We start from the raw sequence: 121,896 nt of genomic DNA, 5'->3' as shown, positions 1-121,896 counted from the left end.
GCGCTATATGAGCAAAACATTGATAAGAGGGTGCAAGTCCCGTGTGTGTGTGGGGGGGGGGGGGGGGTTGGAGGGGTTACCTGGACAGTGATACCTAAACGAAACTCCTTCGTATTAATTATCCGCCATGAGAAGGGCCTCGCCGCAAAAGGCGCAACATCATTTAAAAACTCCCTGTAGGTGTCAGTTGACTGTACCAGGAAGGCTATGATATGGATTATTAATTAAAGGAAGGCCACCACAGTCATGACACCATGGACTGTTTGCCACGAAAGGCGCTATATGAGTGAAGCACTTGTTTATTAGACGCTGCTCTTGAAGTCCCATAGGAATGGGGGGGCCGTCATTGCCGTGATAATACATGTCGGCAAAAAAACGTGAGAACGTGAAACAGTGAAAGGTCTGCACTTTACTGTAAGCGCTGCGAGAGTGGGTTACAGTGAAAGGTGCTATATAAATTAAACGCTGTCATGTATTTATTATACAGTGTGCAGTTCAGTCCCATCAGAATGGCGTGATATTCTGTACACATTTAACTCACGTGTCATGATAACACGTACTGGCAAGCTCTGAGGGACAAGAAAAGGCGCTATAGACAGTAAATTAACATTCAACATACTGTACGCTCAATATGAGTGGGCTGACAGTGAACAACTCAATAAAGTCATACTCACGATATGCTGAACTGGACGTCCAGTAAGAATAAAGTCAAAGTGAAAGGCGTTATATAAAGTAAATGCAGAGATGTGCTTTATAAGGTGTTGTGAAATGGATTCGCACCGTAAGGCACTATATACACCGTGAGTGCTGCAGGACAGGGATGGGGATTCCTTACCCAGATGGGACACCATGGGAAAAGAAAATGGAAGGACAGGCTCTCTGACCAGATGGGCGCAAGAATCATGAGGGGAGGACCAGGAGAGAGACGCCCACCCCCTCCCCCCAACATCCCTGGGATTCGGGTCCACTTTGGATACCCACAAGGGATCATGGGAATTGCTGTTTTCCAGAACAGAGCCCTGTTGGGTTCCATGGGTGCCACCAGGGGGTGCCACTTGGGCTATGGTCCCTACTTAGACCCGGAAGTGCTTCCTACACACCATATCCTAACCCCATTAGTACTGCGGGGTCAAAGATTAAAGAAGCCATTTGGACCACTTGTGGGGTGGGGGGGGGTAATTTTGATAGGTCGTGTGTGGAGGAGGTGGATTGTTTACTTTGCTTGTTCTTATTTTGATAATGTTCAGTAATAAAAAGGAATAATATTTGAACCCGTGACTAGTTTGGATGTGATTGCGTCTGTGGTTTGGTGCTCAGTGGTATCCCCTACTAGTTACAACATTTAGTAGTGCAATATTCATGATATACTGAGTTGAAAGTCCTATGAGAATAAGGCCACATTGAAAGGCGCTATATAAAATAAACACATTCATTATACAGTGTCCTGCGGTGGGTTGGCACCCTGCCCAGGATTGGTTCCTGCCTTGTGCCCTGTGTTGGCTGGGATTGGCTCCAGCAGACCCCCGTGACCCTGTGTTCGGATTCAACGGGTTGGAAAATGGATGGATGGATGGATGGATTATACAGTGTAGTGCATGTCCAATAAGAATGAGTTCACAGAAAAAGCTGCTAAAATTATATTATTATATTCATAATATACTGAACTGGAACTCCTATAAGAACAGGTTCACAGTAAAAGGTGCTATATAAACTCAACACCGTCATATTTATTATAACTTACTTCAAGTCCCGTAAAAATGAGGTTCTTTATAAATTTAAGACCATCATAGATACTCATTATAGGAGCTCCATAAGAATGGCTTCATGGTGAAAGGAGCTATAGAAATTAAACAGCGTCACATTCATTGCAGATTTTAGAGTAAGCTGCTCAATAAAAATGGGCGTACGGTGAAAGGCGCTATATAAATTTAATATTTAAAAATGAATAATAAACTGAACTGGAACCCCTTCGATAATTGGTTCACACTGTAAGGCACTATATATATATATATATATTACAAGTTGTCACATTCACTGTATATGTTCGAGTAAGCTCAGTAAGAATGAGACTTTTGTGGAAACTGAGTGTCATATCTATATCTGTATCTGTATCTATATATAAAATCCAACGTCTGTCTGGCTGTCTGTCCGCTTTTCACGACAGAACTACTAAACGGATTTAGATCAGGTTTTTTTCCTATAATTTGCTTGAACATTCCGGTTGATTTTGTGACTTCTCTCTTCGCACTAAGTATCAAAGTTCGCTTGCGGTACCGAGTTATTTACCCGACTTCTAGAGAGCGGCTGCGGGCCGAGGGGTGGGGGAGGCGTGACGTCAGGAGTAGAGAGCTGGGCGGGCCCCTCCTCACTCCCGCGTCAGCCTCCGTTCGAGTCGCCGCGTGTTGGAGCGCACTGCCTCCGCTTAGCTAGCGACACCGGTTTGTTCAGCAGACAATATCATCTACGGATTGTTAAGGAGTAACGTTTGACTTTTTTGACGTTTTAACATTTGACGCTGGAGCGTACCTACCTTCCGCTTGGCCAGAATTACTTTTTAAAATTTTTTTTATTGTTTTTTAAAGTTTGTCCTGTCTCACTATTACGTGGGGGTAGCCGCAGGGGGACAGCTAGTTCATGATATACTGGAGTGGAAAGCCCGTAAGACTAAGATCAAAGTGAAAGGTGCTATATAACTTGAACACTGTTATGCATTACAGAGTGTGGTGTAAGTCAGATAAGACTGTCTCACAGTCACTGGCATTACATAAGATTAGCACTCAATTTCATGATATACTAGACTGGCCATCCTATAAGAATAAGGTACGGTTGAAAGGCGCTATATGAGATAAACAGTCATATTTATTATACAATGAACTGTAAAGTACTATATAAACTAAACGTGTGAGTTCAATAAGAATGGATTAATGGTAAAAGGCGCTACATACATTAAACTCCGTCATATTCATTATATAGTTTAGTGTAAGTTCACAGTAATATGTACATTTCATATCGTCATATTCATGACTAGCCGTCCCCCAGTGGCTTTCGCCCGCGTAGATGTGAAACAGGACAGTGAGGAGGGCCCCGCCCGGCCCCCACTCCTGACGTCACGCTTAGCCCTCCCCTCAGCCTCTGTCTCGGATTAGCACGAATATATCGCTCCTGCAAGCGCACTATGATACTTAGCGCGATGAGAGAAGTCGCAAAATCAGATGGAATGTTCAAGCAAATTCTAGAATAAAAGACGATCTAAATCCGTTAAGTGGTTCTCTCGGTCGCTAGCTGAGCAGATGTAGGACACGCCCCGAGGCTGACACGGAAGTGAGGAGGGCACGCCCCCTCTCCCCCTCCCCTCGGCCCGCTGCCTTTTTCCGGGATTCGGGTAAATAAAACGGAACCGCAAGTGACCTTTGATACTGAGCTCGATGAGAGAAGTCGCAAAATCAACCGGAATGTTCAAGCAAATTCTAGAAAAAAAAAAACGATCCAAATCCGTTAAGTAGTTCTCTCGTGAAAAGCGGACAGACATACAGATGGACAGACGTTGGGTTTGATATATCTAGAGATATGCTGACCTGGAGGTCCGATGAGAATTAGGCTCACGGTGAAAGGCGCTATATGAGATAAACAGTCATATTAATTATACAATGAACTGTACGGTGCTAACCCTAACCGCAATTTTAACATTATATAAAGTTATTGCCTGTTTTTACCTGCATTATTATCAATCTTTAATTTAATATTGTTTTTTTGTATCAGTAAGGTGCTGCTGGAGTATGTGAATTTCCCCTTGGGATTAATAAAGTATCTATCTATCTATATATCTATCTATCTATATAAATTAAACGCGGTCATATAAATTACAGGATGTAGTGTGGGGTCATGGTGAAAGGCGCTATAAACGTTAAACTCCGTCATATTCGTTATATAGTTTAGTGTAAGTTCACAGTAATATGTACATTTCACCTCGTTACATTCATGATATGCTGACCTGGAGGTCCGATGAGAATAGGTTCACGGTGAAAGGCGCTATATAAATCGCATGTTGACACTCTACTGCAAGGCGCTACTGTCATGTCAGAGCCATGATGGGCTGTTGTTCTCTTCTTCTGTTAAATTTCATATCAATTGGAAATGATTACCCAAGCCCCCCCACCACCACCATCACTATCTTTCCATCAGTGCTACACTGTGGATAAAAATGAGAGCCGAGGTGCCAAATTCAACTTAAACTCCTTTAATAAACATTTTCTTCTTGGAAACTTTGGATTCAAACAAAACAAAAAACAAACAACAGAACTCCTTCAGCCCCGGGGCCGAGCTGCTGTGGTGCTGCACACGACACTTGCCAGCCGTCTTCTAGTGGACGTCAGCGACAATGCAGGTCCCGGTGGAAAACTGAAACCCCTGGAGCGGGCAGCCCACCCGGCTGAAGAGCCACAATGTCTTCCCGGCCAGCGTCTCGTCTCCAGAGGTGTGACGGGTCCGATGCCAGTTTAGCTCTAACGTTACTTCTACTGGTCGTTTTGTTGTCCGTCATCGGTGGTCACTCAGTGCCGCCGTTAGAAGTTTTTGCTCACTGACCTGCAGGCTGCTTTTGAACAGGTGCCTCTGCTCTTCCCCTTCATCGCTTTCAGGGCTTCCGGTGTCTCCATAGCTGCTGGAGATGGGGGAGGTCCCCATGGCAACGAGAGAATCCGTGGAGTCTCTGCACCTGAGACCCCCTATGAGGCCCGCTTTGGAAGACGGCACCAGGACGGGCGTGACGGAGATGTGCTCTCGCTCGTCCTTCAGCTCCTTGGATTGACAGGTTTGTTTTTTCGATTCGTTTCCCCCCGTGGAGTCGACATCGTCCCCATTGCACCCGCCGCTACTCCGGTCCAAGGCTTGGTCATTTAAAAGTTTGACCAAAAAGTTGATGTACTTCATGGCGAGTCTCAGGATCTCATTTTTGCTCAGTTTCTTATCGGGTGGGTGAGTTGGGATGAGTTTCCGCAGCTCCGAGAAGGCCCCGTTGACGTTCTGCTGCCGCCAGCGCTCCCTGCTGTTGGTGAAGACCCGCCGGGCCAGTTTCTGAGGGGGACCTGGAAAACAGAGAGGTGGTGGGTGAGCCTTGTAGTCCTGCTTTTTACATTTGATCATTCAGCCGCCTGCCAACAAAAAAGAAGGTGCAACTGCAATTTAGACATTCAAGTAATGGAGCAACTCTGCGGCTGGCTTACATTCTAACTGAGCCCTTCATCACTCTGATAGGAATAAGCCGCGGTGCAGAGACACAGCCGTTAGACTTGGGGACCCCCCCAATTGTTCTGGTGCTGCTAGTGGGACTTCACAGTAATTAAAAAAAATACAAAAAACGGCATAAAATCATTCATTAACTCGCTGCTATAATTAAAGTGCTGGGTTTTGCCGTGAAAATGGCGTATTGCATTCCCAGATACCACATGTGAGGGACGCCAGGACTGGGCTGACATCCTGTCCAGGATAACCACCAGAGATGCCAGTGCAGTGAAAGGGCAAGGGTGTGTGCCTGAAACCCCCCTCCCCCACCCCGACACACTGGATGGCAGCATTCCTGGGCCACTATGCTCATTCAGGTACCTGCGGGGCATGTTGGGAGTTGTGGTCCCAAGGGCAGCCCTGCTGGGTTCCCTGAGCTGCTGAGGAGGGCTGTCCCTATGTTCAGGGGCTTTTGCCTGCTCCTGGGTATGGCATAAAAGGGGCCACCTCTGTCCACTGAGTCGGGAGGGCGTGGGCGAGGCAGCATGGCAGGTGTAGAAGGAGTTTACAAAGAAGGAAAGTGCAACCCTTGTGGAGGAGTTGTGTGAAGTACTTGAACTCAAGAGTGTCTTCTGTAGTTGTGTCTGGGGGTTTTGGGGGACTGCAACGCTACCTCCAGGTCACACACATTACAATTACATTACAAAGGGGGCCGAACTGCTGCATCACAGCAACACCTGCACCCCCGCTTTCCTGAACGTCCCAATTCAAATTGTACAATTTGGCAGACAGACTGCAATCTATTAAAAGGGGGTTTTCAATTATCATGACACCACACTGCACTTTCTATGTTTCCTCTTTCAACATTTCAGAATTTTTTTTTCATTTTTTTTGTAAAGACGTTTATGTATCTTGACTATCTGTGTTGTAATCTGGATAAGCAATATAATTCATTGACCCACTTTGTATATTGTGACAGAGCAACATCTGCCCTTCAAAACGATACACAGGCCATGGGTTTTCAATATGGGTATGATTGATAGAGGTCAAAATATAAATAAAAATAGCAGTGTATGTACTGTATTTATTTTGTCAAATGCGTGTGAATACAGGACAGTTTAAGGGCTTAGACGATGGTAATTCTCCGCTGCTCCAGGGGTTGGCGCTCTGTGAAAACACCTTCTATTTTCCTTCCTGTGCAGACCAGAAGTTTGATGGTATTTCTCCACCACCAATGTCACTTCCAGGGACCAACCAGCTGGACCTGCCCCTTCCTGCTTGAAGTCCGCAGAACCGTAAGCTCCACCATTTTCTAATCAGTCAGAACCACACTCCTGTCTGAAAAGACACCTTCATTTAACACTGTTCATTGTGTTTTCTTTTCTTTTTGAAAATCTGGGTTTGCCAACAGGTGCCTCAACACTCCACACTGCATCTTCTTGTTTTTGCTAATTAGATAGGTGGATAGTGTAGTAGGCAAGATTAAAACATTAGATAGATTAGCAAGAAAGGCATTACATAAGACAGACAGACAGACAGTAGGTAAACAGTACCACCCCGTAACGAGAGGGGGCGCTGTCACTAACACGGTCTTCTTCCCTCCTGTAGTTCCGACAGCCAGCCCCACAATGATACCTAGTGCCCGCCTCCAGCCTCAAGATGGCTCCGCCTCTTCCGGTCTGAACAAATGACTAATGGGCCACCGCCAGAAGTAGTAGTTGGCAGGATTAGATAGATAGATAGATAGATAGATAGATAGATAGATAGATAGATAGATAGATAGATAGATAGATAGATAGACATATTTTAGTGTAGTTGGCAGGATTAGATAGATAGATAGATAGATAGATAGATAGATAGATAGATAGATAGATAGATAGATAGATAGATAGATAGATAGATAGATAGGCATATTTTAGCGTAGTTGGCAGGATAAGATAGATAGATAGATAGATAGATAGATAGATAGATAGATAGATAGATAGATAGATAGATAGATAGATAGGCATATTTTAGCGTAGTTGGCAGGATAAGATAGATAGATAGATAGATAGATAGATAGATAGATAGATAGATAGATAGATAGATAGATAGATTTTAGCGTAGTGCTTTTATTTTAGCATAGATGGCAGGATTAGGTAGGCAGATAGACAGACAAAGCCATGTGTGCCTCACTTCATGTATTCCAGCCTCTCTTTCTCCCTCTCCCTATCTCTGGGTATATACTTTACACATATATATATATATATATATATATATATATATATATATATATATATATATATATATATACACAGTATATAATTTTACGTGTACACTACTTTATATAATAGTAACTGATTATATTACCTACTGTATTATTGCCCCATATACATTACAAACATCATTGTTCAAGACATACATGATAGTACACACAGCACTGTCAAATTAAACATTTATTCTAGACTATATTTGTATGTTTTTAAACATTTTATATACACAAAAGGTTTTCAGACATTAATTTTGGTGGCGAAAATTGGACCGAATGACTAAATGAATCTTCAGTACCTTCGGTGATGTCGACCTCGTAGTGGACAACAGGCCTCCGTTTAATACGACTGTTGCTGAAGACGCCATAGTTTCCTGATGGTCCGTGGTAAGAGCTGTGAAATAAAAGGAAAAGGCAGACAGCAGTGAGAGATGTTAAAATCACACTGAAGACGCTCTCTTTTGGATTTAACTGCACTGACTTTCATCTGGTTACCCCAGTGGTCCGTTCCTGTCACATTGTCAGCATTTTTATTTGTTACGTAGCCAATTTTATTGCTGTTTATTTTATAGAGACTACAAATAAATACTAACACACTGACAGGAATGAGGAAAAAGTCCCAGAATCAATTCAGTAAAATAAATAATGGACACCATAAAAGGATAACAGTAAGAGGCCATTAACAACATGGAAAAGTCAGCATCAGTGACGCGGTGGAATAAAACACAAAGAGAGAGAACAAATGAGAAACGGCAGCCATTGAGAAAAGGGCCAGGGCCTCAGCCACGGTTCAAATGTTTGTTGACCTTCATGAAGCTTTCACTCTCAGCCACCGTCAAGTCACACGTGTACAGCACATTTTTTTTTTCATATGTTTGCACAGCTGAGGGCCACACGATTGAGTTAGCAGTTACTCTCTTTACCTGCTGACCCTTCATACAGCAGCGGCTCCATCAGGCAACACAAACAAAAGGGCTGAGCGTGCGAAACTTCAGAAGTGTGAAACTCTGCTGGGAAGTCATCAACAGTCGCTTAACTCAACATGCCCAGCAATTTCTAATCAGGTAAACTGACAGAATAACAGATTATTTCTCTCAAAGAGTGCAGATAACGATAAAGTGTGTTAAATGTGAAGAGATAACCTTCAAAACTTCACAATAAGAGTTATTTACATTTATACAGCGCTTCTCTCGCTACTCAAGGCACTTCATAGGCAGAGGGGATCCAGATCATCCACCACCAATGTGCAGCACCCAAATGGATGATGTGACGGGAGCCATTACTGCGCCAGCACACTCACCCCACATGAGCTATCAGGTGCTGAAGGGGCGAGAGAGACAGGGGATGACCAGGGCACATGGGATGGCGTGATGGGCACTTTAGCCAGGACATCGGGAAGCTTTCCCTTTGGAGGAAACCCACACAGACTCAGGGACAGCATAGACACTCAAGACAGGGAGGACTCAGGACACGAACTTTGGCCCGTGATGGTCGATAATTATTGTGGTCAATGTAAACATCTGAAAATGTCGTTGTTTTATGCATTCTTTTGAAATAAAAATCACGTCGGTATCACGTTGCGTTCTGGAAATACTGAGGTTAAAAGTTCCAGCAATAATGGCAACCTTTACTGAGACTGTCTCTGTTTATACGTTATTAGCCTGTATTCAAAATTAGACTTGTGACCAGTAGGGGACGTTGCAACACCCCAAACACAACTACAGAGACACAAGTCCTCAGTGTAAATGTACAAATTATTATGAACAATCACCTTACCACAGGCTTCTTCTCCAACACAGAACACCACACATTCTAACTCTTCTCCACTCCTCCCAAGCGAGCGTTGCCCGTCTCCGACTCGCCTGGATGTGGCACAGCGGCTCCTTTCATTTTGTACCCAGGGGGCACACCCCAAAATTTAAGTACTTCCGGGTCAGTCGTAAATCTTAGAAAGCAGAGATTACTAATCCTAATAACTCCTAGTGCTGCCACCCTAACTTTCAGCAAAAATCTGCCAGCCTGCCAGGGCAAATCGCAGAGGTCTTGAAAAAGAAAGAAGAGCCGACACTGCAAATATCGACTCTGGGCATAAACTTCATGTCACTGTCAATAAGAGCCTTTGAAACTTATGAAATTTGTCTTTTGTATTTTACCTGAAACGTGTCACAGCACCTCCTGCCTGTACTCAGTCAATCAGTCAGTCATTCATTGTCCAACCCGCTATATCCTAATACAGGGTCACGGGGGTCTGCTGGAGCCAATCCCAGCCAGCACAGGGCACATGGCAGGAACAAACCCCGGGCAGGGTGCCAGCCCACCACAGGGCACACACTCCCACACTCCAAGTACACACTAGGGACAATTTTAGGATTGCCAATGCACCTAACCTGCTTGTCTTTGGACTGTGGGAGGAAACCCACGCAGACACGGGGAGAACATGCAAACTCCACACAGGGAGGACCTGGGAAGCAAACCCAGTGAAGAAGGCTGTGAAAATGTAAAACTCACTGGATTTGATTTAAACCAGGGAGGGAAGAGAGAAGTGCGCTGGTCTGGGTGGGCCGGGGTTTGTTTGAGGTGCCTGGGCTAACTTTCCTGCACGTTGGTTAATTTAATGTCTCCGTGCTCTTCCTTTAAATGTGGTGTTTAGGAGGCAAAAAAGGTAGACTGCTCTATCTGTCGGTTATTCTTTATCAATTTCTTCAAAACCCACTTCCACTTTTTGGAAGCACAAAGAAGAACTGGTGAATTTCAGGCTCGGAGGTGACATTTGCCCCGGTGATAGCTCAGAGTTCTCTGCATGAGCTTTGGATTCAGTTCGGCTCAATTAATTTCCTTTTGTTTTTTTTTTACATTACTTGTTGTTTTTCTGGACTACATGGCACAGTTTACTGCCATTGGTTCAATCAAACACAAAATGGCTGACACTCTGGAAAGAAGTCCTGGCACTAGAAGATTGACTCAACCACAGCTGGTGATCAGAAACTACACTGTGAGTTTCTACGGTCTGGTAACTGGAGGCTTCAGGGGGCATCACCAAGGGGAACCCTCTAGTGTGGCATGGACAGTGCCTGGTGTTCATATGTGAGAGGGCTGGTACATCCAATAGAATATCTCACTGCACCAGAAATGGACTTGGATGCCCTAAGGAAAGGATGGGATGTTGGGAACCTTACTGGAGGTCAGTGTGGGTGACATCTGGCCAAACAAGGGGGCTCCGCCCCCTGCTAGCTTCGCTCGCCTACCCCTGGCGTTGGGTATCCTGAAATACATTAGTCGAGCTCGCTCGTTTTGGAGCCGTGGTAGGCGCCTGCGTTCATTGATTGTATCCATGCGGGCACGTGTTTGTATATCCATCAGTCGAGCTCGTTCGTTTTGAACCCGTGCCTGCTTTGCCTCCGCAGTTTTAGACGCGCGTTGTAGGCGCTTGCGTTCATCGATCTTATCCAGGTGGGCTCGTGTTTGTATCGTTGAGCTGTATTGTGTTTGAATTTGGTGCAACGCGTTCAGCGGTTTGTACAATCCCAAGCAGCACATTATTCCTAACTTCACTCCGCAGTAGTGCCACTCACAACATGGCGGTGACGCCTGCGCCTTCACTCAGCAGTAGCGCCACTCACAATATGACGGTGTGTGAACCTGTGGGGCCTCCATAGCCTCTTCCGTTTGAATCTGGGCTGCAGCGCAGAATCCTCTTTTCTGTGTGGTTGTGTCGTTAGTGGTAGCTATGGGCGCGTTGTTGCTTCATTTCTCATTCACGTTAGTTGAGCTCTTTCGTTCTTGGGCCGTGACTCCTTCGTTCGCGGTAGATACGACTTCGCTTGCGGTTTATGAGATGCGCGCCTGCGCAGTACGTCTCATGGTCCCCTCGCCGTGTCCCTGCGTCCATATCCGGTGTATTCTCGGTTAGTAATATGGATGACAAGCTCAAGGAGCAAATTCTGTAACCTGGCATTAAGTAAAAAGCAGTTCTAGGAGTGCAGCCATTTGAAAGGAGAACTGGAGGTTCTGCATGCAGTGCAACTGAGGGCCATCAGAGAATGCCGACACTTAGTGATTTTAGGGGTCATTTTGTACCCAGAAACAAGATGAAGCCTTGGACTGGCTTTAAAGGAATACTCCACCTAAAAATGATATTTTTGTACATGTAACCTAACACCATGCAGTTTGCAGTGATACCCGAGTTTTCAATAAAACGAAGATAAAAATTTCTCATACTAAATGAGTCAATGGTGACTAACGTTGGATAACAGCAAACAATATGAAAATGTTCATGAAAACATTACAAGTTACTCATCTTGTATAATCCACCTGTGATGTCATCCAGACATACGCTCACACCGTTCCACATCCTAGGAAATTATGACAGCATAAATGGAACCTTCATGTTCCAAACCCCAAATGGAGCGAAGAAATAACAAACTGGAGCACAAATAACAATAACAAAAATTGAAAACAAAATGGAAGGCGTACAGGCATACAGATGAAACTTAATGTCAGAAAATGTAAAATATTACACATAGGAAGTACAAATGTTAGATTTAAATACACAATGGGAGGTCTGAAAATCGACAGTCCATCTTATGAGAAGGATTTAGGAGTCGTAGTGGACTCTACGCTATTGACTTCCCGACTATGTTCAGAAGCCATTAAGAAGGCTAACAGAATGTCAGGTTATATAGCGCCTTGATGTGCGGAGTACAAGTCACAGGAGGTTCTGCTCAGGCTTTATAACACCCTGGTGAGGCCTCATCTGGAGTACTGGGTGCAGTTTTGGTGTATAACATATATAACATATAACAAAAAAGACACAACAGTACAAGAGAGAGTCCAGAGAAGAGCAACTCGGCCAAGTCCAGGGCTACAGGAGATGAGTTATGAGGAAAGATTGAAGGAGTTGAACCCGTTTTAATGTCAGTAAATGTAAAGTATCACATGTAAGAAGTAAAAATGTTAGATTTGAATACACAATGGGAGGTCTGGAAATAGAGAGTCCACCTTATGAGAAGGATTTAGGAGTCATGGTGGACTCTAAGCTATCGACTTCCTGACAATGTTCAGAAGCCATTAAGAAGGCAAACAGGGTATATAGCGCCTTGATGTATGCATGAAGCATTATAATAATAATAATAATTCATTACATTTATATAACACACTGGTGAGGTCTCATCTGGAGTACTGGGTGCAGTTTTGGTCACCATATTACAAAAAGGACATAACAGCACTTGAAAAGGTCCAGAGAAGAGCAACTCAGCCGAGTCCAGGGCTACAGGAGATGAGTTATGAGGAAAGATTGACGGAGTTGAACCCGTTTTAATGTCAGTAAATGTATCACATGTAAGAAGTAAAAATGTGAGGTGTAAATACACAATGGGAGGTCTGGAAATTGAAGGATTTAGGAGTCACAGTGGACTCTTTATTCTGCTGGCACTTCCAGGCAGGCGGAGACTCCATTGTGAAATGACAGGATCAGTTTTGTGAAGGTTCGTTCCATTTTCTAATAAATCCCCTTTTCTAACTTTAGTTGGACTCCCCCTCGTAATCATTTAATTACAAGCCATGCATTTAAAAAAAAGTGGGGACTTACGGGAGGTCAAACCATTAAGGTGCCTCACATGTGCTAAATGTGTGCTTTTTAGTGAACATACCTGCTACAGTGAGGTCCACAAGTATTTGGACAGGGACACAATTTTCGTCATTTTTTAAGGCTTTCAGCATTAATTCAATGGGTTTGACAGAAATATCATATGAGCCATTTAGGAATGACAGCCATTTTCATACGTGGTTCCCCACGTGGTGCCTCACAGCCAGGTGTCAGCAGGTCCCTTATTATTTCATGAACAATTAAGCAGGTTGAAGGCCTGCATTTGATTCCAATTGTGGAATTTGCATTTGGAAGCTGTCGCCGTGAACTCTCAATATGAGGACCATGCAAGAAAAAAAAAAAACAGGCCACCATTAGACAGAGAAAAGAAAAGAAACTCATCCAAGAGAGAGCAGAAACGCCAGGAGTGGTCAAGTCAACCATTTGGTAGATTATTAAAGAGAAGGAACACACTGGTGAGCTCAGCGACACCAGAAGGCCTGGACAACTATGGAGGACAACTGTGCTGGGTGATCACAGAATTCTGTCCTTGGTGAAGAAGAACCAATTCATGACATTTAGCCAAATCAATACCACTCTCTGGGAGGCAGGTCATTGCCAAAGTCTACGATCAAAGGAAGACTTCATGAAAGTAAAGACAGAGGGTCTACCACAAGGTGCAAACCACCGGTAAGCCTCAAGCACGGGAAGGACAGATTAGACTTTGCCAGAAAATATTAAAAAAAAAAAACTAGTCCAGTTTTGGAACAATTTTCTTTGTACCAGAAGGATGGAGAGTGAAGAGTATGGAGCAGAGAAGGAACGGCTCACAATCCGATGAATACCACATCACCTGTGAAACATGGTGGAGGCTGTGTTATGACCTGATCATGCATGACTGCCAACGGAAGTCGGTCACTGGTGTTTACTGATGATATGTCTGCTGGCAGAAGTAGCAGGATGAATTTTGAACTGTACAGGGTGTCATACTGTCTGCTCAGAGTCAGAGAAATGCTGCAAACCTGATAGGACGGCACTTCACAATGCAGATGGACAACAAAACATACCAAAACATACCAGGACAGCAAACCAAGTGCTGTTCAAAGCAAAGAAGTAGGATATTCTTCAATGGCCAAGTCAGTCAACTGACCTCAGCCCAACCAGACATGCATGTCACTTGCTGAAGACAAAACTGAAGGTAGAAAATCAAATGAATAAGCAGCACCTGAATACAGCGGCAGGAACAGCCTGGCAAAGCATCAGCAGGGTGGAAACCCGGCACTTGGAGAAGGTCGCGGGCTCAGACTTCAAGCAGTCATTGGCTGCAAAGGATTTTCAACCAAATATTGAAAATGATCTTTTTATTTATGACTAGCTGTCCCCTGCGTCTCCACCCACGTAGTAGTGAAACAGGACAAACTTTAAAAAAAAAAAAATGTAAATCTTGCCAAGCGGAAGGTAGGTACACTCGAACGTCAAATGTCACCACTGTATCTGATCGTGTAAAGCTCTGATGGGAGAGCGTCCCCCTCGTGGGGAGAAAAGCACATGGCTGTGATATGTCCAGCAATCAGCAGCTACCCTCTAAAACACACGTAGCTCTGATCTCTCTCTCAAAACCATCAAATGTTACTCCTTAACAATCTGTAGATGATAATGTCTGCTGAACAAACCGGTATCACTAGCTAGGCAGAGTCAGTGCGCTCCAACATGTGGCAAGAGGTACAGCGACTCGAATGGAGGTTGGCGTGTGAGTGAGGAGGAGCCCACCCAGCTCCCCCCTCCCCGCGGCCCGCAGCCTCTCTCTCGGATTCACGCAAATAAATCGGTGCCACAAGCGACCTGTGATACTTAGCGCGATGAGAGAAGCCGCAAAATCAACCGGAATGTTCAAGCAAATTATAGAAAAAAAAACATTCTAAATCTGTTAAGTAGTGCTCTCGTGAAAAGCGGACAGACATACAGACGTTGGGTTTTATATATATAGAGGTATATATATATATAAACAGTATATATAGAGTCTATCTATCTATCTATCTAATCCCGCCAACTACGCTAAAATATATCTATCTATCTATCTATCTATCTAATCCTGCCAACTACGCTAAAATATGCCTATCTATCTATCTATCTATCTATCTATCTATCTATCTATCTATCTATCTATCTAATCCTGCCAACTACGCTAAAATCTATCTATCTATCTATATAATGCCTGGAAGGAACGGGAAAGGGACCATACCTCTCCTGGGCCACAAGAGGGCAGCCGCCCTGGTCTGTATGGGGGCCACGGGATCCAAGTATGGAATCTCAACCCTATTGGGGTCTGTGGCCACCACAAGGGGGCGCCCGGTGGAGCCCTGGATGGCAGCACTTCCACACTCGGAAGTGCTGCCGGAAGGAATTCCAGGGACACCTGGAGTGTTTCCAGGTGCTCATGCGGCACTTCCGCCACACCAGGAAGTGCCCCAGGAAGATCGTCACAGAGCAGCAGGAGCACATCTGGGTTGTTATAAAAGAGGCTGCCTCCCTCCAGTTGACGAGCCAGAGTCGGGAGGAAGAAGACAGAGCTTGTGAGGAGGGGAGTGGAGGCGAGAGAAGAGAAAGAGAAGGAGAAGAGAGACTGTTGGGGTTTGTGCACTACATTTTGGGTGCAGGTGCGTTTAAGAAGAAATAAATGTGTGTGTTTTGGACAGTTGGTGTCTGTCTGTCTGTGCCTGGGGGTCTGTCTTTCCACAATATATTGTAATGCCATCTGTGTGGCGTGGGTAAAAAAACTGGTCCACAACAAAGATATCCATCAGGAAGACTTTAATAATTAACTAAACATTATCCAGAATAATTCAGCAATACATTTGCATTGAATTTAATACAATAGATGCTGCTCAACACGTCGTTGCTGTAGCTCAGAGTAGGAAGCGCTTTTAGTGTGCGTCCAAACACCAAGTCTGTGAACAAACAACAACAAAAAACCCGTGTTTTTACTGTGCATGACAACCAAGACAACTCACAATGAGTCAAAGTCACCCTGAACTTTAGAGCAGTTAAAACAACAGCCTTGAACTTCTTCTGGTCACTACACTCTATATATATATATATATATATATATATATAGAGTATATATATATATATGGACATTTTCGGGACCGAAAGTGACATTATCGGTGGCACCGGCACCTAGTGAGATTTCCAGACGATAGTCTGCAGAGGACGAAGAGATAGAGTTAGAGCAGCTCGCCACCTCCTGGTCTGGCATGGTACTACTGTACTTTTATTGAAGCCCTCTAGGTGCCTCCCATGTGCACGTGCGTGACAATATAGATATACAGATACTGTATATACGTCAAGATCAAAGTGACTTTGCTGACAATGTTGTGATCTTTGCAGAGTCAATGGAAGCTCTGATGAGGGCTCTCGAGAGACTGAGCGAGGGGTCTGAGGGTCTGGGCTTGCGAGTGTCCTGATAAAAACCAAAGAGCCAGGTCTTTAATGACCTCTTGGGCATGGCCATCAGCAGTGTGTCTGTCTGTGGAAAGAGTGTCGACTTCGTCAAGACACATTCATGTGACTCTGGTGACTCTACCTATGAAGTCACTTTGGGGGGTCATGAGGTCACTGGAAAGGGGAGTGTGGTGCTCGTGATATCTCTGCAAAAGGACGAAGGTCCAAGTCTTTAGAGTCCTGGTGCTTGCTATATGGTTGTGAGACATGGACGCTATCCAGTGACCTGAGACGAAGACTGGACTCCTTTGGCGTCTCTTCAGAGGGTCCTTAGGTACCGTTGGTCTGACTTTGTGTTGCTCACAGAGTCACATGACCTGCATTGTGAGGGAGCATCAATTACGGCACTACGGCCATGTGATGCGATTCCCTGAGGGTCATCGGCTCGCAGGACCCTCATTGTTGGGGACCCAAGTGGCTGGACCAGGCCAAGGGGTCACCCACGTAACACCTGGCTGCGGCAGATAGAAGGTCATTTCTGGAGGGCAGGACTGGACTGTGTGGCTACCTGGGGGGTTGCCAACTGGTATCCAGAGCTATTTCATTGTGTACCAGTGCATGCTCCCCAACTTGACTTGTATATACATATATAGATTATGGTAGTCTGTCCAAATGTTTTTGAGCCCCTGAAAATACTGGGACTCTGTATAAAAATGGCTGTGTTTTCTAACGGCTCATGCAATGTTTTCGTTAACTGCCTTAAATTAAAACGGCACGTCTACACTTCAACCACATCTTCACTGCTTCATTTCAAATCCACTGTGGTGGGGCACAGAGCCAAAATTATGAAAATTGTCTCCTTATCCAAATACTTAAGGACCTGACTGCAGTTATGGAGTAGTGGAAAGTCAAGGGTATGGTAACATTCGGGACAACTAGGAGGAGTTCTAGCCTGGGGCAGTGCCACCTATGCCCACAGAGGTGAGTCCTGGTCTCATGTCTAGGGTGGGGGATTGAGCTTCCAGTCAGAAGAATTTTGGGCCAGAGGGGGCAGTCCAGGGTCTACCAAGACAGGGCCAGGCAGGTACTGAGACGTGGAAGTGCTCTGTGGAAGTTGGCGGGTGGACGAGTGGAAAACCGAGCCCACCTGTTAGACATGCATGGGTTCAAGACCCATTTAGCCTAAGCCCAGACTGTACGGCAGGGTTTTTGTTTCAGTTTCTTTTCCTTACGCTTTGAGTTCCTCATTTCTTTATCGCTCCCTAATGTGCAGTCATTGTTCAATAAAGACACATTTTTGACGTGTTTATGGTTGTAAAGTTTGGTCACAGGGGCTCACTCCTTCTGTTAGGTGTGTAATAACATAGCAAGTTCTGGAATTGGAGTAAATGACCCCCTTAAAAAAAGTGAATTTGTGGAACTAGACAGGAACAGTACTGAGGTTTGCCTTTTGTTCAGACAGAGAAATACAAAAGGGAGAAAAAGAGAAGTGGGTAACAGAAAAAAAAATATCAGCAAAGAGTGTTTGTGTGTGTATTTAATATACAAATAAAATAAAGAAGAAGAAGAAGCCCAAAATCGGAGTTTGATGAGTCAGAGTCTGATTCAGCAATAATATGCAAAAAGCAAAAAAATGAACAATGCCCACAGAGTATTTTGCTTTGCACATCCGCTTTGCTCTTTTGCCCGACGTCAATGCCATTGTAGACATTGTTTACTCTGCGCTCCCCTCACACACACACACACACACACACACGGGGACTCGATGTCAAGTCAATGAGTCTAACAGTCCTCCTAGCAAAGAGGGTCTACCCGTAACGTGGTGGAGAGTTTTGTCGATGTCTACAGATGATTATTACCTTCTGCCCCTGGATGCCAACTAAAGTCAACATCCAACCTCAACCCCTGCTGTCGAATAAAGTCGACATCAGCCATAAAAGAGTTAAAAAATGGCTAGAAACCCGCTATTGTAACATGGCTTTCTCACAGCTTCATTTTAGTGCAACCCTGATATTCTGTATATGCATTTAATTATTATTGTCTTTCATGGCTCTGCAATCCGTACTGACCCTTACTTTCTCTGATTCTGTGGTGGCGATCTGAGCCCAGACCTGATCAAAGCACCGTTCTGTCCCTCCATTGATGGATTGAAGGTCTGACACCCACATGACCAACGTCAGCTAAGTCTTCCATATGAAGCTTGAAAACCAGGAAGACTGATTGATGTTAGTGGGGGCTGGGTGGTCTCATGGCCTCAGAACCCCTGCAGATTTTGTTTTTTTAAGATTTGTTCCCCTGATTTTCTTCATCGTTCCTCTGAATTGCTTCATTTCTTTCCTTAAATGGCACCCAAACGGAAATGAAATGTGAAGTGAGGGAGCCGACAGAAGACCAACTCAGTCAGGGCCTCAAACTCCAACCAATTTCACTCCAACCAGCTGCTTAAATAGGTGCAGATTCTTATTGTTAATTAAACCCGTTCTTTAATTTCATGGCTTGTTGCTGCTCTTGTTGTGCAGTAGCAGACATTTCTGAAACTGTTGAGTTTCTCTTGTTAAAATGTTTTGGGTGACCTGAGCAGATCAGCATTCCTGAGACCTCCACCTTTCTTTATTTCCAGATATTGTATGATGGACACCAGTTAGTTTGGCTCATTTTGTATCTCATTATTGTTTGGCAGCTAATTAAGGAAAAAGAAACAATTGAGGGGTCTGAGTCTTCAAGAGCAAATCAATTAAAATTAATGCAAAAGAAGTTAATTAGCAGCAAAAACAGGTCACTCATTGAGAAAAGGGTTAGAATGAAAACCTGCAGCCACTGCGGCCCTCCAGGACTGGAGTTGGGGACCCCTGATCTAGTTGAACTTAATTCAATTTATATTAATTTAGTTAATTTTGTTTTGTTTTTCTTAATGGTATTATTTTTATTATTGAGTGTTTGCTTTGGTTTTGCACAATCTTGGAGTAGGCCAGCTTTTTAATTTCACTCCACGTTGTAATTTTATAACTGTGTGTGTGTGTGTGTGACGAGTAAAACTCTAATCTTGTTTCTTTTTGTGAATATTTACAATAATTCATTAAAAATTAAATTAACTTTGTTTCAATCAGAGATTTGTACTGTTTTTCCTCTCCTCATTTTGGACTTCTGTCATGACATCTTCTAAACCCGCTTAACCCACGCCAGGTTCGCTGGAGGTGCTGCAATCGATCCCAGCTGGCATTGGGGTGCAAGGCAGGAACAAACCACGGACAGGCCGCTAATCCATCGCAGGGCAAATCACACACGCGGGCCAATTTACCGTCACCAGTTCATCTAACCTGGGAGGAAACCCAGACAGACACGGGAGGACCATGCAGGGGACAACCCAGGATGCCAATCCTGACCTCCTTACCTGCCGCAATTCAGCAACGCTACCACGGTGCCACCATGCCAAGCATTTATTTTACTCTAAGAATTGTTTTTGAGAAGTTGAAAAGTAATATTACCTCAACACTGCTGTATTTTCTTAGGGTGCCACCATTTTTCATTAGAATTTCATCAGAATTCCTTGGCAGGCAAACAGACGTACAGGCAGACGGGACTAACACATCCCCTGACAGACGGGAGAGCGTCCCCCTCGTGGGGAGAAAAGCACATGGCTGTGATACCTCCGGCAATCAGCAGCTACCCTCTAAAACACACGTAGCTCTGATGTCTCTCTCAAAACCAACAAATGTCACTCCTTAACAATCTGCAGATGATAATGTCTGCTGAACAAACTGGTATCGGTAGCTAGCCGGAGGCAGTGCACTCCAACACGTGGCGAGAGGTACAGCGACTTGGCTGGTGTGTTAGTGAGGAGGAGCCCACCCAGCTCCCTACTCCTGACGTCACGCCTCCCTCCTCCCCTTGGCCCGCAGCCTCTCTCTCGGATTCGCGCAAATAAATCACAAGCGAACTTTGATACTTAGCGTGTTGAGATGAGTCGCAAAATCAACTGGAATGTTCCAGCAAATTATGCATCCCCTGACAGACATTTTGTGACTTTTGGTGTGGGTTTAGATGATAATAATAACAATATATTTGATTTAACCGTGTCTATCTACACCAGGGGTCTCCAACTCCAGTCCTGGAGGGCCTCAGAGGCTGCAGGTTTTCATTCATAGACGGAGTGGTGGCTCTGAGGCTAAGGATCTGCACTGTCAATTGGAAGGTTGCCGGTTTGAATCCTGTAAATGCTAACAGGGACTCTGCTCTGTTGGGCCCTTGAGCAAGGCCCTTAACCTACAATTGCTGAGCGCTTTGAGTAGTGAGAAAAGCGCTATATAAATGCAAAGAATTATTATCTATCTATTATAAAAAACAAATCCTGGAGAGAAACGCTACTAATTAACTCTTTGCCTTAACTTTAATTAATGCACAGCTTAAGATTCAGGCCCCTTAATTATTTCTTTTTTTCCTTAATTAGCAACCAAACAATATTAAGACACAAAATGAACCAACACATAAACAACAACCTGCGTCCATCACACAATAACTGAAAATAAAGAAAGGTGAAGGCCTCAGTAATGTTGATCTGCTCAGGTCCGCAAAACATTTTGACAGCCAGCGCTCTTAAAACAGAAAATCAACAGCTTTGGAAATGTCTGCCATGTCAGAATAAGCGCCATGGAATTAAATAACGGGTTTAATTAGTAACAAAAGCTGGCATCAAATTAAGAAACTGAATGAAGTGAAGTTGGTTGGATTTTGAGGCCCCAACTTAGTTGGTCATCTGTTGGCTCGCTTCAGAACAAATTTATGTTTAGGTGCCGTTTAAGGAAAAAAGAATCAATTCAGCGGTCAGAGTCTCAAGAAAAGTCAATTAAAATAAAGGGCAATAGTTAATTAGCAGCAAAAGCTGATCACTAATTAAGAAAAAGAGAATGAAAACCTGCAGCCACAGCAGCTCTCCAGGACTGGAGTTGGAGACCCCTGCTCTAGACATTACAAGATAAAGCTATAAAACAGTACAATAAACTAACTAAATAAAACAGAACGCACATCTGTTAAAAAGAGTACAATAAAACGACAAGCAATCAGAACAACTAGAAGGATAAAATCGAGGGCACTGAAAAGGCAATTCTGTAAAGGTGAATTTTAAGAGGCAACAGAATCAAGAATGTGGCTATAATGGCGGACTGAAGGAACAACAAGAAGGCCAGAGGAGTGCAGGGAGCGGACCGGCGTATAATCAGTTAGACGGGGTTTTAAATAAATGGGAGCCAGTGTGGAAGAAAAATGAGACTTTAGGGGGGTCACATAGTCATTTAGGGGTAATACAGTTATTGCGCATAAGGTGTTTTGGTATGGAGAAGGAGGTTGGGAGCATTCACGGATACGGTGCATTGCTGTGCCCACCACAGTACGCTTTACACACTAAAACACTGCATAGCGTCTACTTGTGAAGGAGTATAAGAGTTAATAAATGTCAGAAATGTGTTCAAGCATATCAGGAGACCCCCCATAAAGGTCAAGTGAACAACAGAGCACAAGAAGGTCCATGGTGATGGATCAAGACGTTGGCTGACTGTCTGTACCCAGCAGGACTTGAGAGATGTCACACACAAAGGTAAAAGTATTGTAAGGATCAGGAAGGTAGTAGAAATGAGACTTTTATTTTGGGGTATGTAAGCTGGTTATGCTCTCTGCTGAATTCGGCTCATGTCTTTGAACCAATCAGAGTAAATATTCAGATGGTGCAAGCCAACGAACCAATCAGAGTATGTGTCAGATGAATATGTAAGCACTGATTCAGCACTATTGTGTAAATTCATTAGCTCTCTGTCTTTACTTTGTGACTGTTCCATCACAGGCGGCTGTCTAGGAAAGATATTAAAGACGCAATGGACAAGCTTCCTCCTGCCTGGTTTCTTGGGTTGATTATTTAATTCTACTAGAGGGCTTTGCCCCCTGCTTGCTTCGCTTGTCAACCCTCACCCCTGCCTGTGCTTCGCGCCAACAAATTCGCATCTCTGCCGCTCGCGTATGTGGATTTCACTTTCACCAAACAGCAAAACTTTTAATTCTCGTGGATACGCCTCTTCATTGGGTAGTAACACGACTTTTCCCTGATGGCAACACGAATTAGACGATCTACAAGTCTCCGACTTAAAGTTTAAAGCCAAACAATATCTACATACTTCTGTCATATCACCAGCGTCCATATATTCGATCTCATTTTGCTTTTACCTTTTCATCAATAGCACATTGAATTTTGATTCCGTGTTTGGACTTACATCGTGACAACACAACGTATAACTGCCCGTGAGTGAATATCGTTTCTTTCTTTCTACACGAAATGTGTCTGACAACAGCATTCACATAAATGAGAAATGACTGAACCGTGTGCGTGGTTATGTGGGCAGGACTTCTCCAAATCTCTTTGTCTCTTGTCTCGTGGGGCTTGAAATTTTCTCTCGCGGGATTTCACGTTCACCAAACAACCAATCTTTGATTTCTCGCGGATACGCCTCTTCATTGGGAAGAAACAGTACTTTTTTTTTTTTTCCCTGATGGCAACACGAATTAGACGATCTACAAGTCTCCGACTTAAAGTTTAAAGCCAAACAATATCTACATACTTCTGTCATATCACCAGCGTCCATATATTCGATCTCATTTTGCTTTTACCTTTTCATCAATAGCACATTGAATTTTGATTCCGTGTTTGGACTTACATCGTGACAACACAACGTATAACTGCCCGTGAATGAATATCGTTTCTTTCTTTCTACACGAAATGTGTCTGACAACAGCATTCACACAAATGAGAAATGACTGAACCGTGTGCGTGGTTATGTGGGCAGGACTTCTCCAAATCTCTTTGTCTCTTGGGGCTTGAAATTTTCTCTCACGGGATTTCACGTTCGCCAAACAACCAATCTTTGATTTCTCGCGGATACGCCTCTTCATTGGGAAGAAACACTACTTTTTTTTTTTTCCTGATGGCAACACGAATTAGACGATCTACAAGTCTCCGACTTAAAGTTTAAATCCGAACAATATAATCAATCTCTTTTCGCTAATATTTTCTGTCTGTTTGCGCTGATGTGATCTTTACTGTCATTTTTTGAGACTTTTCGAATTTTCATACTTCCATTATCTCTAACCGGCTCTGCGTGTGTATCATGCCAACGTTTTTGAATTCTTTACGACGTTCTACTTTGTCATCTACTCTTTGTGGCTGCGGTTAAATCTCTTGGCACAAAGGCTCGTCTTGTGGGACGTGTAAGTGTCTCTCTGAGAAAATCACATCTCATCTCCTTCGAAGATTTTTTTTTATAACAGAGAGATATATAACGGGGTACCCAAAAATAACCGGAATCTGTACCTGGCACGCAATCTCAATATCAAGGCTAAACTATTGTCTCGTATCTTGACAAAACTTGTAAGCAAGCTACAGACAGATGAAGATTCTGCTGACAAAAAACAAGGGGTCCAGTACTGAACCCTGTGGCCCACCATGGGTAATGAGTGAATTTTGAGAAATTTGGTTATTCAAATCTGAGAGTTACGTAAGACCAAAATCACGAACAAGCAGCACCTGTTATACTCAGTGAAAACAAGCGTTCCAATAATAGTGTGTGTAAAAAAAGTGATGAAGAAGGATAAGAACGCTTAGTAATCCGGAATCAGCAGCCCACAGCAGATCATTATTACTGCACTCCAACCAAGGCTCTTTAGAATGAAAACCAGACTGGAACTGAGAATGAAAACCAGACTGGAACTGCTGCTCCCATTTTTGAGCTTTGCTGTCACGGGAAAATATAACCGGATTGAGTAGATCCACCAATCAACACCCCAGCGATGAGTCAGTGAGCTTCACAAAGCCACTGGCAGGCGAAGACGGCACGCTACCAGTAAAGGTACAGAATGGATCGAGGAGAAGAAAGCGCTCCTCTCAGTCAAAATCCCATGGCTTGAATGGAGCCATTTAGGTGAGACCAGTGGCGTCACTATGCGGGTATTGGGGGTGCAGATCGGACCGGGTGACACCCAATATGTGGTGTTTTCAGGCTGAAATCATCTCAACGCACCATTAGCAGTGGGCTGCATTAGACACCCGTGTGTCTGCACGCTGCATTGTTTAAAGTCTGACCCGCTCTCTGCAAGGGGGTCTTAATCCAGCCTTGGTGACCACACCGGATGATACCAACACTAGTGGCGCCACTGGACTTCTGTGACGATCCGTAGATGTGAGGGAGGTGGAATGTGTTGGGTATGAGGTGGTGCCATTAAAGGTCATGCCATCTTCTTTCCAGAAATGTACCCCTTTGTCTAAATGAACCCAAATCTCCCAACAGGGTTGCCCCCCGTCATCCCTAAATGTCTATTAACCTTTAAAAAATGGCCAAGATTTTTTTGAAAGCAGGCTGGCTATGCCATGTGTCAGCGTATCACATTCTCTGTAACCGGAGATGAAGCTCTGCTCAGTTACGCCACCACCAGACACGCCAGTTCAGCTGAGAGCCCACGCCACTTATTGACACCTCCCTGTTGAGCCAATGGCTGGACAGTGACAGCAGATTCAGCCACATTTTCTAAAAGTCTTACCTGTTGAAAAACGGGTGTCCTCCCATGTACTGTGGAGGCAGCAGGGGACTCGGAATAGCAGAGAGGGGGGCCATTGGCAGCCCCACGTTGGCAGCAGACAGGCCCACCAGTTGTGGGATTCTGGTCTCCACTGGGCACTGCACAAGTGACGGGATGGGGTGGAGGGCCGTCAGTTCAGTCGTCGGCACCCCCCGCTGAAGCAGAGTGGTGCCTGGTAAGCCTTCGGGAAGGAGGGCAGGGGGTGGCTTGCTGTGTCTCAAGCTGATGACTGGCACGCCATACCCCAGCTTGATAGTCGAGGGAGGGGTGGCGCAATGCTGGCTCGCCATTTCCGTGGAAACCGGCTCGGAGGCCTCTTTGCAGTCTGCAGTGCCGCCGTCATCTCCTGGGGGCTCGAAAGGCTCAGCTTGAGGCGTGTGGTCTCCTTGCTCCGGTTTATTAACTGGCAAACTGCTAATTGGCGGAGATGCAGTCTGAACAGGACTCTGCCGCTCACTGGGAGCCGGAGCAGGGGCAGGGGGCGAGCTCAGGGGCTCCAGTTTTTCCATCATTTTGTTTGGACCACACTGTGCCTTTGTGTTTCTCAGTAGGGGTCCCACGTGTATGTGGGTCTCTGTCCGACGCAAGGAGGGTTTGCCAGCCCCTTCTGTCTGTGTGTCGGTTTGCCTTCCAGACTGAGCTGATGATTTTGGATTTATGAAAATGTAATTTTGTGCCTGCCTTTAGCTGCTCTCCCACATGTTTTAAGTTCTTTCCTTTCTTGATGAAAGCCAAGAGATTTAGGCTTGGCCAGGTGGGCACCCTCTCACCGATATGGCAGCACGTAGCACAAGCATCCTTTAGTTTAATGGAACTGGCAGCAGGGTGAAATAAAGATGATTTCTGGGCACGCCAGGGAGACTCCGACTCGACCTTAAGTGGTAAGAAATCTTTTCCTTTTGAGAAGTAAAACGGCCATCCTGCCAGCTACATTCTTGAGAACTTCAGTCTTCTCCTGGAGGAAAAATAAATAAATAAATAAATAAATAGCTGCCTATAATTTAAAAACATACGCAAATGTACTGTAATAGTATATGTTTTAAACTGAGCATCCCCCCAAAAAATCCAAGAGATTCCCGAAAAACAATTCAAATGTACATAGAGAGGGGACATGGTGGCAGCAGTGGGATTGAAGATGGCAGAAACTGTGAATTCAAGCCGTAGCAGCACAACTCCATGGCCCCAGCAAGACCACCCAAAACAGTAAAGGGAAGATATCTTGGAATGAGGGGTCCGCTGTGTGTTCAGCTATTCAGTACGTGTTAGTTTACTAATCTCCTACTAACCTCCCCACATTTTAATATCTATAAATGATTTAGATAGGAATATAAGTAACAAGCTGGTTAAGTTTGCAGATGATACCAAGATAGGTGGATTAGCAGATAATTTGGAATCCGTTATATCATCACAGTAGGACTTGGACAGCAGACAGGCTTGGGCAGATTTGTGGCAGATGAAATTTAATGTCAGTAAATGTGAAGAATTACACATAGGAAGTAAAAATGTTATGTCTGAATACACAATAGACGGTCTGAAAATCAAGAGTCCACCTCATGAGAAGGATTTAGGAGTCGTAGTGGACTCTAAGCTATTGACTTCCTGACAGTGTTCAGAAGCCATTAAGAAGGCTAACAGGTTATATAGCGCCTTGATATGTGGAGTGCAAGTCCAAGGAGGTTCTGCTCAAGCTTTATAGACCTCATCTGGAGTCCTGTGTGACCAGACCTGGTCAGATTTGTGGCAGGTGAAATTTATTGTCAGTAAATGTGAAGTATTACATGTAGGACACTAAAATGTGAGGTTGGAATTCACAACAGGAGGTATGAAAATTAAAAGTCCACCTTATGAGAAGGAATTAGGAGTCCTTTTCAATTTCCAGATTGTGGTCAGAACCATTAAGAAGACTAACAGAATGTCAGGTTATATAGCGTCTTGATATGTGGAGTGCAAGTCCAAGGAGGTTCTGCTCAAGCTTTATAACACACTGGTGAGGCCTCATCTGGAGTCCTGGGTGCAGTTTTGGTCTCCAGGCTACAAAAAGGACACAACAGCACAAGAGAAGGTCCAGAGAAGAGCGACGAGGCTGATTCAGGGCTACAGGGGATGAGTTATGAGGAAAGATTAAAAGAGCTGAGCCTTAAGGAGATGAAGAGGAGACCTGAGTGAAGTGTTTAAAATGATGAAGGAAATAAGTCCAGTGGATCGAGACGGTGACTTTAAAATGAGTTCATCAAGAACACGGGGACACAGTTGGAAACTTGTTAAGGGTAAATTTGGCAGATTTTCTTTACACAAAGAAGGATAGACACTTGGAATAAGCGACCAAGTAGGGTGATAGACAGTATGACTTTAGGGACTTTCAAAACTCGACTTGATGCTAATAAGTGGATAGGACTGGTGAGCTTTGTTGGGCTGAATGGCCTGTTCTCGTCTATAGCGTTCTAATGTTCTAATTAATGAATGCTTACTCAACATTATTAGAAGTTACATTTATTTATTTTTTTTTGTTTATTAAAATCAGATAACATTCCAACAAATAACTCAAGTTTGTTCGAAACAAATCAACCGCCACCCCTGAGAAAGAGAGCTAGGCCAGCAGAGTAAAACTTAAAGCTAGTAAAAAACAAGTAAGCCCGCGATTCGCTAGCGAATCGTAAATCCAAGAATGGCAATCAGTTTCTGTTCCGTCCGATATCTGGATGGATGACACATCATGGAGGGTGGGTGCGTCTGGGGAAATGTCATTTAATTACATAAGCATATCTGTACTAAAGCGGTTTCATTTTGTGGAGATGTGATTCCGTTGCCTTTGCTGACACCGACTGCTGGCAGAGTGGAGCACAGTAAGTTTAGTTTACAGGTTGTGGTGTTCGTGTGCCAGCCACTGAGTCTGGGAAGCCGCCGGGTTAGAATCTGTGACCGTTATGTGATCTATATTACTGGCACAGTGGATTAGAGCAAGTGTAGCTCACAGGTTGTGTTGTTTGGGCGCCACCTACTGACTCTGGGAAGCCGCTGCGTTTTGGGAAGTCGCTGCGTTTGACTCTGGACTCTGGGGTGGGCACCGCTGCGTTCTGGGACGCCGCTGCGTTTGACTCTGGACTCTGGAGCGGGCGCCAAACTGAATGACCGTTATGTGATCTACATTACTGGCACAGTGGATTAGAGCAAGTCTAGTTTACAGGTTGTGTTGTTTGGGCGCTCAGAGGTTGTGTTGTTCGGGCGCCACCTACTGACTCTGGGAAGCCGCTGCGTTTTGGGAAGTCGCTGCGTTTGACTCTGGGGTGGGCACCGCCGCGTTCTGGGACGCAGCTGCGTTTGACTCTGGACTCTGGGGCGGGCGCCAAACTGAATGACCGTTATGTGATCTACATTACTGGCACAGTGGATTAGAGCAAGTCTAGTTTACAGGTTGTGTTGTTTGGGTGCTCAAAGGTTGTGTTGTTCGGGCGCCACCTACTGACTCTGGGAAGCCGCCGCGTTTTGGAAAGCCGCTGCGTTTGACTCTGGACTCTGGGGCGGGCGCCAAGGCCGCAGTGTGCATGCGCCTCGGTGCGTCCGCCGTGCATATATTAACTGTGGTTTAGTAAGATAGATAAGTAAATAGATAAATTAATAAATGAATAAATATAAATGTAGTAAAACAGGGGAGAGAACCCCCTTCCTCAATTTACATGCTTATTCTAAAATGTTACTGATCAGATCCTGCCAGGTTTTGAAACAGTTTTGCACAGACCCTCTAAGTGCGAATTTAATTTTTTCCAATTTTAGATAACATACAGTATAACATCAGCTACCCAGTGACTTAAAAGAGGTGGGCTAGGATTCTTCCAGTTGAGCAAGACTAGTCGTGCCAGTAGTGTAGTAAAGGCAGTTACAGTTTGTTTGTCCTTCTCGACTTTAAGCCCCCCTGTGAGCCCACCAAACACAGCTGTTCATATATTAGGAGGGATTGTGGCCCCAAGGTTGTCTGATAGACGTTTAAAGATTTTGGTCCAGAATGTTGTTAATTTGGTGCAGGCCCAGAACATGTGACCAGTGAGGCTGGAGCTCGATTGCAACGTTCACAGGTTGGATCGTGTCCTGGAAATATTTTGGAGAATTTTAAATGAGACAGATGTGCTCGATATATCATTTTAAGTTGAATACAAGGCGTGATCAAAAAGTACGGTGAATGCTGATGCAGAGCACCATCCGAGAGCAACGCAAAACAATTCAACGCCGGTTCTGACAGGTCCATCCTAGAGCCTAGAACTTGTTTGATACTGTCAGTCGTTTGTGAGCCACTGTTGAGGTCAAGTGTGTTTTTCGAGTTTGTTGTTAATAACGGATATCGTGCAACACATTAACATGATATTTTGTTTCAAATCACAAAAAAGTGCCCAGGAAACCCATCAGATGTTAAAATCTGTTCATGATGACACTGCACCAACAATTAAGACCGTTTACAAGTGGTCTGATTGATTTCGTAACGGATCGGACTCGGTTGAAGACGAGAAAAGATCAGGACGTCCTTCAACATCAATAACCGAGGAAAATGTTGAAACAGTTTCATTCTTCATCATGACAACGCTCCTTGTCACACATCCCTTCTAGTACGACGATTTCTGTCGAATAAAAACATAACGCTGCATCCACATCCACCTTATTCGCCAGATCTGACACTGTGCGACTTCTGGCTGTTTCCTAAATTGATAAAATGACCATGAAAGGCAAACGATTTCAATCCATTGAGGACATCCAGGCAGGCGCGACAGCCCAACTAAAGATACTCTCGAAAGGAAACTTCCAGAACTGCTTCGCCAAGTGGCAGGAACGTTGGGATAAGTGCATTCGAAGTGGAGGAGAGTATTTTGAGGGGGACTAGTACTTGTAAATCTTGTACTGCAATAAACGTTTTAAAACATTCACCGTATTTTTTGATCACACCTCGTAATTGTATGATTCGCACATATGGGAGTGTGTTAGGACAACATTTATGGGTTTTTAAGAGAAAAGCCAAGCAAAATGACACCTTTTATTGACTAACTAAAAAGATTACAATATGCAAGCTTTCGAGGCAACTCAGGCCCCTTCTTCACAATTTGAGTTAAGGGTGTATAATTTTAAATAAGTTTTTTATTTTTGAAACTAGTGTATCCAGGCATGATACCTGTGGGTATCCCTTACACTAACCCTAACCCTAACCATAATTTCCACTCCTTTTCCGAGATGTTGACTAAGAGATCCTTTTCCCCCTGTACTCTTGGATCTTTGAAAGGGAAGGACTGTAAAACAATTTTATATATTGCAGATAATGCTGTCTGAGTCCTCGAGACTGAGTAATGTTTTTTACGGCATAGAGGGAGGTGGGAGGTGAGGAAAATCGGGCAGGATTCTGTTTAACAAAGTTTCGAATTTGAAGGTAGTGAAAGAAATGTGTTCAAATGAGTTCAATTTGGAATGTAATTGTTCACGGGATGCAAAGACGTTGTCTATGTACAGATCTCTAAGTGATTTCATCCTGAGTGTTTTCCAGACATTAAAAACTACATATGTTTGAGAGGGTGGATAAAGGTGGTTCTCGTGCAGAGGTGCCACAGATTAAAGCTTCTCCATCTTAAAACGCTTCCTCCATTGGTTCCATAGTCTGAGTGAGTGAAGCACAATTGGGTTGTTAGTATATTGACGATGACTCATATTTATTGGGGTGCAAAGCAAGGAATATAAAGAAGTGCTGCAGGATTTCACTTCTATTGTGGACCAGGCCTGTGTGTGTTCATCTATTTGTGTCCATGTCCAGGTTTTTATAGTTTGTATATTTGCTGCCCAGTAATAAAACTGAAAGTTAGGTAGAGCGAAGTTACATTTCAGTTTGTGACATTTTCTGTTGTAAAAACATAAAGAAGTGTGCAATGCAATATTTAAAGCTATTTCAATTTACAATCAAAAGATTACATTTGAAATCAAATACGTCAATGAGCGCTAAGCCATGCGGCCGGAATTATATTACAGATAAAACAGTAGCAGAGTAGTTCCCTTTAAAATATGTGTGTGATTTCATATTTAGTTTAATTACAAAAAGAAAACCCAAACAACAAAATAAACAGAGCAGACACAGGTGACATGGCGGAGGTCAGCAACCCTGATGCGTGGCGAACAAATAACACCAAAATACATCAGACGATCGAGTTTACCGCAACTTTATATCGTAACTTCGATCTCAGCAATCTATGAGCACGAAAATAAGCAATGTACAATTTCAAAACATGACGTTAGTTTCATAATAAAAATGTGCCGATGTACAGTATCTATGGATACTTTAAGAGAGATATTAAGCGTGTTTCTTTCTCAATCTATATATATATATAAAAGCCAAATTCCACGGACTCACTCATCACGAAATCTCCTGAACCATCAGGACTTGACATTTGGAATGGAGGTTACCCTCGGCCCATAGGTGCTCGCTAAGAAATGGATTTTAAAATTTTGTGGTCCAAGCACATCGCATGGACGGCATAACAATATATATATACATACATATATATATATATATATAGAGAGAGATATATATATATATCTATATACATATATATATACTGTATATATATCTCTATATATATAAAATCCAACGTCTGTCTGTCTCTCTGTCTGTCCGCTTTTCGCGAGAGAACTGCTTATCAGATTTAGATTAGGTTGTTTTCTAGAATTTGCTTGAATATTCCGTTGATTTCGTGACTTTTCTCATCGTGCCAAATATCATACTTCAGTTGTGGCACCAATTTATTTGCCAGAATCCAAGAGACGGAGGCTGCAGGCCGAGGTGAGGAGGAGGCATGACGTCAGGAGTGGGGGGCCGGGCAGGGCCCTCCTCACTGTCCTGTTTCACTACTACGCGGGTGAAGCCACTGGGAATGGCTAGTATATATACAATAATAAAATATATATAAATATATATACAGTGGAACCTCGGTTTGTGAGCATAATTTGTTCCGGAAACGTGCTCGTAGTCCAAAGCACTCATATATCAAAGTGAATTTCCCCATAAGAAATAATGGAAACTCAGATGATTTGTTCCACAACCCAAAACTATTCATATAAAAGTGATTAATACAAAATATAAAGTAAAAATACATAAAACAAATTAACTTGCACTTTACCTTTGAAAAGAATCATGGCTGGTGTGAGTGAGTTTCTAAACTCTTGTGGGATTGCACCCAACGGGATGACACGCTGAGGAGCGTCCCAAAGCAATCGCAGTCTCCCAGCACTGTAGCAGTTCTCCGTAAAAGCGAATCCGAAAAGATTGTGGACATGCTATAAGCGCCTGCCGTCAATGGGTGATACAAAGAACATTATAAATGCACAGGGCCCTGCCTGACTGCTGTGTCTGTGTATAAATAACTGCGCTGTTGCTGTTTCAAGCTGAATAAAGCTTGTGTTGCTAAAGTACTGAGACTCAGCTTCGTGTTTTAGGGTGCAAGACGGGGACTTGCACGTCACAGCACACACGCGCGCGCGCGAGCACACACACACGCGTGCGCACACAGTCACAATGCTAATGCTGTAGTAAACACTATACGCTCGTACAGATGTTGACTATATGAGTGAGGCACGCTGACTCAGACGGAGAATAGGAGACGATTGCCCACAATCCCGCAGTGAGAGACAGAGAGAAGAACCATCAGCTCAGTTGTGATCACATGACGCTCAGCAGACAAACTACTCGTACTGCAAGACCTCGCTCGTTTATCAAGTGAAAATTTATTAAAAATTTTTGCTCGTCTTGCAAAACACTCGTAAACCAAGTTACTCACAAACCGAGGTTCCACTGTATATATACTGTGATGTACTGTACAGAGATAAAGGGATATTAAAATACTCAGTACAGTAGAGAGTTATGAAAGGCACCATATGACAGATTTCATTTTTGAGTTATAAAGATATTTCTACACTTATAAAGGGCAAATGCATTTTTGCATTAAATATATAAATATATTTATTATATATTACATATATATTTTTTTTTTGAAACGTCATCATTCACTGAATTTCCAGTGGTGAATTGACTTCTTTTCTTCTGAAAAGAGAAGGCAGGTATGTCAATTAAAAATATAAATTATTACTGTAGTACTGAGCAATTAAAAACTTGTTTTAATGCCACTTTTACATACAATGTATTATTATTAAAAGCCACTGCATGAGCAAGCTTATGAATACATAAAATGTATTTTATTCCTTTCAATCATTTATTTGTTTTTCGACAAACTGTTCTTCACCAGAGGGCCAAAAAAATTCCTAAATAAGACTGTGACAGCATGTGACATTGAATAAGGCGTTCCCCCCCAGTCAGTCCCCTTCTGTCCTTTTTCACCTTTCATAGCTCTCTTTTCAGGATGCTTTTCCATCTCTTATATATACACGGGTGGGCAAAAGTAGGTTTACAGTTGTTCATACGGATAAAGACATGAAGATTATGATTGCTACAATAACTATTAACTCAAAAGAATGTTACAATGGCACTGGGCACTTAGGCACAATCTCGTCAGAGCTCAAAGTGCGGGCCTCGCATACTCACAACTGTAAGCCCACTTCTGAGACCCCTGAATACACACGTATAGCCATCTATTGTGCTGTCTGCTGATGTACTGTAGAGACTGAGAACTGGATGATAGTAGACATGATTTACAATAAATGTAGAGGTAGACAAGAAAGACAATAGATAGATAGATAGATAGATAGATAGATAGATAGATAGATAGATAGATAGATAGATAGATAGATAGATAGATAGATAGATAGGATATAAAAGGCACGATAGATAGATAGATAGATAGATAGATAGATAGATAGATAGATAGATAGATAGATAGATAGATAGATAGATAGATAGATTATAAAAGGCACGATAGATAGATAGATAGATAGATAGATAGATAGATAGATAGATAGATAGATAGATAGATAGATAGATAGATAGATTATAAAAGGCACGATAGATAGATAGATAGATAGATAGATAGATAGATAGATAGATAGATAGATAGATAGATAGATAGATAGAATATAAAAGGCACTATATTATAGATAGATAGATAGATAGATAGATAGATAGATAGATAGATAGATAGATAGATAGATAGAATATAAAAGGCACTATATTATTGATAGATAGATAGATAGATAGATAGATAGATAGATAGATAGATAGATAGATATAGATAGTTAGATAGATAGATAGATAGATAGATAGATAGAATATAAAAGGCACTATATGATAGATAGATAGAGATAGATAGATAGATAGATAGATAGATAGATAGATAGATAGATAGATAGATAGATAGAATATAAAAGGCACTATATTATTGATAGATAGATAGATAGATAGATAGATAGATAGATAGATAGATAGATAGATAGATAGTTAGATAGATAGATAGAATATAAAAGGCACTATATGATAGATAGATAGAGATAGATAGATAGATAGATAGATAGATAGATAGATAGATAGATAGATAGATAGATAGATAGATAGATAGAATATAAAAGGCACTATATTATAGATAGATAGATAGATAGATAGATAGATAGATAGATAGATAGATAGATAGATAGATAGATAGATAGATAGATTTTCCATTCTTTTAATACTGAAATACATTTTAAAACAGGTACATCTTCGCACGTCCACCGTAACGTCCATGCGGTGTTTGTTTCTTCCTCGCCTTACCGACCAACTCTTCTAAAGTCGAACGCGGCGGCGGCGGTTTGTCCTCCCGAGGTGTCCGCTCTGTTTTTTTGAGCTGAGCCTCAGAATTGTTTTGAATTCCGTTTATTATTCCCGCTCATTAAATATTTTTGCATCAACGTTAATCTCGATTTCTACACTTCTTTAACTAAACGACGCATTTAGGGAAAAATACTCAAGTACATTATAGAACGCATGTTTTTTGGACAATTAAAATTATAATGAGGAAATAGTTATTTTTAAGAACAAGGAATATTGAAGAAGCAGCACAATTCCTAGATCAACATTCAGCAATACATTTTCTGCGAATCATCTGAATGGGCTGACAATAACAAATTACGAAATGTTGGCTTTAAAAAGATTACTGTAGATGGGGGAAAAAACGAAAACGTGTTTATCGAGCAGACCATCCAGAAAACTTAACGAAACCTTTTTTTCTTTCTGCGTACTATGTACTAGGCACGTGTATTGTTGCTGTTGTGAATCTAAAACTTGCAGGGTTTATTAAAAATTTTAAGTGCCTCGTTCTTAATTGTTCATTGTTACTCTTATCATATTTTTCTATCAGCCTTAACCGGAATATCGTAAAGAAACACGCCACGAGTTTGTCTTTCCACGGGTGTCATATCTGACGGCAAGCAGGCGGAGTCGATATAGCGCCTTTAGCGGACCCGCACATGGCTGACCGGCTGAGCCTCAAATTCCACGTGCTGCTCCCGGTGGTGGTGCGATCAAGGCCGACATGGAAGAAAATGCGAATTAAAAAAAAGCGAACTCGAGCAGTAAAATAATAAAAACATCTCAATTTAACACATACAAAAAGTGTGTGTTAAGTCCAGCGCCATCGGTGAACTAATCGGTCACTTACTTCAAAGTCAACGTTGATTTCCAATGTTTAACCGCACAACAAAAATCTTGGAAGCTTATCAAAGTGAAATACGCTGCCCTTTAACCTTTTTTTTTTTTTTTTTAACTCTTCTTTTCCTGCAAAGCAGTGGCATCAGCGTGTTACTCGACCAATAGTTCCTTATTTATTGGAGAACAACACATTACAAAACATCCTTAAACAAAACAAAACAAAAACAAAAAAAAAAAAAAAAAAAGTGCGCGGCGGCTTGGCAGGCAGGGTGACACCCGCAGTCTGAGCGCCGTGCGCAGTCCGCTCGGTCACGGGGATGCTGCGGGCAACACAAAGCTAAAATAGCAAAGACACCTGATGTAACGGCAATGGCCTGCACTGCGAATTGAACGGCGGCTCCGAAAGGGACAAGAAACGCACGACAAAGAAAAGTGCCGGCTGGTCGAATTGTCTTCTGCTTTAAACAGCAGATCTTAAAATCATTCAGGATACTTGAAACCGATAAATCAATCAATCAATCAGGCCTTTCCTATCTGGCTCTTACAGCAATAATATAGCTATAAACACTTTATACTGTAAGAGACAGATGGATAATTAGAATTAAACATGACTGGCGCCTAATTTAGGGGTGGGACTACCTTAAGACCCTCAACTGAATTAATGGTTACATATCCATTTATTCTGTAATTCTGCTTTTTCCGGAACAGGGTCATGATTTACTGTATAAACAATATATATATATATATATATATATATATATATATATATATATATATATATATAGTAGATAATGAAATGCACTGTAAAATAACATTTATTTATAGAACACATTTTCAAACATGAAAAACAACAAAAAGTCCATTACAATATTACTAGCTAAATACTTACTTACATCTCAAAACTAACAACACATGAAAGATATTGGAGATTATGGGTACAATAGATAGACTGGTAGGCACTATGCAGACACATGTGAAAGGCACTATATACACCAGAGGGGAAAGGTTCTGTTTACAATAGATAAATAGATAGATATGTAAGGTGTTATAAAATAGATAAAAAGATAGGTAAATAGATAGATTAGGGATTATATAATAGATATGTAAGGCACTATATAATAGATAGATAGATAGATAGATAGATAGATAGATAGATAGATAGATAGATAGATGGGGTTATGCACAGTAAACAGAAATATATGAAGGGCACTATATACAATATTATTGAACTTTAATCTAACTTAATCTAATAGATATAGAATATTCTCCATACAATAGATAGGCATAAAGGTGTTATATACAATAAGCAGATAGATATGAATGGTACTGTATAGACATATTAAATATTCTGAGTACAATCAATACACTGTAAGCAGATAAATATGAAAAGCATTGTCATATACTTTTGAGAAGAAAGATTATGTGCATAATAGATACATAGAAATATAGTATAGTATGCAAGATTAAACATTTAGATAGACAGACAGATATCAAAGGTGCTATATAAATAAACAGACAGATGTGAAAGGCACTCTATAAGAGGTATTTAGTTTTTTTTTTACTTATAAAGAGGCATCAATTCTCACCTAAAACGTACATAAATATGTGCATTACATGCATGACAGTATAAATTGTTTTTGAAAAGTCCCGATTACCTAAATACCCAAAGATGACTTTGCTTCTTTTCGGCTATAAGTAGCTGTTTAAGAGACATACTGTATTCCTGCACGTAGTGATCCGTCTGAAACTTTGTTGCATTTAGAAGCAGCCTCACATGTATATACGTATACATTTTTCATTTTTTGACCTGAAGGCCGCACAGGTCTTACAACGGAATGGCCGGCTTTAGGATTCTCCCCGAGGTCTCCCTACCTGCCAGTTGTCTTTTATCCTTCCTCGCTGCCACTCTGCTGGATGTTTGCACCCTGTGCCCGTCTCCGCTTGTTTAGCTGTCGTACCTGGCTGTCCGTCTGTGTACGCGTGTCTGTCTGCTTATATTCCGCGTTAGGTGGAGGGCCAGCTGAGGCCAACAGAGCCCGCTACGCACAGCCTGTCTCCCCTGAATGAACTTGCTAGCTTTCACAGACGCTTTGATTTATAAAATGGAGAAGTTCACATCACATTTTCCAGCAGCTCATCCTTTTCCATTTTGCCTGCTGTCCTCGGCTGCTGTTGCCTTAAAGTCCTCTCGTGCCAGTGGCCTGCCCCCCCTTGCCCACCCCCTCCCCACTCTGTGCTGCCTTGCCAGATGGGCTCTCTGGTTGGCTGCTGACTGCTTGCTGGAAAGACTTGTGTTCGCGTATAAACTGCTCCCGTGTTGCTGAGAGATTTCCTCTATTCATTGGACAGGAGGATGCTCTTAAACAATGTGTGCAGCACTGATAAGAGACTCAGAGTTGCCTGGGCTGCCCTGATAAGGAAGACCTACTGGCCAGCCCAGCCATGCTGGGATTTGGACAAGACCCAAGAAGGAAGCACCATTTTTTTTTTTTTTTTTTTACTGTGGAACAACACAACATAAAACTCAACAGCACATGGTGTCTAGCAGACCAGCACCGAAACACAGCGTGTCTGAGAGCACAGCGCGGGCGGCAGCATTCGATGGTCATTCAATGCTTCTGTGAAATGAATGATGGTAGAACCAGAGGCGGGTGGTCACTGTTTACTTCTGCCCAACCGAATTCTACAAACAAAGGGGACCATCAGTGGAGACCTAACTATCTATGTGACTTGAGTTAGGACATGGGGTCTTCATCAGCAGACTTCAGGAGTCACTGGGTCTCCTAGAAAGTCTGGAGGTGTTGTTTTCTTAGCAAATACTCAAATAGATATGAAAGTCACTTTATAACAGACAGACAGACAGATAGAAATGTAAGGCACTAGATAGATAGATAGATAGATAGATAGATAGATAGATAGATAGATAGATAGATAGATAGATAGATAGATAGACAGTGTAGTCGGCAAGATTAAAAAATTAGATAGATTAACAAGAATGAAATTATATTAGATAGACAGATAGATAGATAGTGTAGTAGGCAAGATTAAAAAGTTAGATCAAGATAGATAGATAGATAGATAGATAGATAGATAGATAGATAGATAGATAGATAGATAGATAGATCGACAGTGTAGTCGGCAAGATTTAAAAGTTAGATAGATTAACAAGAATGAAATTATATTAGATAGACAGATAGATAGATAGTGTAGTAGGCAAGATCAAAAAGTTAGATCAAGAAGGATAGATAGATAGATAGATAGATAGATAGATAGATAGATAGATAGATAGATAGATAGATAGATAGATAGATAGATAGATAGATAGTGTAGTAGGCAAGATTAAAAAGTTGGATCAAGAAGGATAGATAGATAGATAGATAGATAGATAGATAGATAGATAGATAGATAGATAGATAGATAGATAGATAGATAGATAGATAGATAGATAGACAGTGTAGTCGGCAAGATTTAAAAGTTAGATTAACAAGAATGAAATTATATTAGATAGATAGATAGATAGATAGATAGATAGATAGATAGATAGATAGATAGATAGATAGATAGATAGATAGATAGATAGATAGATAGATAGATAGCCTGAACTCCATGAGGGTGCTCACACATTCCATCTGACTGATTTTTTTTTCTTTGGAAATCCATAGGAAATAATATTGTAGTAGCAGACAGCAGACAAGCTCCGACTGCCAGAGCTGTGCTCTTGCCGGCCATTTACTCTGATCCCGAGTTGCCTCGTTTCCAATATCAGGAATATTGCTTTAACTTTCCTCTGTAAAAGTTTCCTGTCAGCCAGGCTTCCTTCCTGCGTCTTTTAACCTCTTTAGCCATCAGACTCCAGGAATGTGAGCTTTGCACATGAAACCAGACAGCAGCTGAACAGTGAGGCGGTGAGGGAGAAGCCACAAGTTTGACTCTGGGTACAAACTGGTCCACCTTGGTCAGAAAGCGTCGGATGATGCTGCTGTGCTGTGTTTACACTTTTAAAATCCCATCCTTACCTATGGATGCACAGCACATGAATTTTAACCCTATTGTCAAAAACCGCTCACAATCAGCCCAAACCCCAGCATTCATTTGTTATGTTTGCATTTTAAGGTCCCCAGCCTGTCAGTTGTGATGTGACTGATGGTTCCATGGTACTTTGTAATAGTGGGACTCGGCGTGCGGTGCTGCCACCTTGTGTTGCTAACTGGTACGGCAGCCGAATAATTCTTTTCACTCTGAATCGTTACGATGTTAACTTGTTTAACATGGAGGCCAAGTCTCCATGTCATTCATCACTTAAGGCTTCTACCACTGAATCTAATGTGACAACTCTCTCTTTGATTACTATAAGGCCATCTTTAATTCTTTTCCTTGAATTAATCCAAAATGTGAACCACCCCACATATGTCACTGTCACTAGTCACTGTTGACTTTGCTGCCATCAGCTTATGGACAAACCAGGCTTTTGTGCCCATTTCTATTGGCAGATACCTGGACCCACCACAAATTAGTTTCCAGGTCCCACCATATTGTTGAACACACACACACATTTCAGGAGCTCAGTCAAAACTGCTTTAAAGATTCTGCATGGACATCCCATGGCCCCCAGTTATTGTACATTTGTATTTATTTGCTTAGCAGTCGCTTTTATCCGAAGTGACTTACAAAAGAGGTCAGCATAACTGAGTAAACATCAGTCTGGGGGGCTGTTTGGGAACAAGTATGACAGGACAAAGTGACAACATTGACCATTGTAAGTGAAGAGCTCAGAACAAAACACAAGCACTTTAAACTTCCTAGGTTACAAAAACTTAACAGATAAAATCAATTACACAGAACTTCACCAAACATGAGGGTCTTCAAACATTTCTTAAATGCACTGAGGGAGTGAGAAGTCCGAATGGAGGTGGGCAGCTTGTTCCACTAGCTGGGTGCTACACCCAAAACAGAGTTGGAACTGAGATTTGATGCCACACAGAGGTGATATCACCAGATGCCATTCATCAGCAGACCTGAGTGGACGAGAAGAAGCAGAGGACCTCCCAAGTGTCGCCACAGGAAGCCAGTGTAATGATCGGAAAAGAGGAGTGACATGTGGCCACCTCAGCTGGCCGAACACCAGACATGCTGCTGCATTTTGAGCCACCTGCAGTAGCTTGATGACACATTCAGCCATTTGCAGCAGTCCATACATAACAAGAGCAGGACCATATGGTCTGATCTGATGGACGTTGTGTACGGTGAATCTGCAAGACTGTTGGCAACGCAGTCAGTGAAGGACAGCTGGTCACTGACCGCCACCCAAGGGCCGCATACACACTTGGCGGGTGGGAAGAGTTGAACAGAGATTGGGGTGCTGGGATGACAAGAAGGTCTGCTCTTGCCATGGTGAGCCGGAGATGGGGTCCCACCATCCAGTGAGACATGCAGAGGTTCCAGCTGATACCATGTGGACCTCCAGAAGAAATGTCAGGTCTGCCTGAGTCTCATCAGCGTGGCAGTGATAAGACTGGATGAGAAGACCCAATGAGGAGGGGTACAGAGACAAGAGGAAAGCCCCCCACCCATGCTTGTCTGGTGCGGGATCCGGAAAAACTTCCCCCCCCGCACATTTCGCTCCAATACAATTTGGCCCCCCACATTTCACTCCCCGCATTTCGCCCCCCACATTTGGCCCCCCCCCCCATGTCACTCCTCACATTTCGCCCCCCAGATATTTTCCTATCACCTACCTGGATCATTTAAACTTTTTTTTTTAATTATTATTACCTGTATTATATTGTTTTTTTTGTTATTTTGATTTTATTTTAAATATCAAAATAGCGTTCCATAGAACTACAGTTACTGAATTTCGCGTGTTTTTTTCATCGGCACCGTTACTCAATTTAATGTTTCCGAGCACACTAGGCCGTTACGCGGCGCATGTTTGCCGTTTTCACCGCTAGATGCTGAAGAACAAGCAGCGTGTCGCAGACGCTTCAATATCAATATATACGCCGCCACACTACACACCGCCCCGTATAATATCATAACAATTTACAACTGCAAAAAGAGTCCTGTCAATAAGAGGCAAAAGAAAATCGGTAGGTGATGACAACCACACTTACGTGTTCTCAAAGATAGATTTTATTTTATTTTAAATGTTAAATTAATTTGTTTTGCCTACGGAGATGACACCGACTTTAACGTGTAGCTGGTGCAATTAGCCTGGAGGCTAAATTGAAAATGGAACTGTAATTTGAATTGAAACTCTGATATATTAGTCAAAACATTAAATGACATAATCATCGTCTTAGGGTGGCACGGTGGCGCAGCTGCCTCGCAGTTAGGAGAATCCGGGTTCGCTTCCCGGGTCCTCCCTGCGTGGAGTTGGCATGTTCTCCCCGTGTCTGCGTGGGTTTCCTCCCACAGTCCAAAGATATGCAGGTTAGGTGCATTGGCGATTCTAAATTATGTCGTGTGTGTGTGTGCGCTTGGTGTGTGTGTGTGCCCTGAGGTGGGCTGGCAACCTGCCCAGAGTTTGTTTCCTGCCTTGCACCCTGTGTTGGTTGGGTTTGGCTCCAGCAGACCCCCGTGACCCTGTAGTTAGGATATAGCATGATGGATGGATGGATAATCATTGTCTTAATTAGCACTACTTAAATATATTTCATATGCTTTTTGTGAATCTTAAAATTCCAATTATATTTTTAAGTTTAATTGTATTTCACGTTTTTTGGTTAATTTTGTGGCAATTTTAACACGTGCATTTATTAAACCAAAATAAATGAGAAGATATTAAAAAAACTGATGTGCATTATTTACATTTCTGTGACCTACTCATTATCTACAGGGTACAAATTGTGGAAGGCGAAACATGAGGGGCGACTTCTCCGTCAACCACATGCGCCCTGTGGTATAGCGGGTCCACGGCTCCGAAAGAATGGCCGGGTTTTAAATAATCCATTGGCCGGGTCAGTCTCCGTGGGCGCGCTCACATATCCGCAGGGAGTTGATGAGGTCATTGGGGCAAGTCGCTCCTGCAGGTGAGGGTGCGAACTTTCTCAGTTGTTTCATCGACTTTCTCGCTGCGTGATTGACATGCTGGGCCCACGGAGCCGTATAAGTATGGGCCGGCACAGAAACGGGAAAGAAATGGAAGAGAAAAGTGGGGATTGAGGCAGGCAGAGCGAGAGTGCAGCATTGGTGTAAAGAGAGAGAGAGAGGTCAGTGCGGTTGGGGGTCCCGTATCAGAGCGAGGGATCGGCACTCGAGGGACGGATTGTACTGACTGATTGTGCTGAGGAGTGGGTGCGATTGAGGTGGCGTCCTCTCCTGGAATCCGAGGGACAACCGTGTGTGCAAGAAGGGTGGCGAGAGGACAACTGACCCTGAGCGGTCTGGCAGACACCGACAAAGGCAGCCAAGATGGGGGTCGGTAGTTGGAGGGCCGCGGCTGCTGAAGTCTCTCCAGTTGAGTGAGCGATGGGTGAGCTGGGAAGTTCTGGAAGGAGTGGTGCTTGGCTCGTTTGGCCCGATGACTGCTGCTGGCTTTATTTTTGTTTCTCATTTTTAGCCTGGTTTTAAACATTTGGATTTATTTGGATTATTTATTTATTAACTTGAAAGCACTTGCACATTTTACACCTTCCCCTTGCTCCATGTGTGATTTGTCCTCATCTGCCAGCTCCTTCGGTTACGTTACTGATGGCAGTTGGCTTCAAGAGGCTCCCAAATTTACAAGAGGGAGTGTAGAGCAGGACCCACACTGTCACTCACCCTTGACATCTCTCCTCTCCAGGACTCCAACCACCAGGGGGCAGTCAAGGCTAGAGGAGCAGGTGGTTGACTGTGTCAAAGGAAGATGAAAGACCCAGCAGAAGGAGGACAGCTGACATGTCTGTAGCCCTGGACAGCCGTAACGTGTTGAGAACGGTAAGCAGAGCCGTCTTGGTGGAATGGCTGATTAGGACCACGTAGTCCATCCTGTAGAAGAACGGTTTGGTCAGAGACGGCATGTTCCAGTGTTTTGGACAGAAAGGAGAGGAGAGAGTCTGCCCTGTAATGAATCTACTTGGGCTGGCTCAAGACTGGCATGGTATCCATGTCATGCCATCTTCCATTTCTTCCATTCTTTTGCCTATTGGATCCACGATGAGGTCCATGTTTTGTATTTTTTGTGTTCCAACTGTGTTAGATACAATAAGTGCAAAGACCTTTTCTTCTCTGAATAAACCAACGCTCCGGACACAAAAAAAAAACACTGCCATGTGGAAATGGGAAGTGTAAGCATGGAGATGACAGTGGAAAAAAATAATCACAGCTATTTCTATTATTCTTGTATTTTGTCTGCTGCCTGTTCTTAACAAGGAGCACAAAGTTATCCTCATGTCTGGTAAACAGTTCTCAGTGGGGGGGGTAAAGCAGTTGCTATGGAAACAGACTAGGACACACTGACGTGCTGCAGCCAATTACATAAGCGCGCACAAACCCGAGGCGGTTCTCCACGCAGTGGTCACAGCTAGTGGAGCCGCAATGGGCGGTGGGAAGAATAGCAGGATATGAATGAAGCTTCCTTGATGTGCGCCGATTCTATTTAGGAAGCGGTGAGGAGCGAGAGAGCGGCCTCCCACACGTATACACGTATGCACGTACACAATGGCTGGCACACACGAGCCTGGCGGGACACACAGAGAGAAAGAGACAGAGAGAGAGAGATGGAGTAACAGCACAGGCCTAAATTGACCCACCCTTGACCATGCCATGATGTGGAGGAGCGTGCGAGGCCTCCGAAAAAAACAGGCAAGGAAGCAGACCAGAAGCTTAGCTCACCTGAACTCGGCCAGACCCCCTGATACCACCTGCTGGCTTACCCAAAAATCTGGAGCTGGCAAAACAACTAGAAACATTTGAAGAATAGAACTAAAATCCCACAAGAGAGGGGATGACCAAAAACCCCTGGCTTGCATAAGACAGAAAAACGTGACAACTCAAGGAGTTAAGTAACGAAAATTAAAAATGCACAGAGTTAAAAAGAGGCGGAGGAGGTAAGGCAAATGCAAATTCACAGTCCAGAAATCAGAAGCAAGTGTCGAGATTTGGTGTTACAGAGTCTCACCTCGCACTTGAATTGGGGGTTCTGGAGCAGAAGGATTCTGTTTCTGTTCATTGTTACTCAAAATTCTTTACGGTTTACATGCTGTGTTTTGTTTTTGCAATGTCTTGGATGTCATTTCAGGTCTTTACCTGCGCCATATTGAGTTCCTGTTGTTAGGTCCGCTTCAGTGTTTTAAGGCGTGAGGCCTCAAAGGTCATGACAAGGTCATAATCAACATGACGGGATACAAGGATGACTAGGGGGGTTTGCTTCCTTATCCAAACTGTCGAACACCAAAACGCTTGCTCTACGTATCCTCTGGTGTTTCATTCATAGACAAAACCAGAAATAAAGAAATGATGAGCATAATCAACATAACATTAAAGAAAACAACCATAAGGGACATAAAACATGAATCTGAACCCGAGCCACAGGACGCACCCTGGCTGAGACACGACAGGCACAAAGGTTTCCACAGCATCTTATATTGGGATTCACCATTCCATTTGACATTAAGTATGTTCTCTGAGTGACCTACTGGTTTAGCGCTCTGGTCGGCTGTCTTATTGGTATTGACCACTACATGTCTTCTCTCCTGATCCCAAACTCAACATTTTCACTGTCTTGCCTCGAGCTGGTGCAATAAGGACCCTTGTTTTGTTTTCATCCTTCACACTTGGAGGTTTTGTGTATTTTGAGAGGGTTAAACTTTTTTAAAAAGCCTGAGCCCCATTTTGGGGCCTGTGTAGGCCTTGAAGGCAGCCGTGTGAGTTTGGGGCCAGGCGTCTTGGGGTGAGGCTTATTTCTGAGGCAGACTGATGAAGGTCTGGTTTTCATTGAGTTTTGAGGCCTGCTTACCCCTTTTGATCATAACAAAGAATATGGCAGCTCTCTGTTATGTTTCTGTCATTTTCATTCATTTTTTAATTTGAATATTTTATCATGCTTAATAATGCTTAATTATAATATGATATAATATAATATGTCACACACGTGCGCATGGGAGGCAGTCTAAGAGCTTAACAGAGGGTAAGATGCAGAGTCGGGGGTTTATGAACCGCACTAATGCTTTTTCTCCCTCTTCTACAGAACACCACAAGAGAAGCCCAGTTAGAGCTCCACCCACTTCTGTTCCCAGACCACGCCCTCCTTCAGATGTCACTTCCACATAAATCCGCCTCTTCCTGCCTAGCGTCTATAAAAACCAAACCCTTCATCCTGCTGTCAGTCATTGTCTTGACTCAGTCCTTTGTGATTACTCAGTTTGTGCTTTTTTTCTTTGCTGCATTGTGATGATATACGGACCCCCCCAAACCTTTCTATTCCTTCTTGTCTGTTTTTACACATAACAATAATGCTTAATATTATGCTTACTGTATTTTTGTTTCTGTTACGTTTAACAGTATTTATGTACTGTTGCTTTAAACGTCATTATGTTCCATGTGTTTTGTGGGTGGAGCCACCTGTTGATCACAGCCCTGTAAAGGCTCATGGGATTTGTAGTCCCTCTTGAATGCACTCTGGTGAAGGTGGTTTGGTTTTTCTGGTGAGTATTGTGAATTGTTGGATTTTTTCGTTTTATTATTATGTTTCGCTCCGTTTAAGGATTCTGATTACTGGACTATGTTTTTGGGACTTCGTTTGCCAGGGATTTCTTTTCAGGCAACTCCTTTTTTCCCTTTTTCTTATCATCTCTTTTGAGCTGCTGTTCATTATTTACCTTTTTTATTAATAACTAGGGGGCTTTGCTCACCAACCCCCTACGCACCAGCAACTTCATGTCTCTGCCGCTCGCGTATGTGGATTCACTTTCACCAAACAACAAAACTTTTAATTCTCGCGGATACGCCTCTTTATTGGGAGGCAACATGACTTAGACGATCTACAAGTCTCCGACTTAAAGTTTAAAGCCAAATAATATCTACATACTTCTGTCATATCACCGATGTCCATATATTCGATCTCTTTTCGCTTTTACCTTTTCCTCACGATCGCATTGAATTTTGATTTCGCATTTGGACTTTCATCGTGACATCGCAACGTATTTAATATTATTTATTGTATCAGTATGCTGCTGCTGAAGAATGTGAATTTCCCATTGGGATTAATAAAGTATCTATCTATCTATCTATCTATCTATAACTGCCTGTGAATGAATATCGTTTCTTTCTCTCTACACGAATTGTGTCTGACATTAGCATTCACACAAATGAGAAATGATTGAACCGCGTGTGTGGTTGTAAATGTTTTAGATGCGGGCGGGACTTTTCCAAATCTCTTCGCATAAAGTCTTGTTTTACGGGGCTTGAAATTTTTTCTCACAGGATTTTACTTCCACCAAACAACAAAGCTTTTAATTCTCGTGGATACGCCTCTTCATTGGGAAGAAACACGACTTTTCCCTGATGGCAACACAAATTAAATGACCTACAAGTCTCCGACTTAAAGTTTAAATCTGAACAATATTTACATACTTCTGTCATATCACCTGTGTCCATATATATTCGATCTCTTTCCGCTGTTCCGTTATTTCGCAGAGTAATAATTTCTGTTTGTTTGCGCTAATGCGATCTTCCCTATCATGTTTTTTGAGACTTTCGAATTTTCCTACTTCCATTATCTCTAACCTGCTCCGCATGTGTATCACACCAACGTTTTTGAATTCTTTACAACATTCTACTTTGTCATCTGCTCTTTGTCTTTTATTTCCGGCCCCAGGCCTGGTTAAATCTCTTGGCACAAAGTCTCACCTCGCGGGACGTGAAAGTGTCTCTTTGAGAAAGTCACGTCTCGTCTCTCTTCCAAAGATTTTTTTATTATAATAGAGAGATGTTTTTAATTTGTGTGGACTTGTCTCTAAACCCCACCCAGAGTTTCTTCCCCTGGAGGAACATACATTGTGTTTTAGTTTAAGACTTTTTAGTTTTTCTTTTTTAAATTCAAAACCTTATGTCCATTTTGAGGCCTAGTCGGGCCTTAAGCCTCCCCGTTTTCCTGGGGCAGGTCAGTAATTTTGGGGGTTTTCTTTTGAAGGCCTCCCCTTTTTGCCATTTCTGGGTGGCTACAACATGACGCACTCTCACCAGCTAATGCCACATTTGAACTTCCTACGTGTAATGCCTTACATTTACTTACAGCACATTTCATCGAGGGTCTATGCTGTGCAGGTCCCTCTGTCGTGACTGAGCAGATTCCGCCCCTTATCTGCCCTTCTTCTTCGACCTGCTTGTTGCTGATACTCGTTTCTCATTATGACTTCATGTGTCCATTATGATTACTTCTAAAACCAGCAGGAAGCCCACCTTGACTGCGGAGAAGGCTCGGATGATTTTGTCCCCCCCTTCTCTTTGGAGCTCGGCTCTGTACAAGAGGATGGCAGATGAGGAGTGTATCCGGAATCTTTAATCTGGATATTAAATTGTGTTTTTGTACCTAAATTCCTGTTATCAGCTCACACAATTAAAGGAAAACAGAAAGTGACTCCAAATAGAGCTCACTGCTTTAGATTGCCCCTCATTGATGGGGGTCAGCTGTGTCCATTAGAGGTGACTGGCGGCCCACGCATAGAATTCCACACTTTGGAGCTGAAGCTCACCATGAGGGCGGAAATGAAATTTCATATTTATGAGTAGCTGTTTAACTCCTCTCTGTTTTTTGCGTATTTCCGATAGTCCCTTTTTTCATTTTATTTTTTTTTATGCGCCGTGGTATGCTGTGACCCCTTAATCACACCAACGCACGGACGATTTGGTACAAAAGACCAGGAGTTAAAAACAAGCTGCGACCTTGGAGTCGTTTTTCTTTTTTTTCAAGATACAGGAGAATCGCTTCACGTGCCAGCAGCCAAGTAACGGTTTCCATGACCGAACAGGAAACCCTCACACAGTTTGGTTCTTCTCTGCTGAGTGAATATTTACTCCCCTATTTGCTGGCGGAGTTGCACACATTAAATGTTTTACGTCATTTGGGATGCCAGGTCCTTGATGTGCATCACCAGGGGGCAAGGGAAGGGCTCGGCTGCAAAAACGGGCAGGGATCACCTTCTGGTTGGGGTCCGCTTGTCTCCACCTCCATTCAGGCTGGTGAGTGGCGCAGAGATAAACCTAAAGGGTGGCATACATTGCTTATTTTAGATGGGGGGGGGGGCGGTGCCTTACAGCTCCAGGAGACTGGATTCAGACCTCCTTGACTGTGTCGGTTTACCTCCGGCCACTCCAGCCGGCTATAAGAGGCAGTTGGGATGAAACGGTCAGCAGCCACCCCACCTGCACTTCAGAAGAGGCCATCCACCTGAAGCTAAGCATAGTCAGGCCTAGCCGGTACTTGGATGGGAGACCAACTAAGAAAAGCTTTGGTAGAGGGGGCGCTTACCCCGTGGACTGAATAATAATAATAATTCATTACATTTATATAGCGCTTTTCTCAGTACTCAAAGCGCTATCCACACAGGGAGGAACCGGGAAGCGAACCCACAATCTTCCACAGTCTCCTTACTGCAAAGCAGCAGCACTACCACTGCGCCAGAATGCGGATACCAATGCCCCCCAGTGCAGTGACAGGGAGACTGTGCTGCAAAAATGGCACCGTCCTTCAGATGAGACATAAAACTGAGGTCCTGACTCTCTGTGGTATAAAACGATCCTTCATAAGGAGTAGGGTGTCCTGGCTAAACTGCCCACCATGGCCTGGTCATTCTGGTCCCCTAGTCATCTCACTGTCTCCCACTGGCTATCTCTCTCTCTCAGCACTTCACCTCCTAACAGCTAATGTGTGGTGAGTGGACGGGCGCAAAAATGGCTGCCGTCACATCATGCAGGTGGGTGCTGCACAGTACAATATAATACAATACAACACAATTTATTTTTGTGTGGCCCAAAATCACACAAGAAGTGCTGTAATGGGCTTTAACAGACCCTGCCTCTTGACAGCCCCCCAGCCTTGACTCTCCCCACTTTGAGCAGTGAGAAAAGCATTACATAAATATAAAAATTATCATTATTATTAACCTAATTGTAACCAACTACTGCTGCCAAGGAAACATTGTTCTTTTGCCTTAATTTTAATTAACTTGATTTTTAACTTGATTTTAATTAACTTAATTATTATTTTTTATTACCGTAACCCAAACCAAAACATTACCTGAGCCCCACTGCAGGTACCACAACTTGGTGATGCCAGACTGTGGTAAAAGTGTTAGGGCAGCACAACGTCTATAATAATACAGTAATCTTTATATGGAATACGCTACCGTGGCAGTCCGCTTGTCTGTCCAGGATTTTAAATCACCTGTAGCTCGCAAACCATTTGAACTATCCATCCATTTTCCAACCCTGCTGAATCCAAACACAGGGTCATGGGGGTCTGCTGGAGCCAATCCCAGCCAACAGGGGGCGCAAGGCAGGAATCAATCCTGGGCAGGGTGCCAACCCACCGCAGGGCACACACACACACAGGGACAAATTAGGATTGTCTATGCACCTAACCTGCATGTCTTTGGACTGTGGGAGGAAACCCACGCAGACACGGGGAGAACATGCAAAGTCCACACAGGGAGGACCCGGGAAGCGAACCTCAGGTCTCCTTACTGTGAGGCAGCAGCGCTACCACTGTGCCACTGTGCCACCTCCCATTTGAACTACTGACCTGAAATTTGGTACACATACACTAAGTGACGTCTACTGTCCGCTTTCGGGGGGTGATGATTGACCTGCAAGGTTATTCCTCTTTTTATTTTTATTTTATTTTATTGTAGAATCAACTCTCGGCAGTGCACAGTAGGGCAACCAGGCGGTGCATACATACGGGCGGCCGTTCTCATCCCTACCACCTTCGCCATCATTTACCCCTTGGGATTAATAAAGTATCTATCTATCTATCTATCTATCTATCTATCTATCTATCTATCTATCATATCTATCTATCTATATCTATCTATCTATCTATCTATCTATCTATCTATCTCTATCGATCTATCTATCTATCTATCCTGCCTACTATACTAAAATCTATCTATCTATCTATCTATCTATCTATCTATCTATCTATCTATCTATCTATCTATCTATCTATCTATCGATCTATCTATCTATCTATCTATCTATCTATCTATCTATCTATCTTAAATAATTCTTGAGGCAGATTGAAGACTTAAGTGGCAGCTTAAGTGAAAAATTAAAGAAAAAATGTCCTAAGTAATTGCAACACAAACACAGACTTAATCAGTTTTAACGCGAAAAGATGCAGACGAAAGAAGAGAAGAAGCGGGCCGCTAGGGTGGAGAAAAGAAGAGCTGATCAGGAAGTGGCAAGCGCGTCAACCTCTGAGCAGACGAATGGTAAACGTACAGAGAAAGAGGATGAAGACTAGGAACGCTCAAATTGAGTGTATTCAGTGCACGTTATCGTGCAGAGCACCGTTACTGGTAATATAATACATGAGGAAAGTTTAAAATGTGCAGAAGAGCTCAGACCACCAACGTGCGGGGTGGGGGGTCTGACCCAGGTGACACTAGACTCCATCTCTTACGCCACTTCACCACCTAACAGCTCACGTGTGCCGCAAAAATGGCTGCCGTTACATCATGCAGGTGGGTGCTGCACATTAGTGGCGGTTGAAGTGGCTCCATGCTCACTATGAAAAGCGCTTTGAGTAGCAAGAAAAGTGCTATATAAATGTAAAGGATTATTAATATTATTATTATTACTATTAAGGTATGACGCAGCTGCTGGCATTTCTGCCCAAAGAGGTGGGCTGGGGAGATGGAGAATTAAAGACGTACTGGACGTGAAGAAAGAGAGGAAAAAAAAAGCACCTACCGTATATACTCGCGTATAAGTCGATCATAAAATCGTTCAAAAATACAACACTTAAATTTGTTTTAACCATCTTCTTGCCTCCTCCAATCTCACATCAGTTTCTCAGACGCATTGACTTTTGTTGCAGCAGCAAAGTTACCAATTTCTTTAGCCACTTCAACGACTTTTAGTTTAAAACCAGCTTCACATTTCCTTCTGATGGAACGCTCCATCGTAGATAAGAGATGTTCTTATGATAAAGGTGTATGAGGGTGTGAGATACCAAAAACACAAATCAGTGCAAACGTCACTTCGGAGTAGTTCGGGTATCACCGTGTGGTCACGTAGGCACAACACATACAAGGCCGTGTGCCCCGTGGTTGCTCTCTCCGGTGGGCGTTACCATATCGTAATCTCGTGGACCAATACAGCAGGTTTTCCGTATTTGACTTAAACGATGACATTATAAAATACTGGAAATTAAACTGTAAAATCAAGCCCTGACTTATTCGCGCGTATATACGGTAATCACACATTTGATTTTATTGAATTATCTTTTGGATTATTTGCTGTTTGCACTTTTGTTTTTGTAAAACCACAACCCGCTTTCCACCATACTCTTGTTGTTTATGGGTCCTCATCCCGGTCATGACTATCGATGGTCACGGGTTTAAGTGTGACAAAGCTGAGGCAGTCCATTGTGGACCATCACAACGTTATAAAACTTGAATGTATTAATCATTACAAATATTTTTTTTCAAAATCGGTAGTGAAATTTACATTCCACAGGGCTCAACATCCCACCATCCATGAAGAATATGTGCCCAGCCGCCATGGACTGCAAGGAGCAGAGGGGTGAAGGTCGACGTATTGAAATACTTGGGTTCAACAGTCCAGCGGTGAAGGGGAGAGTGCAGGCAGGAGTGATGTGTGGCTGAAGAGTGAAAGGGAAGGTCTGTGAAGCGGGAGTGAGACCATCGATGCTGTATGGTTTGGAGACAGTGGCACCGACGAAAAAAGACAGGGGGCAGAGCTGGAAGTGGCTGAGCTGAAGATGCTGTGATTTTCGCTCGCAGTAACAAGGGTAGACAGGATTAGGAATGAGAGGGACAACATAGGGATGACAATCTGGTGACAAAGTGAGAGAGGCAAGTGTGAGATGGTTTGGGAGGACAGATGAGGGGGACATCGGGAAAAGAATGTTGAGGATGGAACTGCCAGAAAGAGGAAGGCCAAAGAGGAGATTAATGGATGTGGGGAGGGAGGACTTGAAGGCAGAAAATGATATAAAGGACGGGGATAGATGGAGACTCCGCGAAGACACCTGCTGACGATGTTGTGATCTTCGCAGAGTCAATGGAGGCTCTGATCAGGGCGCTCGAGAGACTGAGCAAGGGGTCTGAGTGTCTGGGCTTGCGAGTGTCCTGATAAAAACCAACATCAGGCCTTTAATGACCTCTTGGGCACGGCCATCAGCAGTGTGTCTGTCTGCAGAGAGAGTGTCGACCTCGTCATCGAGAGGTTTACTTACCTCGGCGGTGACATTCATGTCTCTGGTGACTCTTCCTATGAAGTCAGCAGACAGATTGGGAGAGCATGTGGGGGGGGGTCATGAGGTCGCTGGAAAGGGGTGTGTGGCGCTCGTGATATCTGCAAAAGGACGAAGGTCCGAGTCTTTAGAGTCCTGATGCTCTCTGGTTGCGAGACATGGACGCTATCCAGTGACCTGAGACGAAGACTGGACTTCAGTTCAAGTTCAAGAGTATTTATTGTCATTTCATCGATACACAGTAGTACAGCATACAGTGAAACGAAACAACGTTCCTCCAGGACCATGGTGCTACATAAAACACAGGACAAAGAAGAATCCACGACACATAACATAAAGACACATAATATATAACAAGGTGCATGTGAGTCAAATGTGTTGGATCAGCCTATATACATCGGACTTCCAATACATCTCGGAGTCCTGACACGTGCAGATGTTCGCTGACGACGCTGCTATCATGGGCTGCATCAGAAGTGAGCAGGAGGAGGAGTATAGGGACCTAATCTTGGACTCTGTTAAATGGTGCAACTCAAACCACATACAACTGAACACCAGCAAAACCAAGGAGCTGGTGGTGGATTTTAGGAGGACCAGGCCTCTCATGGACCCTGTGATCATCAGAGGTGACTGTGTGCAGAGGGTGCAATCCTATAAATACTTGGGATGATAAACTGGACTGGACAATCAATACTGATGCTCTGTGCAAGAGAGGACAGAGCCGACTATACTTCCTTAGAAGCCTGGCGTCCTTCAACATCTGCAATAAGATGAGTCCTGATGCTCTCTGTTTGCGAGACATGGACACTATCCAGTGATCTGAGACGAAGACTGGACTCCTTCATATGTGTCTCTCCGGAAAATCCTTGTGTCCCGTTGGTTTGACTTTGTGTTGCTCATGGAGTCCCGAATGAGGCACATGACCTGCATTGTGAGGGAGCGTCAGTTACGGCACTACGGCCATGTGGCACGTTTCCCCGAGGGTGATCTGGCTCATAAGATCCTCATTGTTGTGGACCCGATTTGCTGGACCAGGCCAAGGGGTCGCCCACGTAACACCTGGCTGCGGCAGATAGAGGGTCATTTCCGGAGGGTGGGACTGGACCACGTGTCTGCCTGGGGGGGATTGCCAACCAGGATCCCGAGTTGTTTTGTTGTGTAGTGGGTGCAGCAACGCACTGTACCAGCGCATGCTCCCCAACTTCACTTGACTTGATAGATGGAGATGGGTGATCCGCTGTGGTGACCCCTAAATGGGAGCAGCTGAAAGAAGAAGAAGAGGAAGTTGAAGAATCAATTATAACGCAGTGTGCTGTGGGGATGTGTGGTGTTGATTTATTACTGTGTGGAGCGCCAGCATTATGAGACGCCATCCATTTATCAGTTCATTTTCTAACCCACCCGTCTCCCTCTTGGTTTCAGAAACGGGAGCTGACATTGTCAGCATCAGGTCAGGACATCAGAATTAGCTGCCACATCTCCAAGACATGCAGGTGAGGTGAGGACTTGGCCTTATAAGGTGCCATAATAAGAATGGGCTCCCCATTGAGAGTTCATTCCTGCCTAATGCAGCCGATCAAGACCAGAAACCGGTGTGAGCTCCATCATCAGACGTCAAGAGTCACAACACGGCAGGATCATTGTGAGCCATAGAGGAGCGACACGAGCAGACGAGAAGGTCCTTGCATTCAGATGATGCCCTGCCTCCGACGTCTCCTTTCCATCTCAATGCCATATTTATTTATTTATTTTTCTGTCTCTCTGCATTGGAAGCTTGGAATGAGCTCCCCCACCACAACCCCTCTACAAACGTGGCTTCCTCCCCGGCTGTAAACACCATTGTCTGAATTGAGATATCAATCTCTACAGCTAATTGTTTGCAGAAATATTAGCCGTGGATGCTTAGGAGAAAGTGACAAAGAGTATTAACCCAATCCCACCCACCCTCACTCCTTGATTACCCAGCCATCCTTTTTGTGCCACTTTTGCAGGGCAGCAGTCTGAGCAAAGATGCCTAGACATCCATTTTTCCTGCCACCGCTAAAACTCCTCCCGGGTGGATACTGAAGCATTGCCAGGTCAGCTGAGAGATACAATCCACAGAAGAAATGCTGCTCTGGGGTCTCCTGAAACACCTCAGCAGGGAGGCGTCCTCCTCAGACGACTGGACCACCTTTAAATGCGGAGGAGCAGCAGCTCTACTTTGAGCTCCCCTCCCGAATGTCTACCCTCCTCACAGCTCTACGGCACGATGTCCACATAACTGCAATCCACCCGTCGCCTTCGGGAGTTTCATTACCGCACTTCCCAAGCTTAAAGCAAACTTCAGTGACTCACCTCTGGCGTACGCCCACAGGAACGTCTTCATTACCCACCATGACGACGCGTACGAGGCGCTTTCCACTCGCTGTGACAGAATGATGGGACGCCAGTGCGTGTTGTTCACTACAAACACCTGCCGGGCATTCCCTGAAAGAGAAACGGGGAGAGCGTCAGTAGCCTCCAAACAGCCCTCGTACCAACATGTCTCCATAATCCTGGGATGTGTTACCGAGGAATGTGTGAGCCACCTGAAACTCATCTTGAATACCTGAAAAACAGCAACGTTGATCAAAACGTCAAGAGCAGGCCATTCAGGCCCATAAGCCTCAGTGGTCCACGTCCACTTCATTATCTAAAATAACATCAAGTCAAGTTTTGAAAAGTCCTGCAGTCCACCACACCGCCTGGTCACTCATTCCAAGTGTCGGTGGATCTCGGTGTGAAGACGGACTCACTAATGTTTATAGGGTGTTGTACCATGTTGGCCATTATGGATGTAATGAGAAGTCAAGCAACATGACACCCTTTATTGGCAAAAATAAAAAGTTTACAATATGCAAGATTTCAAGGCAACTCAGGCCCCTTCTTCAGGCGAGATCTTGTGATATTGTAATGTTTGTCTGAAATTTACCCTTCACAAATTTCCAATGTTGTTCTCGATGAATTCATTTTAAAGTCGCCGTCTCGGTCCACTGAACTAATTCCTTTTTATAATTTTAAACACTTCACTCAGGTCTCCTCTTCATCTCCTTAAGGCTCCGTTCTTTTAATTTTTCCTCATAACTCGTCCCCTGTAGCCCTGAATCAGCCCTGTTCAAGTTCAAGTTCAAGAGTATTTATTGTCATTTCATCGAAACACAGTAGTACAGCATACAGTGAAACGAAACAACGTTCCTCCAGGACCATGGTGCTACATAAAACACAGGACAACGAAGAATCCACGACACATAACATAAAGACACATAATATATAAGAAGGTGCATGTGAGTCAAATGTGCTGGATCAGCCTATATACATTGGACTTCCAATACATCTCAGTGTCCTGACACGTGCAAAAGTTCACTGACGACACTGCTATCATGGCTGCATCAGGAGTGGGGCAGGAGGAGGAGTATAGGAACCTAATCAAGGACTTTGTTAAATGGTGCGACTCAAACCACCTACACCTGAACACCAGCAAAACCAAGGAGCTGGTGGTGGATTTTAGGAGGACCAGACCCCTCATGAGCCCTGTGATCATCAGAGGTGACTGTGTGTAGATGGTGCAGACCTATAAATACCTGGGAGTGCAGCTGGATGATAAACTGGACTGGACTGCCAATACTGATGCTCTGTGTAAGAGAGGACAGAGCCGACTATACTTCCTTAGAAGGCTGGCGTCCTTCAACATCTGCAATAAGATGCTGCAGATGTTCTATCAGGCGGTTGTGGCGAGCGCCCTCTTCTACGCGGTGGTGTGCTGGGGAGGCAGCATAAAGAAGAAGGACGCCTCACGCCTGGACAAACTGGTGAGGAAGGCAGGCTCTATTGTAGGCACAGAGCTGGACAGTCTGACATCTGTGGCAGAGCGACGGGCGCTGAGCAGACTCCTGTCAATCATGGAGAATCCACTGCATCCACTGAACAGGATCATCTCCAGACAGAGGAGCAGCTTCAGCGACAGACTGCTGTCACCATCTTTCTCCACTGACAGACTGAGGAGATTGTTCCTCCGACACACTATGAGACTCTTCAATTCCACCCGGGGGGGTAAACGTTAACATTATACAAAGTTATTGTCTGTTTTTACCTGCATCTTTATTACTCTTTAATTTAATATTGTTTTTTTGTATCAGTATGCTGCTGCTGGAGTATGTGAATTTCCCCTTTGGATTAATAAAGTATCTATCTATCTATCTATCTATCTATCTATCTATCTATCTATCTATCTATCTATCTATCTAATGTTTTTGTATTTTGTGGGCGGGGTCACCTGTCCATCATCATTGAAGGACGGCCCCCAGCCCTATAAAGCCTTATGGGAAATGCAGTCCCTTGTCGTTTATTGTGTATGTGCTTGGCGGTCCGGTGAGTCCTCATTTGGATTGTTTTACTTCTTTTCATTTTCTGGTTTTTGTGACTTCTTAAGGATTCTGATTTTGGGTTTTTATCTTGGGACTTGTTAGCGGGGGATTGCCCTCTAGACAATACTTTTTTGCCTACGTTTTTGATCATTTTGTTAGTTAGTTTCCCCTTGGGGATTAATAAAGTGTCTATCTATCTATCTATCTAGATATCAGCCCGGTCCATGAGTGTTCAGGAGTCTGACTGATGGGGAGAAGAAACTGTTACACATCCTGAAGGTGACGGCCCAAATGCTTCAGTACCTTTTTCCCAATGGCAGGAGTGTAAACAGTGAATGTGAAGGGTGTGTTGGGTCATTCACAATGCTGGGGGCTTTGTGGATGCAGCGTGTGGTGTAAATGTCCATGATGGAGAGAATAGAGACACCAATGATCTTCTTAGCTGTCTTCACTATCTGTTGTAGGGCTTTGCGATCCCTGACCGTGCAAATTCCAAACCAGACAGTGATGCAGTTGCTCAGGGTGATCTCTATGGTTCCTCTGTAGAGTGTTGTTAGAGTAGCTGGTGGAAGATGGGCTTTCATCAGCCTACGCAGAAAGTAGAGCCGCTGCTGGGCTTTCTTGGCTAAAGAGCTGGTGTTGTGGGACCAGGTGAGGTTCTCTTCTATTGCTCTTCTCAGGACTTTATCTTGTGCTGTTATGTCTTCTCTGTAACTTGGAGACCAAAACTGCACACAGGACTCCAGATGAGGCCTCACCAGTGTGTTATAAAGCCTGAGCAGAACCTCCTGTGACTTGTACTAAAAACATTAAGGCGCTATATGACCTGACATTCTGTTAGCCTTCTTAATGGCTTCTGTACTCTGTCTGGCAATGGACAGTGACAAGTCCACCAAGACTCCTAAATCCTTTGGTTTCCAGACCTCACATTTTTACTTCCTACATGTAATACTTTACATTTACTGATATTATATAGTTAACAGGTTCAATTTCTTTAACCTTTCCTCATAACTCATCTCTTGTAGCCCTGGAATCAGCCGAGTCGCTCTTCTCAGGACTTTCTCTTGTGCTGTTGTGTCCTTTTTGTTATATGAACACCAAAACTGCACCCAGGACTCCAGATGAGGCCTCACCAGTGTGTTATAAAGTCTGAGCAGAACCTCCATGGACTTGTACTCCACACATCAAGGTGCTATATAACCTGACAGTCTGTTAGCCTTTTTAATGGCTTCTGAACACTATCTGGATGTTGATAGCTTAGAGTCCACCACGACTCCTAAGTCTTCCTCATAAGACGGACTTTCGATTTTTGTGGACTTCCCACATGTAATTCTTTCCATTTACTGACATTAAATTTCTCTGTGATGACTCAACGGGTCCTCAATGATCTGCCAGTCCACCGAGTTTGTTAACGTAACACAACAGTCACATCGTGAAATTTCCAAACCAATGAGAAAGGACTGAAACCATAAAGGTGGCCTGAAGGCGAAGGCTGGGCCATCTGATGTTGTGTTAAAGGCGACTGAGGAACGTCATAAATACAACTGGTGTAAATAGAAGCTAAAAGGGCCTTGAACTGCATTTTCTAAACTAATGAGTTGAGGAAGTAGTCCGGGCCTGATTTCCTTAAATGATTTTAACCTCACTTCAGTGCTTGTTGAATAGGCCTGCGATTGCCAAAAGAAAAGCGTTTCTTTTTTTTTTTTTTTCAGCATGGGTGAGAAGACGACAGCAGTCATCACTACGGAGGATCCTAAAAATTCCGAGTTATTATACATTCGCTGAGCAACCGTGCAGAGCAAATGGACGCTGATAAACTGCAAAGCCTTCTGCTGTGTGTCAAGCTTCATTGGAGCCCCTTTGTGTCTCTCAGATCAGTTCAACTCAAATGACTTTTAGTGACACTGGAAATATCAGAGCAACAATAATAATAATAACTCTTTACACTTCAAGCACCACTGATGTGCAGCACCCACCTGCATGATGTGACGGCAGCCATTTTTGCGGTGCTGCCCTCAGCACACATGAGCTGTTAGGTGCTGAAGTGACGAGAGAGATGGAGTCCAGCGTCACCTGGGTCAAAGCAAAGCAGATTTTAAACTTTTATTACTATTATTATTATAGACATAGTGCTACCCTAACAGTCTGGCATCACCAAGTTGTGGTACCTGCGGTGGGGCTCACGTAATGTTTTGGTTCGGGTTATGGTATTTAAAAAAAATTATTAAGTGCTCTGAATCTTAAAAATCAAGTTGATTAAAATTAAAGCTAAAGGACAATGTTACCTTGGCAGCAGTAGTTGGTTACAATTAGGTTAATAATACTTTTTATATTTCTATAATGCTTTTCTCACTACTCAAGTGAACCACCGCTAATGTGCAGCACCCACCTCCATTCTGATGCCAGTGCGCTCACCACAGATTAGCTGTTAGGTGGTGAAGTGGTGAGAGAGAGATGGCCAGTCAGAGACAGGGGATGATTAGGAGGGGGCAGAATGACCAGGCCGTGGGGGGGCAGTTTAGCCAGGACATCGGGATACCCCCCCCCCCCACTCTTTACGAAGGACGCCCAGGGATCATCTGAAGGGCTGATAGATAGATAGATAGATAGATAGATAGATAGATAGATAGATAGATAGATAGATTTTAGCGTAGTTGGCAGGATTAGATAGATAGATAGATAGATAGATAGATAGATAGATAGATAGATAGATAGATAGATAGATAGATAGATAGATAGATAGATAGATAGATAGATAGATAGATTTTAGCATAGTTGGCAGGATTAGATAGATAGATAGATAGATAGATAGATAGATAGATAGATAGATAGATAGATAGATAGATAGATAGATAGATAGATAGATAGATAGATTTTACCATAGTTGGCAGGATTAGATAGATAGATAGATAGATAGATTTTAGCGTAGTTGGCAGGATTAGATAGATAGATAGATAGATAGATAGAATATACAAGGCACTATATTATAGATAGATAGATAGATAGATTTTAGCGTAGTTGGCAGGATTAGATAGATAGATAGATAGATAGATAGATAGATAGATAGATAGATAGATAGATAGATAGATAGATAGATAGATAGAATCTATATATACTGTTTATATATATATATATATATACCCATAATATTTTTTATATTTATATATTTTTCTCACCACTCAAAGTGGGGAGCCAGTTGAACCAACTCTAATGTGGTTTTTTCTTATCTTCTTCGAGAGTTAAGGCTGGGGGGGCTGTCAAGAGGCAGGGCCTGTTAAAGCCCATTGAGGCACTTCTTGTGTGATTTTGGGCTACACAAAAATAAATTGTATCGTAATGTGCAGCACCCACCTGCATGATGTGACGGCAGCCATTTTGTGCCCGTCCACTCACCACACGTTAGCTGTTAGGTGCTGAAGTGGTGATAGAGAGATGGCCAATTAGAGACTGGGGATGATTAGAGGGACCAGAATGACCAGGCCGTGGGGGGCAGTTTAGCCAGGACATCGGGATACCCCCCTGCTCTTTATGAAGGACGCCCAGGGATCTTTACTGACCCCATAGAGTCAGCACATCGGTTTTACGTCTCATCTGAAGGACTGCACCATTTTAACAGCACAGTGTCACCATCACTGCACTTTGGGGGGGCATTGGGATTCACGCTCAGACCACAGGGTAAGTGCCCCCTGCTCGCCTCACCAACACCTCTTCCAGCAGCAGCACAAGCTTTTCCTAGGTGGTCTCGGTGACCCGGACCACTCCTGAAGTGCAGCTGGTGTGGCTCTCATTTCTGATATGCTGCACACGTCTCTTTACGTATTGATGGATATTTACAATCAGTTTCAAACATGCAGTAGTTTGTTACATTTTGGTAGAACTCTCAGGGTGGTACCATCAGCTCTGCTCTTTGGGCGCACTGCTTGTGTGTTGCAGACCCTCCACCAGCCTGTGTGGTACCCGCAGCGAGCGCCCGATCATAAGGCAAGTGATGGAGATGGACGCAAACAGAGCGGCAGGGGTCTATTAGTGGTGTTCCCCCTCTTTTGTTTTTTCTTTCTGTATTTTGTGTTTCCTCATTTTTTTACTCTGGTTTTCTATTCGTGTCAGCCTTATTCATTATTGTCTTTCAGTACCTCACTTTAGCTGTACTGCCTGCCCCCATGTATGTAGATAATTAAGTTATTTTGGGTGTGTTTAGGACGTGGCGCGAGATCACTGATGAATTAATTGCCTCCAGGTGCTGAGTTATTAGCCGTCATGACAAGTAATCAGACCCTCGGCTGCGGCCTTGCAGATTGTACTCAGGTGCGTCCTGTTTGCTTTAATTCTCCTTGAGATGTTTCTAGAACTTGACCGGAGTGCAACGGTGGTCAGTTAAACTGAGCGGACATTGTTTAAAAAGGCACACGCGTTTCTGTGTATGGAGGGTCCCACAATTCACTGACAATGCATTTCAGAACAAAAAAAGAAAAGAAGTCCAAGGCACTCTTTGTAGACCTCCACGATCAAACTGTGGTGAGGCACAGATCAGGATAAGGGGCTCCAACCGTTTGGAAAGCTCTCGGTGTTCCCAGGAGTCCAGCGGCCTCAAGGATTGTGAAATGGAAGAGGTCAGGAACCACTAGGACTCATCCCAGATATGGCCTGCCAGCCAAACTGAGGGTGGTGACAGAGAACCCAAATGGTGACCCAGAGGTCCTCTGCTGAGATGGGAGAACCCGACCACCTCAGCAGCCCACCATCAACAACAACAACATTTACTTCTGTAGCTCAGTTTCACAGTAGCTCAAAGTGCTTTTCAGGAAGACCTAAGAAAATGTTACTAGAAACAATAAATAAATGAAATTAGTTAAGAATAAGAATGGATACATACACTAAAATAGATATATAATTAGTAGATTGGGAATGACCTTATATACAGTTTTGTATTCTAAATCTGTAAAGATGACCAGGCCAGATGGCTGAGATGACAAAAAATAAAATAAATAAAAGCTCCAGTTAAGCTGGAGAAAAAAACAAAATCTGCAGGGGTCCCAAGGAAAAAAAGACCACCTACTGAGAATTCATGATAGATGGAAGCCATTCTTAAGTAAAAGGCATATGACAGTTGAAAGGACTCAAAGAGCTTCAGCAGTCTGATGAGACCAAACCTGAACTCTCTGGGCAGAACTTTGAGCGCTCAGTCTGGCAAAGACCGGGCAACTGCTCACCACCTGCCTAATACCAGCCCTGTGGTGAAGCAGGGTGGGGGCACAGTGACAGGGGGGTCCGGTCAGAACAGAGAGAAGGATGAGTGCACCCAAATCCAGAGAGGTCCTTAAAGGAAATCTGCTCCTGAGTGTGACAATTCAGTGATACGAAGCCTACAGCCAAGACAATGCAGGAGTGGTTTTGGGACAGTCCTCGAGGGGCCCAGCCACAGAACACCTGTGGAGAGACCTGAAGGTGGCAGGATTCCAAACGCTTCCCATTCAGTTTAATGGAGCCTGAGAGGACCTGCCAGGAAGAATGGGATTAAACTGACAAAATCCAGGTGTGCAAAACTTAGAGAGACTTACCAGGAAGACTCAAAGCTGGAATTGATGGGCTTCTGCAAAGTATGGAATTAGGGCTCTGAATACTTAAAGGAAATGAGGGATTTCAGATATTAATTTTAATAAAATGTGTTTTATCTTTGTTATTATGGGATATTGAGGGCATATTGATGGGCAAAAATGGCAAATGTGTCCAATTCAAACTAAATCTACAACAGGGTAACAAGTGCAGAAAGTGAAGGGGTCTCAGTACTTTCTGAATTTACTTTATATCAGGGTGACCTCAATGCTAAGGCACTTTACAGTTACAATGCAGATGTTCAGGTGTTTTTACTGTGACTTACCTAAATCAATGATGGAGAATGAATTGCGTGGTTATTTCCATGAGGACCATAATTAAGTTCATTAGGTGCCATGCTCCTTGTTTCACACTTCTTCAGTTTGGATCCTGGTAGGTTAAGTGATTCCCTTAGAAACGTTACTGAATAAAACCATCCTATCTCTGTTTATAGCACCTTTCCATACTTAGTACTCCCTCTGCCACTTGGGGTTTGGTTTGCACAGAATGTCAACGATGGCAGCAGAACTGGACGTTTAGTGCTTTACCGTCCAATGCCAAGGCCACTCGGTCTTACTGTCTTTCTAATGCATTTAATAATGTAGTAAACTGTTAACGGTTCGTATAAAAATGAGATGTGCTAACACACTAGCCTACTGTCACTTACAAGTGTCTCACTCCATCGAAAAAGGAAATCGAAATGCTGTTGAGCGCCGTCAAGCGTGTACTCGTTTCTCTACTTCTTCTATTTAAATGCTCCGCTGTGCGCGAGGCCGCTTCCCAGGATGCACCTGGGCGGATGTTGGCGCCAGCTGTTTCCCGTCGCACTTCCTCTCTGCCGAGGCGGGCTCGGAGCTGCAGGATACGCGCGCGGCACGCTGCAGGTGTGAGCGATGATGGCTTGTCATTTCATAATTCATTTTTTATGCACACTTCCGATAGACAGCAACGGGGGGTCGGGGCTTTGAATTATTGGCAAATTAAAGAAAAAGGGCGACGCTGCAGCTGACTTGGATTTCTGCGGTCTCAACGTTCAAATCTCAACCGAAGAGGCGCCTTGAGGCAGTTGGTTACAAAATCGGATTTTCCAGTGAGTTGCCAGGTTGCCCCTTTAGTCTTCTGTGTTGTCCACTTTACTTCTGTCGCTGAACTCATTTTTAGAGCCGGGTTAGAATTTTGTGGGAAGAACGTAATATAATCATGTCAGGAATACTACCACTACTACTACTACTACTACTACATTATTAATAATAAGAATACCCACTCTCTTTTCCGCATTGACCTCCCTGACTCTGAACATTCGACGTACTAATGTAGGGTGATCAGACCGGGACACTTGTGTTATAGGCTGACCAAACTGTCAGTGTACCAATACGGGATACAACTCATTCATCCAGCGAGTGTGCCAGATGCAAAAAAAACTGAAGGCCCCAGGGTTACCCCCATGATAAACCGTTTGCTTTGAACACCCTGTTCATAAATCGTACAGATCTCCTCATAATTCTGGCATTTAAAATGGTGAACCCTTACTTAGCCTCCATTTAACTTGGTTCCCTATTGAGGTTGATTGTCTTATTATCAGAATTGCCAAAGGAAAATCTGATAAGTAATACCTGAGTGATCACCCAAACTATATAAAATCAATATCAGTAATGTTTTGGAAACAAAAGCAGCATATTAATGGTTCTGGGTGGTACGCAGGTTGGAGATGCTGTCTCACAATTCTGGGGACATGTTAGATTAGGGTTAGAGTTAGACCACTGCGTATTAAGAGCTAACACTTTTGAGTTTTGTATAGTGCCTTTCATATCTACTGTATATATTATATAATGCCTTTCATATCTATCTCTATGATATAGTACCTTTCATATCTATCATATAGTGCCTTTCATATCTATCTATCTATGATATAGTGCCTTTCATATCTATCTGTCTATCTATTATATAATGCCTTTCATATCTATCATATAGTGCCTTTCATATCTATCTATCTATCTATGTATTATATAGTGCCTTTCATATCTATCATATAGTGCCTTTCATATCTATCTATTATATAGTGCCTTTCATATCTATCTATATATTATATAGTGCCTTTCATATCTATCTCTATCTATCTAACTGTTATATAGTGCCTTTCATATCTATCTATCTATCTATCTATCTATCATATAGTGCCTTTCATATCTATCTATATATTAGATAGATATGAAAGGCACTATATATCTATCTGTCTATCTATCTAGTGCCTTTCATATCTATCATATAGTGCCTTTCATATCTATCTATCTATCTCTATCTATTATATAGTGCCTTTCATATCTATCTATATATTATATAGTGCCTTTCATATCTATCTGTCTATGTATCTATTATATAGTGCCTTTCAAATCTACCTATCTATCTATAATATAGTGCCTTACATATCTATCTATATATTATATAATGCCTTTCATATCTACTGTATATATTATATAGCGCCTTTCATATCTATTATATTGTGCCTTTCATATCTATTGTATATATTATTTAGTGCCTTTCATATGTATCTATCCATCCATTATATAGTGCCTTTCATATCTACTGTATATATTATATAGTGCCTTTCATATCTATTATATTGTGCCCTTCATATCTACTGTATATATTATATAGTGCCTTTCAAATCTCCTAGAGTTTTATTATCCACATGAACTGTGCCAATGGCGACCGTTGAAAGGCACTATATAAAATAAAGGCTGGCGGAGCAGCAAATGCCAGAGGTTTCGTTGCCCCCATCCGCTCACACATTTCTGAAGTAGACCGGGGTGGGTGGTGGGTGAGGTGGCTCTTCACAGCTGTCTTTGTGGTCCGCTGGCTCAGCCACCTGCTGGTCACATTTCATTGAGCATTTTGCATCGTACAGAATTGTTATTTTTAGAACTCTGTTTCTACAGCTTGCTATAAAAGCACTGGGTGCTCATTTTCATTTTGTCACCATTGAACTGGCGCCGTTGAATCTTTCTTCCATTTTCTGAGCTCTCTGCTGACCCAGAAGAAACCCACCTCTGGGTCAGAGAGCCGTTCATCGTTGGACGCTAATGGAGTCACAAGTCAAAATCACTGCTTTTTTCGGCTGGGATGGAAGCCGTTGGTAAAATGGAAAGAATGTATGAATGGCACACACAAAGCACCCCATTTGGTAATTGAGTTGGGGTCCGGGGAGTAGGTGTCACCACTGCTGCACTCCCATGTTAACTGCAGATCAGAATACGTGAAATAATAATAATATACTCCTCTTGGAATAGAGGACCACTTGCTTCAACATTAGGCCTGAGGGCAGCCTGTGCTGCTCGCTTTCATTTCCTTGTTTTGAAACCCAAACATCTGGAGTGTTAGTGAAATGCGCATTAACTGGATCACACTTTCACATATGGATTTAGAGGATATTAAAAAAAAAAGAGTAACCCAGAAGCCGCCAGAATATTCTACCAGTAAGCAGGTGGTGACTAGGCATGTATGTTATTCTCATGGCTGCCACCACAGAGCCACACATTGCACGCAGCATAAGAGAGCCTCTGTATCTGAGCGACTTGGATGGGGGCTTACTGGGTTGCCAGCTCGTTGCTTTGCCCACAACAGCCACCAGAGGGCCACGCATTGTGCTCAGCATACAACAGTAAAATTCTGATGGAGTCAGACATTTCACTGCAGCAAACCACCAAAACTGAGCAGCCAATCAGGGGGTCTGCTCTGTGTTTTGCTCACAATAAAAAGGAGCAGGATATGAGAGAGAAAATCTGCCAGCAGTGAAAAGCCAGAAATTCAAACAATGCTGAATTACCTAAAGTCCAAAACAAATACCAGAAACCAAAGTCCCATCTCCCAGTAGAATTATTACTGGCTAATCACAGTCTTCTCATCATCAATCCAGAGCACGCCACCATCTTACATAGTGTCGGGTCACTGACACAGCGTGCCATTACACCATGGCCTGCTCTTCACTCCAGAAGCTTGGGACATTGTGACAATCTAACTGAACATCTGACATTTGGGCTAATGTCACAGATGAGTAATTCACAACTGTTGGAACTCACCAGAACATTCTAGAAGGAACTGGCCAGATGACAAATGTGACTATAAAAAACCCTCGTGGATTAGGTGTCACACTCGCCTCCTTCTGATTTTGGGTACACAAGTGTTTTTAATTATATTCCTAGTGGAGGAGGATAAAGGAGTGAAAGATGGCCATGGAATGGAGTCCTTCTCAGAGTCGTGACCTGCCACTAACGTTGTGTGCAGCCCTTTTGTTTCACTGTTTTTCCATTTGGCCCCACAAGTGGGTGCCATTGTAGATGGTGAAACATCCGTATGTTGTGTAGAGTTGAGGAATGGCCTGCTTCTGCACACTGCAACGAGACCCCCCTCCAAAAAATTAAAGGACCACTTTTGTATCCGATTATAGCATCAAGTCAATGAACCTTCTGGGCTATTGATCTGGTCAGTGAAGTAGCAGAGGGGCTTGTTCATCAGTTTCAGCAGCTTTGGTGCACTAGAGGGGCAACAATGAGAAGACCCCTCAAAATAGGAATGAATGGTTTAACAGGTGGAGGGAGACCACGGACATTTTTCCCTCCTCATCTGTTTTGTCACTCGCTTTACATTTAGCTACGGTCAGTGTCACTACTGGTAGCATGAGGCCATATCTGGACCCTACAGAGCTGGCACAGTTAGTCCAACTTCTCCAGGATGGCACATGTCATTGCCAGAAGGTTTGTTGTGTTTCCCAGCACAATCTCAAGGGCATGGAGGAGATTCCAGGAGACAGACAGGCAGTTACTGTAGGTGAGCTGGACAGGGCCCCTTGTAGAAGGTCCTTAACCCATCAGCAGGACCCACTACTATCTGCTTCTTTGGACAAAGAGGAACAGGATGAGCACTGGCAGAGCCTACAAAATGACCTCCAGCAGGCAGGCCACTGGTGTGAATGTTTCTGAGCAAACAATCAGAAACAGACTTCATGAGGGTGGTCTGAGGGCCTGACATCCTCTAGTGGACACCATGGAGCTCGATTGGCATTTGCCATAGAATACCAGAATTGGCAGGTCCACCACTGGCAGGCGCCCTGTACTTTTCACAGATGAGAGCACATGTGACAGACATGAAAGGGTCTGGAGAAGCCGTGGAGAACGTTATGCTGCTTGTGACATCGTTCAGTATGACCGGTCTGGTGGTGGGTCAGTGATGGTCTGGGGGGGCATATCCATGGAGGGACGCACAGACCTCTACAGGCTAGACAACGGCACTGCAGGACTGCCATTAGGCATTGGCCCCAATGTCAGACCCTATGCTGGTTCCTCCTGGTGCACAACAATGAGGCGAGAAGATGAAGGAATTGATACCACTGACTGCCCAAACACGTTCACTCGCCTGACCTCAATCCAGTAGAACACCTCTGGGTGGGACATTATGTTTGGGTCCATCCGACAGCTCAGACTGTCCAGGAGCTCAGTGCTCCAGATCTGGGAGGAGATCCCCCAGGACACCATCATCCGTCATCTCTTTAGGACGTTGTCAGGTATTGGGGGGGGGGGGGGGGGATGCGGGCATACAAACTACTAATGAAATTTCAGCACAATGGACTCACCTGCCTGGTACTGCATCATTTTGTTCCCTTGGATTTTCGGGGTGTCTTTCTATTGGTTGATGATTTTCATTTCCATCCTTTCGTTCCTCACACATCACCATTTCAGTCCATAGCAGTAGAGATATCCAGCAGGATTTTTTCCCATTGAGATCTGATGTGTTTTCAAAGTGTTCCTTTCATTTTTTGAGCAGTTTATATATATATATATACATGTATATTTATTTTGTATTTATTTTTCTGAAGCTGCCTCTTAAAGTGGAGGGCTATGGTGGGAGGACACCATCTGGGAAGTTCTTCATGATGTGGCTGCAAGCCCAGATGTGCACAAGGAGAGCATGCAGACTCCATACAGAATGAAGATGAATCCACGTCCACGTCATGAAGCTGTGCCGCTGGCGAGTTCAGGCTTGGTGTATAAGAGAAAGAAATTAGTAATCAGAACACTGGAAAGGGCGCCCCTAGTGGACAATGGAATGAACACAAGCTCTCATACCTTTGTGAGGGAAAGCCATCCATAAAATGGAGCAAATAAAGTGCATGTACTTTTACAAAGTGTATGGATGAAGACGTCAATTTATTTCTTTGTTTCATTGTTTTTATATTTTCTTTACGTACAGAAGATCAGTGGCCCTCAGTCTACGCCAGCACACCCCAACTAGGATGACTAAAGGATGGTGAAAGATTTCCCACTTTGACAGACACCCTCAACGTACCAGCATCCCCACCACCCTTTTGAACAGGTATGACCGACTGAGCCCACGACCCTCTTTGGCGTTCATATCACTTGCCTTTAATTTTACAGTGCGTGACCAGAGATGAACCTCCGCCCAGGCTGAGCCTTGCCCCAAGACACTGCCTGGACAGGTAATGGCCTTTGCCACCATGAACTGGAGTAAGTAAATTTAACAATAAATGAATGAATGAAGGGATGGATGGATGAACGAAACATTTTCTTGTAGAATATATTAGAAAACAAATACGTAAGAGGAGCTGGGCAGCTATTACTGATGTTGAACAAGCTGGGTGATATTTCACGGTCAGCCACTTGGTGGCAGTCTTCTTCATGTTATATTTAATGTCTTAAAATGTGTCTGGAAGAGCGCTTTTGTCATCTGTAATCATGACATCTGTCTCACAGACATACCAAATATGCTGCCTTAAATGTGTATGTATTGTGGTCCCCAGGGGGTGCTGCAGGTTCCCAGATTTCCGACATGAAGGCTCGGACACAAGTTTGCTGTGTACAAAGGGCTTCTATGTAAGTGTTTCCCACACCACAACCACACTTTATTTCTCCACTCTCTATAATACTTGTCAGCTCACTTCCGCACCTCCAGAAGGCTTTGTCTTCCATTTCTTGACTTTGGCTCCCTGTGTTAAGGTGGGCAGCTCCTGTTATGTAACACCTGAGGAGCACTTCCAGTGTCCCAAAACTGTGGCTGGGAAACACTTCTGGGTGAGTTTGGAGCTCCAAAAAGTAGGACTCACTAGTCCCCTCAGCACCCCCTGGAACCCATCAGGGCTGAGCCAACGAACTGCAATTCTCAACACGCCCTGTGGGAATCCGTAGAGGTTCTGTATCCCGGGGGGCTGCCATCTAGCATGTTGGAGATGACAACACCCTGAATCAAGTGTCTTCCTCTGTTCTTCCATGCCACTGGCTTCCCGGCCAGGTAAGGGTCCCAGTACAGCTCCGACTGGAACACCAGTCCCTGTATGGCATGGTATCTCTCACTGTATCTATTATATAGTGCCTTTCCTATCTATGATATAGTGCCATTCTATCTATCTATCTATTATATAGTGCCTTTCATATCTATCTATCGTGCTTTTCATTTCTATCTATTATATAGTGCTTTTTATATCTATCTATTATATAGTGCATTTCCTAGCTATCGTGCCTTTCATTTTTATATATCTATTATATAGTGCCTTTCATATCTATCTATCTATTATTTAGTGCCTTTCATATCTATCTATCGTGCTTTTCATTTCTATCTATTATATAGTGCTTTTTATATCTATCTATTATATAGTGCATTTCCTATCTATCGTGCCTTTCATTTTTATATATCTATTATATAGTGCCTTTCATATCTATCTATCTATTATTTAGTGCCTTTCATATCTATCTATCTATTATATAGTGCCTTTCATATCTATTATATAGTGCTTTTTATATCTATCTATTATATAGTGCATTTCCTATCTATCGTGCCTTTCATTTTTATATATCATATAGTGCCTTTCATATCTATCTATCTATTATTTAGTGCCTTTCATATCTATCTATCTATTATATAGTGCCTTTTATATCTTTCTATCTATCTATCTATCTATCTATCTATCTATCCACCCAACCTATAGTGGTTCTTATCTATCTAATTATGCTGCCTGCAAGTCACGGATTGTGACATCCCCTCGGGTGTCATCTGCTTGATCCTGGGCTGTAGTTGACACTTGTTAGTTTTTTCAGAGGATGATTCTATTTTATTATTGCACGCCATTCTGAAATTTTAGTACTCGATCACACTGAATGGAAGTGGATTACAGAATGGACGGGTAGACAATAACCCAACTCGGATCAGGAAGTGGATTTTGGATGTAACATGAAGTTACTTCTGCGCACAGATTTTGCAGTCTTTCTGTAGGGATAGACCTTTAGAGATCATTTTCTCTGTTGTAATGTTTAAATTTCAGTGATTCCTGTGCCAATACATGGCGCTATATATCCCTTTCTGTATGTTTGCCTTTCTTTCTTTCTTTTTCTTTCTTTCCGCACTTGGAGAGCCGCCCTCCTCCCCTTCTCCTCTTCAGGGTCTTCTCCTCTGATGTTGTCCCTCTTTCATCCTGTCCTCTTCAAAGTCCTCATCAGTGTCCCTCGGAGGCTGAACGTGCTGTAATAACAACAAGGCGTTTCCGAATTTGGGTGGTCGTCAGAACGCCCGGGAGAGGATTAGCGTAAGGCTCGGGTTTCCGAAAGAAAGAAAGAGAAAGAAGTGGTGGGGAAGCAGACATCTGCCGGCCAGATGTGGACTGCACAGCGAGTCTTCACAATTTTCTTCTTCTTCTCTGCTGTGGGGAGAGGCCGTTTGCAATCGGGCTGCAGATTCTCCCCTCACAGCTGCAACGCATTGCCGCACATGTGAAACGTTCCAGGCACCACAGCACCGCTGCTCTTTTTAATTCTTTATTATGAGGAATTAAAAAATGTGTTTGGTCATCTGAATGGCTCGGAAATTTCTCATCTCTGGAAAGAAAGTAAAGCGAATATTAATGGTTCTACCAACATCACATCTGAGCTTTTGAAGCCTGTATTTATTTATTTAATGTTTTTCCTTTATACGAACTGTGGGTATCCTGGCTTACATTTTGGCGGATGACGCGTTATTGTCTTCTGCCTGCGGGCTGCGCTCTTCCTTTGTTGATGAGTGACAGGTCTTGTTGATCACATCTGGGAGCTTCTTGGCTAATGGCTTTCCTAAAGAAATTCTTGCAGGTCTTCTTATCGCACCGTTCATCTACAGAACAGCGAGCGTCGACCTGGGCAGCGGGGGGTTAACGGGGTGTTGAAAAGTGCCAGTCTGGCGCCCCCAGGCGGTTAATGAAAACCGTAAATCTTGCAGAATCAGAATCAGCATGTGAGGTTTTGAGAGACCAACTGGTAGCGGAAGGTGATTGAAAGACTTGAAACAATAACGGTCAGCGATTTTCAGTCCTGAGTCTCAACTTAACCGGGGGGGGGGGGGGGGGGGGGGGGGGGTTTGGGGGCGTAATTGGGTGTGCAGGTGACCACCAAAAAAGCAAATCCGCGGACACGACGGAAGATAACACGACTATACGGATGGGCTGCTGTGGGGGTCTCGGGTCCTCATGCTGAGGGAAGCGGAGCTGGTCTGGCAAAGAACGAGAGGAAATGGCAGCCTGTAATTATCACCAGCGGCCTCAGTCTTTATTTTACATGAGCGCTCTCTTAAAGGCGCTCTGTGAAGAAAATTAAAATGTTAGCATTTCACATTTAAAAAAACTCCATTCAATAGCCAGCCCTCTTTACTCAGATGAAGATGGCAGCCATTTGAAAACCGTTATCGTCGGTAGTGCTCTGCAAATGTACTTATTTCAATTCGATTAGATAAACGTTAACTTTGTTATTATTTTCTCTCTTTTTGTCTTTTTAACTCTTATCCCTCACACTGAGTCGACTGCACCTTCAATTTCGTTGTTCCTTTGTAAAAGTGACAATGACAATAAAGATCTACCTATCATCTATCAAGTAATCTGACGGGGAAATTCAGATGCGGAAACATAAAAAAAATAAGAATACGCAGTCACGGGACGGACAAGGCAGCCAGCCAATCAGTAATTAAATATAAATAAAATAAATGGAAGCACAGCAGTTAGCAGAAATGACCCCCCGAGTTGCTGCTTAGCACCCCGTGGTGGAATGAGCCCAGAGCTCTAAGAGAGAGCGCCACCTGGCGGGGGTTTTCATGGCGGCCGCCAGTTTTGCCAGCACCCACTTTTCCCCAGGGTGGGCCCCGTGGCATTGTGGGCGCTGCCTGGTGAGTTTGCTCAGGCGTTGTGCTTCTTCTGAGCTCAGGTTGCTTCCCACACTGAACACCACGCTGGCCACTATGGACTGGTAGAACATTTCCAGACCTGAGAGTCTCCTGGAAATGACGCAGTCAGGGTCACACTAGGCAGACCAAAATGTTAAGGGGAGGCATCATGTGATAAAGATCCAAAATTCCAATGAGTGACATTATACCCCCCCCCCCCAACTTAGTCTGGCTAAATGACCCACTGGAGTCAGGCAGGCAAACAGAATCTTTGAAAGGCCAGTCTTTTGTTTTATATATAGCGCCTTTCAATAAGAACACCGTTCCCATGGCAGAACAGTTATTTAATTTTATTTCATTTCAGGTCCGGTCAAATGGGAGGGTGGCACACTGAGTCAGCATTGGGAATGGAACCCTTGGTCTTGGTCATTGCAGTTCAAGTCCATGACCACTAGAGGGTGCCCCACATTTCCATGAGTAAGGACATCTACTTGGTGCCTCATCTTGACATTTTGCCCCTTTAAATTGTGTTTGTTAAGCACTCTGCGGTGACCTCACGTGACAAGCACCTCAATTTAAGGCCTCGGCTTTGGTGACCCCCCACTGGCCCACTGACACGTGGAACTTGAGCTCCTCTGAAGAGAGAGAGAGAGAAAACGAGCAAGCAGTGCCAGCGCTCCTGCCATTGGCCGAGGTTGCCTTTCTGTATAATTTGGGGCTGCCTGTCAGTGTGGGGGACTACGCCAGGAGCAGCAGATGGCAGGCCGTGGCCGTTTCCGTTTTCCCAGCCTGCGCCAGGACTGAGCGAGTCAACACACATTAACACTTTCACCGCAGGTCCCCTGAAAACGCTCTGCTGGGCCTGACCTGTCTTAGATTCCCTTTCGGTCAATTTTGGGCCTTGTACGGAGCGATGGCCGAGCCTGTTCTTTTGGAAGATGCTGATTCCTGATCTGGAACCTTCTTTTATTTTGTTTTTTGTACAAGTGGGCTAAAAAAAAATACTACACAAAAAGTCACCGGAAAGATGGGTTTGGTTTGCACCCCACCCCATCATTAACTTCCAATCTCCTAAAATCTCACTGACGGACCCCCCACTAGCCACCAGCCACATTCCTGGGAAAGGTCTAATATGCTCAAACTGGCCAGTAACCTACAAAGCAAAGGTGTGCCAGGGTAAGAGGGGAGGGGAGAGAAGAGGGTACAATGGGGGTCTTGTTAACCAGATAAGACAGGCTGGCAGTACTGACAAGGGGAGGAAGCATCAGGCTCAATGAAGTGTTACACCTGAACACCAGCAAAACCAAGGAGCTGGTGGTGGATTTTAGGAGGCCCAGACCCCTCATGGACCCCGTGATCATCAGAGGTGACTGTGTGCAGACGGTGCAGACCTATAAACACCTGGGAGTGCAGCTGGATGATAAATTGGACTGGACTGCCAATACTGATGCTCTGTGCAAGAAAGGACAGAGCCGACTATACTTCCTTAGAAGGCTGGCGTCCTTCAACATCTGCAATAAGATGCTGCAAATGTTCTATCAGACGGTTGTGGTGAGCGCCCTCTTCTACGCAGTGGTGTGCTGGGGAGGCAGCATTAAGAGGAAAGACGCCTCACGCCTGGACAAACTGGTGAGGAAGGCAGGCTCTATTGTTGGCATGGAGCTGGACAGTTTAACATCTGTGGCAGAGCGAAGGGCGCTCAGCAGACTCCTATCAATTATGGAGAATCCACTGCATCCACTAAACAGGATCATCTCCAGACAGAGGAGCAGCTTCAGCAATAGACTGCTGTCACCGTCCTGCTCCACTGACAGACTGAGAAGATCGTTCCTCCCCCAAATTATGCGATTCTTCAATTACAACCGGGGGGGTGGGGGGTAAACGTTAACATTATATAAAGTTATTGTCTGTTTTTACCTGCATTGTTATCAATCTTTAATTTAATATTGTTTTTTTTTTGTATCAGTAAGGTGCTGCTAGAGTGTGTGAATTTCCCCTTGGGATTAATAAAGTATCTATGAACGAGCGGCGTGGCACCACCTGCACTACTCCCTCAAACCACAAGGTGGCGCCTGCTGGACTGGAGGATTGAGTGGAGCCGCAGGACCAGCAGACCACAGTGTGACCTGGAGGACTGGGCTTTTAGATTTGGAAAGGGAATAACGACAATAACAAGCAAGTTATAGATCAAAATATATCTTACGGCTTAAATCTGTAAACGGTAACCCAGATCTATTGACCCAGTGCAGCCAGCCCACTCAAAACCCCCGTCATGACTGCTTGGCCAATATGAACTGATGAGACGTCAGGTTCAGGCCCACCCACTGTTCTGAATAAACTGGGTTAGCTCAGTGGTGCCCCCCCCCCCTATCTATAACTCTTGAAAATATTATTGGTTTTATGTTTCCATGGGAGCATTTACTAGATAGATAGATAGATAGATAGATAGATAGATAGATAGATAGATAGATAGATAGATAGATAGATAGATATGAAAGGCGCTATATTAGATATAGATAGATAGATATGAAAGGCGCTATATTAGATATAGATAGATAGATATTTTATTAATCCCAAGAGGAAATTCACATAATGAATTCACGTACTACACGCATTACAAAAAAATACATTCCAATAGACAGACCCCATAGCAAACGGCATATAACAGAGCCACATGCATTGTGGTTTGCATTCCAACAGATGGCATATCCCCAACATCTGATGGAATGACAAATGCAATGCATTTCATTACTACATGCGTTACAAAATACATTCCAATAGACAGTGCAACACAAACGTTAACGCTGAGGTCGGACTTTCTCAGACTTCAACCCCTCTGAGAGGAGGAGCACAGCTGATCGACTAAAACTCACCAAAGAGAAACACCTGATGCCGGTCCTGTCAGTATCACAACGTCCTGGTGAGTGAGAGTTCTGTGGCGCCCCCTAGCAGCAGTTCTTGAAAACACCTTCTGTTTCGCATTTCTACAGGAGCAGGAAGCTGCATTTCTAAAAGTCACCAAAACGATATTCAGTATTTGATGCCCGCCATGATAATACTGCAGATCCCTGCGAGGTGAGCGCAGATTCAGCTCAGTGGCGCCCCCTACCTGTATCTCTCTTTAGTTCTGTGTGAGAGGCTTCAGTTAATAATATTCAAATTACTCCCTGAGGTGAAGCTCGCTACACAGGCAGCATTACATTACTTGTATTTTACTTTAATGTTTTTTTTACTTACATGAGTCCCTTGTGATCATTCTGGCTGTGAAAGGCGCTATATGTCCCGGTTTGTCCTCCAAGTCCTCGGCCGCCCAGTGTCAACGCCTTTTTGGCGCACGTGGCTTCTGTTTTGGTCAAACGTCTTCTCGGTGACGTCAGAGCCGCGCCCATCACAGGCTCTTCGCGCCGCCAAAGTCACACATTTGTGCCTGGAAGTCAAACTCGGCAAACGCGCATTTCGGTGGGCTGACCAGACTGGAAAGAACCCGCGCCGCCCACCAGCCGTTTGCCGAAGTGCCAGGAATCAGCTCAGGTCATGTGGAAAAAATGCACCTCGGTGACAAACTTAAGGGACGAAATGGCAAAGAAACATCTGTCTGACGGCACCGTGTGGGTATGCTGACGCAGGGGTTAGTGGGCTCCGGAGAAAACGAGCGAAGGATGAAGACGGAGGGACGACGTTTATGAAGGAACGGAGAAAAGTCAAAATCTAAATCAATAAAAAGGGATGAAAGCAGGACATGGTGGTGGGATTGGGGGGCGGTGGGATTTGTGGAGCGCGTGAAGAATTCCACATCGGTCACATTAATTAGTCACATGTTAGTCATCTGGGAATTAAAATCCATTAGTTAGTTGCTGTCGTGTTCGTAATTATCAATTGTTGATAATGAATGTTTAATTTATTCATCATTAACCATCAATTGAAGAATAGATCAATGGTCCTAATTCAAACTGAAAATTCAATAGTTAAATTGGTCAGATTAATGATTTGTTAATAGTTAATGCATTGTTGATAAACGTTAATTTGTTCATAATAATTAAGTATTGATAATAATTCATAATGTGTTAATCATTAAAAATTTTAAATTAATGAATTGTCCAATGGGTACAGTAGTACTAAGGTGTTGTACTGTGTTAGCCATTATGAATGTAGTGAGAAGTGAAATAAAATGACACCTTTTATTGGCTAACTAGAGATTACAATAGGCAATTCAAACGGTTAATTATTCAAATTAATTAAAGTTTTGTTAATAATTAATAAATGGTTAAATATTCTTTTAATTTGTTAATCAAAGAACGTGTTCATAATTTGTTAATAACGAATGATTGGTGATAATGAACTGATAGTTCGTTATAAAGAATTAATGAATAGATAAATAATACACGGCGGCGCAGTGGTAGTGCTGCTGCATTGTAGTTAGAAGACCTGGGTTCGCTTCCCGGGTCCTCCCTGCTTGGAGTTTGCATGTTCTCCCCATGTCTGCGTGGGTTTCCTCCTAAAGTCCAAAGACATGCAGGTTAGGGGCATTGGCCATCCTACATTGTGCTTGGTGTGTGTGTGCCCTGCAGTGGGCTGGCACCCTGCCCGGGGTTTGTTTCCTGCCTTGCGCCCTGTGTTGGCTGGGATTGGCTCCAGCAGACCCCCGTGACCCTGTAGTTAGGATATAGCGGGTTGGATAATGGATGGATGGATTAATAATTGTTAATAATTATTAATCCATCCATCCATCCATCCATTTTTCAACCCGCTGAATCTGAACACAGGGTCACGGGGGTCTGCTGGAGCCAATCCCAGCCAACACAGGGCGCAAGGCAGGAACCAATCCCGGGCTGGGTGCCAACCCACCGCAGTAGAAATTAATCATTTCTTTGTAATAATAATAAATATTTTTGTTAATGTGTTAAGAATAATTAATAATTTGTAAGTAATTAACTAATAATTGAGAAATGATAAATGGTTGAATGGATTCAGAAAATTCAAAATAACTTGGTCCAGTTAATGAATCTGTTAATAACCTCTTAACAATAATGAATGCTTTAATTTAATTATTGATATATGAGTAATGGAATCAGAAAAATGCAGGTTCAGGAGGCTGATGAGCAGATGCCGTTGGATGACCGGGGGGGTCACAGGATGGACGGACGTCTCGGCTCGCCGTTAGCTCTGTGGGTTGATAGACTTGATCGTGCGACGGCCAGAAGACGAGTGGCTGGAAAGGCCAGGGGATTCAGCGCACAGGTCTTGGATCAAAGGTTGGCTGAGCAGACCAGAAAATGGATGGATGCGTGGGATTTAGAAACTAAATGGTCAAAGAGAATATAAGTGGGGTCAGAAAACTGATAGATGGTTGGATGGATACCTTCATAAAATGGCTAGATGGATCGGAGACTGGACGGGTTGAGAAAGCGGATGGCCTCAAAGGTGGATGAATGAACTGGGTGGGCCCACAAAATGGACGGCTCTATTGATGGATTCAGAGAGCACATAAAAGGCGGATGTTTGGAATAATAAATGACGAAGTGGATGGCTAGATGGGCGGTTCACAGAATATCAGACAAAGAGAGGACTCCACCCTTGTCTTTGTTGTTTCATACATTTGAGAACTTTCTTATAGTCAAGAAAGCCAGTAAGGTGGGCTTTGATGTTTCACAAACGAAAACCCAAAATTCGGAATACACAAACAGCTGACATATCTGAAGCTGACAAAATGGAGCCGCTCCTCAGTGGCCTTGCGTCCCTTGTGTGTATGCTGACCGCGTGCCCAGCCACTGTGTCGTCAAAGGAGCCAATGTGGTGCATCAAGCTTGTGACGTTGAAAAGTCAAATGTAAGCCAGTCCTTCATTAGATGTGTTAATATAGCGCCTTCCTTCAGTGACCGACATCCCAATGAGCTCCTACAGGTTAGGGTTAGGGTTAGGGTACTGTGCACTCGCTTCCACGGCTCTTTAAGGAGCACAATTGCAGAATACGAGGGACAGCAGCAGGCACTGAGGCGGCCACCAGGGCCTCGAAGGTCTCAGAGAGGTCGTGATGCCCACCGGCTTTCATTTCAGCCAGGGGTGAACGCCTGCTTTTATATCGTCCATTAGTTTATTGGGTATCACCTACACCTCAGTCTGACCCTGGGGAGTCACTGTGGGGTACCCGACTGTCAACTTGCACGGCTGGGCCACTAGTGGGGCCACACTGCCTGCATCAGTAAACTAAAATTGTCTTTAAAATAAAAGAAAGATTATTCGGAAAAATTGATTAAAAAACGAAAAAGTCAAACGAGAGCACATGCAGCGAGGCAATGACAACAAAGGCCGTTTTAATTTTAAACACATTGCTCTGCGGATGACGCTGTTTATTATTTTGTGGTTAAATCTGCATGTAATCTAAATAAGCAGAGCAGCATATTTCTTATTTTGTGGCAAATGTTGCATATGATCTAAATAAAGTGTTTTCTTAACATAGTGCATCATGTCGACTTTATGTAGGCGCCAATTAAAGACTTGAAACCGGCGAACACTAAAAGGGCGGATTTGCGCGTCCTGCAGCTCCCTGTGGACCCTCCTCTACAGCACTGCACAACATGAATGAGACGCTGTCAAAGCCCCCCACAAACCAACTGCCCCCCCCCAAACCCCCACTCAACTCAAACTCTCCTCTTTCGAGATATTAGGCGAGCAGCTCACGTTTTGGAAGCAGTGTGGCCCCCTAGTGGCTAAACATTAAGACTCAGTAGGGTTCAGATGCAGCCCTCCGTCGAGGGGACGGTCGCGTTGCGTTACACGTCTGTGATGTTACCGCGATTACATGATGGTTAAGATTTGGGTGGTGGGGAAGGTTCAAGTAAACCCAGTGACAAAAATCCGACTGGCCGTCCAGCGGTGGTCTGCAGCAAAAGTGGATACAAATAATTCCTGGTAAACTCGTTTAAATTTCAGCTCAACAAACGACACTCAACGCCCCGGGATTTTCTGAATTTTTGCAAAATAACCAACTGAAATATCCCATTGACACAAGTGTTCGGACCCCTTACTCAGTATTTCGTTATGGAGGTGATTCCAGCCTGGAGTCTCCTTGGATTTGACTCAACTCAAACTGGATTTGAGGATTTTTCTTCCTGGCAGATCCTCTCAAGCTCTGTCATGTTGAGATGGAGACCATCGGTGGACGCCTGAGCCACTCGAGGCCCATCTCAGAGTTGTCCCTAAGCCACTCCTGTCTTGTCTTTGACTTGTCCTGTTGGTCCGGAGGCCCAGAGCAGTTCATTAAGTAGGACTCTGAACTTGGCTGCGTCGAGCAGTTCCTCCTCCCTGTCTGGTCTCCCAGTCGCTGATGCTGCCACCATCATGCTTGGCATCGCACACGTGGTGAACGCTGGGTGGTTCCCTCCAGGCATGGCGCTAATCTTGGTTTCATCTGACCAGAGGAGTCTTGTGTCTCACAGTTAGAGGGTCCCTCAGGTGCCTTTGTGAGCCTCCGTGTGTCTCTTTACCAAGGAGAGGCTCCTCACTGGCCACTTCCACAGCCCAGAGCGGTGGAGTGTTGCAGTGATGGCTGACTTTCTGGAAGGTTCTCTCATCTCCACATGGGTTCTCTGAAGCTCAGTCTTAGTGACTGTTAGCTTGTCGTTCACTTCTTCCATAACTGCCCAGCTTGTCCACCCAGGGTGGTCTAAACTTCTTCCACTTAAGAACTGTGGAGGCAACCATGATCTTGGGAACCGTGAACCGTGATCATGGCCCCCACATTCTAACGCGGGCCCCTAGGCCAGGATCTCTGGCGGGCCCTTCACCTAGGTACCCAATAGGATTTAAAATAAAATAAGCGAGGTTAATGATGCGAAAACATAAGAAGTATTATGCACATTTATTGAATATATTTTTAGCTTTAAATGTAGGTATACAATTTAGTTGAAGATCCGTACGGTTCTGTGACGCTAAGTTTTTCATGTACTCCGGCATTTTTGATATTATTTTCTAATGTAGGGTTTCCTTATAGGAAATTTTCCGACTAAAATAATGGCGGTTGTCGCAGGCCTCAATTTTCTTGCAAAAAGCCGGAAATTACGTCTTTCTGACAATGGCGGCAATTTTGAAAAAAATCGAAATTTTAACTTTAACTCTTTATATCTGCAGAAATAAGTGATGCAAATGTTTAATTTTGTTATGTAGTATTTCTTTTTTAATTGTGTTTAAAAGAATTTGTTTAAGTTTATCCTCTTTAATAAAACCCCTGTGTGCGTCCAGTGTCCGTGTGTGTGTGTCTTCTGGTGAAGTGTGCATGTGCGGGGCACGGTGCTGTGCTTTCATAGGCCGCCTGACACGTCACACAAGACAGAGAGGGCGGGACCTATAAAATATCGCGCGGCCGATCCAATCGGATTTCTGTAAATGAGGTAAGACTTAAAACAAAAGGCACGAAAAATCCAATCGGGTACTGAGCCGCGGAGACCAGCTTCCCCACAGAGGTGGGATTAGTGTGTGTTGCTGTGCAAGTGTTCACTCTGAGGATGTCAGATTTGCGATTAAGAAGCTTGGCCCGGTAAAGTGTAAAGTGTCCGTCGTTGAAGGGGTTTTCCTAAATATACGAATTTTTATGATATTACAATAGGATGACTTCTAAAAGTAGATTTATTTTCGCGCACATAAAATCCGTTGCTGGGGAGACGCCACACATACAATAATCAGCTGCACGCCAGCACAGATTAAAATACTTGGCTGGGGAACTGCACAGTACTTGCTGGAGAGACGCCACAAGCACGATTATCAACTGCACGCCACACATTACATCAGTTGCTGGGGGAGAATCTGCTGATTGCCTACTGTTGTGATAGAAAAGTAAACGCATATTACGATATCAAAGCCAGTATTACTGTCAGAGAAAATTACACGCAGTTTGCGGAAATACAAACCAGTATTACTGCGAGAGAAAATTAAAGGCACACAATACAGTGACGCATATTACAGCCACATACAAGCCAGTATTACTGTAGCAGAAAATATTACGGACGTACAAGCCTATATTACTGTGACTATCCACTAACAACATGCCACCTGAAAAAGAAGAAAAACAAAATGAGCGTCAGAAAAACGTTAAAAGAGAAAGACTCAGAAGAGCAAATAGATCTATAGAAGAAAAGGAAAATGAGCGTAAAGAGAATTATCAAAGAGAATGTCTAGCACCCGTTATTGTAACGGGCTTAATGTCTAGTTGTTTATAATATTCATAAATAAAGAATATACAAAACTATATGACACCAAGTCCTGCGGTGGGCTGGCACCCTGCCCGGGATTGGTTCCTGCCTTGTGCCCTGTGTTGGCTGGGATTGGCTCCAGCAGACCCCCGTGACCCTGTGTTCGGATTCAGCGGGTTGGAAAATGGATGGATGGATGGATATGACACCAAATCAGGAATTAATATCAGTGGAGAGGACGACAGGTCTACGTTTTATTTGGATTCCTAAAATGTCAAAGCGAGAAAGTTGTAGAAAAATGTATGTAGAAATTTTGTTATCTGAAACTTTTTTTGATATTGTTTTTAGTTTTCAAAATATCTCAACGCTGTAGGATCAGTTCTTGCTTTCTGTTCATACGTTTTGTTTCTGTATAATATCTACTCATCCCGCGCCGGGCCCCTGTGATCCTGGGCCCCCTGGATAGAGCCCAGTCAGCCCCCCCCCCCAATGACCGTATCACCAGTTATGGGCTAAACTCAGCCTGGCCCAGGCCCGGGTGGGCCCCACACAGCTCTCCGGTGCCTCTATGGTGCCGGGGTTTTCGGTGACAGATTCCATTTCTCATTTGTCAGGAGGGGCTGCTTTTTGTTTTTTGTCTGTCACTCTGCTCTGCGGGTCTTGTTGTCAATTTCCGATTTTGCCATTCTGTGTTAGCCCAGGTGTGTGTGTGTGTGTGTGTGTGTGTGTGTGTGTGTGTGTGTCGTATCCCTAAACACAGAGAATCCACTTCCATGCTGGATACGTTTGTTCATTTCACCTTCTCCTGCATCCACACTAAAAATTATAGCAGTGATAATAATAATAAAGTGACCACACCAGGAAGACAGATGTGTCAGGAGGCAACAGATGTGGGACTGGCGGAGTAGGCAGGACAGGGAAATGAAAAGACGCAAGAGAACAGAAAAACGCCCTGGGTGGGTGATGGAGGGTGTTCTGTGGGGGGGCGGCCAGAAGAGTGGTGTTTGTTGTCGTGTGTGGTCTGACAAAATGGCTTCAGGGTCTGGTCGAGAGACGAGAGGCAGTGCAGGAAAAGCAGCTTCAAACAGGACGGCCGGGGAGCGGCGGCTTTTGTAACTCCTGCTGCTCGAGTATTAATTGTATTGAGTTCATTTTTTTAATTTAGCATTACAGATACAGAACTGTGCAAAAGTTTTAGGCATGTATGAAAAAATGCTGTAAACAAAGAATGCTTTCAACAATGGAAGTGTTAATCATTTATTTTCATCAATCAATAAAATGCAGTGAATGAACAAAAGAGAAATCTAAATCAAATCAATATCTGGTGTGACCACCCTTTGCCTTCAAAACAGCATCAATTCTTCTAGGTCCACTTGTACACAGTTTTTGAAGGAACTCGGCTGGTAGGTTGTTCCAAACATCTCGGAGAACTAACCACTGATCTTCTGTGGATGTAGGCTTCCTCACATCCTTCGGTCTCTTCATGTAATCCCAGACACACTCGATGATGTTGAGATCAGAGCTCTGTGGGGGCCATATCATCACTTCCAGGACGTCTTGTTCTTCTTCACGCTGAAGATAGTTCTTAATGACTTTGGCTGTATGTTTGGGGTCGTTGTTCTGCTGCAGAATAAATTTGGGGCCAATCATACGCCTCCCTGATGATATTGCATGATGGATAAGTATCTGCCTGTATTTCTCAGCATTGAGAACACCATTAATCCTGACCAAATCTCCAACTCCATTTGCAGAAATGCAGCCCCAAACGTTCAAGGAACTTCCACCATGCTTCACTGTTGCCTGCAGACACTCATTATTGTACCGCTCTCCAGCCCTTCGATGAACAAACTGCCTTCTGCTACAGCCAAATATTTCAAATTTTGACTCATCAGTCAAGAGCACCTGTTGCCATTTTTCTTCACCCCAGTTCCTATGTTTTCGTGCATACTTGAGTCGCTTGGTCTTGTTTCCACATCAGAGGTATGGCTTTTTGGCTGCAACTCTTCCATGAAGACCACTTCTGGCCAGACTTCTCCGGACAGTAGATGGGTGTACCTGGGTCCCACTGGTTTCTGCCAGTTCTGAGCTGATGGCACTGCTGGACATCTTCTGATTTTGAAGGGTAATAAGCTTGATGTGTCTTTCATCTGCTGCACTAAGTTTCCTTGGCCGACCACTGTGTCTACGATCCTCAACGTTGCCCGTTTCTTTGTGCTTCTCCAAAAGAGCTTGAACAGCAGATCTTGAAACCCCAGTCTGCTTTAAAATCTTTGTCTGGGAGAGACCTTGCTGATGCAGCAGAACTACCTTGTGTCTTGTTGCTGTGCTCAATCTTGTCATGACATGAAACTGTCTTCCACAACCTCACCTTGGTAGCAGAGTTTGGCTGTTCCTCACCCAGTTTGAAGCGGTTTCTGTTTCAGTTAATGACTGTGTTTCAACCTACGTGTGACATTGATGATCATTAGCACCTGTTTGGTACAATTGGTTGATCAGACACCTGACTAGAATCCTACAAAATCCCTGACTTTGTGCAAGTGGACCTATAAGAATTGATGCTACCTTTTGCCTTCAAACCAGCAACACCAAATATTGATTTTAGATTTTTCTTTTGTTCGCTCACTTTGCATTTTGTAAATTGATAACAATAAACAATCATTATTGATATTTCTGAAAGCATTCTTTGTTTACAGCATTTTTTCACACCTGCCTAAAACTTTTGCCCAGTACTGTACATTTGACTTAAATTAAGGGTCTACATTGGGGTATCTGTCATTATAGGACTGAGTTCTTTGCCACTAATAACAGTTTAAGTTTTGTATTCCCTTCTGAGCTCGTAGTGTCCACACTGTTTTGATATCGACACAGATTGCTCTCTCGTGAAAGGGCAGCGCCCGTTGAGATGGTAGGGCTGTCATTAAGTGATTTTCGGTCGTTTGCGGTGTCCCCCGACATCCCACCCCCTTGTCTGTCCTTTGTTTACGCTTCTCGTAATCGATTTGATTTGCCCCCCCAGTCCCTTTCCCCGGAATTGCAGGTTACAAGTCTTTAATCGGTGTTGGACCCAAGGGCTCCCTTCAAGGCTCCCGCTGGCAGTGCCGCATAGCCGTGGCATCCGCTCTCAACAGCAGTTGCTCTTCATGTCCACTCTGTGCTTCATTTTGGGTCTGATTTGTGATTTTCGCCAATTTTTGATGTTGGATGTTCTCATTTTGTCTTTCCTGGAGACATTATTTGTGTCTTTTGCAGGTTTTTTTTTTACCCAGTAAAAATGATTTCTGATGTATTTTTACTTTTGTTTTTGTTATTTCATGATGCCATTTTGTTTTTGCATAGCCATCACTATAGCCTTCCCATTGGTATGGCGACACTCCCATGAGCCTCTGGGACAGCTGCCGTCATAATGAGCGACGGTATTTTAATCGTCATGTTTGAACTCACTTTATTCCAAGATTGGATAATCTAAACCCTTCTGTTTCTGGACTTCCTGGCTTGTCGATCCTCTGCTTGTGCTTTTTGAGCTTTCATTTTTGGTTAGTGATTAGCAGAGAGGACGACGTCAGTATTTTGAACCCAGTTTGTTGTGTTGACCCCGTTTCTATCTCCCCGTCCTTTTCATCAAATCCTTTTCTATCTCGCTGAGGTACCTGTTATTGTCACTCTCTCTGCACCGCCTTTCATCACTTTGGTAACAATAAACTCTCAGTTTGGGTTACTTTGGCCTTTTTGGCTGCTTGCTTGGGTTCAAAGAAGGCTCAGGCGTGCCCCTCCGTCGACAGGACATAGCGGGGTGGCCCTCTGCACGTCTTACTTCTCTTTAGAGATCGGACTGATCTGAGGTCAGTGATTAGGACTTTCGATTTCTTTCTTTACTTTCATTTTTATTTGTAATCTTGATGCATTTCAGATGGTTTTTACCAAAATCCCTGAAGTTATTTGACATCCAACAAAGAACTGGTAAGTACAGTCCTGCATTATCTCAACTATAGTTTATATAGAATGAAATGGGCATTTAAAGTTAATTTTACACCATGAGCCGCCTCAGTTGCTTAAGAATGTCATTATGGCCAAATATGGAGAAGAGGCCAAACTGTCCATGGCATAAAAATAAAACAAAGTCTATTATTATGAAAAGAAACGTTACAAACGCTTATTAGTTATGGAAAAGGGCCGACACGAGGGACAAATTTAAATCAAGATGAGCGACATGTCCTACAAACTTTGCTATTTAATACTTCCATCCATCCATTATGCAATCCGCTGTATCCTAACTACAGGGTCACGGGGGTCTGCTGGAGCCAATCCCACCCAACACAGGGCGCAAGGCAGGAAACAAACCCCGGGCAGGGCGCCAGCCACCGCAGGGCACCCTGACCCTGTGTTAGGATATAGCGGGTTGGAGAATGACTGACTGTATACATAAGTATATATAATATAAAACTATTAAAATTCAGCTGTTTTTTAGACTTTGATAATTGTTATCTTTTTCATTTTCATGTATGAGTACAGCATTTTCTATCTATCTATCTATCTATCTATCTATCTATCTATCTATCTATCTATCTATCTATCTATCTATCTATGTATCTATCTATTGTGACCACCAGGGGGCTCCCCAGAGCCTCAGACACAACTCAGACAGTCACCAATTCAGGTGCAATAAAAGGTAGTTTAGTACTGTATATAATCATTTCTCCACAGGATTCAGTTAGTCCAGCATACTAAGTAACACACAATTAGTCACCTTCTGTCTTTTCTCCACCACACCTCCACAACTGTCATCCCATTCCTCCCGTGTCTGACTTCCCAGTACAGGTGAGGTTGTGTCTTTTATGTCGGACCCTGGAGTACTTCTGTGGTCAAAGCATTGCACATTGGAAGCATCTCCAGGCCATCTATCTATCTATTATATAGTGCCTTTCACATCTATCTATCTATCTGTTATATATTGCCTTTCATGCATATCTATCTATCTATCTATCTATCTATCTATCTATCTATCTATCTATCTATCTATCTATCTATCTATCTATCTATTATATAGTGCCTTTCACATCTATCTATCTGTTATATAGTGCTTTTCATATCTATCTATCTATCTATCTATCTATCTATCTGTCTGTCTGTCTATATAGTGCCTTTCATTTCCATGTGTTTATCTATCATTCTTGATTTATTTCATATGTGAAGCTCACAGGGTGTCGAGTGCCAAGACAACAATTACATGAAGAAGGCTGGCCAGATTGTCATGAAAGACACGAGGAAGTCCTGATTTACGGCACGATCTCCAAGAAGGACATTTTAATAAGAGTTATCTGTGTTGCGGTGACTAGAGGGGTGGGGGCTGTGATTTTGTAAGCCCTCCAAGATTCTGCGGTTTTCTCGAGCCTCTCTTTTAAGTAGCTGCCTTTAAAAATGGAGCGTCGCTAAATCTGAAGGCGAGTTTGGCGCTCCTTCTCTGATCGGCGGGGGTTAACACTCGGGTTCTGTGATAATTTGTCTTCTTGTTTGAGTTGATGAATGGCACCCAAGCCATTTGCTAAGTGTTTTATCGCTCAGCTCAGATGCAGCATTCGTCAAGTTCTCGGACAGTTGAAGGATTTGTGGTTTCTCAGCTCCTCCGCCTCCTTGTTTGGGGGTGGCGCCCACGCTTGCTGCCTTCAGCTCTCCTTGCAGTGTCAGAACGAGGGGCTTATTAAATTACGACCTAATGGCAGATAAGCTTTACTGAAGTCCTGTTATGAAGTACATTAGTCTGAAAATCACTTTATTCGTGTAGCGCCTTTCACAGTGAACTGCTTCATAAACTGTTTTCCATGCCTACGTTCAGCGTAATCAACGTGAAGACACGTGAAGGGACATGCAAATATTCTGTTGTGACCAACGTCAGACCACACAAATCAACCTGAGGAATGCTGGGGCATCAACTGAGTGAGACCCCGTTTAATAAAGAAACAGAAATTAAAGGGAACTCGATGGCTGCTGTTGGCCAAACACAATGCAAATGAGCACAGGAGCTCCGCCCTCCAACTAGAGGCCATCTTCCAATTGGCCTCCAGCTCCGGGTCTGGAAGGGGCGGGACTTGTATCAGAGATCATGGGCGGGACTAGGCGTCCTCAGTGGCTAGGGGCAAAGGAGAAGAAGAAGATGTGAGCGTCGGCGCCCCCTCACGTTGCGGAGTGGAATCGCTTACCTTGGCAGAGCCCTGAAGGTTATACTCAGGGGCGCATGTGTGACGCGATGGCTTGCATGCTGAATGTCACCTCACAGCGAATTACATTATCATGAGGGGCTAAACATCTTCCATCCATCCATCCATCCATTATCCAACCCGCTATATCCTAACACAGGGTCACGGGGGTCTGCTGGAGCCAATCCCAGCCAACACAGGGCGCAAGGCAGGAAACAAACCCCGGGCAGGGTGCCAGCCCACCACAGGGCTAAACATCTTCAACCGGCCATAATTGTGAATATTTGTGTTGTTTCCTTTAATTGTCCTTTTTGAATTATGCTTATTGTTATTGGTGTCCTACCATTTTGTTCTCTTTTGTCATTGAGTCTTGCTGTTTTCTCCATTTTGTTTCCTGGGCATCACCCTGTTGCTTGTTTTTTTTTTTGTTTTTGTATTGTTTCTTTGCAGTTTGGAACAATTGAGAAGAATCATACAACATTTAATCACTAGAAAAAAATGGCGACAAGAGCAGGCCATTTAGGCCGACGCGCTCACTCGTCAAGCCCAGCTTTCAAGGCCCCTAATGTTCTGCTTACTCCAACACTGCCTGGTCATTTACTCCACAGGTCTGTGCTTACTTGTAGAAAGAAATTCCCGATACGGCAAACAAAGACGGAGAAGAAGAAGAAATTACAAAGCCAGGAACATCTGTGCAAAATCTGCCCTTACCAAGTGCGCCCCAAAGCCCCCCGTGTTCTTGCCAGCCTCATTTTAAAGTCTCGATCCTCTCCTCATTTTGAACACTTCAGTCGTGTCATTTCCATTTCGTTATTTGGCTGTCGTCCTTATACAACATTTACGATACAACTGGTGGCTGAAGTGACTCGCTGAGGGTCACACAGCGTCAGTGGTGGGATTTGAACCCCACAACCTCATGTTTTGACATCCAAAGCCTTAAGCACTGCGCCACACTGCCGGTGTCCCCCCTCTTAATCCCCCTTTCAGCTCCTGCCGTCACTCCTCTCAGTCCTGGTTGATCTCCAGTGCTGCTTTGTCTTTTTTTGTTTTTTCTAAAATGGAGACCATTGTGACCCGTGACATCATCAGAACCCCCCCCAGGACTCGTACTCCACACATCAGGGCGCTATATTGTTATGGTCAAGCCAGGCTCCTGTTTACAGTGCTTCTTCTTGATATTCCTTTCCATTATTTTTTATAATAGTGTGCTGTTCATTTATTATTTGTCTAATTATGTCACATCTGTTCTTTTTATTCTATTTGGAGTTTGCATGTTCTCCCCGTGTCTGCGTGGGTTTCCTCCCACAATCCAAAGACATGCAGGTTAGGTGCATTGGCGATCCTAAATTGTCCCTAGTGTGTGCTTGGCGTGTGTGTGTGTGTGCCCTGCCCGGAGTTTGTTTCCTGCCTGGTGCCTTGTGTTGGCTGGGATTGGCTCCGGCAGACCCCCGTGACCCTGTAGTTAGGATATAGTGGGTTGGATAATGGATGGATGGATGGTTTCCATGTGTGAGAGAATAACTGCTCTAACCTGGTGGCATGGACTGTGGACTATCTTATAGACAGACCTCAGTATGTGTGTCTCGGGAACTGCAGGTCTGACATTGCGGTCAGCAACACAGGAGCGCCGCAGCGGACTGTACTTTCTCCAGTCCTGTTCAGCCAACATACATCAGACTTCCAATACAACAATCCAACGGAGTCCTGCCACGTGCAAAAGTTCGCTGACGACACTGCTATGGTGGGCTGCATCAGGAGTGGGCAGGAGGAGGAGTATAGGAACCTAATCAAAGACTTTGTTAAATGGTGCGACTCAAACCACCTACACCTGAACACCAGCAAAACCAAGGAGCTGGTGGTGGATTTCAGGAGGACCAGGCCCTTCATGGACCCAGTGATCATCAGAGGTGACTGTGTGCAGAGGGTGCAGACCTATAAATACCTGGGAGTGCAGCTGGATGATAAATTAGACTGGACTGCCAATACTGATGCTCTGTGCAAGAGAGGACAGAGCCGACTATACTTCATTAGAAGACTGGTATCCTTCAACATCTGCAATAAGATGCTGCAGATGTTCTATCAGGCGGTTGTGGCGAGCGCCCTCTTCTACACGGTGGTGTGCTGGGGAGGCAGCATTAAGAGGAAAGACGCCTCACACCTGGACAAACTGGTGAGGAAAGCAGGCTCTATTGTTGGCATGGAGCTGGACAATTTGACATCCGTGGCAGAGCGACGGGCGCTGAGCAGACTCTTGTCAATCATGGAGAATCCACTGCATCCACTGAACAGGATCATCTCCAGACAGAGGAGCAGCTTCAGCAATAGACTGCTGTCACCGTCCTGCTCCACTGACAGACTGAGGAGATCGTTCCTCCCCCAAACTATGCAACTCTTCAATTCCACCCGGGGGGGTAAACGTTAACATTATATAAAGTTACTGTCTGTCTGTATACCTGCATTGTTATCACTCTTTAATTTAATATTGTTTTTGAATCAGTATGCTGCTGCTGGAGTGTGTGAATTTCCCCTTAGGGATTAATAAAGTATCTATCTATCTATCTATCTATCTATCTATCTATCTATCTATCTATCTATCTATCTATCTATCTATCTATCTATCTATCTAATGTTTTTGTGTTTTGTGGGCGGGGTCGCCTGTCCATCACCATTGAAGGACCGCCCCCAGCCCTATAAAGCCTTATGGGAAATGCAGTCCCTTGTCGTTTATTGTGTATGTGCTTAACGGTCTGGTGAGTCCTCATTTGGATTGTTTTACTTCTTTTCATTTTCTGGTTTTTGTGACTTCTTAAGGATTCTGATTTCGGGTTTTTATCTTGGGACTTGTTAGCAGGGGATTGCCCTTTAGACAATACTTTTTTGCCTCCGGTTTTGATCATTTTGTTAGTAAATCCTCTTTTATAAAGATTGAAGTGGGACTTCTCTGTTGAAGGTTTCTTGGTACTCTCTCTAGTAAGACATATTTTAGGAAATATAAGACTGTTTTTTGCTATTTTAAACTTTAAAAACTGTTTCTTCCTTTTGAGGCCTAGACAGGCCTAAAGCCTCCCATTTTCCTAGGGTCAGGCTCCCCTGGGGTGAAACTTACTTTTCTGGCCTGTATTTTGGGGGTCTTTTTGAAGGTCTCACCTTTTTCCTACTTGTGTGCTGCAGCAATCATTGTAAGAGCCATTTCCTAGTTACATAAAAATCATAAATGTTTTACTAAATGGTTCGTATAACCTCCATCAGTTTAATTGAATTGGTATATTCTAACTATTTCTAGCTTATCAGACTAAACGTTATTCTCGGTTAGTGATCAGCCTTGCCATGTGTAAGGTGTAGAGGGCACATGGTTTTAAACCGGGCCTTGCGTGCCATTTGAGCCTTGCGTACCTTGTATATGTGTTTTTGTGTGCTAAGAAACATGTAAGACAAAGCACTTAACTGAAAGTGCTGTGCCGTACATTTAAAGCGTACACAAGAAGAAGTTAAGAATCTTTATGTATAGAAACAACTAAAGTTTTACAAGAAAAGCTAAGTTTAGAGAAGATACATTTTTCTTTTTTTTTTTTTGCCTTTTATTCTACGTGTGTAACAACTTTTTTTTTTTCTTTATTCTTGTGTGGATTATTTGCTTTGAATTGGCACTAAATATTTTTAAAACAAACTTTTGGACTGAGAGATTTCTTTCGACACATGTTTCACCCGTGTTTGAACTCGCATTACACTCCAGCGGCTACAATCATTAAACTTTATAACCAAACATGAGCGTTGGCAGTGAGCAGTCCACGACGACTCCTAGGTTCTTCTCATAAGGGGTTACTTTCAAGTTTGACATCTGTGGCAGAGCGACGGGCGCTGAGCAGACTCCTGTCAATCATGGAGAATCCACTGCATCCACTGAACAGGATCATCTCCAGACAGAGGAGCAGCTTCAGCGACAGACTGCTGTCACCGTCCTGCTCCACTGACTGACTGAGGAGATCGTTCCTCCACCACACTATGTGACTCTTCAATTCCACGGGGGGGTAAACGTTAACATTATACAAAGTTATTGTCTGTTATATCTTCATTTATATCACTCTTTAATTTAATATTGTTATTATCAGTATGCTGCTGCTGGAGTGTGTGAATTTCCCCTTGGGATTAATAAAGTATCTATCTATCCAATCTATCTAAGAGGGCAGCCCTCCTGGATTATATCAGGGACACAGATTGGGAGCTTGAAAGCTCAACCCTGTTGGGGTCCGTGGCCACCGCCAGGGGGTGCCTGGATGGCAGCACTTCCGCCACACCAAGAAGTGCTGCAGGAGGTTCATCAAGGCGCACCTGAAGCACATCCAGGTGCATAAAACATAAAAGGGGCCGCCTCGCTCCATTCAGAGAGCCGCAGTCGGGTGGCAGAGGACAGAGCATGCAGGAGAGGAGTGGAGGCAGAACAGGAAAAGGAAGGACTGTGAGCTTGGGCTGTTTGGTGCACTGCGCTGTAGAAAGAACACAAAATAAAAGCGTGTGCTTTTGGACATTGTGTGTCTCGGTATTTGTCTGTGGCCGGGCTGGTCTTCTACAGCCTGCACTCTGCCAAAAATCTGACCAAGCCTGTGTGCTGTTTGCACTCGGTGATTTCGCTGCTTCTGCCTGTCCACCTGCAGCCTTGACCTGCTTATTGATTATATTCTCGTCCAGATTGCTTATTTATATTTTAAAGGAGGAACGGCCCCCTGCTGGAGACCACTTTGAACATCACGTTCCCCTCGCCCACACACTTTTCTTCCTGTGTCTGAGCCCATTGTGTGCCCACCTGCAGATTGTGCCGTGAAGTCCCACTTCTAGTAGTTTGATCACAAGCCTTTCATGACGCCTTCTGAAAACCATGGCAGGATAATCTCTGATTGAATTGTTTTGTTGCTTCCTCATAGAATTCCAGCGTATTAATGAACGACGACCCTCCTTGTTTGAACCCATGCTGAGTGTCCCCTTACACTCCTGTTCTTGCCCTATGATGCTTAAGCTCGATCTCTCCCACTCATTGTGACGCACATTAAGCTTACTGGCCTGTATTGAGTTGGGTCAGCTCAGTCACCCTTTTTTTTATATGACCTAATAATAATATTTGTTGTTTTCCAGTCTTTAGGAATTGTTGATGGAGAAGTTTAGAGAAGGCCAGAAAGAGTTGCATTGCATCTTTGTGGACCTGGAGAAAGCAAATGACAGGGTGACTGAGAGGAGCTGTGGTATTGTATGAGGAAGTCAGGAGTGGCAGAGAAGTATCTAAGAGTGGTACAGGTTATGTACGAGGGAAGTGTGACAGTGGTGAGGTCTGCGGTGGGAGTGACGGAGGTGGGATTACATCAGGGAGTGGCTCTGAGCCCTTTCTTATTTGCAATGGTTGACAGACGAGATTAGACAGGAGTCCCCGTGGACTATGATGTTTGCTGATGACATTGTGATCTGTAGCAACAGTAGGGAGCAGGTTGAGGTGACCCTGGAGAGGTGGAGATATGAGAGGAGAGGAATGAAGGTCAGTAGGAACAAGACAGAATACAGGTGTGTGAATGAGAGGGAGGTCAGTGGAGTGGTGAGGATGCAGGGAGTAGAGTTGGTGAAGGTGGATGAGTTTAAATACTTGGGATCAACAGTACAGAGTAATGGGGATTGTGGAAGAGAGGTGAAGAAGAGAGTGCAGGCAGGGTGGAGTGGGTGGAGAAGAGTGTCAGGAGTGATTTGTGACAGAAGGGTACCAGCAAGAGTGAAAGGGAAGGTCTACAGGACGGTAGTGAGACCAGCTATGTTATATGGGCTGGAGACGGTGGCATAGGACACAGAGCTGGAGGTGGCAGAGTTAAAGATGTTAAGATTTGCATTGGGTGTGACGAGGATGGACAGGATTAGAAATGAGGACATTAGAGGGGTCAGCTCAAGTTGGACGGTTGAGAGACAAAGTCAGAGAGGCGAGATTCTGTTGGTTTGGACATGTGCAGAGGAGAGATGCTGGGTATAATAAGAGAAGGGTACTAAGGATAGAGCTGCCAGGGAAGAGGAGAGGAGGAAGGCCTAAGAGGAGGTTTATAGCTGTGGTGAGAGAGAGGACATGCAGGTAATGGGTGTAACAGAACAAGATGACGAGGACAGAAAGATATGGAAGAAGATGATCCGCCATGGCAACCCCTAACGGGAGCAGCCGGAAGAAGAAGAAGGAATTGCATTGACTTTACAAAATTATGTGTCAGCATTTTTATTTATCTGCACTCACTAACCTGCTTAAGCCCTCTTTAATAAATGTCATCCACTCTTGGTGTTATGTTTGATTTCAGCCTGTTTAATCTGAGTAGCTCTTCTCTCTCTCTACCATTTCCAGGCCACTCAGGACCCCCTTAGCAGTCCCAGTTACTTTTTTGAGGTCATCAACTCTGTCACACATATAAACTTCAATAAAGTGCAAGTTCAACACATTTGCTGCTTCGTTCTCCACTTTACTTTTCCTGACATTCCCTTTGGGTCGTCTTTTGCCTTTTCTGTAACATTTCCTTCCAGTTGCCTTTTAACCTTCACGATATGCTTCTTAACTGTTGCTCTTATATGCCCCAAGGTAAGCGCTCAGGTTTTAGTTTTATAGGTCTTATACGGATGTTTTTGCCTTTTTAGCTCCCTTTTTATTTATTTTTTTTACTTTAAAAGATGCTGCGGTTTAGTCCTTCATTTTTTGTACCAATTCCTGATGGAAACTGAAATGACTTCTAGAAATGTGAACATTTTTCTCAATTTGGTGCAGACGTTTGATTAACTTTTTAAGTATTTGGGAGTCTTTGACTGAATTTGGAAAATACGTTTAGCACACACTTGTGGTTTGGTGTCCTTCCCTTTGGCCTCCAGAGAGTAACAACAGCTCCAGTCTCTAACAGCAAAATGGGAGTAAGGCCACTAAGCAGGCCAGGGCCCCCCTTCACCTTACTCCTCACTGCTATCTGCAGGCTTCTGTCTAGCAGGCCCCAAACAAAGAGAGCTGGCAAAATAATTGGAAGTGAACCAAAATATAGCAAAAGCCCCCAAAGAGAGGAGATGACCATAAACCCTTGGCTTATTGATAGAAGGGCTAACGAAAATGATCAGATAGGAAGACTTAAAAGGTCCTCCAGGAAATCGTACAAGGAGCAGATTCAGAACCCTTTCCATATTCCATCCATCCATCCATCCATTATCTAACCCACTATATCCTAACTACAGGGTCACGGGGGGTCTGCTGGAGCCAATCCCAGCTAACACAGGGTGCAAGGCAGGAAACAAACCCCAGGGCAGGGCGCCAGCCCACCGCAGCCTTTCCATATTGTTCTTTCAAACTCTTTTCGCTAACATTCAGTAGTCACTCCGTCCACGTCTGTGGATTGAAGGTTTACACCAAATTGCGCTGTTGTTCTTGCTTTATTATTAAGTCCATTTAATCTTAACCAATACGCTAGGGGATCTGAACATTCTTTAAAAATCCTTGAGAAACTCAAGTAGCCAATAAAAATATCAAATTTAGCAGACCTTTTCAGTATGGGGGTTCCCTTTGGGTTCCAGGGGGCGCCAGTAACTTTTATATATTGCAGTCAGACTTTTTTATTATTATTGTTATCATCATCATGTGGCGCGTTTCTCAGAGGGTGATCCAGCTTGTAAGATCCTCATTATTGTGGACCCGAGTGGCTGGACCAGACCAAGGGGTCACCCATGTAACACATGGCTGCGACAGATAGAGGGTCAGCTCCGGAGGGTGGGACTGGGTCACGTGTCTGCCTGGGGGGTTGCTAACCGGGATCCTGAGTTGTTTCATCTTGTAGAGGGTGCTGCAACATGCTGTACCAGTGCATGCTCCCCAATTTCAACTTGACTTGACTTTATCATCATCATCATCATCAACTACAGTGCATCCAGAAAGTATTCCCAGCACATCACTTTTTCCACATTTTGTTATGTTACAGCCTTATTCCAAAATGGATTAAATTCATTTTTTTCCTCAGAATTCTTCACACAACATCCCATAATGACAACATGAAAAAAGTTTACTTGGGGTTTTTGCAAATTTATTAAAAATAAAAAAACTGAAAAATCCCATGTCCATAAGTATTCACAGCCTTTGCTCAATACTTTGTCGATGCCCCTTTGGCAGCAATTACAGCCTCAAGTCTTGTTGAATATGATGCCACAAGCTTGGCACACCTATCCTTGGCCAGTTTGGCCCATTCCTCTTTGCAGCACCTCTCAAGCTCCATCAGGTTGGATGGGAAGCGTCGGTGCACAGCCATTTTAAGATCTCTCCAGAGATGTTCAATCGGATTCAAGTCTGGGCTCTGGCTGGGCCACTCAAGGACATTCACAGAGTTGTCCTGAAGCCACTCCTTTGATATCTTGGCTGTGTGCTTAGGGTCGTTGTCCTGCTGAAAGATGAACCGTCGCCCCAGTCTGAGGTCAAGAGCGCTCTGGAGCAGGTTTTCATCCAGGATGTCTCTATACATTGCTGCAGTCATCTTTCCCTTTATCCTGACCAGTCTCCCAGTTCCTGCCGCTGAAAAACATCCGCACAGCATGATGCTGCCACCACCATGCTTCACTGTAGGGATGGTATTGGCCTGGTGATGAGTGGTGCCTGGTTTCCTCCAAACGTGACGCCTGGCATTCACACCAAAGAGTTCAATCTTTGTCTCATCAGACCAGAGAATTTTCTTTCTCATGGTCTGAGAGTCCTTCAGGTGCCTTTTGGCAAACTCCAGGCGGGCTGCCATGTGCCTTTTACTAAGGAGTGGCTTCCGTCTGGTCACTCTACCATACAGACCTGATTGGTGGATTGCTGCAGAAATGGTTGTCCTTCTGGAAGGTTCTCCTCCATGACTAAGGCCCTTCTCCCCCGATTGCTCAGTTTAGATGGCCGGCCAGCTCTAGGAAGAGTCCTGGTGGTTTCGAACTTCTTCCACTTACGGATGATGGAGGCCACTGTGCTCATTGGGACCTTCAAAGCAGCAGACATTTTTCTGTAACCTTCCCCAGATTTGTGCCTCAAAACAATCCTGTCTCGGAGGTCTACAGACAATTCCTTTGACTTCATGCTTGGTTTGTGCTCTGACATGAACTGTCAACTGTGGGACCTTCTATAGACAGGTGTGTGCCTTTCCAAATCATGTCCAGTCAACTGAATTTACCACAGGTGGACTCCAATGAAGCTGCAGAAACATCTCAAGGATGATCAGGGGAAACAGGAGGCACCTGAGCTCAATTTTGAGCTTCATGGCAAAGGCTGTGAATACTTATGTACATGTGCTTTATCAATTTTATTTTTAATAAATTTGCAAAAATCTCAAGTAAACTTTTTTCACGTTGTCATTATGGGGTGTTGTGTGTAGAATTCTGAGGAAAAAAATGAATTTAATCCATTTTGGAATAAGGCTGTAACATAACAAAATGTGGGAAAAGTGATGCGCTGTGAATACTTTCCGGATGCACTGTGTATCTAATATTGAAAAAAAATTACATTAAAGGTCAGAGCTGACGATTGGCTGCTCGTGTTTCCGATTATTTTAAGGGTTGTTCTTTTTTTTCTTTACTTGGCACACTAACTAAAATACTCACTCAGCATTTAAGCCAAAGCTCAAAACATGTAAGGTTGTTCTGTGGCATAAAAGAAAAGTAAGACCACTTGAACGAACTTTTCTTTGCGTTGTTGTATAAAATCAAGCCTGAGCCCGTCAGGGTGGTCTTCCTTTATGAGTCAGAGAACATGACCTTAAAGTGAGAGTGAAGGCGTAGGGTCCTGTCCGCAGGGTGCATCTTTGGGGCTTAGCCCAAAGATGAAGATGAGGGAGACAAAGACAGCATTGAGCCCTCCGGTCTGGGCAGGCCTGGTCTTGAGTGTCAGGTGCAGATCTGTGATGTTTCCAATTAGATGATTCGGAGTCCATGTTTTTGTTTTGCTTTTTTAATGCGAAATCCCAGCAGCAAACTCCACTAACCAGTTTCCATCACATGTGAGACGACAGTAAGAAAAACACACATGTCCAGCATTTACGGACAATCTTCGTGGCGGAATGGCTTTGTTACCATCGTGTGTGTGTGTGTGTGTGTAATTCAGGTATTATTAGAATTTGAACTCAAATGGCTAAGAGCTAAAGGAAAAGTTCAAATCACCTTGAGAACATGAAGGGAAGACTGGAAAGGCCACAGAAAACAAACATTAGGATTAAAAAATGAAACTGCTGACTAGGAATCTTCAATGGCTGCCTGACCAGAGTCTTCTCCATTTGTCTTTCTTCTATGACAGAGTCAGGAGAAGATTCCTGCCTCTCACCCCAAGCTTCTCTGATGGGTTTCACCTTCCTATAGCCCCGCGATGGAAAAACTGACAGATGGATAATCTACGCTACGCGTCAGCCGTCCTTTTCAATGTGAGAAAACATCTGACGGCTGCCATTCCAGAAGAGCAAATGGAGTGCAGCAGTGGGGAGCACTTGGTGTCATTCATCTAGGATTACGAAGGAAACACTGAATGTGCGATTAAAAATGACCTGCTTGGAGTAGAATACTGGAAACACTGGGAATGAGAGGGGAAATGGTGCATGTTGTATTCTCTACTGGATGCAATGCAAGTAATTTGCTTGTTCCGAATGTCAGCACAGATAATTGATTAATTTGCTCTTCTGGGAGCTCTCCTAGGAACCTGATTGACATTAAATGCGTTGCGGGATTGTTTTGCTTTCTCCATGGATCGGGTAACATGATGTCACTGTAACTGAGAGCTGCACGGCGCGCCAATAACCGGAAACACACAAGGAAAATAATGTTACTTATTAAGGAATCGGGAGCAGCGGTGAAACATCTGGAGACAATAAAGGCGAGCAGCACAACGCAGAGTCCCAAATCTCCGAGGTCAGCAGCTGACACTTCAGTGGAGCACAATACAGTGGAAAACAGACAGAGAGACCCCGAGGCTGATCTGACACGGGGCAGGACTGCGGTTTGACCCTTCGGTTTGATATTTGAAAAGAATATGGAGAGAGTAATGTTTACGTTTGATTTGTCTTGTTTTAGCCTTATTGTATTCTAAATATATATTATATAGATCTACTATATAGAGCCTTTCATATCTATCTATCTATTTATCTATCATATAGTGCCTTTCACTCTATCATAGTGCCTTTCACTCTGTCTATCTATCTATCTGTCTGTCTATCTATGTAAAGCAATTCTTGTTAATCAAATTTTTAATGTTGCCTACTACACTATCTATCTCTATTTATGTAATGCAATTCTTATTGATCTAATTTGTCAATCTTGCCTACTACACCATCTATCTATCTATCATATAGTGCCTTTCACTCTATTTATGTAATGCAATTCTTGTTGATCTAATTTGTCAATCTTGCCTACTACACCGTCTATCTATCATATAGTGCCTTTCACTCTATGTAAAGCAATTCTTGTTAATCTAAATTTTTAATCTTGCCTACTACACCATCTATCTTTCTATAAAATTGTCATCCAGATCACTTGAGAAGAAAGCGTTGTGTGCCTGTGGCTTTTGATGAGATGCCACTTTGGCCACTACAAGCCTTTGCTTGCTCTGAAGGTGTCTTCCCATCGTCCCCAGTGCTCTCCTGCTGCCTGATGGGAATTGTAGTCCTCGTGTTGGCATCGTTTCTTCAGTTCCGCACCCCAAGTATAACCCGTCTCTCTGATACGATATACAGGTGTGGATGGTAATGCATTTCCACCCATGTGGGGCGACTCTGTGGCTGTAGGTCTCGTTTTTTCAGACGTCAACAACGAAACGGGTTTTAAAAAGAGGTTAACTTCCTGTCCAAGTTGGTGGATTCCAATCGCCTTTTTGTCAGTCATTCTTTCGTTCAAATCAAATTCTTTTCCTAAAACTTTTCTCTGGTCTCGACTGGTGTTAGTATTTTTTATTTATTAATGTATTGCTTTTTTGGTCTCGTGATTTTGACTTTGGTAACGATGTGTCTGACTCTTTTTGGCCTTCAACCTTGTCTTTTCTACCAGTTACTTGCTGATTCGGTGGGCCTCTCTTGAAGTGATGTAACTGGCCCAGCTCACCACACCGGCCATCACAGAGCTGTAGAAGATGTGAAGGACATCACTACCCACACGAAAGGAGTTCAGTCTCCTAAGACAAGGGAGTCTGCTGTGCTGTTTCTTCTATAGCTCCTTCTGTGGCACAAGACCAGTTTGTGTTATCACTGACGTGGACCCCCAGGTACAGTTAGGTCCATAAATATTTGGACAAAGACAACTTTTTTCTCATTTTGGTTCTGTACATTACCACAATGAATTTGAAGTGAAACAACTCAGATGCAGTTGAAGTGCAGACTTTCAGCTTTAATTCAGTGGGGTGAACAAAACAATTGCATAAAAATGTGAGGCAACTGAAGCATTTTATGAACACAATCCCTTCATTTCAGGGGCTCAAATGTAATTGAACAAATGAAATAACTGGAAATCAAATGTTCGTTTCTAATACTTGGTTGAAAACCCTTTGCTGGCAATGACAGCCTGAAGTCTTGAACTCCTGGACATCACCAGATGTTGGGTTTCCTCCTTTTTAATGCTCTGCCAGGCCTTTACTGCAGCGGCTTTCAGTTGCTGTTTGTTTGTGGGCCTTTCTGTCTGAAGTTTAGTCTTCAACAAGTGAAATGCCTGCTCAGTTGGGTTAAGATCAGGTGACTGACTTGGCCATTCCAGAATTTTCCACTTCTTTGCTTTAATAAACTCCTGGGTTGCTTTGGCTGTATGTTTTGGGTCATTGTCCATCTGTTTCATGAATCAATTTGACTGCATTTAGCTGGATTTGAGCAGACAGTATGTCTCTGAACACCTCAGAATTCATTCGGCTGCTTCTGTCCTGTGTCACATCATCAATAAACACGAGTGTCCCAGTGCCACTGGCAGCCATGCACGCCCAAGCCATCACACTGCCTCCCTCCACCATGTTTTACAGATGATGTGCTATGCTTGTCATACGCCTTCTCCATACTTTTTTCTTGCCATCATTCTGGTAGAGGTTGATCTTGGTTTCATCTGTCCAAAGAATGTTTTTCTAGAACTGTGCTGGCTTTTTTAGATGTTCTTTAGCAAAGTCCAATCTAGCCTTTCTATTCTTGAGGCTTATGAGTGGCTTGCACCTTGCAGTGCACCCTCTGGATTTACTTTCATGCAGTCTTCTCTTTATGGTAGACTTGGATATCGATACACCTACCCCCTGGAGAGTGTTGTTCACTTGGTTGGCTGTTGTGAAGGGGTTTCTCTTCACCATGGAAATGATTCTGCGATCATCCACCACTGTTGTCTTCCGTGGACGTCCAGGTCTTTTTGCGTTGCTGAGTTCACCAGTGCTTGCTTTCTTTCTCAGGATGTACCAAACTGTAGATTTTGCCACTTGTAATATTGTAGCAATTTCTCCGATGGGTTTTTTCTGTTTTCGCAGCTTAAGGATGGCTTCTGTCACCTGCATGGAGAGCTCCTTTGACCGCATGTTGTCTGTTCACAGCAAAATCTTCCACATGCAAGCACCACACCTCAAATCAACTCCAGGCCTGTTATCTGCTTAATTGATAATGACATAACGACGGACTTGATCACACCTGCCCGTGAAATAGCCTTTGAGTCAATTGTCCAATTACTTTTGAGCCCCTGAAATGAAGAAGGGATTGTGTTCAAAAAATGCTTTAGTTGCCTCACATTTTTATGCAATCGTTTTGTTCACCCCACTAAATTAAAGCTGAAAGTCTGCACTTCAACTGCATCGGAGTTGTTTCATTTAAAATTCATTGTGGTAATGTACAGAACCAAAATTAGTCAAAAGTTGTCTCTGTCCAAATATTTATGGACCTAACTGTACATGTAGCAGTGCACCACATCTACCCCCTGAATTGTGACTGGGCGTCGAGACTCTTTGGTGGGGTGAAAGTCAATTAGCAGCTTCTTGGGTTTGCTGATGTTGAGTTGCAGACAATCCCCCACCCCGAGTCTTCTCCTCTGCCTTGCCCCCCTTATCAATACGCACCATTCATGCAGAAGCACCTGAGAACGTCTACAAGTGAGGTGACCTGCTGTTCTGCTGAGTCTGAGGTGAACCGAGTGAAGAGAGAAGGTGACAGCCCTGTTCCTGGCAGTGCTCCAGTGGGGTCTGCCCAACAGAGAGTCCATCATCAGGAGTCCACAGGCTCATCCACCTGCATAGCTCTGAGATGACCCCCTAAATAAGGATGGCTGAATGGGGGTAATGTCACTGGGCTAGCTTTGGCCGGTCTCGTGGAGCAGACAGATACTTGCGTCTTCCTCTCCAGTGTTGACAGTCCCAGGTGGTCTTTCACCAGAGGACTCGTATAGTCCTCCAGGGCCAGCCTCTTGGGGGTCTTCATGATATGGGACATAAGGGTCATCAGGTGACGGGGCACCTGCCTTACAATGCAGGTTGTTATCACAGCAGCAGCACTTTCGGTGACAGACTGAACAGGTGACAGAGGACACCATGACATTGGTCAGCACCGACCTTAAGAACCCGAGGCCGGACCCCCATCTGGTGCCACGGCTGCTCCTGTGCGTGTGGCCTCCTCAGTGGGTCGTCAGTTATGGACAGCCCATACTGATGATGGGCTCATTACTTGGCCATACCAGTTGTTTGTTGATGAAGTATGAATAGCGGGATGGGCTGGGGGGTCCTGGCAAGAAGGTGGTGGAAGGTTGGAAAATCTAATAAAAACTGGCTCAGGGCATCAGCCTTGTCCAACATTCCCTTCTAGCACCCGAGCCCTGGATCGCTTGAATCCAGTAATTACGCCCACCCCATTCCAAACACCCCTCATGTTATTCTGATATGGCAGGACGAGGATCCAAACCTCAGACGTGGCGCCAGTCCATCTCTTAGCTCACTCGCTCAAGCACACACCAACACAGCCGCTGATCAGTGACGGCCAGAATATCTGGAGACCGCAAAGTCCACTCAGTCAGGGGGTCCGTGCCGGAGTTTAACACAGGTCCCCAAAGCTGTGAAGCACCACCGCGCCACTCCAGATGCCAGTTTCATCAAACAGTTTGGTTTATTGTTTGTTGGCATAATGCTCAGCCACTCCATAAAACCCCCACAAATGATGAAGACTCGAGCCGCACCTTTCTGTGAAGGTTCCACCAGGCGGTTCTGGTTCCTCTCCATGCGGCCCACGCGCTGAGAACGTCTTGTGAAGCCTAAAACAAACGTAGTCCTGATGAGACGGGCAGACCCTCTCTGCGTTTCCTCACTTCGGGGGCTGTCGTTGCGAGGCGGCTTTTATTTATTTATTTTTTCCATTTTTCTCTTCCCCCCCCCCCCCTTTTTTTTTTTTTTTTTGGTGTGCAGTCTAAAATTAAGAGGTTTTTGATTATTTATTTATTTTTCTTGGTTCCTTGTAAATTAAAGTGCAGCTTGTTTGAATTTCAACTTCAACAGCTCAGCCAAAAGCCACAATTATCCCCTCTCTAGCTGCAGACTATTAAAAATAATTTAGTTTTGCTGTTTAAGAACTAACACCAGGGCCCTGGGACCACCAAAGCAGAGGACAGAGAGAGACTAGCAGCCGGCGCCCAGATTTGGACAGGGCGCTGCGAATAAAAGAACAGCTCCCCCTACAGGACTTGGAAGATGATGAGAGCCAATCTTAGGGCCGTTAAACCTGAATGGGGTCCCGGGGGGGGGGGTTTTATAGGGGTCTGCTGGAGCCCATCCCAGCTAGCATAGGGTGCCAGGCAGGAACAAACTCTAGATAGGGTGCCAGTCCATCATAGGACCAGAATTGAGTGTCTTCAAACCGAGAAGCATTGTGTGCAATTCTCAAATAGTGTCAGGGTGAGTAGAGTCCAGTGTCACCCGGGACGGCCCCCCCTAATCATCACACATCAGTCTTCTGAGCTCTTCTGCACAGCAGATTTTAAACTTTCCTCATGTATTGCAGTACATCGGGCAGACGTTGTGCTACCCTAACACTTTTACCACAGTCTGGCATCACCAAGTATTGGTACCTGCAGTGGGGCTCAGGTAATGTTTTGGTTCGAGTTACAGTAATAAAAAAAAATAATTAAGTGCTCTGAATCTTAAAAATCAAGTGAATTAAAATTAAGGCAAAAGAACAATGTTTCCTTGGCAGCAGTAGTTGGTTACCAATTAGGTTAATAATAATACTAATATTTTTTTATATTTATATAATACTTTTCTCACTACTTAAAGGACTTTAGTGAGCGTGGAGCCACTTCAACCACCACTAATGTGCAGCACCCACCTCCATTGTTGTGCCAGTGCACTCACCACACATTAGCTGTTAGGTGGTGAAGTGGTGAGAGAGATGGCCAATAAGAGACAGGGTATGATTAGGGGGCCAGAATGACTAGGCCATGGTGGGCAATTTAGCCTGGACATCCCATCCAGCCACAGAATGCAAGGCAGGTGCCAGTCCATCACAGGGCACACACACACACACACACGGGGGCCAGTTTAGGATCACCAGTTCACCTAACCTGCATGTATTTGGACTGTGCGAGGAAACCCACACAGACACGGAGAGAACCAGCAGACTCCACACAGGAGTCACCACAGGTGCCACCCTCCAGCCTTGGGGACGTTTATGAAACCAAGCAGCTTTAACAAGTTGGGGTCTCTAGACTCACTGGTGTGCAGAAGCTGTGGGTCTCCACAAATGGTCGCCTCTTACTTTGTTCTCAGTTGTTTGTCCTTTCATGCAGCCACATGACTTCATCTTGACTGGGTATGTCTTCGTCTGGGAAGTGCTGCCAATCACCTCACGCCGCATCAGGAACTGGTAGGACAAAACTTTACATTCCTATCGGAGATGTGGCTCATATCATACTGGACTCTGTTGGACATTGTCGTTAGCGTTTATTGTTTGTCCTCAAGTCTTGGGTACGTTTATGAAACCCAACAGCTTTAACAAGTTGGGGTCTCCTATCTCGGTGTGCAGAAGCTGCGGATCTTCACAAATGGCCGCTTCCTGCATTTTACGAAGCCTCTCACTTTGTTCTCAGTCGTGTTTGTCCTTTCATGCAGCCACATGACTTCATCTTGATTGGGTATGTCTTTGTCTGGGGAGCGCTGCCAATCACCTCACGCTGCATCAGGAACTGGTAGGACAAAACTTTACATTCCTATCGGAGATGCGGCTCATATCATACTGGACTGTGTTGGACATTGTCGTTAGCGTTTATTGTTTGTCCTCCAGTATTGGTTACGTTTATGAAACCCAACAGCTTTAACAAGTTGGGGTCTCCTATCTCGGTGTGCAGAAGCTGTGGATCTTCACAAATGGCCGCCTCCTGCATTTTACGAAGCCTCTCACTTTGTTCTCAGTTGTGTTTGTCCTTCCATGCGGTCATCTTAAACAGTTTGACTATTCAGAGGTTCAACTTTGTCTTCTACTCTTTGTCTTTTATTTTCGACCCCACTTGGAGCTGAGAGCGCAGGCACGAATCACACGAATTCACATGAATGAGAAGTGAGTGGACTGTGGGTGTTTGACTTGTCAAAATCTCTTGGCCAAAAGTCTTGTCTCCCGGGAGTTGAAATGATCTCCGAGAAAGTCTCGTCCCAGGATTTCCTTTTATAATGGAGAGATAATATTTCCATCCATCCATCCATCCATTATCCAACCCACTATATCCTAACTACAGGATCATGGGGGGTCTGCTGGAGCCAATCCCAGCCAACACAGGGTGCAAGGCAGGAAACAAACCCCGGGCAGAGTGCCAGCCCACTGCAGGGTGCACACACACACACCAAGCACAATTTAGAATCAGCAATGCACCTAACCTGCATGTCTTTGGACTGTGGGAGGAAACCCACGCAGACACGAGGAGAACATGCAAACTCCACACAGAGAGGACCCGGGAAGTGAACCCAGGTCTTCTAACTGTGAGGCAGCAGCACTACCCATTGCACCACCGTGCTGCCCGAGATAATATTTTTCCATCTTATATATAAACGTATACACATGGAAGTGAGTGTCTGTCTGTCTGGCCCGGAAGTGCGAGGCTACAGCATGACACTCAAAGAAAGTAACTCTGTGGCCAAAGTGAAACTCGCTTAGTCGCTGATAGACGACGGAGGCGAGCACATCGGCAAAACGAAACCACAGAGAAAAAGAGAACCTCACTTAGCTGCTAATGCACAACCGATGCGATTGATTGATTGATTGATTGAAGTGCCAGAATCCATGGTTTCTAGGAGCCCGAGCTTTTTAACAGCACGAGTTTACACAGCTAGTATTTATATAATGCCTTGCTCACTACTCAAAGCACGTTAGTGAGGTGGAGCCACTAATGTGCAGCATCCACCGGGATGAGGCAATGGCAGCCATTTTTGCAGCAGTGTGGTGAAATGGTGAGAAATAGTTAGCCAATTAATGATAGGGGATGATTGGGGGGGGGGGTGCAGAATGACCAGGCCGTGGTGGGCAATTGAGGCTGGACATCAGGGAAACACCCTGATCTTTACGAAGGATGCCCAGGGATCTTTTCTGACCACAGAGTCAGGATGTCGGTTTTACGTCTCATCAGAAGGGGGGGGTGGGGGGGGGAGCATTGGGATCCACACACAGACCACAGGGTATGTGCCCCCCTGCTGGCCTCACCAACCGCACCCCAAGCTTTCCCTGGTTGGTTTCCCATCTGAGTATTGGGTGGGCCCGAACATGCATAGCGTCAGGTGGACGACCCCTTCTGAAGTGCAGGCTGCTTACTAATTAATTACAGAAATGGGGTCCTTTTTATTTTTAGTTTCTTTTTTCTTTTCAAATGATGCTATGTGAGTGGTTACGGTGGGCCTCACCGGTCAGGTGCGGACGACATGTACTGCGTCTGCCAAGATGGAGCAAAGGCTGAATTACGGCTCCTAACAATTGGCAAATCTTTTCTGCCGGGATGTATATAGCGCCTTACACGCACCTCCTCTGTTCTCGTGGCAAACTGTAAGGAGTCGCGGCCTGAACACACGTCACCGAGGGCCCAGTTTCGTTTTCCAATAAAGTGAATTTCTTTACTTTGACACGTCTTCTCCTGTGTCAAGTGTTACACACTCGAGGCAGTTGGGGATTTTTGTTTTTATGCTGGCAATCGGAGATCGAGTCCTTCTCCGAGGAAGGAATTTTTTAATATTCCCGGCTGATTAAAAACACATTGTCTTCACACTTCACGGACGACGGGCAAGACAGCGCCGCTTCTAAAAGGCTGGGGGGGGGGGGGGGGGATGTGGTGGGGGGGTGCTAAAGAGAATCGGGTGTCGAGACTTTTTTTTTTTTTTTTGAATGTGGCTTGGACGGCGGCCATTTTGGCGTGTCCCAGGAGGAGTCCCTGCGTCTTCTGGGTGGCACTCTGGGCTCTGGTTGTGGAGTTGGAAGTCGCTGTCGTCTGAAGGCTGTGTGGGAGGTAGAGATGAGAGACGGGAGCCTCTCGTTTGGTAAGATCTGCGCTGCTACGACTTTGAACCTTCCAGCTTACAGAAGGAACGTTGGGAGAATAAAAAAAAAAAGACGATGACTACAGGGTTTCGACAAGAAGTTTAGGGTGTGACATAATATGTCAGAAGCTTCTGGTTCCAATATAATATGTGTGATATCTATATATGTGTACTGTGAGTGCCACATGGGATGGACGGGCATCCCTACCAGGGCTGGGGAAGGTTCCTTAACCTGGACGGGTATCCCCAAGCAAATGGTCAGGCGCCCCAACCGGGCACAGGTGTAACACCTTCCACCGGCCGAAATAAAAGTAGACAGGGAAGCATTATCTCTGAGGGGGGATCATTCCCCCGAGGCGCTAGATGGCAGCAGACCTCCATATCGGCACCCATTCTGGAACCAGCAGGGAATGCTGGGAGTTGTAGTCCGGCAGCACAACCCTGCTGGGCCCGTGGGTGCTGCAGGGAGAGGCGCTCCCAAGTACATGGACTTCCGAATGACCCAGGAGTACTTCCATCGGGCAGTAGCCCTGGCACCGGAAATACTCCCAGGTCCTTAATAAAAGGGACCACACTCCCTTACCCAGGCGAGTCGGAGCTGGGAGTATGTAGAGCAGCACTGCAATGGAGGAGGGCAGTGCGGCGGTGAGAGGAGAGGAATCGTGCAGAGAGATTACTTGTGGTTTGGTCAACTTTTTGGAGGTATTGTGTAATCAAACACACCTTTATTTGAACCTGTGACTGTGTGATCGTGTTTGGGGCTCACTGACGGCCTGCTTCCATCACAGTGTGTATGGATAGATGGGGGGGATTGAAGGGTTCAAAAGGGTAAGGGAAGCTCCCTGTGGTGAACATTCATCTCCTTACAGTACAGAAGACAATGCCACACGGACTCAAGGAGAACATGAAAACCACTCGAAGACCTGGGCTTGGCATTCACACTGTTCTATAACACAATGCAACATTGCCAGCCTCCTCAGTCCAGTTCAGGGTTGCAGTAACTGGAGGCCAACATGGCAGCAATAACTGCAAGGTAGAAATGAGCCCAGGATGAAGTAGCAGTCCATCATTTAGGACCACGTTGAGCCAACGACTTTAGTTATCATTACTCGTAGTACTTTAGGACTTCCATTACCTGTAAGTCCCATAAAGGTTGGTGGCAACGGGTGTGTTGGCTTCAGTGCCCACAGTACCAGCAGGGAGACGCATGTTTTTTTGTTGTTTTTTTTTTATGCCAATGGCTAAACTGTGCACTTCACAATGGGATTTCATCAGCTGGAATTATCGTGTATGGACATCCAGCTCCACCCCTGACACATGCTGTGATCCAAGGAGTATGGCTGGCAGAAGACAACAAACCAAATGGAACAAAGCGTACACAGGGAGGTCCGGCCGCCTTCACCTGGCTAGTGTTGCTGCTGCTAAAACCAGAGAAGGACTGACTGGGTGTGGAGCCACCTATGTCATCTGTATATAGAAAATGCAAACTTCTGTCTGTCCATCTGTCACACCAACACTTATGAACTCCTGGGGTGAGAACCTTCCCCTCAGTCTTGATCGAAAGCATATGACCTGAGACGCTGTAGGAATTCCAAAAATGTGAATTTGTGGCAGTTTTGTCAAACTGACCTGCACTGGTGGGCTTCTCATTGCAAAGAGATGAGCAAACAAAGTGACGTGGTGGAAAAAAAGAAGACCAGCGACATCTGCTGAGCGCCAAGCAAATCAGAGATGCTGATGATGTGATGAAGAACACCATAAGAAGAAGAAGAAGAGGAGGAGGACCATCTGAGTGTTAAGTGCGAAATACAGAATGCAAGAATGACAAAGATGGAGAAACACAAGCGACCGGAGGTCCGTGTGCAACTGCTGAGGCGAGAACATTGATCTTATTCTTGATCGAAAACCTACGACATTCTGGACATTTGAGAAAATTTCACGTAGCAGCAAATCTTGGTGAACTGACCTGCTTACTCTTGGCAAATAAAGTGACACGGTGGAAAGAAAAAGAAGGCAGCGGCATCTGCTGAGCATCAAGCAAATGGGAGAGGCTGGTGACGTGATGAAGAACATCATAATAGGAGGATGAAGAAGAGGAAGAGCAATGCCATCTGATGAGCATCAAGTGTGGGATTCAGACTGTGAGAACGATCAAATTGGAGAGAAGCATGTGACCGGAGGTCAGTGTGTTTTGCAACTCATTATTAATAATGACAACAATGACAACGACGACAAAGACAATAACCATAATAATAGTGATAATAGACAACAGTAATAACAATAACGATATTATCGGATCAGTTCACTGTTATCAGTATGCTGCTGCTGGAGTATGTGAATTTCCCCTTGGGATTAATAAAGTGTGTGTCTATCTATCTATCTATCTATCTATCTATCTATCTATCTATCTATCTATCTATCTATCTATCTATCTATCTATCTATCTATCTATATCGTACTTTATGATGCTGCTTGTCTCCCAGTCTCTGATGTCCAGGTTGTCCCCGAGTCCCCAAGTCTGATCCTGTGAAGGTCTTTGGCTGACTGCATGCCCAGAATTTCCTCTAAAACTCTGATTTCTAGCAAAACCAAGCTTGTAAAAATCTAAAAATATCATGATTAAAGGAAAGCGTCTTTTAAGACGGTACAGGTGGAGTAAAAGCAGAAGGTAAACCCAAGAGTGGTCCTGTCTGTGGGGTTCATAAGTCACCTTTCAAATTCCTCTGACAAGTGGTGCAGTTATGGATATGAATACCCTGGGATTAGCAAAGTCAGTCAGCGTTAAAAAAAAAAAAAAAAAAAAAGAAAGACATTACAAAATAAAGACCTTCATTAAACCAAACTTCTTTTGAGGAATCAACCAACCGATCATCTAATGGTGTGTTAAAGGGGTCTCACAACTGTGCGGTAGACTTTAGAAGCCCGTGAAAACTGGAATGCAAAATTTATAAAAAGAGAAGTCCCCCCTTGAGTGCTTCATTCTTTGAAACACCAACCCCCCAAACCCATTTCTTTCCACAGTCCAGCACTGGACATCATGGCAGGGGGACATCCAGGAGTATCTGAGTTTTGTACTTTGGTTGATGGACCACCGCCTGCAATTCTAAATCTGTCTGCCTCTTTTTCTGCTCCTTCTTTGCAAGCTGAGCATTTCTCTCTTTTTTTTTTTAAACCAAATGAAGAACATTAGACACAAGTGTGCGGACCACCTCTCCGTCCTGGATAGCAGACTCATCCATAGAGACTTGAAAGCCACTTTTCCATTAAAGACCACAACTTAAATGGCAACGCCCAGCACACCACATCCTGATCTTATTCAGCTCCTTGTGAGAAAAACTTCAACTTCAGCAATTAAATTACTGATGAAAAGTGCAATTGTGATGAAAACACGGAGGAAACGAGCCGTCCTCACAAACGGGACATACAGGAAGTGATACGGAGTGACCTGCTCAGGGCCTCATCATGGAGAGATGGAGAGGCTGGAAAGGTGCTATATAATAGATAGAACAGGGATGTGAAAGGCACTATAAGATAGATAGATAGATAGATAGATAGATAGATAGATAGATAGATAGGCAGGAAAGGCACTATATGATAGATAAACAGATGATGTCAAAGGCACTAGAAGATAGATAGCCAGATAGCGTAGTAGGCAAGATTAAAAATTTAAATAAATTGACAAGAAAGGCATTTTATTATGGATATATAAATTTACATTTACTAATCTGGCGGACGCCTTTATCCAAAGCAACTTACAGCATTTGAAATACAATTCGTTACATTTCTTTTCTTTTCCCAATTGGAGTGCAGTCAGGTGAAATGACTTGCCCAGGGTCACATAGTGTCAGGATCTGAACCCACAACCTCTGGGTTTGAAATCCCAATCTTTAACCACTGCACCACACAGATAGATCGATAGATATCTGTGTAAGGCACTATTGCAGACAACACGCTAGGAAACAAAAACCTTTGAAGAGAAAACCTTACTTAGGTAATAATCCATTTGAAACTGTGTTTTGTTCATTAATCTGATCTGTTTTAATGAAATGTCACCATTTTTGATTTTCTGGTTCTAATTTGACATTTTAATGTGTCATTACTGCATGCAATTGCATTTAAATCTGCGGTGGGTTGGCACCCTGCCCAGGATTGTTTCCTGCCTTGTGCCCTGTGTTGGCTGGGATTGGCTCCAGCAGACCCCCGTGACCCTGTGTTTGGATTCAGCGGGTTGGAAAATGGATGGATGAATTGCATTTAAATTAACGGAAATTGGCAGATTGTCATTCTAATTCAGGAAAGATGTTTGCATTTTTACCCCATCCGAATTTCATCCACCATATGTCTTATTTTTATTTTTCTAAAATACAGCTTTATATGTCTAGATATTTTAGAATAAGTGGTGGCTAAGCTAAAAGGAGACTTGCAGTTCAAAGTATAATTATTGAAACAGACAACATAAATATCTTTAAAAGTTTTTAGTACTTAATTCATGAGTAGTGCCATTTTGGAAAGAAAGAAAGAAAGAAAGAAAGAAAGAAAGAAAGAAAGAAAGAAAGAAAGAAAGAAAGAAAAAAAAAGAAAGAAAGATTAGAAGAAAAAAAACTATATAAGAGATAGATAGATGGGAAAGCACTATATAAAATAAGAACAGTTACCAAATATGTAGACAGATAGTGAAAAGCACAATATAATAGATAGATGTGAAAGGCACTATATAATAGATAGTGTAGTAGGCAAGATTAAAATGTAGACATTTTATTATAGATAGATTGATACTGAAAGGCGCTATATGATAGATAGTGTAGTAGGCAAGATTAAAATGTAGACATTTTATTATAGATAGATTGATACTGAAAGGCGCTATATGATAAATAGATAGATAGATAGTGTAGTAGGCAAGATTAAAATGTAGACATTTTATTATAGATGGATTGATACTGAAAGGCGCTACATGATAGTGTAGTAGGCAAGACTAAAATGTAGACTTTTTTTATAGATGATAGATTGATACTGAAAGGCGCTATATGATAGATAGTAGGCAAGATTAAAATGTAAACATTTTATTATAGATAGATGGATACTGAAAGGCGCTATATACAATAAGAACAGACGGACTCTGCTGGTTCTTTACTGGGCTGTGTGGCTCCATTGCCTGACATTGTGAAGGTTTCTTTGTACATTTAGTTGATTCCTTGCCCTTTAACGTTCTCTTACGCGTGTGGACGACGCCGATCTCTGTGATGTTTGTAGGCCTGCAGGATACAACAGGTGAAGAAAGCCTGAACTTCGCCCGATTTATTGTAGGCAGTGAGAGTCTTTTAAAAATCAGGAGCCTGTTGGTATTTCACAAATTTGTCATCATGTTGGCTATTTTAGAGTCTGTTGCGGATCTAAATAAACGAACAGTTCTTTCTGGAACCTTCGTGTGGACGGTTCTTTTGGGAATCACGTATGACATCTCTCCGAAGAAGCACTTCGGCACCTTTATTGTTACGAGTGCTGGGTAAACAATTATAGAAGTGCAAATAGCAGCATGTTATTGTCTGTGAACAGGGTGGGCTTTGTCTCTTTAATTAATTCACCCACGATACGTATACAATAAGGTCTGCAGCCATGCGAGGGGGCATAACGCCGGGGTTTGACGTCAGAGGTGCGAGGAACTAAAACTCCACGGGCCTCAAAACCAATTGTCGCTTGTCTGTGATGAACGGGGGTCTCGTCGCGTTTGTCGTCGCTCGCGTTACCATCTTTTATCGCTGACTTGCCGTGGGTGTTGTCACTGCACGGTTTGCTGTGATGGGATTTGTTTCACTTCGTTGTTTTCATTTCACTTCACAGCTTATTTTTTTTTAAGCATACAGTTAGAGAATGTCAGATGTATTTAAATGCTAACTTTATGCCTTGAAGAGTTATAATTTTTAAATTGTGTTTTTGTGTTGTTTGTAATCAAAATCGTTGTAGGACTCGTTAAAGGCAGGAGCGTTTTTAGAATGAAAGGCCGGACCTCTGCTACATTTGCAGTTTAGCAGGTTTACCCAAATCATGAGACTTGAATTGTAGTTTACACGCCACGCATTTATTGAAGTATTTCCTGAAAAGAACCCCCGAATTATTTTTCGGAGTTTAGGTCGCCTATACTAGACATGACAGATTTCTGACCTGTTCACATATTCGGAGCCTTTACAAAGTCCGAAGACCCAACTTGATACGCAAAGAACGAAACCCTTCTGCGCCCAGCAGTGCGTCTGAGGAGCCACACAAGCCCGTTAAGCGCCATGAAAGATCGCGCATGTTTTAAAAGTGTGGCCGTAGCTGCCCAGCGTCCTGTGAAACATCTCTGCTAACCTCGAAACCCTCGACGAGCTCCTCTACCGCCACTTCTACTCCTCCATTCTCGTCATAGCGGTTTCTTCGCGGACGCTGTCACCGGGCGCAGATCCGAAACTCGTGCCGCCTGTTTTCGGTGGGTGTTGAGCCCAACAATATCCGACTGTCATGAATTCATTGTTGAACTACACACTCGGAGCGAGGCCACATTTCAAGCGGGGTTCCAGAATGATTGATGTGGACGGACTACAGCAGCAGAAGACCCTGCCGAGGACCAAAAGTGCCAGCGAGTCACGAGTGTAAATGACCCCCAAAACACGACAGGTGAAGTTTAGAAAATTTCAGTGATGGTGGGGTCAGAACTGAGCGTCAACGAGATGAATCCATGAATCCATCCTGCATGAATGGTCCAACCTGCTGCCGGTAATGTAAAGGTGTGGGAAATGCTTTCTTGGTGGGCTGTTTAATGGCAGCTGAGCGACATTGAAATCCCACCGCACATATTTATGCCCTGTTAAATCAATGAAATCTTCTACACACAGAAACCGAACACGGGCAGGGCATCCATGAATATTCAGGTGCAGATGAGGTAAGTGGCCCACGCATCGTCGAGGACACTTGAACTTGCGACCTTGCGAGTCTAACCCTCCGACCTCTGTCCAGCACGCTGCGTGTATACTGATTTTAGACGAATAAAAATGTATGACATACGGGCATCCACAAACACACAAACTCCACGTCATTTAGAGAAAAGCAATTTACTGAAAGTCTTTAATTTTCTTTCCAATCGTACAAAAGTGCGAGACTCCTTATGAAGGCACTCAACCACGTGGCCAAGAAAGGGGCGGCTTTTTATGCAAATTATCACACTTTATGCAAATGTAAGCAGGAGTTCATGTCAGGAAATGTCAATAAAGTTAATTGATGGATTATTTAAGGGAGGAGAAATTTGGTGGGTGGAGTAGGAAGATAGAAAAAAAGAGAAGTGTTCTTGTGTAGCTCAGTGCTGTATCTCCACTGTGGTATTATTAAAGAAATAAATATAATTGGCAAATAATCTACAAACTGGTGTGGCCATCCCACTGCTGCCACCAGTGTAAGAGCGGGTGTTGAGAGTCACCTACTCTCCTTACCTGAATTTGGCGTTGGTTCTTCTTGGCTTGCGGGCGACCTCCGTAGCATAGCCGACTGAGTCTTCGATGTGTGGATAGGCACAAAGAGATGGCCACCCCAGTTTGTGGATTATTTGCCAATTATATTTATTTCTTTAATACCACAGTGGAGAAACAGCACTGAGCTACACAAGAACACTTCTCTTTTTTTTTCCTATCTCCCTACTCCACCCACCAAATTTCTCCTTCCTTAAATAATCCATCAATTAACTTTATTGACATTTCCTGACATGAACTCCTGCTTACACAAATATACAGTAAGTCAGGCAGGTATGCATAAAACATGTTGATTTTAAGATAAATTAATATCCTAATTAGTTATTTTTGAGTAAGTGTTACCCCCATGGGCGTAATATATATATTATGAAAAATGAATTATATAGTGCCTAGTGCCTCTCATATCTATCTCTCTACCTATCCATCTATTATATAGTTCCTTACACATCCATCTCTCTATCATATAGTGCCTTAACACATCTCTATATTATATAGTGCCCCTCTATCTATTATATGTGTCTTTCACATCTCTATTATATAGTGCCTCTCTATCTATTATATAGTGCCTTTCACATCTCTATATTATATAGTGCCTCTATCTACTGAATCTATTATATAGTGCCTTTCCATGTCTATATTTTATAGTGCCTCTCTATCTACCTATTATATAGTGCCTTTAACATGTCTATCTATTATATAGTGCCTCTCATATCTATCTATCTATCTACATATCTGTCTATTATATAATGCCTTTCACACCTATCTAAAGATACTTTGGCTATAGTGCTCATGAATTAAGTACTAAACGTTTTTAAAAGTTACGTATGTAACTGGGCTTATATATATATATATATATATATATATATATATATATATATATATATATATATATATATATATATACATATATATATGTATATATATATATATATATATATATATATATATATATATATAGATATATAGATATATATATATATAGATATATATATAGATATATATATATAGATATATATAGATAGATAGATAGAGAGAGAGAGTATATCTAAATAATAAAAAAAGACTTTGTACCCAACACCCTCCCCCCTTCCACCCCCAACCCCTCATTTGATATACAGTATATATTGCTTTTGATTCCTGTATGTCTAATAATTTTCCTCTAATGATGACACCTTGCAGGTTTTATATTTTATATATATATATATATATATATATATATATATATATATATATATATATATATATATATTATAAACACAGTGTATATAATTTAAAAATTTATATATATATATATATATATATGTATATATATATATATATATATATATATATATATATATATATATATATATATATATGTTTTTTCATTTTTAAGCTTCCGTAAAACGGAATCACAAAAACTACGAGAAAACGCCTTGGTGTTTTTGCAGTACGTCCAGCCAGTTGCTAGCCATGGTGTACTCGCTGCGCTTATTACTTTAATAGCTTCAGCAGTTAAAGCTCAGCACGAAATGAGCGGCGGGGCTTCATGTGGAAAGGCGCAGATCGCCGAGCCAGCGTGAAGCCCCGTAATCCGCGCCTTGCTAATCATTTCAAGCGGCGGCTTCGGACTGTCAACGGGCGTTCTTGAGAATGGCTGAGACTTTTATTAAGGAGTGTAATTTGACCGAATGTGGCAGGCAATTCCTAATTATTATTTACTTAAGGAGAAGTCTGGCCAAGCGCTCGCTCGGCGCACCTGTGTAAGTGTTAAAGGAGCAGAGCGCCTCCTGTGGCCGGAATCGGCATTTAGGACATGTAAGTAAACGCCTTGAGATAAAGAGACTGCAGTGCAATAGCAGTGGGAAGAACACCCTCGAATAACCCAAACGCACTCATAAATCAACGAGGCAACACGCGTACCAAAGGCATGCTTGTAGAAGAACAAAAAGCTGACTTTATTGTTTGAAATGGCTATTCGTGGAACATCTTGATGAATATTCCACAAACGCTTCCACTCGCCGATTCTTGAAAGTGTTTATCTCACGAGGGGGGCCAGCAGACAAATTACAAGACAACCCGCATGCAGTGGCCGACCCGCGTCTACGCTCGGCGCTCGTGTTCTGCTCGACTGCGTCAGTTTGTGTTCCAGTCTTCAGTTTCTGATGTCGGCGTTTTCTTCACCTCGCCGTACCTAAGAAAGCGCAGCCACAGCTGAAGTGAGCCTTTGCTCAGGACGCCCCCATTCTCCGTTAATACATTTCCCGTTCTTTGTAACTGAGGCCTTAGCACCGACAGCTTTGAGCATCACAGAATGCACTTATTATGTGTTAAAAATGCGGAGGCGAATCGTTCAGACAAAGCCCACCACAAGCCCCCCGACTGCACCAAAATGAACCAGCAGTTACGGGAACATTGGGGAGTCCAGCATGACATTAAAACGCGCCGGCGTTTGAACCGCTGAGAAACACAACAGTTATGGCTGCAGATCCGCAAAAAATATTGGTTTTAATTACGAAGAACTATAAATTATAACCATCATGTTACCCATATGAAGAGCTTCACAAGACCATGTAAACATCTGAAAAATCTTGTATCGGCCGGAGATAAAACAAACTCTGCTTTGCTGCATACTTTGTACTGCAATAAAAATCAAATGTTTACCAGAGGAGTTCATTAATTCAGTTTCTGGAATCGTTTGTTACACATTAACTTGCCTCTTATTTACTCAAATTCGGGAAAATATGTTAAAACAGGCAAAAGATAGATGTGTATAGGAAAGACACTATATGATAGAAAGTTAAAACGTACAACAAACAAAGATGTGAAAGGCACTATATGATAGTTAAAAGTACTATAGAAAAATGAAAGGTGCCATGTGATACAGATACGAAAGGCACTTTAACAGACTGATAGATAAATAAAGTCACTGTATGATACATAGATAAATAGGAAAAGCATTATATGATGAAGACATATACTGTATAAGAAAGGCATTATATAAGTGGAATGGTTCTAATCTGACATCAACTGCATTATTACTGCACGTGTCTACATTTAAATAAAAGAACTTGGTAGATTCTTATTAAAATTCATGGACGGATGATTATTTTTTCTCTGTCATAATTTCATGTAACATTATATCTTTTATTTTTATTTTTCTAAAATACAGGTTTAAAATTCCAGATATTTTCAAATTAATTATAGCTATAATGAAAGGAGACAGTTGATCAAAGTGTATTTATTGAAACTGACAACGTACGTAACTTTTAAAAACGTTTAGTGCTTAATTCATGAGCACTATAGCCAAAATATCTTTAGATAGGTGTGAAAGGCACTATATAATAGACAGATATGTAGATAGATAGATATGAGAGGCACTATATAATAGATAGGTAGATAGATAGAGAGGCACTATAAAATATAGACATGGAAAGGCACTATATAATAGATACAGTAGATAGAGGCACTATATAATATAGAGATGTGAAATGCACTATATAATAGATGGTTAGAGAGGCACTATAAAATATAGACATGGAAAGGCACTATATAATAGATACAGTAGATAGAGGCACTATATAATATAGAGATGTGAAAGGCACTATATAATAGATGGATAGAGAGGCACTATAAAATATAGACATGGAAAGGCACTATATAATAGATACAGTAGATAGAGGCACTATATAATATAGAGATGTGAAAGGCACTATATAATAGATGGATAGAGAGGCACTATAAAATATAGACATGGAAAGGCACTACATAATAGATACAGTAGATAGAGGCACTATATAATATAGAGATGTGAAAGGCACTATATAATAGAGATGTGAAAGGCACTATATAATAGAGAGGCACTATATAATAGAGATGTGAAAGACACATAATAGATAGATAGAGAGGCACTATATAATATAGAGATGTGTTAAGGCACTATATGATAGATAGATAGATGTGAAAGGAACTATATAATAGATGGATAGGTAGAGAGATAGATATGTGAGGCACTATATAATTCATTTTTCATAAATAGCGGCATTTTCTGCACGGAGTCTAAGTCAATAAAGTCTTCTGTGAAGTGAACGGTTTATGTAAATCGTGTAGCATTGCAGACGGGGTGGCACTGGACAGAACATCTGCCCACACTGCGGTTCTCGGGGTCCACGGCTGCCGACCACTGATTAATAAAAGTGTTTAAATTCGAAGGTGCGTGTTTGGGCCTCAGGAGCCTCCACGCTTCAGATTCGATGTGCCAGTTTATTCCGAGGTCTGCGCTGAGCGACCACCCGTAGTCAATGCTGGGAATTCGTCTAAAATTCTTGGATTACAAACTTTTTTTTCACAGGTCCATTTATTATCAATCCAGTCACTGAACGGTGATATCCATCATTCACAGAGGCCCCTGCATCTGTTGAGAAGTTGGGGGGCGCCTGCATGTTTTGGTGATTTCATCCTGCTGCTCTTTACCGTAAAGAGCTTCCTTTCCCGTGACACGCGCACTGCAGCAGCCACACACACACACGCGCCTGTCACCTTCGAGTGAACATAAACCTGTCAACTGAAACAACATGAAAGTTTGTAAAACTCAAAGAAAGCTCGAGTTGACATAACTCAAGACAATTAAATATGCGGCTTTGTTTTATCAGACAGACGCTCGTCGTCAAAGTCGCGCACTTCGATTTGTCGCTGCCCGCCTGTGTGCCCCGCTTATGGGGGTTCGGCAGTGGGGCTCGTGCTGTTGTTGCTTTTTAGCTAAAAATTAAACCCTTCATACGCGGGGCAGACAGTCAGACGTGTTTGCGGCTTTTTGTTCTCGCATACACCGGCTTTTCTTAAATATCATGCTACTTTTTTTCCTAATTATGGTGAAGTAGGAGAACTGGTTTGCAAAAGTGTCCGCTTTCATGATGTATCCGCATATAATGACAACACGTACCGTAACATAACGCTGTCAGATTCGTATAATCCTCTAGGCACGATTTGTGTTTTCCTCAGTTGCAAAATGGTCGATGAGCCCCCTAAATCACAGACTTAGTAGTTCCTTTGCCTTTTCCCTTTTCCTACAACAAAAGTCGTTCGAATGGCTGATGACTAACAAATCGCTCGAGTGAACTTTATGATGTTATTGATAACACAGTTTTGTCACTCCTGGCGCACTCTTTCCATTTGTTTAGTGATAATGTATTAAACACACGAATGTTTAGTGAGGCGCTCGTTTATATTCACGTGCCACACGGACTGATATCGCAGTTTCACAATCGGGCTGCTCTGCTGTCCATGTCATCCTTCCATTTTTTTTCCCCATCCACCTGTATGACGGACCTGAAATAATGCAAATCAACTCCGTCGGTCCATTGTGAATGCTACCTTTAGCAAACTCACCAGTGTTAAATAAAATCCTTTAAAGGGTGTAAATCATATTTCTAAATACTGCACACGCTTTTAAAGGTTACAATTCCACTATGCGAATTAAGAGAAAGAAAATCATCGCTTTAAACTCACTGTAAGCACGAGTTGTTTCACAAACTATGCAGGAAACCATCTCGAATGTTTTATTTGGTGACCGCTTTTGTTTTGACCTCCAGACATGGCAGACATTCATTCCAGGAACTGTATAACCTCAGTTAGATGTGTTGGTTTAACATCTGTGATCCAGAAAAGGATACTCGTGTGTATGAACTGCCAAGCTATTGAGTTCAGTCGACCAAAAAACAAAAATGAAATAAGTGAAGTCAACCCTTTACTTCACATTATCTGCCACCATTTACAGTAAAATACTTTGCCCACTATTAAACGTTTCAAAGTCGAGCACCGCTCTATACTTCACACTTCAAATCTCTAATAATGCACATGTATAATTTGCTAAGACGGGGGTCTGCACACGGTTTAGCGGTGGTCCCGAGTTCGAACGCCCGATTGTTGTATGTGTGGAGATTGCACGGTCACCTTTTGTCAGCGTAGCACACCCCCAACCACCGAAAAAAAAAACCGTGACGATGTATGCCCTGAGATGGACTGGCCCGTCCAGGGTGTGTTCCTGCCTGATCTTGACACGAGGAGCTCCCACAGTGATATTTTCAGATAGTTCAGTTTGCAGTTTTTGTTAAATAGCTCACATGACATATAGAATTCACACGTGTGTATATAACGGAACATCCATCCATCCATCCATTATCCAACCCGCTATATCCTAACTGCAGGGTCACGGGGGTCCGCTGGAGCCAATCCCAGCCAACACAGGGCGCAGGGCAGGAAACAAACCCCAGGCAGGGCGCCAG

General features: G+C 43.6%; 1 protein-coding gene across 2 annotated transcripts; it reads right to left on the bottom strand.

The window, feature by feature from the left end:
- Window positions 1-4,221: 4,221 nt before the first annotated feature.
- On the bottom strand, window positions 4,222-37,972 carry lyl1 (LYL1 basic helix-loop-helix family member). 2 transcript variants are annotated; one of them, XM_028823056.2, is made up of 4 exons: window positions 37,570-37,972; window positions 25,068-26,061; window positions 7,768-7,862; window positions 4,222-5,084 (listed from the first exon to the last, which is right to left on the bottom strand). In XM_028823056.2, exons 2-4 carry the CDS (start codon window positions 25,616-25,618, stop codon window positions 4,537-4,539), a joined length of 1,194 nt encoding a protein of 397 aa, XP_028678889.1. In that variant the 5' UTR covers window positions 25,619-26,061; window positions 37,570-37,972; the 3' UTR covers window positions 4,222-4,536. The 2 variants fall into 2 exon arrangements, with proteins under 2 accessions (XP_028678889.1, XP_028678890.1); XM_028823057.2 differs by lacking the exon at window positions 37,570-37,972 and adding an exon at window positions 35,708-35,731.
- Between the last annotated feature and the right edge of the window lie 83,924 nt (window positions 37,973-121,896).

The sequence above is a fragment of the Erpetoichthys calabaricus genome, chromosome 17 (genome assembly GCF_900747795.2).
Source record: "Erpetoichthys calabaricus chromosome 17, fErpCal1.3, whole genome shotgun sequence".
NCBI lineage: Eukaryota > Metazoa > Chordata > Cladistia > Polypteriformes > Polypteridae > Erpetoichthys > Erpetoichthys calabaricus.
The sequence above is the reverse complement of the archived record's forward strand: the minus strand, read 5'-3'. Positions and strand labels throughout refer to the sequence as shown.

What these genes read in the sequence shown, in the direction of transcription:
- lyl1 (XM_028823056.2), bottom strand. Translation starts at nt 25,618, where the DNA reads ATGATGGAAAAACTGGAGCCCCTGAGCTCGCCCCCTGCCCCTGCTCCG. An exon ending in GGACACCCGTTTTTCAACAG is followed by an intron (nt 7,863 to 25,067) that starts GTAAGACTTTTA and finishes TTTATTTCACAG; the next exon opens with CTCTTACCACGGACCATCAG. An exon ending in CGAGGTCGACATCACCGAAG is followed by an intron (nt 5,085 to 7,767) that starts GTACTGAAGATT and finishes TCTGTTTTCCAG; the next exon opens with GTCCCCCTCAGAAACTGGCC.